The sequence below is a fragment of the Adiantum capillus-veneris genome, chromosome 12 (assembly GCF_014529385.1).
Source record: "Adiantum capillus-veneris isolate H3 chromosome 12, ASM1452938v2, whole genome shotgun sequence".
Lineage (NCBI taxonomy): Eukaryota > Viridiplantae > Streptophyta > Polypodiopsida > Polypodiales > Pteridaceae > Adiantum > Adiantum capillus-veneris.
This window is the reverse complement of record NC_140942.1, coordinates 22,226,917-22,371,095: the sequence shown is the minus strand read 5'-3', so window position 1 is coordinate 22,371,095 and position 144,179 is coordinate 22,226,917.

Here is a 144,179-nt window from a genome sequence, read left to right as displayed (position 1 = left end):
TTTGATCGCCATGTGAAGGACAAGGATATCAAAGTTGGTGATAAAGTCCTTATGTATGGAGTACGTAAAGAGAAGAAAAAGTTGAAATATGCTGGTAAAGGACCATATAGAGTATGTGAAATTACCCCACAAGGTACCCTTCGTGTGGAAACTCTTGATGGAGTTGAAACCATTGGATTCCTCAATGGGAGTAAATTCAAAAGATATTATGATCCTTTAAGCCAAGAAGAACTACGGGCCATTCATCAAAAGAAGGCCGCCAAAGCACAAACCGAGTTAAACAAGATACAAGCTCAAGCTGAGGCTAAGGAGCGACAACAACGTATAAGACAAAAACGAGAGGCTAACCTTGGGGTCACAAATGCATTCCACGTGGAAATCGAAGAGGATGGGTTGGACTCTGACACACCTCTACGATACCCCATTGAGTTAAGTAGTGCCTATGGAAAAGTGCTATATAACGCCTTATTGGACACGGGTGCTAAATACAATCTGATATCCTATGGGGTGTGGTGTCAGTTAGGGAAGCCACCTCTATCTGAGAGTATTATCCAAGTCAAGGGTGTCAACAAGAAAAAAACTGCGGTTTTTGGAATCTGGCACACTTCTGTCAGTTATGACAATGGGGTGGTAGCTCAAGACTTTTTGGTCATGCCTACTGGAACTATGGAGGGTAATATAAACCTAGGCCGCACGTGGATGATAGCCACCAAATGCACTATTGATTGGGGGACTGGGGGTGTTACAACGCAAAAACCAACTCTTAGCCCTACCACTCAAACCATAGTCCCTGAGATATTGCCCAAGGAAATAAAACCCAAGACATTGCATGTCCAGGAGGTTGAACCATACGTCCCCATAGCCCAACTCTCTAGAGCTTCAACTAATGTAGTTGAAAGAAAGCTTGAGACACACAAGAACCATCCTAATATAACAGAGAAAACATACAAGTGGGTCCCTAAAACCTCTGTAGTGAGCATGGTTGATGCAAAAAAACGGAAACCTAGTAAGAACCGTACCACTCACTCCAAGAAATGTAAAGAAATGCTGCGTTGGATTCCTAAACGACTATTGGAAGCCCAAGGATACTATGAAGGAAATGATCAAATCTGGGTGCCCAAACGTAAAGTGTACTCTTACCTGTCACCTGGCCCATGTAAACCCAATCCTGTGGCTCCAAAACAAATTGAAAATCGCGGAAAGGAAAAAATCATGGAATGTTACACACCCGTTCTAGAGCTAGTTTGGGTACCAAAGAAAGAACGATTTGTTCCACCTAGCTCAGGAACAGGGAAATCAAATGACGCTTCTTGCTCTTCATGTAGTTCCTATATGCAAATAGAAGCTTCGACACAACCTCCACCTACCACTGTACATATCCATCCAAGCACGAAAGAGTTTGCACCTTCCGGGGTAAGTTCACCACCTACAACAACGTTGCAAATAAAATCATGGGAGAGTACCTTACCACCCTTACAACTTGACGAGGCACCTAGGGTAATAGAAAACTACTGGCAAAAATCCTCACCTATTACCAACTGGAACAATTGGTTTCAAAGGGTGACAAGCTCATTTCAAACGGTATGATCTACCCAAGGAAGGGGGGAGTGTGTGTGGACATCCATCATTCACTTGCTTCCCTCTCAACCTTTTTCCCTGACCTCTTAATCTCCGATCTTAGGGAATGTATATATATAGCCTTATACTCACAAAAAAAGAAAAATAGTAAAGAGCAAGAGCGCCTAGCAATGAGAGAGCACCCTATCAGATCTTACATATAAGTCCAAATTCACCGTGTCAAGTCAAGCAACACACAAAAACAACTCTTATGTTTTAAAGGCCTAACCAAATCTATCTGTCTTGTCAGAAATGGCTACTTCACCAGAGGCATGCACTTCTATTTTTGATGAAAGGTACCCCTTGTCTTTTCAACAAGTGTTCTACGTATGCTACCCTATACTTTCTTGCGAATGGGATTTGATAGAGAGCCTTGCATGTGAGAGAAATTTTGAGGAGTTAGAATGGCTGATACGTCTATGGCTAACTAGTGATCCCTACCCAGTGGCGAATGTGTCTCCAATGGCACATGCTTATTCTTTTGCACAAGATGAGTATCCACGCATCACGAGGTTCTTGATTAGCATGCTTGCACAAGAGGATGATGAAGAGGAACTAATAGAGACCGAGGAAGACTATGGCCTCACGGACAACGATTTTATTTATCTAGATGATGAGGATAGAGGCCTAGCCTTAGGGTGGCCACCCGGTTTATATAATATCCTCTTTCCTTGATTCTAAAAGGGGTGACAGATAGGTAGGTTAGGGGTCTAGATTGTGTTTTGAGTTTGTTTTTTAGGAGTTTTAATTTTTCCCACTGATGTGCCTCCTGGAGGTATTCCTTTTGTTTCCTAGTGTGTACAGGAGCGTGTTGCTATTGATAGGATTTGGACCTTCATGGAACCTTTCTCTCGTTCACACTTCAAATCAAGCGCGACCATCAACACAAACAGGTGTTTCTTGTCCATTAGCATTGCCCTTATCTTTTTTGCATCCATGTTTGTCTGCTTTGATTGTGATTGGTAGCATAATATTCAGTGCATTTGCTTGGTATCAAACATTTAATTCAATGTAATCTTTTGTCATAGTCACTTGTCTAGGTTTAAAAATCAAGCAGTCCGACTAAGCTAGTTTGACCAAGCTAGGTATTAGAAATCTTCTCTTAATACCATGGGGAATGCCTTCCTAATAAACAATGGTTACTTAGGTTCTTAATCCGATTTAGGCAGCATTGTATGAAATGTACTAGGGCTTTCTAGTGGGCTTAACCCTATTGACCTTTAGCTTAAGTATTATAAAGGGAGTTTACTAATGTGATGAGCCTGGGGAGGGTAACAGTGTTATATGGCCCCCCAAAGTTACAAAATTAAAATGATGAAAATGAACAAACAAAAAATCAAAGTGCCACAATGTAAAATTTTAAGCTGGAAGAGAAATCTCAGCTTGATTTGGTACTTCACTCACATGTATTGCCTATGGTACTAGAGCCCTAGAGGTTCCCAGTGTGGGCGCTTTTCCTTGAAAAGCAAAAAACCCAAGGCATACAAAATAAGCACACACATCATAATTGAATCACTGTGAAAAGACCTTGGGGGGTCAAAGAAAAAGTAATCAGCCAGGCGATGATTTCATGAGAAATTCCTTTTATGGTAGCTTAACTACAAGGTTTTCTAGATATAGCCTCTAGTCAGCCCTTGAACATGAATACTTGGCTCTCGCGATTAAACAACTTAATTGACCACAGAAAATTAAGAAGCTTACCCATGGAATTAATATTCGATCTCTAGTGCTTTTCGACCGTCAAATTAGCAACCCCAGACTTGTTTAATTTTTTACCTTTACATCTGTTTATGCATTTGATTACATTGCAATTTAATGTTCATTGCTAACAAATTGTTTGAAATTCTTTTACCAATCAATGTGTCTACCTAAAACTGCATATGCCTTTTAAGAGAATGCAATTACTGTGCCGATGTTGTTTGATTTTGCAGTGACTGAAGAAGGCTAAGGACATTCATCTCAAATGCTCTTCCACCTCGACGAACCAGCTTCAACTCAATAGCTTCCGAGGACGGAATCTACATCAGGAAGGGGGGCATGTTAACCCTCACGGCACACGGACACCCATCACCTACGATGGACGCGTATTATGTATTTGGTAGAGTCAGGTACCGGGCTTGTCGGACCAATAGGGAAAGGTAGAGTGATCGCCGATGAGAGGCGCACTTTAACTTGGACATTCAAGGGATTAGTTGGTTAAGCATGGGCGCCCAAGTGTGAATGGGGTGAGCTCCTATAAAAGCCAACTAAACCTAATTTTTACTCATTCTCTCATTTGTGCAATTGAAGAGTGCTCTTGCTCCATCTCCATCTTCTTCTTCTTCACCTCCTTGTGTGTGTGTGTGTGAGAGAGAGAGAGAGGGAGAGTGTGTGTGCGATCGAGCATTACGAAGGCACGACGGCGGCGAAGCGGTTGAGCGCGGCACGACTGCAGCTTCTTCTTCATCGCGGCGAGGAATCCACCACGAAGGCGAGCGTAGAGCGGTGAGTGACACACCCTTTGTTTTCTTGAGCTTGCTAGTTTAGGCTTGTTGTGTGCTTGGAGCCGTTTGTGGCTCGCATACGGTGTATTGGCAAGTCCCTTGCTTCGACAGTGCGGCAAGGAGCGCATAGTGACCTCGCCATAGGCTATGTACTAGTGAGTCCTATTTGATGCTCGAGTTCTATTGTTGACAGTTTATGCATATATATACAGTCTATATTTTGGGTTCCTACTGCTCTACTTCTGGGGAAACTCTGTCAAAAATTTTCCAAGTTATGATGACTGGTTTCTTGGTCTTTTGAGCCATTTATGCTGTTATGCTGCTGAAATTTTGGCAAAATCAGAGGTTAAGTCAGGTGTGCCTTCTTGGGAGCTTCATGGTTGGCTTTAATGGATGATCAAAATGGCCCTCAATTCACTCCTTTTCATTTAACTCACAGAATCTAGATAAATGTTCATGTGTCCAGAAAGATTTTTTTCTAGCAGCGCATAGTCTTTATGTTTGGGCCGAGAAGATTAAGAGAGATCCTGGAATGTCCTTTGCCTGTTGTAAGTCCGATGATTAACTATGAAAACTCATTTGATGTGCATGTGTTTGTCCTTATCTAAAGTTGAGCTCCATTGAATTTTGTGGGAATTGAGTCAGTCAGAAGTTTTGGGTTCTTGCACGTGTGTTCAAAGGGGTTCTCAAAGCATCATAATTTGGGTAGCCATGGCTTTCTCTTATCCGGAGTTTCATGGAAGAAGTGATGAAGATGTGGAAGATTTTTTGGAAAAGATGGAGGTTGCCTGCATTAGCAACCAGATTCATGACCCTGCACAGATGTTACGTCTTCTCCAAATTTGTTTGAAGAGTGATGCATGAGTCTGGTCTAAAGCATTTGAAGAGGAGTTGCATGTGGCTGATCCACCTGTAAGATTGATTTGGGACAATCTAAGGCATGGGTTGGAAGTGGAGTTTGTGAAGATAGAAGATCCTGACAAAGTGTGGCAAGAAGTACAGGCTTTAGTGCAAAAGGAAGGTGAGCCAGTAGATGCGTACATACGTAAGTTCTCATTAGCATGGGAGCGGATGTGCAAGGCCTTAGCACCACAGGTACCCCCGCCTGACATGATGAAGAAGGACAGGTTCTTGGCTGGTCTTTGGGAGAATATACGTTGGAGAGTGGAGCTAAAGAAGCCTAGGACATATGAAGATGCACTAGAGGTAGCAAGGAACAAAGAGTGGAAGTTAAGGAAAATGAGCCAGTTAGGGGTGGAGTCTTTGCCCACGAGGTCTGAATTTTAGCCTCTAGAGTCTTTACAAGGTCGCATGTCGGGGGTTCATCATGAACCAGTGGTTCCTGTTACTACTCAGGTTATGCCAGCAGTGGTCACTACATCAGTGCAAGATGATGGGCTAAGGCAAGCCATGAGGCAAGTGGTAGATTTGATGAAGAATCTCAGCCTAAACATGCTAGGTCAAGTGGGAAATTATCGAGGTCGAGGGAGGTTTGCAAATCAGCCAGGAGGTGAAGAAAGGCCTAGGAATGGTGTTGGACAAAGCAACGGTAGGTTTTGGAGGCAGACGCCCACATGTTATAATTGTGGAGAGTTGGGTCACATCAGCCCGCAATGTGATAAGCCACCAAGGATGGGGGGAGACATGTATCCATTGCCAAGACAGGTGCTAACTAGGTCAAATGATTATGGCATCGAAATTAAGGGAGACGAAGGAACCAGTGGATTGACCCAGGAGGAAAAGGGAAAGACAAAAGTGCTAAGTGTAGTCACCTTGGAGAAGGCATCAAAGCTAGAGGATACATTAGTGATGCCTATTGGGAAGAGGACCACAGAGGATAAAGGAAGAAGTGCCCCAGGTCCTAGTAAGAAGAAAGGAAAGAGTCATGAAGGTGAGGATGTCAAGGCCAAGAGGAAAAGGAGAGCTCGTCGAAAGTTTCATGTTTCAAATTTCCCACTAGGGGATGGGCAATTAAGCTATGACTTGAAGGAGGATCTGATGAGCAAGAAGGCAGATGTTACTTTTGGGCAGCTTATAGAGATGGTGCCTAAGCTAAAGCGATAGTGGAAGAGGATGGTTAACCCAATGGAGAAAGAGCCAGAGAGAGGTTCAGTAAAGGTGTTGGCAATGGATGAGCTACCAGACATTTGTCCAATAGTAGATGTTTGGCATAAAAGGAAAAATTTGAGACAAGGTTATGTGGATGGCGGAGCCCAAATATGCGTCATAACACACTCATGCGTTGAGAAGATGGGTCTCACAGTGGCTGGGGTGTCAGGTTTTTGGATCAGATTGGCAAACCATCAAAAAGTAAAATGCTTGGGTGTTGTAAAGAGCTTAGAAGTGGAGGCATATGATGCAAAGGCAGTGGTTGATTTTCATGTGATGCCAACAGGGTTGGGAGCATATCCTATTATACTGGGTAGACCACGGTTACGTGCAGTGGGAGCTGTTCAAGATTGGCGACATGGTACGATTAGCCTCTATGGAAAGACAGGTACCAAGAAGCTTTATAATATGGACACAAGGAAACGATTAGAGGAGTTTTATGAAGATGAGGATGAGTCTAGTGATGAAGACTCTTCCACGGTGACAGATGAGGACAGTGATAGCACTACCAGCAGTGATGAGGATGCTGATGTTGCATTTCTTTTGATGGACAAAGGAATCCAGGAGTCTGGTTTAGTTGCATTTGCGAATGAGGTTGAAGATGAGAGTGAAGGGCCTTATGAAGTGATTGAAGGGCTGATGCAAACGAAGGTTGAATTGTCAAAGAAGCAGGAATTGATGACACAAATGATCAGTGGAGACCTCTCAACTATGGAGAAGGAGATAAATTTGCACATGCAGGTCTATGCCAAAGTAATTGATGGTTTTCTTGATGCAAGGTTGATATATGGCATCTCTACACGTTTTACTTGGGAATCAAGTGGAAGCTTGATTAATTTTTTGAGGCAGGGAATGCAAAGTGTTTTTGTGTGGGATCCAGGCGGCGAGTCTCATATCTCTTGTTGCTGCTGCTGAGCATGAATGCTCTAGCAGACTAGGGGATGGGCAAATTATGTCAGGAGTTTTTTTGAGCAAGGGATTGCGCATATGTACATACACATGCATGGTGCATCGAATAAAGGATTACCCAATTTCCATAGCCAGGTGGTTAGGTGGGGCCCACATGTGTACAAGTAGGACAGGGTGTACATAGTGCATCAATTTTCAATATTACCAGTACCTGTTAACCCTCACGGCTCACGAACACCCCATCACCTACGACGGACGTGTATTATGTATTTGGTAGAGTCAGGTACCGGGCTTGTCGGACCAATAGGAAAAGGGAAAGAGTGATCGTCGATGAGAGGCGCACTCTAACCGGGACATTCAAGGGATTAGTTGGCTAAGCATGGGCGCCCAAGTGTGAATGGGGTGAGCTCATATAAAAGCCAAATAAACCTAAAATTCACTCATTCTCTCATTTGTGCAATAGAAGAGTGCTCTTGCTCCATCTCCATCTCCATCTTCTTCTTCTTCACCTCCTTGTGTATGTGTGTATGTGAGAGAGAGAGAGAGAGGGAGAGTGTGTGTGCGATCGAGCATTACGAAGGCACGATGGCGGTGAAGCGGTTGAGCGCGGCACGACTGCAGCTTCTTCTTCATCGCGGCGAGGAATCCACCACGAAGGCGAGCGTAGAGCGGTGAGTGACACACCCTTTGCTCTCTTGAGCTTGCTAGTTTAGGATTGTTGTGTGCTTGGAGCCATTTGTGGCTCGCACACGGTTTCGGTTAAGCACTTTACGCTTTCTTGTGATGAAATTTCAATTGAAGGATTTGTGAAGAAGGAAGGTGTGTGGTTGTGTGGAGAAGGATTTGTGGAGAAGATTTTTGTTACACTGCACTGTCTTTTTTGTTTTCTGTAAAGAAGGAGTTACAATTTTTTTGCAATGTATTGTTAGAATTAAGGTATTAGCTATGGAATGTTAGTTCTATAAGGTTCAATGTTAGTTCTATAAGGTTAGTTTCGTAGATCTGTTAGCTACTGTAGTACTGTGTAAACAGTGTTAGAGTGTGTGTGGCAGTATCTCTATTAGCTGTAAGTAGATAAGTTAGGTGTAGGTTAAGTGTGTGTGTGTGTGTGCGCGCTCGGCGCGGCCGCGTCGACTTTAAAAAAAAAAAAAAAATCTAAAAAAAAAAAATTTATTTTAAAAAGAAGGATCGGGCTGGGGATCATTCCCGAAGCTCAAGCCCAAACCCAGACCTCAGTCCTCAGTTTTAAAATATAGTTTATACACCTTTTTATATTTAAAAACTATTTTTAGGATTTCGAGGACTATAAAAACTATTTTTAGGATTTCGAGGGCTTCACGTAGCCGAATAGGGAGGTGTAAAGCACGGCACGTTCCTTTAACCAAAACGATCGTCTTGAGCTATTACACACCATATTTTGTGGCTTGGTTACAAAAAATAACCAAGAAATAACAAAAAACTTGGGTTATAAACACCTTAAAAAAAAACAAAAACTAAGTGAGCGGCCTTCACGGGCACTCACTAACGCGCTTAGAGTGTGGAAGTCATATGAACCTACGCTCTGGACGAGTGTTAGAGCACGAGCATATTGGTAGTGCCTCCATTTACGTGGGCACCCATTATTCCTCCACCCTAGGTTCTGGACCTTCGGCCGGGACTCAAGGTAGCGCGACCCAAGATCCTCATATCGCGTCTAGTGATTCTTCCTCTGACTACGAAGTCATGGAGGGGTATCCTACAACAAACCCTGATAGTTCAAGTCAAGACATGCATGCCATGGGCCCACGGCCCGGGTCCAACGTGTTTAGCCGCTTAAAAGAGACCCTTAGTAGGGCTACTCGCTCCGAACATGCGGTTAATGAAATAAATGAAGGGAGTGGGGAAGTAAATTCGTCATTCATGCCTAAAATAGACTCTATGCTTCTTGAGAGTGTGCATGTGAATGTTCCATCCACTGCACCTCCTGATCCTTTAGGACTATCTCCCTCTGAGGTTTTACTACCCGATGGTAGGAGTCTTGCCGAAGTGCAAGAGATCGAACGCTATATGCAAGCAACAAAGGAGAGGGAAATTGAGAACCTACGAGGGCTAGAACAAAGTCGAGCCCTGAAAGAAAAGGCTCCTATGAAAACAATCATGCCAGCCGAGCAACCGAGTGCTCCCAAGGTAGCAGTCATGGAGGGGCAAGCTATGGGGAGCAATAATGCTTCCAATTCAAGGGAAACCTCCAGCACGCCAGGCCTAGATGGGATATTCCTAAACAAAAATTGGGAGTATGACCTACAAGCAGAAGATTTAACTGATCGGTACACAGGACACACCTATCATGTGGGTTGGTTAGATGTTCTACAATCCACATCGGGTGCTACTAGCATAGATGAGCAACAACAAAAAGTCTGTGATGTCCTCCATAGGATTGTCGAGTTAGAAAGATAGAACACAGGGATCAACATGCCTTCAACAGGCCTAATGAGATTCTTGGATACGGGAAAGGCCAACCAACCAACCCTATCACAAATGGAGACTCCCTCAGTGAGCCCCATTGATCCTCCATATGTTGTTTCGCCAGGAGCCTCAGTACAATCTGAGCCCACAAGTGGCAGCTTTACCTTCCCAGATCTAGCTCATCTTTCTCTTAATGACACTACGGCTACCATGCATATCCCAGTGGTGAGCATGACAAGAAGTACACCATGGAGTTCATTTGTTAACATTGCGCTGATGCCTAGTAGCACAATGCCCCCAACTATACCTACATGTATGTATCAATCATGTGCACCTGTCGTACCTCAGCCTCATGTAGCTCCTGCACCTCCGATTATTCCAAGAGCTTACAATCCACAATGGCATTATCCAAGCTCTTATACAAGTGGAGCCATGCCATTTAATAATAAGATGCCATATCAGGCACCCCCTATGCCTAGGGCCACGCCTGTAAACTTCGGACCACCGTCTAGTACACCACCATACGAAATATGGGACCCAAGAGCCGCGCGTATGCCAAGGCCAAGGCCAACTCCCATCTCACATGTGGTTCCAGGAGCACATACACCCATTATACCTGCTCAAATAGGAGATTTGGCAGCATTTGCTCAAACTATCGGTCGCTCTATTGCGGAAAACATGCGTAGTGCACCTGATAGAGAGCCTAGGAGCAAGGCAGTTCAAGTAGCTAAGCTCACACAGAAATTTAGTGGAGACGGAGATGCTAGAAAGCACATGGAAGTCTTTGAACATGTGTGCGATTCCTTGGAAGAGCACAATGAGCTACATAAGTGTAAGGCTTTGAGTTTCACCCTAAGCGGAAAGGCTGGAGATTGGTATAGAACCTTAAGAGTAGAAGAGAAAACGATCTACTCTACTCTTAGGAGATTGTTCTTAAAAGAATACATACGAGAGGGAGTACTTTGGGGTGTAGCCTCTCAGCTCCAGAAAGCCCAACGAGAAGAAGGTGAATCCGTGAGAGACTTCATTAGTCGCCTAAAGAATTTGAATTCTCGATGCAATCCAAACGAGCGATTCAACAACAACCAATTGCTCGATAGATTCATTAGGGGACTATGACATGAAAGTATTTATAATGGCGTAGTCATTAGAGGTATCACTACTTGGGAAGCAGTCACCATGAATGCAATCCAATTGGAGGATAATTTAATGATTGCAGGAGAAAGAGTGTCTGCCAAGCCGAAGTCTAGTAGCTCACAAGCATCAGGGCATGAGCCAATGAAGATAAAGCCAATCGTGAAAGAGCAAACGATATCTGAGATGACTTTGGCAGATCTCACAAAGGCCATCCAAGAAAGCCTTAGGGGTAATCGTGCTCCACAAAACACTCATATGTATCCAAGAAGGGAGCAACAATGGTGCTCAATTTTCTTGGGCCCACATACTACGAGTGAATGCCCTACTTTCAGAGTAAAGTTTAACGGGACTTGTAATGCGTGTGGTAGGTATGACCATCAAGCGAAGGATTGCCTAATGCTTAAACGCATCATGGAAAATAGACCGCCTATAGCTTGGGCAGACTCACCTCGAGTTCCTGCATTGATGCCTACCCCACCCATGGAGCAACAATTGCCATTACAACACATGGTCCCTAGAACCCAAAATGTGGTCCAAACCACACCGTTGCCACCTCCAGTGCTAGGACCGCAACCCCCTCATCCAAGAGTTACACCTATGAACCAAATAGGTTGCGAGTCATCTAGTACTTATGTAGATTGCGAAGAGGACATAGACTCTAGTATCACCTATGGAGTCGACATGCTTGAGGAGTGTCCCATGTACTATATGGAAGACCATTGGGGACAAATCAAACCGGTATATCAAGCTACTGCGCTAGCAGCAAGAGGCCAAAACATTAATAGTTTTACCAAGAGACCACCTCTTCAGTGCTACGAATGTGGTGGACCACATCGAGTAGCTGAGTGCCCCATTAGAATGCAAAAGAATGCCGCACTAATGCAAACAAGTCAAGGGAGTGCATTGGCAATGCCAATAATCACTTGTAATTGTTGTGGCATAGATCATTTGATCGCACAGTGTCCTAACAATCCAAACGCACCGAAAATCACACCATTGAACATAATAGAGATTGTTGATGGGACACCACCAACTATAAACATAGCACCAGTGAATGCACTCACACGGTCGATGATCCAAAAGCAAAATTACATCCTCGAAGAGAGAGATGCTGCATCCATTGGCCGAGCGAGAAAGAAGAAAACATAAAGAAAGAAATCCCTTATTGCTTCTAGCTCAAAACCTAGTTAAAAGACTAACATAGGGATAGGAGAGGATCCCGTGTATATGAATGGCCCTGAGGATGACTCAGATTCGATAGAGACCACGGAGACCAAAACTGTTACTACAAAGGAAAAAGCCAGTGAGGAGGATCACGAGAGGGACTTACGACGAACACCAAAAGAGTATTCAAAGTTAAACCATTCAGTTGCGAACTCCCAAGATAAGCCACGAGAGACAAAAAATGAGGATTGCAAGAGAAAGATTGGAACCTATCCAAACCCAACAGTGGAAATTGAACGAGTCCAACAACTGAGGGGTTTGGTGGAAGAAACTCAACGAACATTAGAACCTGAACCCAAACATATCCAGATGTCGAACACAGTGTTTCCCACACATGTTCAACCTCACAAGAACTACAGGCCGTTAGCTATACCCAGTATCATTCGGGAAGAGAGTGAGGGTAGGACATCTGAAAGTGGACACATACCTTTCCTTCTAGAGAGAATGTTTGGTGAGGGAATGCCCGACCCCCTTGAGGAAGTGGAGATTCCATCTTCACCATTTTCTTGTCAGGGTCCTACGTCCCACAAGATGCCATTAAATGTTTCCAAATTGATGGATTTCATGTCTTCAGAAGTTAGAACCACCATCATGTCCAAACTATATAAAGACCCCGAGCTAGTCTCAGCTCTTCGAGGCTTCCTCAATGGAGAATTACAGGCCGGATTACCACAATTTGCACATATGAACAAACCTGACTTGGTAATGAATGATGAGGAACATTTAGCACCACCATCTGACCTAGCAGGACATGAATCTGTAATTGAAGTACCCGTTAACAAGTTGGGGCAATACTTTGAAGGTGATGAATCTAATGCTACTCTACCAATCACTACTAAAGGATTAACTGTAAAGGGGGTCCTTGACGGTGGTGCGGGAGTGAGCATGGTGACAAAGAGTTGTTGGGAGTCTATGGGGCGACCTCACCTTGAAGCCACAAGCGTAGTGGTAAAAATGGCTAATGGATCTATTGTTACTCCTATTGGAATGCTAAAGGATCTCAGAATCAAGGTCTTGGGACACAAGGTAAGGCAGACTTTCATTGTTATGGATTTTTCCAAGTATCCTATGTCATTTGAGATGATCTTAGGGCGTCCATTCATGAGGGAAGCAAAAATGGTGCATGACTGGTCCAAAAACCACGTCTACTTACAGTTCCAAGACTCTGTCATTCGAGTTGATCTTTTAAGTGGTCGAACGCATCCTTTAGGAAATAAATTCATCATTGATAATCGATTAGACACAACAATTCACTCAGCTCCATTACAATATTGTTACACGTGTAACGAAGACACGGATATTGGGGAGAACTCTCCTTATATGGATATCCTACTTGGGATGACTGAGTCGGACAATGTGGATTGGGTCCACCTAGCAGCAACCATAGACACTTGGGGAAATAGGGGGACGACCTGGGTAACACCTGATGGGGATGAAATTCCTGTACCCTTAAATATGCTACAAGCAATGCATATAGCTTCTGACAAGACTCATCCTAATGTAACGAAGAAAACATACAAGTGGGTCCCTAAAGCTTCTTTAGTGACCATAGCTAGTGCTAAAAAACAGAAGCCTTGTAAGAAACGTACCACTTGCTCCAAGAAAAGTAAGAAAATGTTGCGATGGATCCCTAAACGACTATTGGAAGCCCAAGGCTACTATCAAGGAAATGATCAAATCTGGGTGCCAAAACGTAGATTGTGCTCTTACCTATCACCTGACTCATGTGAGCCCAATCCCGTAGCTCCAAAACGAATCAATGATCGTGGAAAGACAAAAATCACAGAATGCTACACACCCGCTCCCGAGCTAGTTTGGGTACCAAGGAAAGAACGATTTGTTCCACCTAGCTCAGGAAGGGGGGAGTCCCATGAAGCTTCTAGCTCCTCATGTAATGCATCCGTAGAGGTAAAATCTTCTCCACAGCCTCCACCTACAATAGTGGACCTCCATAAAGCTACAAAGGAATCCACACCTCCCAGTGTTCAAGAATCACCTGATGAACTACTTCAAGTTCGATCTTGGGAGAGTACCTTACCACCCTTGCAACTCGACGAGGCACCTAAGGTAATAGAAAACTACTGGCAAAAATCTCCACCTATTACCAACTGGAACAATTGGTTTCAAAGGGTGACAAGCTCATTTCAAACGATATGATCTACCCAAGGAAGGGGGGAGTGTTGGCTGACAGTCATCATTCATTTGTTTCCCTCTCAACCTTTTTCCCTGACCTCTCAATCACCAATCTTAGGGAATGTACATATAAAGATTTATACTCACAAAAAACAAAAAAATAAAGAGCAAGAGCAATTAGCAAACGAGTATGAACAATAAAAGTCAAAACATTGACCCAGACCTACACATTTACATCCGGTACACTAAAACAGAAACCTATGTCATGAAACACCTTTGATCCTCATCACTTGAGTGATGGAGGGTAGGTAAGATTAGTACGATAGGAGTGTTTCTGTTTTAGAGTTGAGTGATTAGCAAAGTTCTCTTTTCCCACTAATGTGCCTCCTGGAGGTATTCCTTTTGTTTCCTAGTGTGTACAAGAGCGTGTTGCTATTGATAGGATTTGGACCTTCATGGAATATTTATCTCGACTCACTCTTCAAATCAAGCGCGACCATCGACACAAACAGGTGTTTCTTGTCCATTATCATTGCCCCTTATCTTTTTTGCATCTATGATTGTCTGCTTTAATTGTGATTGGTAGCCTAATATCCAGCACATTTGCTTAATAACGAACATTTAATTCAATGTAATTTTTTGTCATAATCACTTGTCTAGGTTTAAAAATCAAGCAGTCCAACTAAGCTAGTTTGACCAAGTTAGGTGTTAGAGATCTTCTCTTAATACCATGGGGAATGCCTTCCTAATAATCAATGGTGACTTAGGTTCTTAATCCGATTTAGGCAGCATTGTGTGAAATGTACTAGGGATTTCTAGTGGGCTTGACCCTATTGACCTTTAGCTTAAGTATTATAAAGGGAGTTTACTAGTGTGATGAGCCTGGGGAGGTGTATCAGTGTTATATGACCCCCCAAAGTTACAAAATTAAAATGCTGAAAATGAATTAACAAAAAATCAAAGTGCCACACTGTAAAATCGTAAGCTGGAAGAGAAATCTCAGCTTGATTTGGTACTTCACTCACATGTATTGCCTATGGCACTAGAGCCCTAGAGGTTCCCAGTATGGGCGCTTTTACTTGAAAAGCAAAAAACCCAAGGCATACAAAATAAGCACACACATCAAATTGAATCACTGTGAAAAGACTTTGGGGGGTCAAAGAAAAAGTAATCAGTTCGGCGATGATTTCATGAGAAATTCCTTTTATGGTAGCTTAACTACAAGGTCTTCTAGATATAGCCTTTAGTCAGCCCTCGAACATGAATACTTGGCTCTCGTGATTAAACAACTTAATTGACCACAGAAAATTAAGAAGCTTACCCATGGTATTAATATTCGATCTCTAGTGCCTTTCGACCGTCAAATTAGCGACCCCAGACTTGTTTAATTTTTTACCTTTACATCTGTTTATGCATTTGATTACATTGCAATTTAATGTTCATTGCTGACAAATTGTTTGAAATTCTTTTACCAATCAATTTGTCTACCTAAAACTGCATATGCTTTTTAATCACTTATGAGAATGCAATTATTGTGCCAATGTCCACTACAAGAGGTTGTGTGCTCTTGTGACGCTGTTAGCGACGCAAATACACTGGGTTTTTTAACCCCCGGCATCGCTAAAACCGTCGCTAATAGCGTCGCTACGAGAGCGTCGCTATATGCGACGCTATAGGCATCGCTATATACGTCGCTATGAGCGTCTCTATATAGCGACGGTGATAGTGACGTTTACACAGAAGTCTATAGCGACGCTACAGAGCCATAAATAGCGACGATTATAGCGACGCCCGAGAGAAATTTTTTTGGTGACAGGGCATTGAATGCCCTGCCACCCATCAACCATATTGTACTTGATTCACTTTTTAAAAAAAGTGCAAGGGTAGATAATAGACCCAAAATAGTCACCCACAAGATGCATTGTTTGCAAAATTGACAAGCGTAAAATTGACAATTGTACACATCATAGGCAAAATGAATTGATTGGCAAATGTAATAATGACAATTGTACAACATCATAGGCATAAAGAATTGATTGGCAAAATGAACTGCAGTGACAAATGTAATAATATACATGGTTCAAAAAGACGTATAAAATCCGTCTCATGATACATAAGCTATGAGAAACCCTAAACTAATGCTATCTAGCTATGGCTAAACTGACGTCGTCTAGTCAGACGTCTCATCGCGTCCAAGCGGCGTATCTGTCGGATTCTGCAAAAAAAGACAATAAGACAGCTTTCAGTAAGTATAAATATATAACGACATTTATAAAACAATACAAAAAATAGAAAAGAGTAAACCCTAATACTAACCATGCCGCCGCGAGAACTGAGAATGTCTATCAGGGCGTTTAAGCCCTTCCTGCCTGCGTACTCGCGCTCGTACGGTGTGGGATCACGTCCTGTCATCGACCACTGTCAAAACATACAAAGATTTCATTATGTTAGAATTAAAAAACTCATAAACCCTAAACTATCGAACATAAAGAGCAATGCGAAAACACTTACAAAATCGGCCTCAAATGATGCCCATCCACCGCTCCCCAAGTGGTGCGAGCTCCCTGCCTCTACTCGCGCTCTGGCTGCATCCTTTTCTTGCTTCCACTTGTCGGGATTCTTGCGCGCTGCTTTCTTTGCATTCTTCCAATCTTCTTTGGCCAGCCAATCTGGCCTGTTCCACCCATGCTTGATTGCTTTTTGCACTTCGGAACGCTTGTGTTTGCAGTATTCGCGCATTCGAATCTTCATCAGGTCTTCATTGAAGCGCTGATCCCGTGTTGGAACGGGAAACTCATCATGAAGTATGCTGATGACTCTGTTTTTTAAATCACTTGGTACTTCACTCCATTTGTTTAGTATGTAGTGTCTAAACAGCTGAGAGCAAAGACCACGCATGTGCGAGATCACCTTCTTGCCGTCATCATCCATGATGATGCCACCGCTGAAGTCGACGGAGTAAGGCAAGCCCTCTTGCCAATGACGCGTGAACCTGGGTGTCCCGGAAGGGGTCTCTAGCGGCGTGTCGATGGGGGTACGGACGTCAGGTGTCTCCACCGGCATCTGGGCCCCGAAGCGAGGAGTGTCGAGTGGGGTGGCTCCTGGCGGAGTAGGAAGAGGTGTGTAGCTGCTAGGAACAGTCAGCCGTGCAAAACCTGGCGTAGATGGCAATGCTGCGGCTGGTGTGGGGGCGGGCAAAGAAGGGGAGGGTAAAGAGCCTCGTCGAACACGAGGCGGTGTGGAGGCATCGGTGGCGGAATCCCCACAACAACCGCCACCGCCACCACTAGAGCGCCGGTGTCTAGACGAGTGTGAAGCTCGTCTCGTCGACGCCGAAGCTTCGGAGCGCGCCGAATGATCCGAAAGAGAGGGAGATGCGGATGGAGTAGGAACGCGCGATGATGCGCCCGAGCGATGACGCTCCACGTACCACTGTCTCTGCTGCGGTGACAAAGAAGAAAGAAACTCCTCATCATCCATACCTGCATTAAACACACGAATATTTAAACTTAATATAGAGTAGACAATGACGCAAAGACCATTAAATACAATGACGTAATGACGCATATAAATACAATGACGCAATGAATTGAGTGATAGAAGAGGCAAGTCGAAAACTCAGAATTTTCAATCAAAAGATGTGAGCGCGAGTAGAAAAGAGCGTTATACACCATGGAAGGTACTTAGAGAGCCAGAGCTTTTACAACACGGAGCAAAATTGTTCAAATACAATATTTGTGGCTTTAAGAGATCTCTCTCTCATCCTCGCATAACTCACCATAACTTCCTATATCTATATAGAGCTCTCCGTTTAAACACATATCCTCTGTTTCATTTTGTAGCTCCTCTGCATGCACCCCATATAGAGTAGTAGCATCTTGATGCTCGTCTGGCACCACCACAGCGGCTTCTGATTGAGCATCTTCTCTGATCTCCTCCATTGATGCCGTTGTGATTGGCACATGGTAGCCTTCATACGTCCTTGCACTACGAGGGGCTACCTCTATGACGTACCACCAGTTTGATGTAGACTTTGTAGGATGAAATATTACCTGCTAGAGCCACATAACTTACATGAGAGCTTTCAAGCACATAACTTGTAAAAGGGGGATGTTAACTATTTACATACTTACTTGTTCACAATGCTCGGGTAGTATGAAAGTGTCTCTTAGGTCAGTCCATTTCTTAGTAGAATCCACCTCAAGAAAACCAGACTCTCCTCTACGCACAATAGCGTTACGACCCTCCATGATTATCTTGAACCATTGCACGTCGAACAAGTCGACAAAAAATCCTCTGTAATCGATCCTCAAAATCTCTTGCAGCGTGCCGAAGTAAGTGAGTTCCGCCACCACAGGATCTGCATCAGAGGAACGTCGTCGACTAGACTGTTCAAATTTTGCCATGATTCCACAATCTTGAGTAAAACGCTTTTTGTCGATTCGTTCCACCCTAAAATGTCGACCTTTACACCATGATGCTGTGTATGACTTATACTACAACGAACAAAGATTATGAGTGGCCGTTCAAACGTTTAGAAAAAAAGGCACTAGCTAGTCGTACATTGCAAACTTACCTTGGTCGCGCAACTTCGAGAGTACTCCCACTCTTCCTCAGTCACTTCGTCACCGCATTGTTGTGTGCTTTTCAATTGGTTGTGCAACCATCTTAAGCTCATGAAGGTTGGTAGGCTCTCTAGAATCGTCGGATAGTGCATCGGTGGTCGTCTTCCCCGTCTCCACTCGATTCGTGCCCTTTGTCGCTCTTGCTTTGCATCCTCATATTGTGAAATCCACTTTTGCATCACTGGATTGTGAAGCATGCAAAATCGGTTGATTTTAGCCTCTAGATCTTTCGTCATCTTCTTCTCAACACCGAGATTGCACATGACAATCCCAGATATGCGCTCATCATCTATGGTTCGCCATAGCGTGTCCCGGGCTTTATCAAATCCGTCTAGCCACTCTCCAATGTACACTAGGGACTCTGATACCAACCAACCTTCTGCCATGCTACCCTCCGGACGTGCCTTTTGACGCACATATCCCTTAAGCGTTTTCATGAAACGTTCTAAGAAGAACATCCATCTGGAATGAACTGTGCCAGCTATTTCCACCTCATCAACTATGTGAACAAGAAGATGCACCTGAATGGTTAGCATGGTAGTAGGAAAATGTTTCTCAAACATGCACACAAGCTCCGCAGCATTTAGTTTGGCGAATGGTATGGAGTCTACGTTGATCTCCTTTTGTGAGATCCATTGCACCAGCTTTGCAAGTTTGTAGATTGTGTTACGAATGTTGAGAGACAAACATCCCTCAATGGCAATCAATAAAATAAACTGTAAAGTATGTGCAACAATGAGATTAAAGTCCACATTTTATGCAATGATATTAAAGTCCACTATGAACGTACCTGACACATTTTATGCCAATCGTGTGACTTCAAACCGGTAAGCTTTCCTTCTTTAGTAAAACACGTTCGGAGCGAGTGCATTACGCCAGTGGGGGTCTGCAAAGATCGAATGGTCTCTTTTACTTTGCGTTCTTGGGCTCCTGTGAAAATCCATGGTGCTTTAGGGAGTTTTATCGATCCATCAGACGCTGTTTGCGGCCAATATTGCTCCATACGATCCACATTTCTAAGGTCAACTCTGGCTCCCAAAGTATCTTTCTTTCCGGTCAGATGGTCCCATAGTAGATTACCCACATTCTTGAATATGTGCATTGGATCGAGCAAGTGATTGATCATGAGTCGGGGCCAGTATGGTAACTCGTACCATAGAGATAGTCTCTTCATCCCTGGAGGCAATCCGTCATCGCACATCTCCTTCTGCTCTAACCATTCTTGTGCAGACATCCTTGGTGGCTCTCTTCCCAAAAAGCCGTCGCGTAACACATGATTCTCTGGAAGATACGCTTGATGACCTTCGTAGATTTGCTTCTTCAGTGAGGGCGCCCTACGTGCATTCAGTCTAGGTCCACATGTGACACATGCTCTGTATCCACTTGTTTGAAGCCCTGCATGTATACACATGATAATAGATCAACTATGGGAAAAAACAAGATTTACAGTGTCTGAGTGAGGAGTGTCAATAGATCACTTGAGCATTCTGTTAGCCCGGGATAGTCATGCATGGTCCACATTAGAATTCCTCTGATCAAAGCATTCCGTCGTCCTGTGTGTCGGCTCATATCCACCACCTCTATGCCAATCCACAATTGTTGTAGCTCTTCCAATAGTGGACAAAGATACACATCCATATTCTCCACTTTATATCACCCTGGCACAATCAAGCTTAGCCATAGGTGCCCCTTCTTCGTAGTCAACCACGGGGGAATGTTGGAGTTGACGATGACAACGGGCCATACACTGTAAGATGTTGATCTTTGACCAAATGGATTTACGCCATCCATAGCCAGGCCTAAGCGCAAATTTCGAGCTTCCCTGGCAAAATCCGACCATGTTCCATCTATATGTTTCCAGGCTGCGCAATCTGCAGGAATTTGTAGCACACCATCCGAAGATTTATTCTCCTCATGCCATGATGCTAGGGCGGCCATGGACTTACATTCGAAGAAATGCTTGATGCGAGGAAGCAGAGGAAAATGTCGCAAAACCTTTTGTGGAATTTTTGTCCCGTGGAGATCTACTCGATATCTTTCGGAATCACATTTCGGACACTTCTCCATGTCTATGTATTCCCCTCTGAAAAGAATGCAGTCATTAGGACAAGCGTGGATAGAATTGTAATCCATCCCCAAGTTTCGCAAAATCTTTCTTGCTTCATCTCGGGAATCTGGCATCACATTGTCAGCTGGTAGTATGTGCTCTTTAAGCAATCTACACAACATAAAAATACGATACAGTCGTGTAAAAATCTATCAGATCATTATACATTTAGAGTTTTATTAAAGTAAACTAATTGTAATAGATCACCTGAAAAGCGCTGTGACGCTAGTGTCACTCCATCCAAACTTTGCCTGCATGTTGAGAAGAACCAGGAGTGCTTTCAATCTAAACATATGTGATCCATTATACAATGGCGTATCGGCTTCACTTTTCATATCATCATAGATAAGCCTTTCTGAATCCATGATCGTCTCGATCATTTCATCAATCTCGGGCTCAAACATTGCCTCGTTGGGAATGTGCTCTGCATGATCATCCCCCGAGCTGTCAGAGGCTACATCTTGTGGCCTCACATATGCTGCTTGACCAAAGCGCCTGCGAACACGTCTATTGGGTTGCAAGATTGCTGCTTGTTGGCCAACGTCAGAGTCCGACAAGTTATAATTGGCAACAACTCGATCTATAATAGATGGATCGAACTCGCCAAATTCGCAAACGTGCTGCAAAGAAACACGTCTTGTCCGTCGCACATCATGCTTGCATTGATTACAAGGACATAAGACCCTCGTTGAGAGATAGGTGTTTCGGTTGGAAGGTCCCACATCCTCGTCACTACTCATAATGAGGATAAAAATCTTATAACCTGGACAACAAATTTAATATTCTATTGGCATTCTTCATCTTATCTCTCTCTCTCTCTCTCTCTCTCTACCTCACATTCTCTAGTCATGTCCAATCCCCGCACACCTCGGTCTAGAGGTGCACGGAGATCAGAACCACCGGGTTATAATCTCGTCTTTATTGGTCAATACCTATATTTGTGGGTACAAGAAATCTACAGACCCACGTCTACATGATACTGCATGTAGTGGACAAAAACCCTTTGCCTCTTCTCTAGCTGTAGCACTTTACAGCATCTTAACATCTTTTCACAGTAGATCTTTTCACTGTTCGTCTAACTCTAAACCCTAAACCGTAAGTAATTCTTGCATGGACTCGATCTAACGTAAATAAGCGTAAATATAAATAAACGTAAATCTAACTAAAAATAAACCTAAATCTAATTTAACGTAAGTCTACATCTAAACTAATCTTTAACGTCTTTTGGGATAGTTTCCTACGACGTTAAAACTCTCTTCTTCTTGTGTGTGTGTGTGTGTGTGTGTGTGTGTGTGTGTGGGTAAACCTAAATAAACCTAAGTCTAATCTAATATAACATAAATCTAAATCTAACGTAAATTATGTTATATTAAAAACAAAGAACTAAACTAACAGGGATTATAAGAACCTTAAAACTGATTTAACACATAATTTTTCACATAACTCGGCAAGAGTTGGCATTCTCATCACTAAAGATGTGAGAGTTAACTTCCGGCGGTGACGTTGCCTCATCTCCATCCACATCTGACGATAGCAATTGGCCCTTTAGACCGTTATTGCTCTTGTTACTAACTTTGAAGTTGCTGTTGAATGACTAGAGGTTGTCTAGATGGTCATTGTGTCGGGGATGTAGTGACTCTTGCCGCCCTGAAGATCCACCTTCTTCCCTATCTTCTGAAGACATTTCACCAGTACTTTTGGATCGACGGAGCCCACCATGAGTGAAGGCAGCAATACCCTATATTCCATTGAGGGCTTTCTTCACCCGCTTCATGCAGGCATCGCAGTCTATGGAGACCTAAATCTAATCTAATATAACGTAAATCTAAATTTAGTGTAAATAAACGTAAATCTAATTAAAAATAAACCTAAATCTAATCTTATTTAACTTAAATAAACCTAAATCTAATTTAACGTAAGTCTACATCTAACCTAATCTTTAACGTCTTTTAAGATAGTTTCCTACGACGTTATAACTCTCTTCTTCTTGTGTGTGTGCGCGTGTGTGGATGTGTGTGCCAATAAAAAGAGATAAATGGTATAACCTTTCTATCACCCATGCCAAGTATGATAGATTGGTTATGCCATTTCCCTCTTGAATAATAGGTCTTGAGTTCAACTCCTCGTCGGCTAGATCTTTAGGTCTTTTAATTTTAATTAGTTTCCTACGACGTTAAATTAGTTTCTCTCTCTTTCTCTCTCAATGTGTGTGCGTTTTTTTGTTTATGCATGTTTTCTCTCTCTTTTCCTCTCTCAATGTGTGCGTTTTTTGTTTATGCATGTTCTCTCTCTCTTTTCCTCTCTCAATGTGTGCGTTTTTTGTTTATGCATGCTCTCTCTCTCTCTTTTCCTCTCTCAATGTGTGTGTGCATTCTTTGTTTATGTATGTGTGTGTGCGTTTTTGTTTATGTTTGTACTCTCTCTCTCTCTCTCTCAAAAACACTATGTGTGTGTGTGTGAGAGAGAGAGAGAGAGAGAGAGGGAGAGAGAAAGAGGGGAAGGGAACATGAGAGTGAGGAGAGGGAAGGAGCATACCTGGCTCTCCTTCCTCTCCTCGTGTGTGTGTGTGTGTGTGTGTGTGTGGAGAAGAAAGAGAGAGAGAGAGAGGGAGAGCGTTACCTAATCCTTGTTTGAGGGCGTCGAAAAACTCAGATCTGAGATCTGAGTTTTTGGGCGCTCTCTGTTATTTTTTTAGCCCAGCTGGCGTCGCTATGAGTGTCGCAAATTTACAAGTAAATATGCGACGCTCATAGCGACGCCGGGAAATTTTTTTTTGAGCGTCGCTGTGTGAGCGTCACTAATATGAATAGCCTCTTGTAGTGGTTGTTTGATTTTGCAATGACTGAAGGAGGCTAAGGACATTCATCTCAAATGCTCTTCCACCTCGACGAACGAGATTCAACTCAATAGCTTCCGAGGACGGAATCTACATTAGGAAGGGGGGCATGTTAACCCTCACGGCTCAGGGACACCCCATCACCTACGACAGACGTGTATTATGTATTTGGTAGAGTCAAGTGCCGGGCTTGTCGGACCAATAGGAAAAGGGTAAGAGTGATCGCCGATGAGAGGCGCACTCTAACCGGGACATTCAAGGGATTAGTTGGCTAAGCATGGGCGCCCAAGTGTGAATGGGGTGAGCTCATATAAAAGCCAACTAAACCTAAAATTCACTCATTCTCTCATTTGTGCAATAGAAGAGTGCTCTTGCTCCATCTCTATCTCCATCTTCTTCTTCTTGACCTCCTTGTGTGTGTGTATGTGAGAGAGAGAGAGAGAGAGAGAGAGAGAGAGAGAGGGAGAGTGTGTGTGCGATCGAGCATTACGAAGGCACGACGACGGCGAAGCGGTTGAGCGCGGCACGACTGCAGCTTCTTTTTCATCGCGGCGAGGAATCCACCACGAAGGCAAGCGTAGAGCGGTGAGTGACACACCCTTTGCTCTCTTGAGCTTGCTAGTTTAGGCTTGTTGTGTGCTTGGAGCCATTTGTGGCTCGCACACGGTGTATCGGCAAGTTCCTTGCTTCGACAGTGCGGCAAGGAGCGCACAGTCCCAGTGTGTTTTTTCTACAATAAGGAGGAGTTGGTAGCACATAAAACTTCTCGAGGAAGCTATCCGCGGGCCGACGACATGAGGTAAGCAGGTGCGTCAGATGGCATCGAGTGGCATCAGGAGGTCGAACGGGGTCAATACTTGCACGCGGAGAAGTATGGACACGACGTGGGTGTTTTCTTGTGATACTTATGCAGAAAGGTCATCATGAGGACCACTTTTTGGGTCCACTTCACGTGGTTGCGGGATGCATTATTTGGAAAAACTGAGTGCCAGGTGTGCGGATGATGCAAAAAGGTGACAACTATGCACTGCGAGGTCAGTTTTTGGCATGTTCGGGGTCCGTTTGAGGTCATCTAAAAGGCCACGGGTGCCCAACTAAAAAAGCTAAGTGTGGAACTGAAAAACAAGGGAGAAGACCAGAAAAAAACGTGGAGAAGAGAGGAGGAACAACCGCAAATGTGTTTTTGCTGTTTTTGGAGCATTTTTTGGCCCTAAACTGCTCATCCGAGGTCAGATTTGAGCATTGTGACATTGTAGGGTGGGGTTTTTGGGCGTTCCGGATGCAATGGAGCTGTCCATTTTGCCAAATTACTCACAGATTTTCTACTGTTTTTCTGTGTAATCTTCTTCGGTGAGTGAAGCCTTTGCTTAACTTTGTGGTTGTATCTGGTGTATTTCCTCAATACTGTGTAAACTATTTGCCCCATTGGTGTTGGGCTGAGCTTCATTGAGTCTAAACAACAGCAATTTTTCTCCTTTGAGATGAATTGAGAGTGTGTGTGTGAGTGTTGAGTGGGCAAGTGGGAAATCTCTCTCTTCTCACTCCGTCTATGTGTTTCCTGTCTCGGCCAGGCTGGTTGTGTAAGCCGAGTGGTGCCCCATAATGTGTGTGTGTATCATCCCAAGAGTGTGTGTCGAGTCATTATAGAGGCGTTGTGTGTGTTTCCATCCCGCTCACAGTGGAATTGGAAAAGCAGAGACTCGAAATGTGTCAGAAAATGATCGAGACTGCACAAGCCTTGTTAGAACCATCTAGAGAACCAATGAATTGTGGAGCGGAAAACCCAATTCATCAAGAGACTATCCTCTCATGGGTAGTCGAAGAGCCTAACAGTGCACAAAAGCCTGAAAAAAAGCACGGGGATGAACGTATAGTGGTGAACACCACAAATCAAGAAATAGAGAGTTTTCATCCTGTGATACAGAGGTCTTACGAAAGAGATGAGGATTACAATGAGTTTTGGAAACAGGTGAGAGAGGAAAACTTTGCAAACGAGCTGAGTTGTCAAGCTAATCAGACAAATGGGGAAAAGGACATCAGGAATCCTCCCATAGAGGAATTTGAGGCAGGATCTCAAGTGGAATTAGATCTGCATTCTTACTGGGGAGATGGAGGCTCTGTTAGAATAGTAGAGAGTAAACCTCATTCGCTGGAAACCTTACCTTCATACTTAGGAGAATATGAAGCAAAATCTGAGATTAGAGCGCTTCCCTCACGAGGAATATCTTCAGAAAAAGTTATAGACTCACAAGGATTGATAGAGATTTTGTCAACACCAGTGACATGCACTATCACCCTAGCTGAGCTTTTGAGACTATGACCAAACATGTGGGAAACTGTTGGAAAATGCTTGGAGAAATTCGGGATAAAAGACCCAACTACAAAGCTACAAGAAGGGATACGAGAGTTGAATAAGCCGCAAAAAATGCTAAACCTGTACGTTTGAACAAGGTCGGAGAGTATTGTGAAGGCGAAGAGGGGAATTCAACCTTACCAGTTGAATTCTAGGGACTTAACACGATGGCAATACTTGATAGCGGGGCTGGAGTAGCCATTTCTATGAAAGAAATCTGGAAAAAAGGGGGAATACCAGCGATAAGAAAAACGAAGTTGAAACTCCAACTAGCGGACGGACATATGGAGAGACCTTTAGGACTGTTAGAGAAAGTTGTAGTGACTTCTTGCGGAATTGAATACGAGCATACTTTTGCCTATTGTCGACTTTGGCAAGGAGAATAACTATGATATTATACTTGGAAGACCGTTCATGAGACAGTTGAAAATGGTCCAGGATTGGGGTTACGACCACATATACCCGAGACATATGGAAACCACTACTCGTGTGAACCTAAAAGACCATAGCTACAAGGATGTGAAACGAACGCCAGTTGAAGAGTTTGATTCATCTACTTTGGCAGGATCAGAGTTTCCAGCTTGGTTAGGCAAACCCAAAGAGCTGTGGATGTGTGGAGCTTCGAACTGTGGAAGGCTGAAGCGCGAAGAATGTGTTTTAGAAAGGGCAATTGAAGACGAAAATTATAGAGGTGAACCCTTTCCAGAGGATGCACTTGAACCATTAGAATGGACACACATTCTAGCAACCCTAGATGTTTGTACAATTCAAGAAGGTCCCACAACTAAGTTCTGTGATAAAGATGCATATGATGTGGTTCTGTACTTCATGATGAGAGCTGTGTTCGAAGAGGGGACTGGAAAGATTGATACATGAGAAAACAGAGATGAAGAGGAGATGTTTTGACGACATTCCTGATCATCCAGAATGGGAAAATGAAGCTGACGAGTCCACAGACAACTCAAGCGAGAATGAGGAAACCATAAAGGATGTCAGGTTCTACGACTTTCCAAATCAGAATGAAAAACGCCAGAAATGCTACAGAGAAAAGAGAAGAACGAAAGGAGTTAGAAACACTCCGATGCCTAGGATAAGAGGGAAAAACCAATTCCTAATGCTAGTAAAGGCGGAAGATTGTGCCAAGGATAAGATTTCCGAAAGAATGAGAGGAAATGTGGAGACGAGCTCACGGAAAGATAAACGAAGCTCAAGAAATTGAGTTCAACCCAATGGAACGAAAACCAAAACAGATAAAACGGAAAAGAACATTAGAAACAAGGAAAACAAAGAGTCCAAATTAGAACGCAGAAACAAGTACAGATAGTTAAAGAAAACTTTGAAAGAAATTTGGACGATTAAAATAGAGAGTGGTGAGGACGCAAATACCAATGCCAAGGGAAACATGGATGTTCCCTCTCACTACATGAAATTTACGATAGAGGATACGAAGGTGATCTTAACCCAACCTATCAGAGAAAAAAAGGAAAACGAATCCTATGATGGACTGGAGGATGCTAAAAAGGTTGATTTAGCAGCTCCAGGAGAGGAACCTAGACCGGTGTACATAGCTACAGATTTGTCTCCAGAAGAAGAAGAGAGACTTTTGAGTCTTCTCAGAGAATACAGGGATGTGTTTGCATGGTCGTACAAGGATTTGAAAGGAGTCGGTCCATCAATATGCCAACATACAATTCCTTTGAAACAAGACACTAATTCTAGCAGACAGAGACCGTACACGTATAATGACACGTTTGCTAAGCGAATCAAAGAGGAAATAGACAAGCTAATGGAAGCTAAATTCATATATGAGATTGAACACACGGACTGGGTATCTCCGATTGTGGTAGTGCCTAAGAAAAATGGGAAACTCCGAGTGTGTGTCAATCTCAAGAAAGTAAATGCTGCGACAATCAGGGACAATTATCCCTTGCCGATAACCGATCATGTTCTAGAACGTGTATCGAGGAAAAGAGCATATTCCTTTCTAGATGGATTTTCAGGATATAATCAGCTTGCCATTGCGCCAGAGGATCAACACAAAATAGCTTTTGCAACGGAGTGGGGAATTTATGCGTATCGAGTTATGCCGTTTGGTTTAACTAATGCTCCTGCAACATTCCAAAGGCTGATGACTCATGCTTTCAAAGAGTACTTGAGGATGTTTTTAGAAATATACATGGATGATTTGTGTGTACACTCTCTTCTGAGAGATGAGCATTTAGAACACCTAAGAAAGGTATTTGAGAAATGTAGGACATATCGCATTTGTCTTAATCTTGAGAAGTGTGTGTTTATGGTCCGACAAGGTAGAATTCTGGGACATATTGTCTCACATAACGGAATATCCACGGATATGGAAAAGATAAAAGTAATAGTAGATATACCTAGACCAGCCAATGCGAAGCAAGTGCAGAGCTTTATGGGACATTGTCGATATTATAGACGATTCATTTACATGTATGCTATAATAGGCCAACCACTTTACAGGCTAATAGTGAATTACGAATGGACAGACGAGTGTGAGGAATCTTTCAAGAAACTGAAAGAGGCACTCATCACTGCTCCAGTCTTGAAATCACCAGATTGGGAGAAGATATTCCATGTGCATATAGATGCTTTGGCATATGCAATAGGATGCATCCTAGCTCAGCCAGAAGAAGGAAACATGGATTTTCCAATTTGTTATGCTAGTCGACAGCTCAACAATGCGGAGAAGAATTACACAACAACGGAGCGAGAGGGACTAGGAATGATTTATGCTGTGAAGAAATTTTGGCATTACCTTCTAGCCAATAAGTTTGTGTTTTTCACAGATCATCAAGCCTTGCTCTACCTAGTGAATAAACCATGCAATACGGGACGGATAGTAAGATGGTTCATCATCTTATTAGAATTCGACTTCACGGTAGTAGTAAAGAAAGGAAAGACACATCTTAGAGATGATCACCTTTCAAGGTTGACGAATGGAGAAGACCCTATAGGTGTAGATGATGACATATCGGATGCGTACTTATTCAACATAGAGATGATACCAAAATGGTCTCAGGATGTTGTTAATCTATTAACCTATTGAGGAGAGTTTGATCGAAAAGAATACACCCAGAAACAAGTTATTGTTCAACAATCCAAAAATCTTCAGCTGATTGCAGGAAGGTTGTATCACTTAGGAATCGATAACATTTTAAGGTTATGCATCAATCCTGATGAATATAACATATATCTGCGAGAAGCACACGTTCACGAATGTGCATTTCATTGTTCAAGAAGAAACACGTACAAGAATCTGTTACAATTGGGAGTCTACTAGCTAGGAATGAAAGAGAGTGTACATGAATATGTCACGGTATGTATTACATGTTCGTCAAAACCGCCCACTAAGTACTCAACATTGTATCAGATAATGATCGTTCCTGAATGGAGTCATTATATTGTTGAATATCTCACAAACAAAACTTTTCCAGAGGGAATCTCAAAAGCGTGTCAGAGAGCTGTACAGACAGAAGCGCGAGATTACGCTTTGATAGGAAATCAACTCTATAAGAGAGGAAAGGAAAACCAGCTTAGGATGTGCGCATCAGAGTGAGAGTATGTGATAATCCTAGAGCAGGCTCATGGAGGAGTAGGTCGAAGCCATTTCTCAGGTGATAAGACAACAAAAATTGTCTTAGCTGCAGGAATATGGTGGCCGACATTACACATGGACGCTGAGGAATACGTAAAACGATGTGATGATTGTCAGCTGCTGACAAAAGTACCATTGAAAAGAGATGATATGCCGCTTAGACCAATGATGGGAGCAAGAGCCTTTGCAAAATGGGGGATTGATTATGTTGGACCTATCTCACCTCCAACATATAGGACTCACGCACAATACATCATTGTGGCGACGGACTATCTAACAAAGTGGGTTGAGGCAAAATCAACTCAAAAAGCCGATGCCAGGACCACGTCACAATTTCTGTATGAATGCGTCTTTGTACGATATGGATTACCAATAGAAATTGTGAGTGATCGAGGCACACACTTCATAAATGAAGTGATAGAGATCCTTCTAGATGAATTCATGGTAATACATCGTAAATCAGCTCCATATCATCCACAAGCCAATGGACAAGATTAGGCGATGAACAAAACCATATGCACGGTTCTTACAAAGATTGTATTTGAGTCGAGAACTGATTGGGATCACAGATTGCATTCGACATTATGGGCGTATAGGGTAGGTAGCATATAAAACATCGATAGGAACGACCCCATACAACATGGTTTTTGGTTTGAATGCTATTTTACCAATAGAATTTTTAATTCCAACACTGAGAGTAGCTAAGGAATTAGAGTGGATAGGACATGAGCTTTCAGATAGAATAAACGACCTGGAAAAGCTAGATGAGATTCGCTTAAAAGCTGTGGCTTCAATCTACGCTCAGAAAAGGTGACAAAAAGAGTTCTTTGATAAGCATGTACGAACTAAAGAGTTTAAGATTGGGGACTTTGTCCTAGTATACACTATGAAACAGCATGCAAAAAAAAAAAAAGCGAGGGATGGGACCACTTGTGATTAAAGATCTATCACCAAGCGGGGCCGTCAAGTTTGCTACATTAGACGGAGAAGAAATGCCAAACTGGACTAGTGGATGCAGATTGAAGAAGTATCATTTGCCACTAACCCAGGACATGCTTCTCAAAATACATCAAGATAAACTGCGACTTGAGAAAAAGAAAAAGATTGTTGAGGAAGCGCAAGTGGAAGCAAAAGAAAGAATGGAGAAAAGAAGACTACTGCGTCAGCGACAACGCAATGAAAGAGCATTACGAATAAACATGGTCAGTGTATGAGAGATGGGTGAAGACAAAGTAGAGCCCATCATCGAGGTCAAAGTGGGGCCAAACCAGATTAATTCCAGAGCACTATTGGATTCAGGAGCACAAGCTAACCTGCTCTCATTCAGTTTATACAAACAATTGAAACATAACACTAAGCTGCAAACTGCCAAACAGGAGTTGAAGAGTTATTCAACACACTCAATTAAGGCAATCGGATGCACATTACTGCACGTATAGATCAATCAATATGTGTATGCACATATGTTTTATGTGGTTGAAGACAAAGCTACGCAACATCCGTTGTTACTAGGGCAACCATGGCAAAAGCAGTACAATGCGATGATATTGGTGCTCAAATTCAGTTAACATCAAATATGAGGAGGAAAGTCAATCCATTCTGTTCTCCAAAGCAATTGTACAGGTGCAAGCCGAAGAATCCAATGACAAAGGTAAATGACCTAAAGAGGTGAAGAAGGAGCGATGGCAACCACAAGCCACGTCTACACAACCGGAACGCTCCTCAAAGAAGAAATCTCAGATATGGGTAGGGAAGACAGAAAATAAACGCACAACTCAACCTTGGATAAAGACAAACTCAAAGTGGGTATGGAAGCCAAAGGAAGTTGTGCCAGAGAGAACAAAAATGGAAAACAAAGTCTTCAACACCAGACAATAGAGTGATTTCAGACAGCCAAATTCAGTGAAACGGATCTGGACTCCAAAGAAGTTGATGACAGCACAAAGCCATAGCAAACAAATTTGGATTTTAAATATTTGTAAACAAGAACTCCCTTCAGTACAATCAACAAAGAATCCTCAGTATTCAAGGACAGAGCCATCACAACCTAAAGACAAGCAGATTTGGGTAGCAAAGAGTTTGTGGCAAGCACAGGCAAATCGGTAGCAGATTTGGATTATCAAAAGGGACACAAATGTAAACAATAACCCAGGTACTGATTCTACAACACCCGTGCTACAGACAACCCAAATATTACCCAAAAGCCTGACCATCAAACAAAGAGCGGAATTATTGCAAATATTGCTATTTCATCGCTCTACAATTGAATTCACCAGGCATGACCACAACAACTTCAAGGCTTCACCCTCAGGCACTTCATAGTCGTCCGGGAGGACTCAGACTAGGAGGGGGGGAGGTATACAGGTATACAGGAACTACAAGCAATAAGGACAAAGAACGAGGGCAATGTCTTACATGATTTCAAATTTTATATGTTTGATTGCGGATATTGATAATATTTATGCCCTTATATACTTTGTTTTGCAATAATAAGAGATCACATGATGAATTTGAGTCTCCAAGTTTGTAAATACGACTAAATATGCGTGTTTTTGGAGCCAAAAAGTGGTAATCCAAGCCGAGAAACCACAAATAAGTGTATATACATATATAGGGGGTTACCAGCTAATTATGGCATATTTTTGGAATTTTTTGGTTTCAATTTGCAATTTTTCTTTAATTTTTAGGATTTTCTTAATAAAAGTAAAAGAAAAATAAAATAACAGGTGAAACGAGATCAGAAAAAAGAAAAGAATAGATGGTGATGATCCTATGACAAGAGCAACCCATGGTAAAAATTGGGCACAATTCGGGAAAAGTTACGGAAAGCCTGAAATGACAGAATTTTGGCAAAGTGGACAAATTTCTCAGAAACAGGTCAAACGGAGTCCAATTTGAGAAATTTCAAATCCTAAAGTGCATTTCATGACGAGATAGGAGCACATGTCAAATTTGGTAACAAGTGAGCCGGGAAGTCTAGAGTTAAGTATTTTTGACTTCACTTACAAGCTCATTTGCACTATTGCCCACTTGGAGAGAGCAAAGAGCACACAGGAGTATCCGACCTTCTATAGCCTTCTACGACCGCTACGAGAGCTCAGAGGACTCCAGATATCAGAGGTAGACTCGTTGCCATAAGCTTTTGATGCTTATCACTAACTTTTGTCGCAAAAACTAACCAAAACAAAGAAACAAGAGCAGATGGGAAAGGGGTAGAATACTAGGTAGAGGCACAACCTCCTAACCAAACCATGCAAGAACCAACAGGTGGCTTATCCTAGTGTAGAAGATGAGTTCCTAACTCTCAAAGTACGAAAAAGACTAACTGGAAAAACCCTAGGTCAAGAGAGCCTGCAAGCGGCAAAAAGGAAGAAGTTGTCGAAACGACACCAAACTTCACAAGAAGCTTGACAACATCGAGGACAATGCAGCCATGGAGTATCTCCAGGTTTGGACCACCAAAAGTGAGCCAAAACAACCGATTCGGCTGCAAACACACAAAGCGTCATTTTGGCATAACGGCCAAAATTGACGACCGAATGCCATGAAACTTCACAAGCAACTTCAAATAGTCATCAATGACACATGTGTACAAGCAAAACCCAAAAGAAAGCAGTTGCACCTACCAATGGTGAAAAAGATGCTTTTGGGCAATCAAATGGCTAAAGGTAGAAAAGAAGGAACCAAAGTCGAGTCCAACCATATAGACGACTTCCCAACACCTAAAATGAGCTCGGGATGCAACTCTCGAGGAGAAAGATCGAGGACAATCAACTCCAACACCAAAAGACGACTTCGGAGATTGAAATGCCTACAAAGGGGGCTTTTAAGTAAACTAATGATTTTTAAGGTTGAAAACTAGTTAGCACGGCTTAGGGCACTAGCACAAACCATGCTTTGCACAAAAAACACTTTTTTATCAAGAATAGACATCATACGCGTATGATGTCTCACAGCATGATTTCACATCATCTTGAACACATGAATGCATAGCCTCTTTCTACATGTGAACAACATCAAATGTACAAAGTGTCATGAGATTTAGAGTTGAAAAACCAATTGGAAACCAAAAAGATGCAAAGTAGGGCAAAAAACCGACTTCTGGCCCTAAATTTGCCAAAATAGCTCCAAACTCAATGAAACTTTGTAGGAATGTTGTTCAACACATGCACAAGCTATCTGAAACCAAAAAGTACCATTTTGGCCAAAAAGACATCATACACATATGATGTCACTTTGCACATACAGAGCCAAAATTGATCATTTTTCATCATATATCATTATATATATCAAATACATGCCACATATGGAGTTTGGTACCATTTGGTCAAGGGGATCACTCTATTAGCTCACGGAAAATTATCTGTTTAAAGCTTGATCCAGCCAAAATTCACCATACTCAGCTTCAAGTCGAGATTTGAGTACACCTAGTCCTTTGCTATCATATGAGGAGCCCACAGAACCAATTCCATGCAAAAATGACAAAAAAGACATCATACGCGTATGGTGTCTCCAGAGCCAATTTTAGTCCAAACTATACCCAAATTTCATAAAATCATTGTCTAAGCCTATATAAAGACAAATCCAAGCTTACAATGCAAAATGGTTCAGTTTTACCCAAAAAGACATCATACGCATATGATGTCTCCCTACTTGATTTTTGCATTTCAAGGTTGCAACCACCACACAGAAGTGATCTACATGCCATTTTAGAGCCAACCACCAAGTTTCATCCAATTTGGATCACAAAATCCAATTCTCACTCAATATCTTGCAAAGAGCCTGACTAGGACTAAAATGGCCATAACTTGACCAAATGGGACCCAAATTCAAATCCAGGCATATAGAATGGATGTATGCACTATCAGCTACAAGCACAACCAATGTCAAGCCATTTTGATAGAAAAGACATCATACGCGTATGATGTCTTCAGCATGATTTTGCACCCAAATGTCATATTTTTCCATATGCATTACATCCTTAGGCCCTGAATAGCTTATGTTTCAATTTTTAAGTCATTTGGACAGTTAAAAGCTTAATTTCGCTTTCAGTACTGAAAAAGACGCTAACTTCTGAAATTGGAGTTACAGGATCCATGGATTCGGGGAAGTCTTCATCAAAGAGAAAGAGAACGACACTCAAGGAAGCAATAGCAGAAGCAGAGCCATTTTCTATTCCCCCAGAGACTCTGAAGCCCACAAAGACTTGGATGGAAGAAGCAGTGTTAGAAGAACAGGGGATAAAGATATACCAAGGTACTTTCAGAGACCCACGGGGACAAACAGTGGATATCCCAATGATTCCCCAAGAACTGGTGGACTACAGCAGAACGGAGGAGATAAGCAGATACCTGGAAAGGGCAGATCTCCGAAACTTTTTTACTTCCAGACCATCAGGAGTAGATGCTCAAAGAGTGTATGAGTTGGTAACCACCATACAAAAAGATGGAATGGCTACACTCACAGCCTGGGACGGGGAAAAAGTTGAAGTGATTATCACTCCTCAGCTCATTGCAGATGCTCTGAAGCTGCACAACAAAGGAAGCTCAGTCAGAGAAAGACGAAAAGCTATAGAAGTGTATGGGCCAAAGAAGTAAAATGTCACCTATGAAGACATGGCAGATCCGAGAGCGGCAAAGCTTTGCCAGCTCTACAACCAATTCTTACACATATGCAGCAAAAGGCCACAAAAGTATACCACACCACCACATGCCATTGCCACAACCATCACTTGGGCAATAAAGAGCAATATCCCGAAGGAGGTAAATTATGCTCAGCACATTCATGAGCAAGTAATTGCTATGCAGAACGAGAAGCCAAAGTACATTGGGGGAGCCGAAGTGTTGACAAAGATAGCTTATGAAGCTATCGGAGCAAGTGACCAATGGCCAAAGGTTCCCTCGCAAAACCAATGGCTAAGAGAGATAGATGAAGATGAAGACCAGCCAGAGGTCACCAAGAGAGTGTCAACAAGGGCAAGGAGGAAGCTAGAGATTGTTTCCGAACCAGAAGAAGAAGCAGACGATCCCCTCAAGAAGAAGACCAAGAAGAAACCCGCTCCCAAGAAAACTAAGAGCCAGAAAGCAGCCAGAATGGAGAGACTGATTGAACAGTATTGAACAGTTTAGAGCCGAGCGAGCTTTAAAGGGAGATTTTGAGGAAAAGTGGGTACCAGACCCAACTAAAGTCGGAGCCAGCTCAACCAGACCCCATATTGATCAGTATGATCAATATATCAAGGCTTATCAAGAAGAAGCTATATTGGAGTAGCAACCAGTAGAGCCATACATCGAAGCAGAAGTTCAACACAATAAAGCTGAAATAAAAGGAGGTGACAAGGGCAAGAGCAAGGTAGAAGACTCTAGTCCTGAAGAAGAGGAAAAGATAGTGGAAGAAACGACCACTGAAGTGCAAGTGGATATGCCAGAAAAGCCCGAAATACAGCTAGAGGAGAAAGAAACGGATCCAGTCCAAATGAAGAAAGAGCAATATGATGTTCTAATCGACACATGATATACTCAAGAAGAGGCTCTCAAAGTTGTGTATGGCATTACCATAACACACGAAGAACAGAGAGGAAAGGAGATGAGGACCAAGAATCGATTCGACAGAGAGCGAAGGTTGGTACCTGAAAAGGTAGAGGATGAGCTTGAAGAGGACGATGAGCTAGAGGATGAGAATGACAGAGATATTCAGAAAGTGCATCGATTGTTGCAGCAGATCAAAGACCGATCAAAGACAATGAGGGACAGCAAAGAAGAAGCGGAAAAGAGAGAAGAGGAGATGGAAACAAAATGTGAGAGTGCACTAGAAGAATCAGAGTACCTCAAGGCATATCTCCTGGAAGAAGAAAATGAAAGAGATGGACTTATCCTCCAACTTGCTGATGCTTCAAGAGAGGTGTCCAGTGCACAAGAAGCCAAAGAAAGAATTAATGAAGAATTGGAAGCTGCAAAGGATGAGCTCATTGAGCTTCGAGAAACGATGGAGCTGCAGGATAGAACAATCCTAAGGCTTAGATCCACACCAAGAGCTAGTAGAGCAGGAGTAGAGCCAAAGGGAGCAATAATCCCCGGTTTGGAAGATCAAATCCGGAGTTTGCAAAGAGAATTACGGCTAGAGCAAGTGCAAAGATTGCACATTGCGGAGGGCTCATTGGCTGTCGAAGAACAACTGACATCAAAGACCCAAGCATTGAGAGCAAAGAATGAGGCCCTCCGAAAGCAGTTCCAAGATCTGCAAGACAAAGTGATAAAAGATATAGAGGATCATCAAGAAGAAATAGGCAGGGCAGCCGTAGAGCTTCCAGACACTGGGGAAGCAACAACAAGTGAAGATCCAGCCCCTGCACAAGACAAAACCGCAACATCCAGGCTTACCGAAGATGTAGAAAGAAGATTGCACGAGAAGACAGAGAAGTCAATAGAGGAGAGTGCAAAGGCGGCCATGGAGTGGGAAAGAAGACTCTGTTCTCCATTGGACTCCAATGGGTGGATACTAAGGTGCTGCAAGAACAATGGATGCAACCTACATTGCCCCTTCCTCTACTGAAGTTTGAAGTCCTGAAGACAAAGAAAAGGATAGAAGAAGAGTAGTATGTCGCGCTATACGAAGGCGACATCACAAAAGAGGAGGAATCAAAGAAGATAGTAGACTCCCAGCCGAGATGGAGGAAAGGGTGGTTGACAAAGTATCCAACCTACCTAATCTACTTGGTGGAGGCACCCAAGGAAGTTAGAGAAGATGCGACATTCTGTCCAGTGCCACGAGTCAGGAGTTGGCAAGAACATGCCAGAATCACAGCAAAGAAACCGAATTGGCTTAATTACCCCAGGATGCCAGGACCGAAGCCCAGAGAGAGAATAAGTAAGGCCTACATGGTGAAAACCCTAACGGGCATCATTAAGCTCTTTACTGGCTCTCCTGACCTTTCGTGTCAAATGCTCAAAAAGATTTGCAAAACATTACTGGCTTGCATTGAGGTGTTTGCACCGGATAAAGCTACCAGCTCAACATTGTTGTCAACGGCCGACACAGTCACAAATATGATGTATGATTTAGCCTTGCAGCCATCTCCAAAAGTATTACACCTCTTTTATCAGAGAATCATGTTTATGCCAAGTTTCCACATGCAGGCCTTTGAGGAGGCATTTGATACTGGTTTCTTTACTCATGAAAGTAAGATATTCGGCCCGACACTGACTATTGGAAACCTGAGATACGAGTCACATATTTAGATGCTGAAATCGACGGGACTCCACTAAAGACAAAGTAAATATGTCATGTCAGGGACGACATGGATGCGGAGGGGGGGAGTGTTGAGCGGAGGACTACACCTAGACATTTTTTACTCACACTCATATTTTTGTAAACACTTACTGTAATAAATGTCTTTCCGAAATTTCATTTTTGATGGAGCCAATTCATTGTAATTAGCGGGACTCAATTGAGTTTCCAGCTTGTATTCCTCAAGTAGTTTCACCTGCTGATGTAATTAGATTAGAGATGTGTTCACACTTCCAAGGCTAAAGTATAAGAGCCAATTATTGTAAACCTAAGTACAAGTTTTTTTGAATCATTAATCAAGATAAGTTTTGAAGCGCCGTGACTGTGTCTGAGAGAGAGTGAGAGAGAGAGAGTCATATCCTCTTGCTACGCGAGCTACAGAGCTGCCATTGGAGAAGCGACACCACCATTGTGTTAGCAACGGCGAGAGCTACGCACCAATACCAAGCGTACGCGCATTTGGCTTCTACGCGAGGTGAGCTCCCATGAGCTGCTATGTGAGTTTTCTCCCTATCTGTGTGTTGGAATTGAGCGTGCCATATATTGATAGAACCGCAGCGAGTAGAGCTACACATTAGTATCATTGGAGTCGAATTTCGGTCACCTGAATTTTTCAGCCCGTCTTTATACGCGTTTACCGCACGGAGTGGTTACAGGTTGAGATTATATTGTAGATTCATAGGGTACTATCCTTACGTGGTGTATAGAATCCCCTTTGAGTTTGAGGCTGATTCAATGACTTTTGATCATGTTTCGGATAGCATTTTCTTTTCGGCCCCAACTTTTGATCTTTAGTGCACACACACGAGGTGTTCTACAATAGCATGCCTCGCATGTCACTAGTTGACACCTCCTTTTGGGAGGTGGGATCAACGACTCACGATTGCCAGCTAATTGTGATTGTTGGATTGCCCATGGAATGCAAAAGATTCTCACGTTTTTGGGACTAGGACTTGAGTCCAGTCCCTCTCTCCCCATTGGAATTGACTCTAATCGCTAAGCTATCGCATACTCGATGAAAGGGGGGTGTGTGTTAAGTTTATAGACCATGTCATTGCGGTTAAGTTCACACCTAGTTCACACGTAGTTTGCACTTAGTTCACATTAAGTTCCCACCAAATTTAATGTGGTGTACATACCTTCTCAAGTTCACACCATGCTTACACTTAGTTCACATCGAGTTCACACCAAATTTGGCGTCATGCACATACCTCTCGAGTTCACACCTAGTTCAAAAAACAATCGGACAATCCGGATTGCACCCGCCTCGCGACGCCTAATGTGGACCCTTGATCCCACCTCCCTAGAGGTGTTTTTGTTACCATATACATGTGGTAGTGATGTGTGTGAACACACTAGGACTGTCGAGGCATTTTTTCCCTCTATAGGAGGTTTTTCCCCCGTGCATTGTATAAACGCCCATCACTCTAGGGCTATCTATCTTTCCATTGCACACTAAGTAACACACTCTCTATTGTGTGCCTTGAGCTTCCTTCATCTTCTCCAAGCTGTGTGCATTTCTTTGCAACCCTAATTTCAACAATTGGTATCAGAGCAGGTTATGTCCTCTTGGGCTTAGTCACTAGCTGCTCTAGCACACTCCTGCTCACTTTCTTCGATTTCAGTGAGGTTTGGCAAGTGTTCACAGGTCAAAAAATATTTTGGGACTCCATTTCCACTACAAGCAGGTCTGCACATGCAATTTTGTCATTTTGTGCAAAATTTCCGTTTTCTACATAACAGGTGCCTTACAGTCTTCTATGGTTTGTGCTATATAGCACATGTTGTTCCCACTTCGTTTCTCCTCTTTTCGGGCAGTTTTCACATCAGGTGCAACATTTACCATGGCTGACAACAACACAGATGTGTTCAAGATGTTTGCTGCTAAGGACAGGTTGGATGGGGACAATTACCCTATGTGGGCTTATATGATGCAACACGTTCTTGTGTCAAAGGGCATTTGGAATATTGTGTAGGGCATTGATATACGTCCTGGTTCTGAGGATGTAGGCAATGTTGAGGATGTTGCAGGTCTTGCTGCAAGGATTGTTGCTATTAGAGTTGTTTTGCCTACGGCAAAACAAGCTCGTTGGGATGTAAAGGATGCACAGGCTCATGCATTGATTGCGTTTTCTGTGAAGTGCACCATTGTTCCTCACATTCATTCATCAAAATTTGCAAAACAAGCTTCTGATATTTTGGTTGGTCTTTATGTAAGTTGCAATGAGGCAAAAATTGCTTTGCTGTATAAAGAGCTGGAGTCAAAGATTATGCATGAGGAGGATGATATGGACACTTTTCTTGCTGGTGTGAAGGATATCAATGAGCAACTTATTTTTGCAAGTGAAGTCATTTCAAATAGTTCCCTTGTGTAGAATATTCTTGATGCCTTACCAGATTCTTACCAGACTTTTGCTAGTACTTGGAGACTTATGACCCAAGGAAATCCAAAAGTTGTCAAGTTTGATGCATTATGCACATTGCTGTTGCAAGAGTCACTTTCCAAAAAAAACAAGACTAGATAGCGTGTAGTTGAGCAGTCTTTTATTGCTTCTCAAAGAAAGGGTGGTAACAACAATGCATCAACTTCTTATGCTTCTGTTGAGAGTGGCAAAACTTCTGTTCCCAATGCTTCTGCTGGCAGCACTTCATCTGGCAATTCTGGTGATAAGGGCAAAAAGAAGATGTGTTGCCATTATTGTAAAGCTAATGATTACTTGATCAAGCAGTGTCCTAAGTTGAAGGCAAAAGAGGCTAAGAAGAAAGAGGGTGGTTCCACTGCAAATGTTGGTTCCACTACAAATGCAGCCATTGTTGAGTCTTCTGTAAAAGGAGACTGTAATGCTGATGTTGATGCAGAATGGGCTTTTAGTGCATAGTGCACTTACAATCGTGCTGTCCATGATGCATGCATGTCAGCTGTTGTAGATTCACATGTGTGATATTTTGACAGTGGTGCTACAAAGTTACCTCACATCGTGAATTGTTCATTTCTCTCAAGTCTGTCCCTCATGGGAATTCATTCACTTGTGCCAACAATGCCTGTTATCCGGTTCAGGGAGTTGGAAAGATTGTGCTTACTGCTGCTAATGGCAGTTCTTTCACACTTGCTGATGAACTTTATGTACCTGAGATCAAGAAGAATCTTTTGTCTGTATCTGCACTTGCTAGACTTGGACTTGTAGTCAAATTTGTGGATGACAGATGTACAGTTCATGATCTCAGTTTTGGTGATGAAATTGTTGCATGCTGTGGGCTGTATAAGCTCACTTTGTATGACAAGTGTGGAAATTTTTTTGCAAATGCAGTTGTAGATTCAAGCGCTATTTCAGATGCAAAACTTTGGCATGCACGTTTTGATCATCTGAATTTTACCAGTTTGCTGTGTTTGCAGAAATCTGATATGGTTGCTTCTTTGCCGCCTCTTGAAGCACCTGTCAAACATGTTTGTGAAGGCTGTATTTTGGGTAAGATGCAGTGTTCTAAATTTCCAAAGGATGGTTCAGTTCGGGCCACATATAGGTTGCACCTTGTGCATAGTGATGTTTGTGGGCCCATGCAAACTCCGTCCTTGGGCAATTACCTTTACTTCGTGACTTTCATTGATGATTACTCCAAGCATGCATGGGTATTTCCGCTTAAAGAAAAGTCCGAAGTTTTTATGTGCCTCAAACAATTCTTGGATATGGTTGAAAATGTCTCAAAATGTACTATGGGCACCCTCCGTTCCGATCAGAGGGAGGGGGGGGGGGGGGGGGGGGGGGGGGGGGGGGGGGGGGGGGACTATATGTCTCATGAATTCAATGCATTTCTGGCTAGTCATGGGATAAAACACCAATGTACGGTGCCTTATACACCTTAGCAAAATGGTGTTGCTGAAAGGAAAAATAGGCTACTTACGAAAATGGCACAATGTATGGTCAAAAGTCAAGCTTTGCTGCATTCTTTTTGGATTGAGGCCATCATGTGTGCCACTTATGTACGAAACAAGTGTCCTACAAAAGCTTTGTAGTCTATTACTCCATATGAAGCATGGCGTGATAGAAAGCCTTCTATTGAGCACATGCATGTTTTTGGCTCGACTTGTTGCAAAGGGTTATGCACAGCAAAAAGGCATTGATTATGAAGAGACTTTTGCTCCCACTTGTTGTATGACTACTCTGCATTTTTGATGTGCATTGGCAGCTCATTTTGGTTGGGATGTACATCAACTAGACATTGTTACTGCTTTCTTGAATGGTGACATATTTGAGGAAGTTTATGTAACGCACCCTCGCGGTTTTGTCAAGAAAGGACAAGAGGACAAAGTGTGAAAATGTAACAAGGCTTTGTATGGGTTGAAGCAGTATCCTAGTGCTTGAGCTGAAACTCATTTGGTCAAACAAGGCTTTCGTAACAGTCTAATAGAAAGCACATTGTATGTAAAGCGTGAGGGTGATGTACTTCTCATTATGGTTTCTTTATGTAGATGATTTGCTGATCACTGGACCAAATGAGAGACATATTGCTGAATTTAAGGCTGATTTGAATGCTACTTTCAAGATGAAAGATTTGGGGCTACTGCATCATTACTTGGGTATACATGTTCAAGCAGTGTGATGGTGGTATTTCCTTATGTCAAAAAAGTTACATAGAGACATTGCTATGTAAGTTTGGACTTGATGATTGCAAACCTATTGCCACTCCCATGGAAACAGGTTTGAAATTAAGTCTTCATGACGCTGGTGATCCTGATGATGTCACTCTTTACCAAATTGCTATTGGATGCCTCATTTATGTATGCAACACGAGGCCATATATTCAGTTTGTAGTCTCACAGGTCATTAGATTTATGCATAGCCCAGGGTCTAAGCATTGGCAGGCTGTCAAGAGGATTTTTCGCTACCTTAGTGTCACTTTACATCTTGGCTTGTTTTATCCCAAGGGGGGATCATTGCCGCCAGACTTACATGCTTTTTCGGACTCAGATTGGGCTGGTTGTTTCGACACGCGAGTGGTTTTTGTTTCATGCTTGGCAGTTCATGTATATCATGGTTGAGCAAGAAGCAACCTACTATGGCCACTTCGAGTTGTGAGGTTGAGTACAGGGCAGTCTTCACAACTACGGGTGAGTGTGTATGGCTCAGATGCCTTATGGCTGATTTGGGTGTTGGACAAGACACTATCTACACTAACAGCCAAAGCGCATTGGCAGTTGTGAGGAACCCAATTTTTCATGCTCGCACAAAGCACATTGAGGTGCATTACCACTATGTCAGGGAGAGGCTCTCAACAGGAGAGATCAACTTGGCTTATGTGCCAACATAGGACAACCTTGCATATATTTTCACAAAGGCATTGTCTTGTGACAAGCTCGAAGCTTTCTGCAAAGCTTTGGGCTTACTCCCCTTTGTGGACTGATCATGTCCTCAGGGCATGGCACTTCCCTTTACTCATGTGCCAGCTCTCATTCACTGCATCACTCCAGGGGGGATTTGTTACCATATACATGTGGTAGTGATGTGTGTTAACACAGTAGGACCGCTGGGTCATTTTTTCCCTCTTTAGGAGGTTTTCCCCCACGTGCATTGTATATACACCCATCACTCTAGGGCTATCTATCTTTCCATTGCACACTAAGTAACACACTCTCTATTGTGTGACTTAAGCTTCCTTCGTCTTCTCCAAGTTGTGTGCGTTTCTCTGCAACCCTAATTCCAATAGTTTCAATTAGTGACGAGGGCATGCACCGACTATTACATGCCTTTTCAATCTTTCTCACACCCTTTCCTTTGGCCAAAAACAATCGGCAACCCCCTTTTTTTTTCACAGTGGACCTTTCATCTCTACTACTCGCCGTTTTTTTTTACTTTTCATTGTCAATCACTTGAATTTTTTCTAAACACTTATTAGCTACTTTTAACCATCTCCACAAAGTTTTTTTATAAAAAATATCTTAGCAACCACTATTACATCTCGCTGCTCACCCCTAAAACCACCACTATTTGTTTATGTTTATTTCCACTCTCACAACTTCTCAAAAAGACTCATCTCACCCTTCTTTTATTTTTGGAGGCCTGCTAAAGGGGGAAATACACATACTCATACCAAGTTTACTAAGAAAGTGTGTACATGACCTCTTGCAAGTATCATCCCCACTCACTATTAGCTAAAGTAACATCCTAAATTGATCTCACATTGCCTATTGTCAACACATGAAAGATCCAATATAACGTATCCATAAGCAACTGACAATTGATTGCCAACTATTGCACCAACAATGCCTCACAAATTTGTGATGTTTTTACATCACAAACGTCGTGTTTGCCATCCACCACAGGGAGCTCCATGATACCTGGTAGTGGACCTACAAACTGTTCTACTCCCTTCACAAGCATGGTAAGAAATTTTTTGAGTTTATTCCTCCCGAACCATCTATTTCATGATTTGCAACAAACCAACATAATCATCAAGACCCCCCCTCGCAAAGGAATCCAACGCAAATGATACTTTTTATTGGGTCAAAGATTAACCCCTCCCGGCATTGACTCTTGAGTAGGCATGGTAAGAAATTTGTTGAGTTTATTCCTCCCGAACCATCTATTTCGTGATTTGAAACAAACCAACATAATCATCAAGAACCCCCCTCGCAAAGGAATCCAACGCAAATGATACTTTTTATTGGGTCAAAGATTCACCCCTCCCGGCATCGACCCTTGAGCAACATGTTTATTTACTTTAGAAAGAGCTAGATGAAGCGAATCGGCGTCTGGCAAAAGGCAGCCACAAAAGAACTCGTCATGAAGACCTTGAAGATGATCAATTGATCAAAATTATGAAGGCCACATTCGAAGCTCAAGAATTCCACAAAGATGCAAAGATAAGTCAAAAATCTTTCACGTTTTCCAAGTTCAATGGTTGCAAAATCTATAAAATTGTGCTAACTTGGTTAACTCAATTTGATGATTATTTCATTGGCAAATATTTCACTAAAAAAGGATAGAATTAAGTGTGCCACTAATCACCTTTCTAGTCAAGCTTCACTCTGGTGGAGTGTACTTTGCAAAACGGCAGAACGGACATCAACCTAGGAAGCCTTCCAACGACGAAAAAAACCCTTTTTGCCTCTTCAATTCAGTCTTGATGCTTGTCATGCCTGGGCCAAGTTTTCATGGATGCAAGAAGACTATGTTTCCTATAATACTGACCGTTTTTGGGAGCATCTTCTACTCCTCTATATGGTAGAAGAAGTCCCAGCCTATTCCCTCTAGTGTAAGTATAAAGATGGTCTACCCAATGGCATCCAATCATAGCCTCTCTCAAACCGTCTACACTGCTCATGATGCCGAGATTGTGCAAGAAGTGTACCACATACATCCACAACAAAAGAACCGCCCAAATTTCAACAATGCAACTGATGTGACAACCACAACCGCAATCGCAACCAAAATGGTAGCAATTCTAATAGTTATACTCCTACCCAGGCACAAATAACTATACACAAAACTGCCCACCTCTTTTTCCCCACAATAACCAAAATAACAATCCCCCACTGCAAAATTCAACGATTACACCTACACACATTTCACCTCACAATCCAAACCCACAACACACCCAAAATCCCCTCACCAATTGAAACGGTGTCTGCTATTTCAAGTGCAGCTAAATTGGCCTGTTCAAGCAAATTGTATCAATCAACACCAATTTGGACACATAGAACCCACAACTCACCTACACAACCCCGAACAAGCATCAAAGAACATGGATACACACACAACCAAACCCAGAATCAGGTAAGTAAATTTCAATTCATGCTTTGCTTCGTCAAAAAGGCCAAATTCAAAATTCCAGTGTCTCTACTTTACATGATGATGTTAGTTCACACGATTTTATTTCTAAATAAATTTAACCACCAGACCATCTGCAGCAGTCAAAGTGAAATGTGATTTTCAAGGAGCTAGGTACAACGGAACACGTGAAATAAAATCACTTGAAATTACAATAAATTATTACACAAAAAAGCGTGATTTCTTAATTGCACCATTGCAATCCATTGATATTATTTTGGGCATGCCTTTTTGCCACCAACATAGCCCCCAAGTGGATTATCGCACACACACAATGCATTTCATGTTCAAAGGCCAAAATATTTTTCTCTCTACCGACACATTTCTCACCATGTTCGATCTCATATCACGTGCACTCCGTAAAAATGACAAATCATATATGGTATTCGTCACTGAGGTTGAGCACAAGCAACCATGTTCCCTCTCATTTCTCACCATGTTCCCTCTCATATCACACATACATGCAAAACATGCACTCCATAACTATGACAAAGCATATATGGTATTTGTCACTGAAGTTGAGCACAAGCAATCACCTCCCACACATACACACACTGATTTCATTTCCCAATATGTTGATTGCTTTGCTGATGACTACCCTCCCTCTCTACCACCCTCATGAGGAAAAGTAGACCACAAAATCGTGATATTTTCCGGATCACAACCCCCACATAGAGCACCATGTGGGCATAGTCTTCTACACTAGCATGAAATCCAAAAACAAATAACTAAACTTTCAGATAAAGGTCTCAATCGTCCTAGTTCATCCTCCCATTGGTGCCTCAATACTGCTTGTCCAAAAGAAAAACAAAACATTTTGCATGTGCATAGACTATAGAGCAATGAACAAAGTCATTGTCAAAAATAGATACCCCATTCCCCGTGTAGATGACCTTTAAATCAACTATGAGGTGCTAAAATTTTCAGCAAATTGATTTCAAATCAGGTTATCACCAAATACGCATGCATCCCAATGACATTTTTAAAATTGCTTTGTGTACATAGTCTTGACACTATGAATTCATTGTATTGTCTTTTGATCTCACCAATGCAACTTCCATATTTAAATGCCAAGATAATAAATAAAATTTTCTTAGATTATCAAAATTTTGTCATTGTTTTCTTTGATGATATTCTAGTTTTCACTCACAATGAACAAGAACACAGAGATAATCTTCATGTTATTTTTGAGTTGCTTCGACAAAACCAACTGTTTGTTAACCCTGAGAAAAGCACTTTCTTTCAAAAAGAGATTGATTACTTAGGTCACATTGTGTCTAAAATATGCATTTTTGTTGAACCTAAAAATATTGAAACCATTTAAACCTTGGCCTACAAAAAAAATAGCGCATGATATCAAATTATTTATAGGCTTAGCAGCCTTCTACCATAAATTTGTCATAAAAAAATCTCGCATTGCTTCACCAAAAAATACCATTCAAATGACAATCTAAACAACAAGACTCATTTGCTACTTTGAAATACCTCTTGACCCATGTACCCATCATTCAGTTGCCCAATTTTTCATAGCCTTTCTTTGTAGTTGTTATCGATGCACGTGGTTCATGTATGAGAGCTGTTCTGATGCAAAATAATCACTTAATTGCGTTTGAAAGTAGAAAGTTGAATTCATCTAAAACTAAATACATCACATAGTACAAAGAACTACTGGCAATAGTCCACGCCCTTGACATTTGGAAGCATTACCTAATGGGATTTGAAGTACTCATTAAAATCCACCAACAAGCAATTAAAATTCTATTGACACAATCTACCATTTCAGACCGTCACATAAAATGGGCTAGCTTTATTCAAAATTTTCACCCAATAATTCAATGCCAGCCGGTCAAAGCAAACGTCATAGCGGATGCATTAAGTAAGAAACCTGATGTGAATGAAATATTTGCTACTTGTTCTTGAGATCAATCATATTTCAGTAAGTGAAGTGCAATACTTCAATTCTATGCCTGACACATATGCTATGGATCTTGATTTGCACGTGCATGGTTTGAAATACATCAAATTAATGGTCTTCCTTTTGAGAATTATACTTTGACAAATGGATTTCTTTATTTTCAACAAAAAATATGAATTACAATACCATTTAGAGAACTAGTATTAGCAGCAAGCTAACACGGACACCACAGATACCATCTTTTGGAGCTCCATTGTAAAAACACTTATTATTTTGATAAATTGGGAATATTGTAACTCCTATTTTTTGGATAAACCTTGTAATTGATGAGTCGGGGCTACAAGCTTTCATATTGTATCAACCTGTCATTGCCTATCTTTAGTTAGAGCTCCCAGATTATTAGTTTTGACCACCAAAAACCTTGGCTAAGGTATAAAAGACAATTTTTGTAAGCTATTTTGTGAGTTTTGGATAATGAAATACACACATGAGCTAACGGCGTTCACTTCTCTCCTTCTCATGCTTCCTAATCCCTCCTCGGTTGTCACATTGCAGTCGCATTTGTTGCATTGTAACCGCAGGTAAGAGCTCTATGTATTGATGTAAACACATCACAATATTTCGTAGCTTTTGGCGTCACTGACCCGCGGCATAATTTCATCATAACTAGGAATTTATAGTTCAAAATAAAAAACTAAGCATAGGGGGGGTATTGGGGCATCATTGCTAAGCATTTAGATGCATCCTGGGCCGAAAATGACTAGGTAAAAAATCCACGTCTGTTAATAATCATGATTTTGGCACTTGACCTAAAGTGGGGTTTGAGACCATAATCATGTGTGCTTAGGTCTTATAATCATGTTCTAGAAGTTTTGCTACGTTTGGATGTCATTTGATGCTGTAACGGATGTGATTTGTTTGTCGATGAGCGATTGGCTTTTGGTGATTTTAGTCACTTGAGTGTAGCTTGAGTTAGATGCAAGTTGTTAGTTGTTTTCCGAGAGATTGAAAACCTCTTGTAGCCTCTATGCACTAGTTGAGTCAGCTTCATCCCATGGATTGACAATTTAATCAGGTTCTTGCTAATAATGCAATAAAATAGGATAGTGAGGTTAGACACGCGTCCCACAACTAGCAATGACTAAAATGCATGCACCATCGTATAAGGGTGATCGAGGAATACAATATACACTTGCTACATGTAATGATCAGTTCTTTTGGAATGATATGAGACACGATGTAACTAAATTTGTCTCTTAATGTTTAATATGTCAAAGACTAAACGTCATCATGATAAGTCTTATGGTCTTTTAATGCCCCTACCCATCCCTGGCGGTCCTTGGGAGAAAATATCCATGGATTTCATCATAGGACTATCCACTATCTCCTCTCAAAATGATATGATGTGAACTATAGTTGATTGTTTTAGCAAGAAAGTGTATTTTCTACCTTGCAAAAAGACCCTATATGCACCAGAGACTACAAAACTCTTCCTCAAACTCATCTCCCTTACCATGGCTTTCCTAAAGTCATCCTTTTTGATTGAGATGGTCGCTTTTGCAATCACTTTTGGGTTGCATTAGCCAAAAATCTAGAGTAGACAATGGACTTTACATCTACCTTTCATTTTGAGAGTACGGCAAAAAAAAAGCAATAAACAACACCATCATGGGTCTTCTTAGGTCATACACGACTGAAATACTGCAAATTAGGACCAACACCTCCTTATGCTGCAATTTGCATGCAACGACACACCCCACTTGACCACAAACCAAGCACCCTTTGAAATTGTGTATGGTAAGAAACTCCCTGTCCTTATATCCACTATTAGCAATGACATCCCAAAAATGAACACCTTAGCGAGAGACCACACAAATGTTTTACCAGAAGCCATTGATTGCATTAAAAGAGCACAACAAAGATACAACGGACAAATAACAAGAAAAGAAGACCCGCACCTTTTAAAGAAAATGATCTTATTTGGCTTAGAATAGAAAAACAACGCTTGAAAAGTGCAAAAAAACAACCCAAAGTAATAAGATTCTATGACGCATTCAAAATCCTTGAAAAGATCAATGACAATGCGTTTTGCTTAAGCATTCCTTCACACTAGGAAATACATAACTCCTTCCATGGTAGTTTACTGAGACCACACCACATAAGGGACCTATTCTTGATACTCCTTCCACAATTGACTTCCCTCTAATAAGGGACGATGGAGAAATTTTGACTCCCAAAATAATTTTAGACCATGATCTCACCACTACCCGCACATGAAAGTAGTATAGAAGATATTTGGTAAAAGATAAAAATCATTCTTTAGAAGAGTGTCAATGGATGTTCGAAGCATCACTACATCTGCACTACCATCACTTGATACTTGCATACCACACACCTAGAGATATAGATTCACCAATGTAGGCAATGCCTCTCTTTTAAGTGTAGATCCATTGGTTTAAGTAGCACTAGTATATATCTGCTAATTTAGGCAACATGACCTTAAAACGTATTTTTGCCAATCTAGGCAGGATTCATGGAGATTTGTCAATTTAGGCAGCACAAAACTGTTGGAATTAGGGTTGCAGAGAAACGCACACAGTTTGGAGAAGACGAAGGAAGATTGTTGGAATTAGGGTTGCAGAGAAACGCACACAGCTGGAGAAGATGAAGGAAGCTCAAGGCACACAATGGAGAGTGTGTTACTTAGTATGCAATGGAAAGATAGATAACCCTAGAGTGATGGGCGTATATACAATGCTCGGGGGAAAAAACCTCCTAAAGAGGGAAAAAATGCCCCGCTGTCCTAGTGTGTTCACACACATCAAAACCACATGTATATGGTAACAAATCCCCTTTGGAGTGATGCGATGAATGGGAGCTGGCACATGAGTAAAGGGAAGTGCCATGCCCTAAGGACATGATCAGTCCAGAAAGGGGAGTAAGCCCAAAGCTTTGCGAAAAGCTTCAAGCTTCTCATGAGAAAATGCCTTTGTGAAAAGATCTGCAAGGTTGTCCTGTGTTGGCACATAAGCCAAGCTAATCTCTCCTGCTGAGAGCCTCTCCCTCACATAGTGGTAATGCACCTCAATGTGCTTTGTGCGAGCATGAAAAACTGGGTTCCTTGCAACTGCCAATGCGCTCTGTCTGTCAGTATAGATAGTGTTGGCAGTGTCCTGTCCAACACCCAAATCAGCCATAAGGCGTCTGAGCCATACACACTCACCCGTAGTTGTGAAGACTGCCCTGTACTCAACCTCACAACTCGAAGTGGCCATAGTAGGTTGCTTCTTGCTCAACCATGATATACATGAACTACCAAGCATGAAACAAAAACCACTTGTGGACACTCGTGTGTCAAAACAACCAACCCAATCTAAGTCTGAAAAAGCATGTAAGTCTGGCGGCACTGATCCCCCCTTGGGATAAAACAAGCCAAGATGTAAAGTGCCACTAAGGTAGCGGAAAATCCTTTTGACAGCCTGCCAATGCGTAGACCTTGAGCTATGCATAAATCTGCTGACCTGTGAGATTGCAAACTGCATATTTGGCCTCGTGTTGCATACATAAATGAGGCAGCCAACAGTAGTTTGGTAAAGAGTGACATCAGTAGGATCACTAGCATCATGTAGACTCAATTTCAAACCTGTTTCCATGGGAGTGGCAATAGGTTTGCAATCCTCAAGTCCAAACTTACATAGCAATGTCTCTATGTAACTTTTTTGACACAAGGCAATACCACTATCACACTGCTTAAACTGTATACCCAAGTAATGATGCAACAGCCCCAAATCTTTCATCTTGAAAGTAGCATTCAAATCAGCCTTAAATTCAGCAATATGTCTCTCATTTGGTCCAGTGATCAGCAAATCATCGACATAAAGAACCGCAATGAGAAGTACATCACCCTCATGCTTTACATACAATGTGCTTTCTGTTGGACTATTACGAAAGCCTCATTTGACCAAATGAGTCTCAGCTTTCTCATACCAAGAACGAGGAGATTGCTTCAACCCATACAAAGCCTTCTTACATTTGCACACTTTGTCCTCTTGTCCTTTTATGACAAAACCGCGAGGCTGGGTTACATAAACTTCCTCAAATATGTCACCATTCAAGAAAGCAGTAACAATGTTTGATTGATGTACATCCCAACCAAAATGAGCTGCCAATGCACATAGAAAATGCACAATAGTCATACTACAAGTGGGAGCAAAAGTCTCTTCATAATTAATGCCTTTTTGCTGTGCATAACCCTTTGCAACAAGTCGAGCCTTATGGCGATCGATCTCACCATCTGGCTTGCGTTTCAACTTGTAAACCCACTTCGTACCAATGGCCTTTTTGCTAGGAGGCAAATCACATAAAGTCCATGTGTCATTTTCTATAAGTGCATCATATTCTGATTGCATGGCAGCCATCCAATTTTCTGAATTCTGTGCTTCATCAAAAGAAAGAGTCTCCTCAACATCATGTAAGATAGACACAACCAAAGCATAACAATTTGATGCATAAGATGCATGGCGAGAGCCTAAACAAGTACGACTAGACAAAGGTGCAGCCAATTTATTGTCACGCATAGTGTGCACCAGCCATTTTGGCATACCTCTAGCCTGCTCATTTTCAGCCCTTTCCTCATCAAGTACATCATGTACATCTGCATCAGTAATAGGATGATCTGTAACATTTTCAAAACCCCCCATAGGCTGTACATTTGCCTCATTGGAACTCACATTTGTATTTCCACCACTGAAAAGAGGCAACAAAGTGTCATAAATGTCCTGTGAGCTTACAACACTGTCTCTAGTACATGACAACAAGGGCTGAACATAATCTTCCACAAACACTACATCCTGTGAAACCAGAATACGTTTTGTTTGCGGATGATACAACTTGTAACCTTTGCTTTCAGCACTATAACCAACAAAAATACATTTGACAGCCTTATCATCCAATTTTCTGCGCTTCACTTGTGTCCCCAAAGCATATGCCAAACAACCAAAAACATGCATGTGCTCAATAGAAGGCTTTCTATGATGCCATGCTTCATATGGAGTAATAGACTGCAAAGCTTTCGTAGGACACCTCTTAAGTACATAAATGGCACACATGATGGCCTCAAGCCAAAAAGAATGTGGCAAAGCTTGACTTTTGACCATACATCGTGCCATTTCCGTCAGTGACCTGTTTTTCCTCTCAGCAACACCATTTTGCACGACATTGGTGTGTTATCCCACGACTAGCCAGAAATGCATTAAATTCATGAGACATATACTCCCCCCCTCGATCGGAACGGAGGGTGACCATAGTACATTTCGAGACATTTTCAGCCATAGCCAAAAATTGTTTGAAGCACATAAAAACTTCGGACTCCAGCTCTTTACGCAGCAAAGCAATTTTACTCTAGTTGCGGCTTGCATAAAGACCTGCTAGAATATCCCAAGCGTGTTTTGCAGATTTGCTGAACGGATGTGAGGAACAATGGTGCGCTTCACAGACAATGCAATCAATGCATGAGCCTACACATCCTTTACATCCCAACGAGCTTGCTCTATCATAGGCAAAACAACTCTAACAGAAGCAATCCTTGCAGCACGATCTGCAACATCCTCAACATCGCCTACATCCTCAGAACCAGGAAATACATCAATGCCTTGCACAATATTCTAGATGCCCTTTGACACAAGAACGTGTTGCATTATATAAGTCCACATAGGGGAATTATCCCCATCCAACTTATCCTCAACAGTAAACATCTTGAACACATGTGTGTTGTTGTTGTCAGCCATGGTAAATGTTGCACCTAATGTGAAAACTGCCCGAAAATAGGAGAAATGGAACGGGAACAACACGTGCTATATAGCACAAATCATAGAAGATTATAAGGCACCTATTATGCAAAAAACGGCACTGACAAAATTTCTGCACAAAATGACAAAATTGCCTGTGCAGACCTGCCTATAGTGGAAACGGAGGCCAAAATGAGCCCAAATCAAAAATCTGAGCAGACCAAGCTCTACGAGCAATCCCGAAATATTTGTCGACCTACAAACGCTCGCCAAAGCTCACTCAAATCAGAGAAAGTGAGCAAGCGTGTACTGGAGCAGCTGGCGACCAAGCCCGGGAGGACGTAACCTACTCTGATACCAATTGTTAAAGTTAGGGTTGCAGAGAAACACACACAGCTTGGAGAAGGCGAAGGAAGCTTAAGGAACACAATAGAGAGTGTGTTACTTAGTATGCAATGGAAAGATAGATAGCCCTAGAGTGATGGGCGTATATACAATGCTCGGGGGAAAAAACCTCCTAAAGAGGGAAAAAGAGCCCCGACGGTCCTAGTGTGTTCACACACATCACTACCACATGTATATGGTAACAAAAACTAAATGCAGATTCATCAATTTGGGCAACATTAGTGTAGATGTAGATCTTGTAATTTAGGCAACACCAACTATTGGACACTCTACCAATGGTTGGCCACCACTGCTATTGAGTTTGGTTTTGGTAACAATTGAGGACAATCGTATTTAAACATCAGGGTATGTAATATTGTTAAGGATTATTTGAATTATGCGCATTGCAATGTTAAATTGATTTGTGGAAATATGATCACTTGTCAAGTGTTGTGCTAGCAGGTCAGTGAATTGGTACTGCAAGACAATAAGACGATAATAGCTGATCGGAATAAAGCTGCCACCATTGTATTCCATGCAAACCCTTAGCATTTTATGTTTCATTTATATGTAGAAAACTATTTATTTCTATGTTGAGCTTTTCACAAGCAATGACTATTTTTGCGCCTGTGTGAACTGATGCAACCAATTTTTGAGCATCACCTCTATATTTATAAATTAAATACGTACAAGAGGGACACACTCACTCTTTCACGGGGGGAGATTGTACCCATTGCTCGTCTCTCTGTCCCTCTCTCTCTCTCTCTTTGTGCACCTAACTCCCAGATTGTGAATAGTTAAGATCGTGTGCAATCAATTTATCATGCACATCACGTAGCTGCTTGTAGCAATAGTGACAAAGGTGCCAAAGAGGAATATTAACTTGATTTGAATGTGGATGAATCAACCATTGTGGTTCTCCAACTGATTTAGTTCGGAGAGCTACATCTCACTTAGGAACTTTGTTGTGTGCTACTCTCTATGTATGACCTGTTGACATAAAAGAAGTTCATGTGACAACAACTGAGATAATTATAGCAATCCATGAGAAGGATGAAAACAACTCTTTAAAATGACCATTATCATGACAAAGGTACCAAAGAGGATTTTCAAATTGACTTGAATGAGGATGAATTGACCATCTTAAGAGGGAAAATGTAAGAAATCTATGTAGTTTACTTCAGAGAGCTGTAATGACACAATCTAATATAGCCAACTAGAGGAGAGAGCTTCAAGAGAAATGACAAAGAATTGTGCTTATTTAATCTCAAAGGATCTAAATCATGCTTGTGAAGATCCCATGCCACAAAAGGAAGAACGACATCTCACTCAAAACTCTAAGGAGTATGGCTCTCTATGAATGACATGCCACATTGGAATTCAAGGATGTGTCACTTGTGAAAATTGTTAGAAATCTAGATGGTTCAAGTCATAAAGTAAACCAAGATGGTTCATTGTAGAGACTTTTAATGATGCAATATATTCTAGCTAGAAAGAGGAGAGGTACAAGCATAGTAGCAAAGGACTATGCTTGATTCCATCCCAAAAGACTTGAATCCTTTTTGGAAAGATCACAAGCAAAAACATGAGAGCTTCATCTCATTGAAGAGATTTGTTGTGTATGGCTCTTTCCGTATAGCATGCTAGAGAGAAAGAAGGATGTAATTGGTGAGACATCCACATAAAAATAGCACTCAAAGCTATCAACACACAAGAAAATACAAGTCTACCCATGCACAAGATACACTTTATGGTATATGACTCTTTGGATATGACATGGATGTGGCGTTTATGGAAATTGAATAAAATTTAGATGGTTCACTTCAAAGAGTACATTATAAAATTAAGATTGTTCATTTCAGATTTTTCACTTGTGCAAATCGTCAGAATTCAAGATGGTCTAATTCAAAGAGTTGTAATGAGACAATCTATTCTAGCCAAGAACAAGAGAGGTGTACAAAAGAAATAGCAAAGGACCATGCTTGATTATGATCATGTATGTGTTGAATTCGTCTTTGGGAGATCTCATACCAAGAACATGAGAGCTACATTTCACTCAAGAACATTGCTGTGTATGGCTCTTGGTAGTGTATTACATGTTGGAATCAAAGAAGAATGCAATTGATGAGACACCATTATTTGGCCAATGGTCAAATCTATCAATACAGGAGCAAGAACAAAGTCTTCTCATTTCCAAGTTGATCTTCAAAGTATACATCTCTTTGCGTATGACATGTAAGAGCTGAAAAGGAATGTTTCATCTTGGAAATCATAATAAAATTGGATTTAGATGATTCAAGGATTAAATCCAAATGGTTCACTTCATAGAGGTGCATCTCACTCACAACTTTGTAAAGTAGGACTCTTTGCGTATGACATGCAGGAGTGGAAGAAGTTCATGATAAATGAGATGGTTAGAGCAGCCCATGAGAAGGATTAAACGACTCTTATAGGGGAGTTTTTTCCTGACAAATATGCAAAAGAGGAACTTGAAATTGAGATGAATGAGGATGAATCATCCTTCATAAGAGGGTAAACAAGGTTTGTGTCACTAGTGGAAAGCGTAAGAAATCCAGATGGTTCACTTCACAGAGCTACAATGAGACAATCTAATTTAGCCCAATAAAAGAGAGAGCTCCATGAGAAATAGCAAAAAGAGCCATGCTTGATTCCATCCCAAAGCATCTGAATCATCCTCAAAAAGATCCCGTGCAAGGAAAAGGAGAGCAGGATCTCACTCAAGTTTCAAAATTGTCATGGTGTATGGCTCTCTGTGTATGACATGTCAGAGTGAAAGATATCACCCGTGAAAATTGTCAAAAATCGAGATGGTTCACTTCAAAGAGGAAATCCAAATGGTTTACTTCAGAGAGTTGTAATGAGGAGAGAGGTACAAGAGAAGAAACAAAGGACCATGCTTGACTCCTTTGTGTACAAGTTGAATCCTCCTTGGGAGATCCCGTGTCAAAAGCATGAGAGCCACATCTCACTCAAAAACTTTGTGGTGTGTGACTCTCTGCATATGACATGTCATAGTGGAGTTAGGATGCAATTGATGAGGGATCCACATTCGGACAACAATCAAATCTATCATGTAGGTGCAAAGAAGATGTCTTCCCATTTATAAGATAAACTTTGTGGTATATAGCTCTCTACATATGACATGCCAAAGTGGGAGAAGGATGTTTCATCTTTCATAAGAATTTCAAATGGGTCACTTCAAAGAGTAAATCCAAATGGTTCACTTTAGAGAGGTGCATCTCATTCATGAACTTGGTGATATGGGTTTTGTGTATCACATCCTAGAGTGGAAGAATGAGATGGTTAGAGCGATCCATGAGAAGGATGAAAATGGTTGTTGTAGGAGACCATTATCACGACAAGGGGTTGAAGAGAAACTTGAAATTGAGATGAATAAGAATGAACTAGAACACAACAAATATGGTTTGTCTCACCTATGGAAAACATAAGAAATCTAGATGGTTCACTTCAAAGAGCTACAATGGGGAAATAACATTTAGATAGAAAGAGGAGAGAGTTCCAAGAGTAGCAACAAACAACCATACTTGTTTCCATAGCAAAGGATCTAAATCCTCCTTGGGAATATCCCATGCTAGGAAAAGGAGAGTGGGATCTCACTCAAGAAAATCATGGTATATGGTTCTTTGCATATGGCATACCAAAGTGGAAGAAGGATGGGTCACATGTAGAAATTCCAAGAAATTGAGATGGTTCACTTGAGAGAGTAAATCCAGACTGCTCAGTTTAGAGTGTTATAATGACACAATTTGTTTTGATGAGTAGCATATGGCCATGCTTGATTCCATCTCATAAGAGTTAAATCTTCAAAGATACCATGCTAGAAACATGAGAGTGGCATCCCACTGAGGAAGTTTGTAGTGTATGGCTCTCTCCATATGGCATGCCAAAGAGTAAATCTAGATGGTTCACTTAAGAGAGTTCTAATGACACAATCTATTCTAGCCACAATGGTTCACTTTAGAAACATGAGAGCGGAATCTCATTAAGTAACTTTGTGGTACATGGCTTTGAGTATGACACGCCACAATTTTTCACTTTAGAGAGTAACTCTAGATTGTTTACCTCAAAGAATTGCATCTTAGATGAACTTCATTGTGTACGACTCTCTATGTATAATGTGTTGGAGTGGAAGAACTTCATGAAAACTGAGCAATTTAGAGCATTCCATGAGAAGGATGAAAATGGCTCTTTTGAGTGACCATTATCATGACAAAGGCACCAAAGAGAAACTTGAAATTGAGTTTATTGAGGATGATCTAGCCTTCTTAATAGGGCATCGATAAGAAATCCACGTGGTTCACTTCAAAGAGCTGCAATAAAACAATTTGCTTTAACCAAAAAGAGGAGAGAGTTTTGAGAGAAACACCAGAGGACCATGTTGATTCCATCCCAAAGGATCTGAATTGTCTTGGAAACATCCCAAACTAGGAAAATAAGAGAAAAATATCACTTAAGAACCGTGAGATGTATGGCTCTCTATGCATGCCATGCTATAGTGGAAGAAGATGTGTCACCTATGAAAATTGTTAGGAATTGAGATGGTTCACTCGAGAGAGTAAATCCAAATGGTTCACTTAAGAGAGTCTTAATGATGCAATTTGTTCTATCCATTAGGGCAAAAAATGCTCGGGTATTGCACTATTGAGAGCCCTCCTATATAACGTTCGTTCGAGGGGTATATTAAAGACCCCTTCTTTAACATGTTTGAATGAATAAAATGACCCCTTATATTTTTTTTCCCAAAATAGAATATTAAAGACCCTTTTGTTAATGTATCTCTGTTAATTTGCCTATTTTTTTTGCAATTAAAAACCCCTCCTCCTATTGCGGCTCACATGGTACTACATTAACATGATCACATAGTGCAACCCCCAAGAAAAAATGGCAACAAAAGGATTGTTTGTTAATCTAAGGCTTAATGAATAGCCCAATAGGCATTTGACACGTATACTAAAGTGTGACAAATCTATCACCTCCACTTTGAGATTTTATTGTCCTATTTTGGTGGAGAATGGCTAAATGTCTTGGTCCTTTAGCTAAAACCAAAGTTTTGACCAAAAGTACTAACCTTTTGGTCTATTTTATATTACACAAAATCAGACTAGAAGATACAAAGTCTTTCTTTTTAGACTCTAAAAATAATTCCATTAATGATTAATACTCTATATTTTTCAAAATGTCTACTTTTTTCACTTTCCCTCCATTTTGTGTGAGCTTTGTCTCTTTTTGTTAGAATTTCACACTCTTCCCAAATTATCCAATATTTGAGCTTCCGTGGTGTCCTCTTCTTCATGTCACCCTTCTTATAGCATAACATCTTGTGATTTTCATAATACCAAACAATATGGACTTTTGAAAACCATGTCTTTTCATGTAGATGGCTAGATAACAATGCTCCATTCATGGAAAAGTGCACACATAGTGAACATAGCCAAGTGAGATGAAGTGAAAATTAATTGGAAAGGTCATGTTCTTACTTTCAAAGTGACTGACAATGGCTTAACATGTTAACATGGTCAAAGACATGGTGCTAAACTTGGATGAACATACCATGCTTCATTCTTATTGTAAGGAACACAAAATATTATCTATTTGATACATTGAATAGCACATTCACCCAATGTTTTCTCTTATTTCATTCAATTTTTCTCTTCAATTTTACTCTAGAAATAGGTTCAAAGAATTTATGAAGTGAGTCATAAGTCTCTATCTTGAGGTGATTGTGTGGTTGACCAGCATGGTTCTTGGTGGTTATTTGATCTTAGCCTTTGTAGCAAACACAATTTTTTGTTAGTAGAATTCATTAGATAGAATGTGAAACTTTGAAAAGTGTTTTGGCTATTAAGATTTTTGAACATTCACCAAGTAATAAGTGATGTCTTTTTCTCCCCAAGCATCTGAGATATAGCCCAAGACTGGTCTTGTTTGGCTAATGAGACCACAAATTTGGCACATAGGGCCTCGGCATGTAAAGTTGGGTTGAGAATCTCGAGGCCACCTTGTAACATCGATCAAGCGATGACGTCCCGCTTTGCCCATTGCCATGGCAGCGAGGCTTTAGTGTTCTTCCTCCATAAGAATATTTTAATTGGTTTCAAAAATTCCTTCCAATTACATTTGGTTATTTTGAGGAGCCGGCTTGTGAAGACAATGTAAGGAAGCATAAATAAATTGATGACTTTGATCTGACTCAAGAAGGGAAGCAACACATACTCCCACCTTCTCATTTTTCTCTGGATCTTTTCTAGGACCCACTAGAATCTTTGCTTGTGTATAACTTCCACCCCCAGGGGGATGCCCAAATGCAAAAAATCCTTCCTCTAGACACAATCTCCCCTATCCAGATTGATGGGTCAAATGAGTCTTTTTTTGCAAGTGAGATCAGTCTACACTTCTCAATACTACATTTCAACCTCAAAGCCACATCAAATGCCTGCACAATTTCAAGCACCTTCCTAAGAACCCGAGGGCAGGATTTCAAAAAGAGAAAGGAGTTGTCTGCAAACATCTTGGCCATGAGCTGGTCATTGTCGGGGAAAGTTAAACCTTGAATTTCGCGTCGTGTAGTAGCAACTTCAAGCATTGTTATAAGAGGATGCGACCCAATGGCAAAGAGCAGAGGTGCGAGGGGCATCCTTTCTTAATAGGTCACCAGGCTTTGAAGGAGCCCACAATTCTATCATTGAACGGTAGCTCAGATTGGTTTCCTGCACCCAGAGTTTGTATAAGTTGACAAAGGCGAGGCCCTAATTCCAGTGATTTCGTGACTTCTTCAATGAAGGACCACATAATCCTATCATACACCTCATCTAGGTCTAGATGAAGTAGAATACACTCCGGCTTTGTGAAGGATGTGTACTCAATGCCAACCATTGCTACCAAGATATTGTCATGTATTGACCTTCCTTTGATAAACCCGTGTTGATGAGGGGATATGATTTTGTCCAAGAGGGGGGAAATTCTAAGAGCCACAACCTTGGCAATGATTTTGTATGCTACAGACATCATAGTCATGGGCCAATAATTCTTAAGATGCGAGCAATAAACCTGTTTTGGGATAGGTTTGATAAGTCCTCTTTTCATGCTAGGATCCATGACTAAAGCTTGGTTAGCCATTTTTGTTGAGGTCATCCCAAAACTCCTTGAAGAATTCAGTAGTCATACCATCCCAACCAAGTGACTTATCCTTGTTAAGAGCTTGTAATGCATGCAAGCACTCCTCTTCAAAAAAGGCCCTCATCCACTCCTTGAGAGCGGGTCTTTGGTTGGCCAATGATTTGGCTTAGATGATCAAGCATCATTCTAGCCATTTCATCTTGGTCTTGTGTAATATTTCCATTCTCATCGATAAGCAAGTGGATAGAGCCCCGACTTTTCTTGATTTTCAAGACCTTGAAAAAGTGTGCTTGATTAGCGGCCTCTGGCTAGAGGAAAGTGTAACATTTAATGGCCTAAAATCTTATGTGTAGCGGAAATTAGCATGAACATAGTGGGCATTTCATTAGAATAGATTCCGAATGAGAATTACAAGAGTGCTTGGGTGGAGAGAGCAACAAAAAGCATAACACCTAGTTAGATAGCATCGACAATACTTTCAAAAGAGAGAGCAATTAAGCTATTGACAACAGTTGAGGACCGGATTTGCATGGAGCCGGTCCCCCCTCCAAAAGGCTTTGTATTATGGTTTCTCCCATCAAGAGAGACATTGTACAATACAATTCTTTGTGTTCCTTCAAGACTAGCTAGTGCAATGAAGATGGAAGCTTCATACACCAAGCAAAACACTTAATCAAACACAACTTGAATTATCCCCGTTCTCAGACCCAAGACCTCACACACCTTCGAAGATGGTGAGAGCTAGCAGGGTATGAGAGTAGATTGAGAGGAAAAAGAAGTATCTTACGAGAAAGAAGTACATCTCCTCACATAATCACTCATATTAGCATAGCTTAGCTTAGTAATTAGCTTGGTAGAGAAGATGAGCATGCATTGAAGCTTGGCTCTTGGTTGGATTTGCATCCACATGCCAAGAGAGTGTTGATGTAGGCTTCTATCTCACAAGCTTGGAGTAGGTGATGAGCTCTCCATTAAAGCTTGGGAGGAGATAGAGTATTCTTCCTTCACACATGGTCAAGTGTGAGTGTGTGTGTGTCAATGCCAAGCAAAAATCAGCCCCCCCTCTCTCTTGGGCGAGCCCTAGCTGCTAATTAGGTCTGGCCTTTGCCTCATTGGACCTCCCCAGGTCAAGCCAATAGGAATTAAGCAGCATAAGTGATAGCCTTTAGACATGTGTCCCCCTTTCCCCTTTTGTGAGAGCTTTAGGTAATTAAATAATTAAACTAAACTCTCATTGGACCCCTTTGCCTCCTGGCCAATAGGAATCAGGCAAGCCATGGGGCTCCTGAATGCTCATTGGACCCCTTGGGAGACTGCCCAATAGTCTTCTAGGAGACTTAATTCTCATTGGTTTCTTTTATTAAATGTTTTTAAATTAATTAAACTAGATTTACTCTAGCTTAATTCTCATTGGTCCACTTCAAGGGTCTTCCAATAGGAATTGGGCACACCTTGTGGGCATCTGGCCTAGGGAGCTGACATGTGTCCCTCATTCCCTTTGTGTAAAGGGAGCCTGTGTGTGTGTGTGTGGCTTTCTCTCTCATCCCCTAGCTTTGGGGCTCGCCCCCTCCCATGTAGGGATGTAGAAAGACTTTTTGGGCACACACTAAGCATCCAATTTTCCCTAGGGTTGACCTTTGGACACAACCTTTGAATTTTGGAACCTTAGCATTTTGGAAGTCTTAATGGGCTGAACCTTAGGGTCTTTTTGGCCCATTGTTTCATATGGCTCTTTTGCAGATGGCCCCCCCTTTGGATCCCTATTTTCCCTCCTTTGGATCCCTACTGTGGCCGGTCTGCTAACTTAACCAATATTCTAGCTCTTTCTCCCTTGGCACTTCCCCACATTAAATGATCAGTTTAATATGAGAAAATCATTTAGGAGAATTAGATATTGATTATTATGACATTACCTCTCTCTTGAAATCATAGTCGTCCTCGACTATGGTGTAGAGAAGATAAAGCATATGCATGAGTCCTTTTCTTAGCGGGTAGAGGATCCCTATGTTACCCTACGACATCATTCCATAATGGATGACTAGTCCATTTGGCGCTTGAGAGCCTGAGGTTGCCGCAAGCATGTCTGCACATTATTCCTATCAGTCTTCCATAGTAGAGTGACAAGCTCTACTTTGGTGTTTGGGAGACGTCGTCCCCGCAAACTTGATCTAAGCATGCATACTACTTCATTTTTGTGCACAAATAAAGAAAAAGAGAGTCTTATAAGACAAAAATTTTTGTTCATTTTTAACATTTTGTACATTTGCTTACTCTTGGGAAGCATTGTAAGCATTGACAAGGTTTAGGTTATCCTTTAATTGTATGCCTTGCATCCATCTAGCATCTTCAAAAGGATAATTCTTAAACTTAATAAGATATCGTCTGATAGTCTTACCGCCTCTTAATACCTTGTCTTCATGTCGGAGAATGGACTCGGGCTACAGCACCTCCTCGTGGTCCTCGATCTCCGATGGATCTTCAATAGTTGGTTCTTGAGGTGGCTCTCCTTTGTAAGGCTTTAATAGGCTCACATGAAAAGCATTGTGTATGAGCCAATGATTGGGCAACTTAAGTTGATAGGCCATCTCATTGATTGGCCTAAGAATCTGGAAGGGACCATAATACCTTTTTGCTAGTTTAGCATAGTACTTTTGGTGGCCCGTAGGATTCTTGCCCGTCGTGTGCCTTAATCGAGCCTTGGGAAACTTTAACAAGACCCAATCGTTTTCTTTAAAGGCTTGGGCTCTTCTGTGCTTGTCAGCAGCAGCCTTTTGCCTTTGCTGTGAGATAGAGATAGCATCCTTAATCTTTTGGAAAGATTCTTGTAGGTCTCGGCTATACTCATCTGCAGCGAAGATCTTCCCATGTACCTTAAGTAGCAAGGGACTTTTTGATCTTCCCTCAATTACCTCGAAAGGTGCTTTTCCTGTGGAAGTATGTACAGTGTTATTGTAAGCATACTCTACTAAGGGTAAGTACTTCTCCCATTGGGATCTTTGATCTACTTCCGTTACATAGGCTTTTAGTAGATCAAGAATGGTTAGGTTAGCTATTTCACTTTGGCCATCAGTTTGTGGATGATAGGCCGAAGAGAAGTTTAGCCTTGTTCCTAAATTCTCAAAGAGACCCTTCCAGAAATTACTGGTCATTCTAGGATCTCTATCCGACACTATAGACATTGGCAAGCCATGGTACTTGAAAATTTGTGAAATGAAGAGGGTTGCCATTTGATGGGCTTTGATAGTCTTTTTGACAGGTATAAAATGAGCTTGTTTACTGAACCTGTCTACTATCGTCCATATTCCTGTATTCCCATGGATAGACTTAGGCAATCCAAAGATAAAATCCATGGATATGCTCTCCCACGGTGAATTAGGGATTGGCAAGGGTTGAAGCAATCCAAGTTGCTTCCCTCTATCAAATTTTGTCTTTTGACATACCACACATTTGGAAACATACTCGTGTATGTTCACTTTCATGGTAGGCCAATAGAAATATGTTTCAATTCCCTTTAGGGTAGACTGAATCCCTCTATGCCCTGCATATGGGGGAGCATGAGATTCATACATTACTTTCTCACGTAGTGAGTTAGTAACGCATAGTCTATTGCCATAGAGAAGATAACCATCTTGTAAAGTAAATGGTTCTTCTTTCTTCCCTAATGCAAGGGCTGAAATCACATCTCTAAAATCGGGATCAATAGCATACTCATCTATCATTGAAGATAGATCATTGTGAGTTGCTATGGAAACCGCATTCACTCTCGGTCGTCTTGAGAGTGCATCGGCTACTTGATTATGCTTGCCAGCAATGTGAGCAATATGAAAATGAAATTGCGAAAGAAAATTTGCCCACCTCATTTGTTTGTCGGAGAGCTTGGTCTGCGTCATGAAGTACTTAAGACTTTGGTGATCCGTTCGCAGAATGAAAGGAGTCCCCAATAAATAGTGCTTCCATGAGTCTAAGGCATGTAGAACTGCAAGGAGTTCTTTTTCGTATATGCCTAGAGCTTGCTCAACAGGATCGAGCCTTCGACTCTCATAGCCTATGGCGTGCCCTTCTTGGAGTAGAACAGCCCCAAGGCAATCACCACAAGCATCACATTGGACCTCAAATGGTTTTGAGAGATCCGGTAGTGTAAGCACAGGTTGAGAGATAAGCTTTTCTTTAAGCTTTTCGAAAGCATTGTTCTCCTTAGCAGACCACGTATACCTAACATTTTTCTTTGTTAGGTCATGTAATGGTCCCGCAATTTGTGAGAACTTTTCTATGAAGCGTCTATAGTATGCACACATACCTATAAAGCTTCTTAGTTCATGAAGATTCCTTGGTTTAGGCCATCCTTTTATTACCTCTAACTTGGATGGATCCATTTGGATTCCATCTTGAGAGATAATGTGACCTAAATATTGAATCTCTTGCAAGAAAAATTCACTTTTCTTTCGATTAAAGTTTATTCTCTCTTAAAACTTGAAATATTACCTGGAGGTGTTGCTTGTGTTCCTCCAATGAATTAGAGTAGATGATAATATCATCAAAGAACACTCCAGTGAAGGTTCGATGAGGCCTGAACAGCTTCTCCATCAAGCGGTTGAATGTGGCTGGTGCATTAGTCAAGCCAAAAGGCATGACAATGTATTCGTAAAGACCAAATGTAGTACGAAATGCGGTCTTTACAATGTCTTGATCAACTATCCTTATTTGATGATAGCCACTTTTTAGGTCAATCCTACTGAAGTAGGTCGATCCTTGTAGCTTATCAAATAGGTCTTCTACCCGAGGAACGGGAAACCTATTCTTGATAGTGATCCTATTTAGTGCTCTATAGTCGACACACATACGATATGTGCCGTCTTTCTTTTGCACTAATAGCACAGGTGAGCAAAATGGAGATGAGCTAGGCCTAACCATGCCCTTCTCAACTAACTCATGCACTTGCCGCATAATCTCCTCTTGTTGAGCTTGAGAAACTCTATAAGGAGGTTTGTTAGGCGGTGAACTTCCTGGAAGAAGTTCAATTGCATGGTCGTCATTACCTCGTTTAGGAGGTAGCTCACAAGGGATGTCGTCAATAAAGACATCTTGAAACCCCTTGAGAAAATTGGATAACTCTAATTCCTTTTGGTTGCTTTTATTTTCTTTTGCTAAAGCATTAGGTTCATTTTGAGAATCTTTAACAAAAATCATGTACACGGAAATAGAGCTCTTTATTGACTTGTTGAAAGCTGGTGTATGTACAATGGGGATGGTGTTACCCATCTCCCTAGCATCTATATACATGTCCTTTTCCCTGAACTTAAAGGAGATTCTCCTTTCAGGAAATTTAACATGGGCAGCCAGGCGGTCAAACCATGGTGCCCCTAGGATTACATCCTCATGCTTGAGAGGAGAGATAAAGAAGTCCTCTTTGTCCACATAGCCTTGGACATGAAGCCTCAATTTCCCGATTAAGGGAGTGACTGAAGCTTCTTGCCCCTTGAAGGCACTGTCTGCGGGTAGGATATCTCCCATCTCGTAGGATTGTATGCCTAGCTTGGTGGCTAACTCCATAGATATGAAATTGTGAGTAGAACCAGGGTCAAAGAGAATAAAAGCATCATGTTCTCTTACCTTTCCCCAAGCATGGCATAGAGGAGATCCTTTGTGGTGAGTTTGATGAATCTCCTCCTCTTGGATTTCAACCAAAGAAGCTCTAGGAGGATCTTGGCGGTTGTACTTTTGGGAACAAGCGCGGTACGCATGCCCTTGTTCGCCGCACTTGAAACACCGGTTATCTTTACGATAACGCTCAAGCTCTTCAGGAGAGAGTTTATTCTTTCCTTTGTAAACTCCCTTCTCTTTAGCTTTGTTGGAATTGCCCTTAGGAGACTTTTGGACATTGTCCTTCCCCTTAGGCTCATTGGAACCCTTGTTTTCCGGGGCTTATTATTTCTTTTACCCCCCGTTTGGAAATTGATTCGCGAGGCCACCATAGTATGGTGTATTACCGCCGATATGGTACGTGGCCTTTGGGAGTTGACATACTCCGCCATTTCTTCGGTTAAGCCCGCACAAAATTGTTGCTTTTGCTCTCCAAAATCCAACTTTTTGAAGACAGTGGCTTTGAGTTGTAGGTCCCAAAACTTGTCTACATATTTGTGGATGGATTCATTGGGAGAGAGCTTTAAGCTTCGCCATTCGGTGAGTACTTTGTCTTTGGCATCGGTGGCCAAAAACTGCTTCATAATGGAAGCTCTTAAAGCCTTCCATGTTCGTGGAGCTTCACCGTTGGCTCGTAGGCTAGACCACCATTGTCTGGCGGACTTTTGAAAGTGCATAGCTACATGGCGTAGCTTAGAGGACTCCGTGAAGCCCTCATCTCCAAACGCCGCATCGAATTGCTGGATAAAGGCCAAAACTTTGTCTGTAGCACCGAAGGTGCCATCATAGGTAAGGAAAGAGATGCTCTTCCCTCCCTCTTTGAATTTCTTCAGCTTGGACGACCTCTTCCATGCGGCATAGGATTTCCTATGGCCTCTTCTTTTTGATGGTTCAAAAGTTGCACCATCACTTTCTTCAGAAGGTGAAGAATTTGAAGAAGGTGGAGAAGAGGGTGACCTCTTTCTCGCCTTTTTCTTGTCTTGATCTTTGTCGTCTTCACCATAGCTTTCATAAGAGGAAGAGGATGAAGAAGATGGAGAAGAGGGTGTCCTCTTTCTCGCCTTTTTCTTCTCTTGCTTTTTATCATCCCTCTTTGAATTATGGCGTGGAGAAGAGTGTGATGGTCTTCTCCGCTTTGGTGGTGATGGAGAGCGTTTAGCCCGCCGTCTTCGTGGAGCCATCTCCGCCGAGGTGGCGGGAGACTCGCTTCTTTCTCATTCCTTCGGTGGAGGCTCTTGAATTCTCCTTTGGGAAGGAGATGCATCATCAGAAGTAAGTTCTTGAGCCCTTCATATGGATTCTCTTCTTCTTCCCGAATCGGAGAGAGACCTCTTTTGGTAGTCTCACAAGGAGGCTTCCTAGGTGTTCTCTCGTCATGGTGATGAGCTTGGAGAATCCTGTGAGCACGGAGCTGCCGTTGCACTTCACTTTGGAGAGATGGATTGCCCATGGCTTGTTGAAGCCTAGAAACAAGATAGTTAACAAGCATTGAAGCATCATTAGTAGCTTGCTCATGAGCAAAATCAAAGTTATCAACATTAATTTCACTCTCTTTACTATTGTCAGCCATTCTAACAACTTTTAGGTGTAAACTTTTTAGGTGTACTTTGGCACTTCAAGCCCTAGTTGCTACTCCTCTTTACCCCTTTAGAAAAAGCACTCAAGCTACTGTACCCGCGGCTCGAATACCATTAATTGCAAGGAATAGAAGAGAGGGTCTTTCGACACCAAAACAGCACCGGCTCCTGTCAAGCTTCTAATAGCTCAATAGTGGTTAAGCCGTAGGCAAGCCCCGTAGGACTCCACTATTAAGACCATAGCTCTCGACGGTGATGCCCCGTTAACTGCACAAAGGCAGGCGCACTGCAAGGCTGAAAAATCCCTATTCTACTTACTCACAGGCAATTAATAATACCAACCATTTGTAGCTAGCTTGAGGACCTCCCTTCTTGAGCAAGAAAAGAGAAACCTTGAGCTCTGATACCAATGTAACATTTAATGGCCTAAAATCTTATGTGTAGCGGAAATTAGCATGAACATAGTGGGCATTTCATTAGAATAGATTCCTAATGAGAATTACAAGAGTGCTTGGGTGGAGAGAGCAACAAAAAGCATAACACCTAGTTAGATAGCATCGACAATACTTTCAAAAGAGAGAGCAATTAAGCTATTGACAACAGTTGAGGACCGGATTTGCATGGAGCCGGTCCCCCCTCCAAAAGGCTTTGTATTATGGTTTCTCCCATCAAGAGAGACATTGTACAATACAATTCTTTGTGTTCCTTCAAGACTAGCTAGTGCAATGAAGATGGAAGCTTCATACACCAAGCAAAACACTTAATCAAACACAACTTGAATTATCCCCGTTCTCAGACCCAAGACCTCACACACCTTCGAAGATGGTGAGAGCTAGCAGGGTATGAGAGTAGATTGAGAGGAAAAAGAAGTATCTTACGAGAAAGAAGTACATCTCCTCACATAATCACTCATATTAGCATAGCTTAGCTTAGTAATTAGCTTGGTAGAGAAGATGAGCATGCATTGAAGCTTGGCTCTTGGTTGGATTTGCATCCACATGCCAAGAGAGTGTTGATGTAGGCTTCTATCTCACAAGCTTGGAGTAGGTGATGAGCTCTCCATTAAAGCTTGGGAGGAGATAGAGTATTCTTCCTTCACACATGGTCAAGTGTGAGTGTGTGTGTGTCAATGCCAAGCAAAAATCAGCCCCCCCTCTCTCTTGGGCGAGCCCTAGCTGCTAATTAGGTCTGGCCTTTGCCTCATTGGACCTCCCCAGGTCAAGCCAATAGGAATTAAGCAGCATAAGTGATAGCCTTTAGACATGTGTCCCCCTTTCCCCTTTTGTGAGAGCTTTAGGTAATTAAATAATTAAACTAAACTCTCATTGGACCCCTTTGCCTCCTGGCCAATAGGAATCAGGCAAGCCATGGGGCTCCTGAATGCTCATTGGACCCCTTGGGAGACTGCCCAATAGTCTTCTAGGAGACTTAATTCTCATTGGTTTCTTTTATTAAATGTTTTTAAATTAATTAAACTAGATTTACTCTAGCTTAATTCTCATTGGTCCACTTCAAGGGTCTTCCAATAGGAATTGGGCACACCTTGTGGGCATCTGGCCTAGGGAGCTGACATGTGTCCCTCATTCCCTTTGTGTAAAGGGAGCCTGTGTGTGTGTGTGTGGCTTTCTCTCTCATCCCCTAGCTTTGGGGCTCACCCCCTCCCATGTAGGGATGTAGAAAGACTTTTTGGGCACACACTAAGCATCCAATTTTCCCTAGGGTTGACCTTTGGACACAACCTTTGAATTTTGGAACCTTAGCATTTTGGAAGTCTTAATGGGCTGAACCTTAGGGTCTTTTTGGCCCATTGTTTCACATGGCTCTTTTGCAGATAGCCCCCCCTTTGGATCCCTATTTTCCCTCCTTTGGATCCCTACTGTGGCCGGTCTGCTAACTTAACCAATATTCTAGCTTTTTCTCCCTTGGCACTTCCCCACATTAAATGATCAGTTTAATATGAGAAAATCATTTAGGAGAATTAGATATTGATTATTATGACAGAAAGTCTCCCTGCATATCAATATCGCCCTCCTGACCTCTTCGAGCTACTACTCAGCCAGGTTGACTATAGCCTCTTGCAAACTTTTGTGATCTTCTCGAAGGCCAACCCAGTGGCTTTTTTGGATGTTAGCGGAAGAAACTCCTCGTTGAGCTGCTTTTAATGCTCTTGTCAGGCCTTTTTTGTCCGAATTCAATCTTGTTCCTAGATTTTCAAAGAGACCTTTCTAGAAATTACTGGTCATTCTAGGATCTCTATCTGACACGATGGATGTGGGTAATCCATGGTGCTTGAAAATCTGAGATATGAAGAGAGTTGCCATTTGATGTGCCTTAATAGTCTTTTTGACAGGAATAAAATGTGCTTGCTTGCTAAACCTGTCAACTATTGTCCATATTCCTGTATTCCCATGGATAGACTTGGGTAATCCAAAGATGAAATCCATGGATATACTCTCCCATGGTGAATTTGGAATCGGCAATGGCTGGAGTAATCCAGGTTGCTTCCCTCTATCATACTTGGTCTTTTGGCATACTACACATTTTGAAACATACTCTTGTATGTCCACTTTCATGGTAGGCCAATAGAAGTACGTCTCTACTCCTCGGAGAGTAGGTTGAATACCTCTATGCCCCGCATATGGAGGAGCATGGGATTCCTACATAACTTTCTCACGAAGGGAATGGGTAACACATAGCCTATTTCCGTGCAGAAGATAACCATCCTGCAAGGTGAATGGTTCCTCTTTCTTCCCCAAGGCAAGGGCTGACATTATGTCTCTAAAGTCAGGGTCAATAGCATACTCATCTATCATAGAGGATAGATCATTGTGAGTAGCTATAGACACCGGATTAACTTTGGGTTGTCGTGAAAGTGCATTGGCCACTTGATTGTGCTTACCAGCTATGTGAGCAATATGGAAATTAAATTGTGAAAGAAAATTTGCCCACCTCATTTGTTTGTCGGAAAGCTTGGTTTGCGTCATGAAATACTTGAGACTTTGGTGGTCGGTTCGTAGGATAAATGGAGTCCCCAATAGGTAGTGCTTCCATGTGTCTAGGGCATGTAGAACAGCTAAAAGCTCTTTTTCATAAATGCCGAAGACTCTTTCATCAATATTGAGCCTTCGGCTCTCATATGCTATGGCATGCCCTTCTTGAAGCAAAACTGCTCCAAGGCAATCACCACAAGCATCACATTGGACCTCAAATGGCTTTGAGAAATCCGGAAGCACGAGGACTGGTTGGGAAGTAAGCTTCTCTTTGAGCTTTTCAGAAGAATTTTTCTCCTTAGCAGTCCATACAAACTTAACATTCTTCTTCGTTAAGTCGTGTAGTGGTCCTGCTACTTGAGAGAATTTTGCTATGAAGCGTCTATAGTATGTGCACATACCAACAAAGCTTCTTAGCTCATGTAGATTTCTTGGGTTAGGCCATGCTTTTATTACCTCTAACTTTGATGGATCCATTTGGATACCATCTTTAGAGATAATATGACCTAGGTATTGAATCTCTTGAAGGAAGAATTCACTTTTTGTTTGGCTAAGAAAAAGCTTGTTCTCCTCAATGCTTGAAAAATCACTTGGAGATGTTTCTTATGTTCCTCCAAAGACTTGGAGTAGATGATGATATCATCAAAGAACACTCCAGTGAATTTGCGGTATGGTCTAAAATTTTTCTCCATCAAAGGATTGAATGTAGCTGGTGCATTAGTCAAGCCAAAAGGCATGAGTAGATATTCATAAAGACCAAACGTTGTGTGAAACGCGGTCTTTAAGATATCTTCATCCACCACTCTTAAGGTCAATCCTACTGAAGTAGATAGAGCCTTGTAGCTTATCAAACAGATCTTCTACCCGAGGTACGGGAAATCTGTTTTTGATAGTGATATGGTTTAGTGCTCGATAGTCCACACACAAACGATATGTACCATCTTTTTTTTGCACTAAAAGGACTGGAGAACAAAAGGGAGAGGAACTAGGCCTCACCATCCCTTTGTCTACCAGCTCTTGTACTTGCCTCATGATCTCCTCTTCTTGAGCTTGTGAGACTCGATAAAGAGGCTTGTTAGGTGGTGAGCTTCCAGGAAGGAGCTCAATGCGATGGTCATCATCCCCTCGTTTTGGAGGTAAGTCCATAGGGATATCATCGATGAACACATCTTGGAATCCTTTTAGAAAATTAGACAAGTCTAACTCATCTTGATTCCTACCATTTACATTTGATGAAACATTAGTATCTTTTAGAGACTCTTTGACAAAAATCATGTACGCAGAAACTGAGCTCTTCATTGACTTATCAAAAGCAAGAGGATTTACAAGTGGAATAGTGCGACCACACTCACTAGCATCTATATACATGTTCTTTCCACTGTAGGTGAAGTAGATTATCCTTTCAGGGACTTTCACGTTGGTAGCCATGCGATCAAACCATGGTGCCCCTAGGATAACATCCTCATGTTGGAGAGGAGAGATGAAGAAGTCTTCCTTGTTGACATAGCTTTGGACATGAAGCCTCAACTTCCCAATCAAGGGAGTAACGGAGGCTTGTTGTCCCTTGAAAGCTGCATCAACCACCACTATATCTCCCATCTCAAAAGCTTGAATGCCTAACTTGGTGGCCAACTCCATTGATATGAAGTTAAGAGTAGAGCCAGGGTCAAACAAGATGAAGGCATCATGCTCTATTACCTTTCCCCAAGCATAGGAAAGCGATGATCCTTTGCAATGAGCATCCTCTTTTGGAGCTTCGATGGTGGAAGCCCTAGGAGTCTCATTGCGAGTATTCTTCTTGGGGCAAGAACGATAGCCATGTCCTTGCTCCCCACACTTGAAACACTTATGGTCCTTGCGAAAAGCTTCAAGCTTTTCAGAAGAGATTTTGTTTCTACCTTTGTAAACTCCCTTCTCCTTGGACCGATTGTTGTTGTTGTTGGAATTGGCTTGGGAAGTATTTCGAACATTGGTTTTCCCCTTTGCATCATTTTTGTCTTTGTTTTCCATGGGCTTGACATTATGTCTAGCCCCTTGATGGAAATTGATGTGTGAAGCAACCATGGTGTGATGGATTACTTCGCTAATAGTACCAGGCCGTTGAGAGTTGATGTATTCGGCCATCTCTGCAGGTAATCCTGCACAGAATTGCTGCCTTTGCTCGGCAAAGTCTATCTTTTGAAAGACAGTAGCCTTGATATGTAAATCCCAAAACTTGTCTACATATTTGTGGATAGACTCATGGGAGAGGAGCTTCAAGCTGCGTCATTCGGTAAGCACTTTGTCCTTTGCATCACTTGCAAGAAATTTCTTCATGATGGAAACTCGTAGAGTTTTCCATGTCTTTGGGGCTCCACGAAGGCTAGCCCACCATTGATGAGCTGATTTTTGGAAGTGCATAGCTACATGGCATAGCTTAGAGGACTCTGTGAAGCCCTCATCTCCAAAGGCCGCATCAAATTGATGGATGAAGGCCAAAACTTTGTCGGTAGCACCGAAGGTGCCATCATAGGTGAGAAAAGAGATACTCTTTCCTCCCTCCTTGAACTTCTTTAGCTTTTGTGACATTCGCCATGCAAAAAATGATTTGCGATGTCCTCCCCTCTTGTATTCTCTAGGAGAATAGCCATAACTTTCGTCGGAAGAGGAGGAAGGTGAAGAGGGTGACCTCTTCCTAGCCCTTTTCTTCCTTTGTTTCCTCACTTTCCTTTCAGAGTGATGAGGAGAATGACTATGTGTTGATCTTTTCCTCTTGGGAGGAGTGGGCGATCGTCTAGACCGCCGTCTTCGTGGAGCCACATCTTCAGAGGAACTTAAACTTTCATTGCTTTCTTGCTCTTTGGATTCCTCCTCTCGAATGGGAGAGATTATTCTTTTGGGGGTCTCTTCAAGAGGCCTCTTAAGCTCTCTCTCCTCTTGGAGATGAAGGGAAATTTATAAGCACGAAGTTGTTGTGTAACTTCGGCTTGCAAAGCAGGGTTTCCCATAGCTTGCTGCAACCTAGTGACGAGATAATTCACAAACATGGGAGCATCATCATTAGCACCTTCATGTGTAAAATCAAAGCTATCAATGTTCATTCTACTCTCTTGATTATTGTCACCCATGTTAACAAAATTTATGTATGTACTTAGTGTATGCTTTGGAAATTCAAAACCTTAGTTGCCACTCCTCTTAGTCTTTAAAAATCGGCTCTTAAGTATCTACACCCATGGCTCGAAGTGGTTAAGTATAGAGAGTAGAGGAGTAGTAACATAGCAGAGTTGCCAAGGGCTAGCTCCTTTTGTACTTCTTATGGCTCAATAATGGCAAAGCCATAGGCAAGTCTAAAAAGACTCCATTATTAAGTCCAAAGCTCCCGAGGTGTGCACCATCCCCCACATAGTGGGCTCAACAAAACCGATAATAGATCCCAGTTCCACTCACCCTAATATAATTAACAACATCAACCATTTATAGGCTACTTAAGGACCTCTCTTCTTAAGCAAGAAAAGAGAAACCAAATGCTCTGATACCAATGTAATGGAATTGGCCTGTTTAATTTGAGAGTAGCGGAAATTAATGAGAGTACTTTTGAGAAATGACTTTGTGAGCATAGCGGGTGAACATAATTGAAGATAGCAACATAATCATAGCAATTTAACTTGGCATGAACAATACTTTTGCAAGAGAGAGAATTTAGAGAACATGACAACAGTTGAGGATTATGACCTAGGCATTTGTATTATGATTTCTCCCATTAAGAGAGACTTGTTACAATACAATCTTTGTGTTCCTTGTGACCTAGGTGATGCAATGAAGATGGAAATCTTCATGCATCACAAACATAACATAAAATTGAAGAAAGCTTTAACTATCCCAAGCCTCAGTCCCAAGACCTCAAACACCTTCGAAGGTGGAGAGAGCTAGCAGGGAATGAGGGTAGGGAAGAGGAAGAAGAAACATTTCGTAGGAGAAAGAATTATTTCCTCACTTATCATAACTCTTGTTGCTAGCATACATAATAGCATAGTAATGAAGAAGAAGGAGATGGCAAGCTTAAGCATTGAAGCATGGATCTTGGTTGGATTTGCACTCCATATCCAAGAGTGTTGGTGTAGGCTCTCAACCTCTACTTGCTTGGAGAAGGAGAGGGAGCTCTTGCACTTTGCATAGCACACAATGAGAGTGTTTGTGAGTGTGTGTGGGTGAGTATACCCCCTAAGCAACCCCCTAGATTGCTTGGGTCGACCCCCCCTTGTAGCTCATGATTGAAGCTCATTGGACCCCTCCAGGCCTAGCCAATCACAAGCAGGAGGCATTACAAGCAGTAAGGGTAGCCTTGAGACAAGTATCCCCCTTTCCCCTCTGAGAGAGAGGGCTAGATAAATGCTAAATCATTTAATTAAATATCCTAAATTAGTATTGGACCCCTTGGCTTCAGGCACACCATGCGGGCAACATGAGGAGGAACTTGACAAGTGTCCCTTTTGCTTTATTTGTACCATGCATGCCTTGTGTGAGTGTGTGGGTGTTCTCTCTCATCCCCCCTCATGTAGGGATCGCCCCCTCCTTGTAGGGATTGAATCTTTGACTTTTTGACACCTCAAGCCCCTCATGCATAGGTCCAGTTCCCACCACAAGCTTGGCTCATAAGCACTTTAAGCTTGGGTTGGGTTCTCACCTCAAGTGCAACCTTAGCATCTCAAGCATGTCAAGCACCTCAAGCATCTCAATAATTAAGCACCTCAAGCATCTCAAGCACCTCAATCATCAAGCACCTCAAGCACCTTAGTCATCAAGAATAACAAGCAGGACAAGCACCTCGAGCTGGGTTGGGTTCTCGCGCCTCAACCTCAGCCCTAGCTTACCTAAGGTCAAAGGCCTTTTACACACATTATTGGAGGTCTTCAATGAAGCTAACCCTAAGGTCTTATGCTCCATTTGTTAGCCTTGCTCTTTGATAGACCATCTGTCATTTGGGCCCCTTTACCATTGGCCCCATGTTGAGATAGATCTATAAGCACATGTCTATATCTTAACACTTGTTCCCGTTTATTCTCCCACATTAAGTGATCAATTTAATATGAGAAAATCATTTGGGTTGGTTAGATATTAAATATTAGATTTTATGACATTTGGACTTTTAATATGTTGTCCCGTTTCCGCTGCGAGACAGGACTAGGTCTTCTTCTAAGGCTATAGACCCAAGCCATTGTCAATGATAAAGGTCTATTCCTTGGATTTTTCTTGTTTAGAGACTCTGATTTTTATCAGACCTAGAGACCTGTCAAGGATCCCATCCGGATCTTGGTATTGGCGGGTTGGGGACCTTACAATGGGAGAGAAACTGAGTTGCAAGGCAGCTTTCTTGAAAATATTGATGCATCTTGAGTTGTTTTTGCAACAAAAAAAATTTTGCAGATAGTCCTCTAACTATGTTTTGCACCTACTGTAGTGGCCAGTTCCAATCCTTGCCTTTAGAACCCTTTTTGTTGTCTAAACCCTTGATGTGTTATTAGCCACATAAGGTAAGAATACTTGATGGCTTTGGGAAAAGCCCATAGACACTATATTTGTACTCCCATTGCTTGCAACTCCATTGAATCCTCCATTTGGAGTTAAGTCTTTCCTTCATGTCTTCTTGGAGCCCACCTTGCTTGGTTGCCTGCTTAAAGATAACAAAGGCAAGAAGAGTTGTAGCAGATTTCTCAGGGTTGGATTTATTTGCAAACCTACATCTTTTGAGGACTTCCCTTGCTCTGTCAAGACACCGTTCTACCTGAGTAGTACTAGGGTTGAATTCTGTGATGACTAGGTCTACCTTTTTTTGATAAAGAACCCAATAAACATATCCCCCCAGCTTTTAACTCCAAGCTTGAAGCACTTATGTGCTCTTCTACTCAAGGCTAGTTTAGCTTTGGATGCATATATACCTATCCATGGAGAGTTAGCTAGAAAACAATAAAAGTTGGAGATATTGTTTTTGTCCGGTGTCCATTTTTCTCTCATAGTTCTCCATGCTTTCCAAAATTTGCATGTTAGGACAAAGCCCACGAGGATGATTTTGAGGGGAGAGATCAGTATGTCCCTGATTGGAAGGTTAGTCCATGCTTTGTATTCTTTAACCTTAAATTTGGAGCAGTTTCTTTTGATGGGTAGAGCCTAGTAATAATTGGAATCTGCTACCCTCAACAACCATTTTGCAGTGATGGATTCCAGGTCTAGGATCCCCGGTCCTCCCTGTAATTTTGGTAAGGTGCATATAGACCATGCTACTTGGTAGCCTCAAAACCCCAATTTAGAGAAATAGCTAAAATTTTAATTGAGGTCAGAATCAAAGTCAATTAGCCACTCCCTGAAGGATGGATTCACGTAGGCTCCTACTGTGAAAAGTTTGTCAGAGCCAGATTGGTGATAGGCACAAGTAAGTTATATGATGATGATACGAGGATTTGGAAAACTTTAACGCCATATGAAATGGAGATGAAGACTGTCTCTAAGGAGAAACTAGAGCTGGAAGTTCTTTATCGCCTTATTCAGAGGGAGAATTTTGCCTCTAGTGCTCAAGGGGATTCTAATACAATGTGGTTATCTGGAAGCCTCCAAAGAAGAAGGCTCTATATAAAAAAAAGATAGTCAAATGGAATGAGAGTGATAGATTCACATTGAAATAAGGAGGAAATTCTGGAAATATTCCAAAATTCAAAGAAAAGGGGGAAGGAAAGGTAGACAGTGGGAACAATCTCTAGATGAGAGTTCAGACTATTAATCCAATTGGTAATTACCAAGCTTGGTTACTACAGTAATTGATACAAGAGATAGTCAGTCAGAGGCCCGATCCGGTGACTATAAATAGTACCCACTATTCATTTTATGTTACTGCTTCACTATCATGGAGTCTAGTGTCTTGGAGCTCACATGCTCTCTTTTATCATTAAGCCCAGAGCATACTTTGGATTAGACTCTTGTATTCTAGTTGTACTAATGTGAATATACGTTCCAATTCATCTCACTTCAGTTCCAATCTTTGTACTTCATTTCAGTCTTTTCTTGGTATGATATATAAGGTCTTTATCTAATTTACTTACCTAATATGAACTAACTGTAAATGACCAACCTGGAATAACTATCACAACAAGTGATCAGCTCATTCTTGAGGGCTATTGTTTGTAGCATGGAATCAACCGACTAATTTCACCTCCAAGCTAATCCGTGACTATGCCTCGCATGACCACCACATGCGTGGTTTTTTAGTTATATAATACAGATAACTATGCCGCGTGTCACCACACTCTACCATAAGGCCATTAGCTAGTAGTTAGGGGAAATTACCAAAATATCCCTACAATTTTTGAAAATTCTCAAAATACCCCTCAAATCTCAAAAAATCTCATTATATCCTTGTATATTTTTTGAATGAATTTGCCCAAATTTTTGCATAGTTTAATGTTTATGACAATGGAGATCTATCTTTTAGCGTCTTAGACAAGATTCTTCACCAAATGAGCTCACAAATAGAGGCACCTGTATTTAAAATGATGAAGGTTTTCACCTAAAGAGCCCTCAATACCACATAAAATCCTATCTTCTATTGAGGAGAACAAATCTTCCTATGAAGACTTCTCGGGGGATTCACCATGGAAAACTTATCGCACCACGTAAGTGCAGGGGAGGGGGGTTAGTTATACAAGTTACATAAGCGTATAAGTTAGGGGCAGTCCCCCAATAAATTATCTCCCAAGATTAAAACTAAGGGAGGGGGGTATCATATTTGGGGGGGGGGGGGGGGGGGGGGGGAGCCGACCGTGGTTGACCGTGGTTGATTACTTGTCGATCACTAGTGTGCACTAGAACTCGGATGAATTTTGGGAAAGTTTTTTATGAGGTCACACATCAAATTTTACATCAAGCTAGTCATAGATAAGGGCTTATTTGGAGGGGGTCAAGGGTTGATTTACACCAGCTTTGGATGGGTCAGAATTGGATGAGTAGCCATAGTGCAGGTTGATCAGGCACATAGTTTGAAAGTCAAAGTAAGGCACATTGAGGGTACATCTAGTTATCAACAAAAGTGGTTCCCTAATATGTTGCCAGTCACTATGCTACACACTCTTTGACTAGTTTTACTCAGTTAGATCTTGTGAGACCTAAATTTTATATGTAAGATAGGGGTGTGATTAGTTTTCTTCATTAATTGTTGTATAAGTGTAGAAAGGGGGGTCATATTCCCTAATATGAGTCGCAATAGGGGTTTTATAAAAGTTGTCCGCTCGCAGGTGGGGTCCCGTTATTGTGCTGTGGCACGTGCATAATGTGAAAAATAAAATATCTACCTCACTCTCAATGCTTTTGTTATGTGGGACCGAATGCTATAATGTACATAGTGTGATATATGCAGAAAATAGATGCCATGGTTGCAGTCATGTACATACCTTGCCGGGAGGGCGAGGTCCTAGACGTGGCACTATGGCATGCTTTTTCACATAAATATATGCTTATTTTTCTTTATAAATGTACAAATGTCAAGTGTATCTAAGTGGCATGCTCATTTTGCCTAGAAAGTTCAATGCGAGCAATCTTGACCAAAAATAGCAAGTTTCGTACACAGGCGTAAAAGATGTGGCCAAAGTTTGTAACAAGTGGGAAAATGAGGTTCAACATGAAATTTTAGCCCAATGGGATTTTGTCACAAATTTAGGGATTTTTTCTCAACTCGTTTGGGCTTTTTACGGACAAAAAGAGGCATTTTTGGGCTAAGAATGGCCATAAAAAGGTTAAAAATAGCCTAAAAATAGCTCAAAATTCCACATCAACGATAGGTTGATCTTTTCTCAAGTTGTGTGGGAAATTTTAGAGCCAAGAATGAGCTCATTTGGGCATATAAGCAAGGAGATACAACTATTCCTTTACAGGGTGCTAGTGCAGTCCCGTGTTGCTTCCACTACATGATGGTTGAGGCTGTGAGGACTCTAAGTAGGGTTTCCCCTCCTCAGATAACTACTTGGGATTCTCCAATGAAGTACTAAAGCTTCCATGAAATGGTCATGATGAAGAATCGAAGCATAAATTTAGGATTTTTAACAGGTCAAATGAGCCCTGCATCTGTGTGATTGGGAGTGAGACTACACCTAATCTTCACACACACAAGAGTTTTGAGTTAATCTTGGTTCCTTTTCAAAGTGAAGCTTTTATGGCTGGATTTTTGTTCTTTTTTAGTGTGTTTTTATCTTCAAATCATCTATGCCCCTTGCTTGATTTTGCTACGAATCCTCACAGTCAGAGGTCCGACGTTTTTCTAGTTGCACTGCGTACTTCTTGATACATTTTTGGTGAACCCAACACGAAATAGGCTAGGGTGAGGGTTCAAAATATTCATCAAAGGTCTCAAAAAAAAGTTTTAAATCTATGGAGCAAAAAGAGCAACAGGGGGTTCGGTTTGATCCAGTCACAATGCAAATGTTTCAAGCCTTTGCAGTGTTTATGCAGCAATAACAAGCTGCGGAAAGGAGGGAGCTTTCCTCAACCAAAGGGATTCAATATATGGTGAATAAAATGGACCAATTTAAAGGTAAATATGTAACAAAGTACCTTTGTGGATATGTAAAGGAGATGGAGCTTCATCAAGTGCCCGAAGCAGAGATGGTGCAAAGTTTTGAACTTGTTGTGGTTCCTGAGATCAGAGAGCATGTAAGGGGAATTAGAAATGAGCATGGGAAAACTTGGGAAGCATTCAAATTAGACTTAAAAAAGAAGAGTATTTCATGGAAGACTCCAAAAGGGTGACAAAGAGGACTTTTTTAGAGTGGGTAGTTAGGCCAAAAGAGGGTCTTTCGCCTACGGAACTGCTAAGAGAATTTGAATGCCGATATGATCAATTGTCAAGGGCTGAAAAGGTTACACTAAACTCGGAGAAGACAGAGCTCTTTTTACAGGCCACAGGTAAAGAGATTCAAGAGAAGTTAGAGCTACTACTTGAGGATAAGGATGTGGAGTAGGGTTTGAAGACTGATGGAATGAGGTTTAAGATGCAATTTCACTACTAAAGACCATATTAGGTATTTTGGTAATAATCTCACATTATGGGAATCTCCAAATCGACTAAATTCATGTAATTTGGGAATTTTCCACTTAAAGTGGGAAAAATTGAGGTGTGTGGTTAGTAAATAAAGTGAAAATCTCATAGGATTGTGGTGTTGATAAACACCAAAAGTCAAGAGGATGTACAACACATGGATTTGAATAATAACTATAAATTACATAAAACAAAGGAAGATACAAAAAAGATTTTGTTTACAAACTGACTAGTATAGTCACAATAGAAGCTCCACATAATTCTACTCCACATTTGATACCATATCTGAACTTTGATCCAAGTGTGGTTGATGTGCACGAGTGAGGCCTTCTTTGGCTTTTAGAGCATGCCTTTCTGGAATCTTTATTCTAGAAAATGGTCCTTCTTTGTTGGGTCTCCAGGACCAAACAATTGCATCTACAGTTTCCCACACTTGTGGGTCCTTATAGTTGACAACCCAATAACCCTTCCAACAATTGCTGTAAGCTTGAGTATCTGTCATCTCACTTTTTCTCGCGCAAGGTGCCCAATATTGAATCAAGAGTTTTCTGTAGTTTGGTGATGTAGGCTCATTATCAATGTCAGATAAAGCCATTGCAAGCCACACTGGATAGATTTCTGTGTCACTCGGAACAAGCATAAGAAAGTCACCTTGGTGCACATCAGACATAGGGTCAAACTCTTCCCTTGGCCTATCTTGTTGAGGCCCACAAAAATGATCGTTCAACTCTTCAAGGCCTAGGAATCTTTCTGCTCCTTGTTGCAAATTCATTGTAGTGCTTTGTAGGTGAGAATATTCTTGAGTTTTTGGCCAAAACATTTCATACAAGACTCCCTCTGATATGATTGCTTTTCCAATCTCTTCAATTACCTTACTCCAATAATCTATCACGGGTCTATAATATCGCGGAATACTTGAACCATTCCCTAAATTTTTCCAAAATTTTATATAGTTCTTTAGCCCCAAAATGACTTCTTCGTGGGCCTTGACATACTCCGCCATTTGTACTAGAGGTGGATCTCCATGTGGTAACATTGGCTTGCCTTCTGTGTCTGTTTTCCAAAGGCGAATACTTCCACTCCAACTTGATACACCTACATGTGCCTTATATTGCATCATTGGTCTCTCATCCTGCATAAAGAACCTGAACTGAAGCGGTTTGGAATGTCCAACAAGTATGTCTTGTCCATCACAAAGATAGCCATCACAATATTGCTTGAAATCGGGGATCTTTGTGAGAAAAAATGGAGCTGGAGATGAAGATGAGCTGTTTCGTAATGTATCCATAAAATGTGGCAAAGTATAGGTTTGTGTAACTCTCAGCTTCTCTGAAAACCTACTAAACATGGCGTCTATGTCCTCATGTGTATGCCCAACCATTAAAAATCCCAGCTGGATGGTTTTGAAAACACCCCTTGCAACAAGCATTGACAAATAGGCAAATAAGTATCGATTTTTGTTTTCCCCTGCACAATTATCCAATTGTAGCAACAAGTTCTCTGGAAATCTGCGAAATGTTGACCCCAATTCCTCTTCTGCAATTTCTGACGACTGCACAATGGGCTCTTTTCCATCACTCAAGTTATGGTAGTCCAAAGCATCCCTTGAGTTCAAAGCATGTAGTAGTGAAATATTGCTCCTTGGAAGTCCATTTGTTACTAGATCACCAAGAGGATGCTTATCTATCCTCTCTAGGTTATGTAAACAATTAGCAATTGAGCCAATTGTAAGATTTGGATCAGCTGGCCACAAACCATTCAAGACAAAGTGTCCGTAATGACCTTCTCCATGTCCATGAGCGATCATGCCAATCAATGCCACCTGCAGATTATATATTGAATCCACACCCTTGGGAACAATGCGTAATCTAGGAATGGCAGTCTTCTTTTGATCCATCTTATCATGGATTATGCATACATATTTTTGTGGTTGAGTTTCTGAATACGTGCGCCATGCATAATATAGGCTTCTGCAACTCTTTTGTTGTGCCATGTGAACTTCTCTCTCCCTCAAGAGAAGAGCTCTCTCTTCAAGAGAAGGTTTAGCTTCTAACCTTGCCTTGATTGAGCTACAAATATTGCACTTAGAGAACTCACTCGTCTTTGTTAAAGTGACATGTGGGTACTCTTTGTTCCAAATTCTACCAAAAGAAGATTGGGATAGCTTCTTCTCATAGCCCATTTGGTCAAGTGTCGTGTTGATTTCACATAAAATATCCACTTGTTTGTATGTTGATGGAATCACCAATTGAGTCTCTCTTGAGTCATCTAGCAGTGTTCTACTTCTATGTGGCATCTTCTCAGAGTTGTTTTCCACAAACTCATTTAGTAGTGCTCTTGCTAAACTAGTATGTTGAAGTCCCCTTCTCAATGTACATGTGTTCCCATGTACATATTGGCGCACACCATTTTCAAAGTTCTCCTTGTATCGATAAAATGATGTCTTTGGTATTCCATGTAGCTCATACCATGCTCTACAACAAACAATAGAGCCATTTAGCCTGAATTGGTATCGTGACTTCTCATCTTTCTGATAACATATAGAAAGAACATCATAAACATAATTAGTGCGTGATTTTTGAGACTCTCCCCAAAACTGTTGTCGTAACCTTGTCACCATATCACGATCTGCAAACTGGCAACATTTTTGTGCACAACAATCAATGCATGATACCCTTTGAATTGATTTGTTTGAAAGGTAAAAAGTCGAAGCTGGTGCTGCTTTTGATTTTTGAGTCCACCAGTTGTGCAAGATAACTCTATTGAAACATAGAGAGAAGCAAAGGTCCACCACTTGTCCAAGCTAGGGTCCATTGAAACATGGAGAGAAGGATGCTCCACCATTTGTCCAAGATAGGCTCCATTGAAACATGAAGAGAAGCAAGCTGCACCATGTCTCCAAGATGCTAAGATCCATTGAAATACCTTACACCCATGATATTTTGCACATGGGGAGTTTACATTCAAGGTCCACCACTTGTCCAACCTATTATCTCTAGTAGCATGAGTGGTTTGGTCTCAAGATTCACCACTTTTCCACTCTATGTCATTACGTTAAGAAGATCTATGTGTTAAGGTCGACCACTTGTCCAACCTATAAGGGTATATCTTAAAGGGTATTATTTCTCACCAATTGAAATGTCCATGATATGTTTTACATGGGGGTTTGGTTCCAAGGTCCACCACTTGTCCAAGCTAGCTCTATTGAAACATAGAGAGAAACTCTATTGAAACATAGAGAGAAACAAAGGTCCACCACTTGTCCAAGCTAAGCTCCATTGAAATATGGAGAGAAGGATGCTCTATCATTTGTCGAAGCTAACTCTATTGAAACATGGGGGGTTTACATTCAAGGTCCACCACTTGTCCAACCTATTAACGCTAGTAGCATGAGTGGTTTGGTCTCAAGATTCACCACTTTTTCACTCTATGTCATTATATTAAGAATATATGGGTGTTAAAGTCCACCACTTGTCCAACCTATAAGGCTATATCTTAAGGGTTATTCTTTCTCACCACTTAGAGTGACTATGATAGGTTTTACATGGGGGTTTGGTTCCAAGGTCCACCACTTGTCCAAGAAAACTCTATTGAAACATAGAGAGAAGCAAAGGTCCACCACTTGTCCAAGCTCGGGTCCATTGAAACATGGAGAGAAGGATGCTCCACCATTTGTCCAAGATACGCTCCATTGAAACATGAAGAGAAGCAAACTACACCATGTTTCCAAGATGCTAATCTCCATTGAAATACCTTAAACCCATGATATTTCGTACATGGGGGGTTTACATTCAAGGTCCACCACTTGTCCAACCTATTATCTCTAGTAGCATCAGTGGTTTGGTCTCAAGATTCACCACTTTTCCACTCTATGTCATTATATTAAGAATATCTGGGTGCTAAGGTCCACCACTTGTCCAACCTATAAGGCTATATCTTAAACTTTATTCTTTCTCACCACTTGGAGTTACCATGATAGGTTTTACATGGGAGTTTGGTTACAAGGCCCACCACTTGTCCAAGCTAAATCTATTGAAACATAGAGAGAAGGAAAGGTCCACCACTTGTCCAAGCTAGGCTCCATTGAAACATGGAGAGAAGGATGCTCCACCATTTGTCGAAGATAGGCTCCATTGAAACATGAAGAGAAGCAAGCTGCACCATGTCTCCATGATGCAAGGCTCCATTGAAATACCTTAAACCCATGATATTTCGTACATGGGGGGTATATATTCAAGGTCCACCACTTGTCCAACCTATTATCCTTAGTAGTATGAGTGGTTTGGTCTCAAGATTCACCACTTTTCCACTCTATGTCGTTATATTAAGAAGATCTAGGTTTTAAGGTCAACCACTTGTCCAACCTATAAGGCTAGATCTTAAAGGGTATTATTTATCACCACTTGGAATGACCATGATATGTTTTACATGGGGGTTTGGTTCCAAGGTCCACCACTTGTCCAAGCTAACTCGATGGAAACATAGAGAGAAGCAAAGGTCCACCACTTGTCCAAGCTAGGCTCCATTGAGACATTTAGAGAAGGATGATCCCCCATTCGTGGAAGATAGGCTCCATCGAAACATGAAGAGAAGCAAGCTGCACCATGTCTCCAAGATGCTAGGCTTTATTGAAATACCTTAAACCTAGGATATTTTGTACATGGGGGGTTTACATTCAAGGGCCACCACTTGTCCAAGCTATTATCGCTAGTACCATGAGTGGTTTTGTCTCCAGATTCACCACTTTTCCACTCTATGTCATTATATTAAGAATATGTGGGTGTTAAGGTCCACCACTTGTCCAACCTATAAGTTTATATCTTAAAGGTTATTCTTTCTTACCACTTGGAGTGACCATGATAGGTTTTACTTGGGGGTTTGGTTCCAAGCTCCACCACTTGTCCAAGCTAACTCTATTGAAACAGAGAGAGGATCAAAGGTCCACCACTTGTCCAAGCTAGGCTCCATTGAAACATGGAGAGAAGGATGCTCCACCATTTGTCCAAGATAGCCTCCATTGAAACATGACGAGAAGCAAGCTGCACCATGTCTCCAAGATGCTAGGCTCCAGCGAAAAACATTAAACCCATGATATGTCGTAGATGAGGGCTTTACATTCAAGGTCCAAAACTTGTCCAAGCTATTATTGGTAGTAGCCTGAGTGGTTTGGTCTCAAGATTCACCACTTTTCCACTCTATGTCATTATATTAAGAATATGTGGGTGTTAAGGTCCACCACTTGTCCAACCTATAAGGCTACATCTTAAAGGTTATTCTTTCGTACCACTTTGAGTGACCATGAAAGGTTTTACATGGGGGTTTGGTTCCAAGGTCCACCACTTGTCCAAGATAACTCTATTGAATCATCCAGAGAAGCAAAGGTCCACCACTTGTCCAAGCTAGGCTCCATTGAAACATGGAGAGAAGGATGCTCCACCATTTGTCAAAGATAGGCTCTATTGAAACATGGGGGGTTTACGTTCAAGGTCCACCACTTTTCCAAGCTATTACCGCTAGCAGCATGAGTGGTTTTGTCTCAAGATTCACCACTTTTTCACTCTATGTCATTATGTTAAGAATATTTGGGTGTTAAGGTCCACCACTTGTCCAACCTATAAGACTATATCTTAAAGGTTATTGTTTCCCATGACTTGGAGTGACCATGATAGGTTTTACATTGGGGTTTGGTTCCAAGGTCCACCACTTGTCCAAGCTAACTTTATTGAAACATAGAGAGAAGCAAAGGTCCACCACTTGTCCAAGCTAGGGTCCATTGAAACATGGAGAGAAGGATGCTCCACCATTTGTCCAAGATAGGCTCCATTGAGACATGAAGAGAAGCAAGGTGCACCATGTCTCCAAGATGCTAGGCTCCATCTAAATACCTTAAACCCACCATATTTCGTAGATGGGGGGTTTACATTCAAGGTCCACCACTTGTCCAACCTATAAGTCTATATCTTAAAGGTTATTCTTTCTTACCACTTGGAGTGAGCATGATAGGTTTTATATGGGGGTTTGGTTCCAAGCTCCACCACTTGTCCAAGCTAACTCTATTGAAACAGAGAGAGAAGCAAAGATCCACCACTTGTCCAAGCTAGGATCCATTAAAACATGGAGAGAAGGATGCTCCACTATTTGTCCAAGATAGGCTCCATTGAAACATGACGAGAAGCAAGCTGCACCATGTCTCCAAGATGCTAGGCTCCATCAAAAAACATTAAACCCATGATATGTCGTAGATGAGGGGTTTACATTCCAGGTCCAACACTTGTCCAAGCTATTATTGTAAGTAGACTGAGTGGTTTGGTCTCAAGAATCACCACTTTTCCACTCTATGTCATTATATTAAGGATATGTGGGTGTTAAGGTCCACCACTTGTACAACCTATAAGGCGACATCTTAAAGGTTATTCTTTCTTACCACTTGGAGTGACCATGATAGGTTTTACATGGGGGTTTGGTTTCAAGTTCCACCACTTGTCTAAGCTAACTCTATTGAATTATAGAGAGAAGCAAAGGTCCACCACTTGTCTAAGCTAGGCTCCATTGAAACATGGAGAGAAGGATGCTCCATCATTTCTTGAAGCTAACTCTATTGAAACATGGGGGGTTTACGTTCAAGGTCCACCACATGTCCAAACTATTACCGCTAGTAGCATGAGTGGTTTTGTCTCAAGATTCACCACTTTATCACTCTATGTCATTATATTAAGGATATCTGTGTGTTAAGGTCCACCACTTGTCCAACCTATAAGGCTATATCTTAAAGGTTATTCTTTCTCACGACTTGGAGTGACCATGATAGGTTTTACATTGGGGTTTGATTCCAAGGTCCACCACTTGTCCAAGCTAACTCTATCGAAACATAGAGAAAAGTAAAGGTCCACCACTTGTGCAAGCTAGGGTCCATTGAAACATAGAGAGAAGGATGCTCCACCATTTGTCCAAGATAGGCTCCATTGAAACATGAAGAGAAGCAAGGTGCACCATGTCTCCAAGATGCTAGGCTCCATCTAAATACCTTAAACCCACAATATTTCAAAGATGGGGGGTTTACATTCAAGGTCCACCACTTGTCCAACCTATTATCGCTAGTAGCATGAGTAGTTTTCTCTTAAGATTCACCACTTTTCCACTCTATGCCATTATATTAAGAATATCTGGGTGTTAAGGTCCACCACTTGTCCAACCTATAAGGATATATCATTAAGGTTATTCTTTCTCACCACTTGGAGTGAACATGATAGGTTTTACATGGGGGTTTGGTTCTAAGGTCCACCACTTGTCCAAGCTAACTCTATTGAAACATAGAGAGAAACAAAGGTCCACTACTTGTCCAAGCTAGGCTCCATTGAAAGATGGAGAGAACGATGCTCCACCATTTGTCGAAGCTAAGTCTATTGAAACATGGGGGGTTTACGTTGAAGTTCTACCACTTGTCCAAGCTATTATCGCTAGTAGCATGAGTGGTTTTGTCTCAAAATTCATCACTTTTTCACTCTATGTCATTATATTAAGAATATTTGGGTGTTAAGGTCCACCACTTGTCCAACCTATAAGGCTATATTTTAAAGGTTATTCTTTCTCGCCACTTGGAGTGACCATGATAGGTTTTACATGGGGGTTTGAGTTCCAAGTTCCACCACTTGTCCAAGCAAACTCTATTGAATCATAGAGAGAAGCAAAGGTCCACCACTTGTCCAAGCTAGGGTCCATTGAAACATGGAGAGAAGGATGCTCCACCATTTGTCCAAGATAGGCTCCATCGAAAAATGAAGAGAAGCAAGCTGCACCATGTCTCCAAGATGCTAGGCTTCATCGAAATACCTTAAACCCATGATATTTTGTACATGGGGGGTTTACATTCAAGGGCCGATACTTGTCCAAGCTATTATCGCTAGTAGCATGAGTGGCTTTGTCTCAAGATTCACCACAATTCCACTCTATGTCATTATATTAAGAATATGTGGGTGTTAAGGTCCACCACTTGTCCAACCTATAAGTCTATATCTTAAAGGTTATTCTTTCTTACCACTTGGAGTAACCATGATAGGTTTTACATGGGGGTTTGGTTCCAAGCTCCACCACTTGTCCAAGCTAACTCTATTGAAACAGAGAGAGAAGCAAAGGTCCACCACTTGTCCAAGCTAGGCTCCATTGAAACATGGAGAGAAGGATGCTCCACCATTTGTCCAAGATAGGCTGCATTCAAACATGACAAGAAGCAAACTGCACCATGTCTCCAAGATGCTAGGCTCCATCGAGAAACATTAAACTCACGATATGTCGTAGATGAGGGGTTTACATTCAAGGTCCAACACTTGTCCAAGCTATTATTGGTAGTAGCCTGAGTGGTTTGGTCTCAAGATTAACCACTTTTCCACTCTATGTCATTATATTAAGAATATGTGGGTGTTAAGGACCACCACTTGTCCAACCTATAAGGCTACATCTTAAAGGTTATTCTTTCTTACCACTTGGAGTGACCATGATAGGTTTTACTTGGGGGTTTGGTTCCAAGGTCCACCACTTGTCCAAGCTAACTCTATTGAAACATAGAGAGAAACAAAGGTCCACCGCTTGTCCAAGCTAGGCTCCATTGAAACATGGAGAGAAGGATGGTCCACCATTTGTTCAAAATAGGCTCCATTGAAACATGACGAGAAGCAAGCTGCACCATGTCTCCAAGACGCTAGGCTCCATCGACATACATTAAATCCACGATATTTCGTAGATGAGAGGTTTACATTCAAGGTCCACCACATGTCCAAGCTATTATTTCTAGTAGCCTGAGTGGTTTGGTCTCAAGATTCACCGCTTTTATTAAGAATATGTGGGTGCTAAGGTCCACCACTTGTTCAACCTATAAGGCTACATCTTAAAGGTTATTCTTTCTTACCACTTGGAGTGACTATGATAGGTTTTACATGGGGGTTTGGTTCCAAGGTCCACCACTTGTCCAAGCTAACTCTATTGAAACATAGAGAGAAACAAAGGTCCACCACTTGTCCAAGCTAGGGTCCATTGAAACATGGAGAGAACGATGCTTCACCATTTGTCCAAGATAGGCTCCATTGAAACATGACGAGAAGCAAGCTGCACCATGTCTCCAAGATGGTACGCTCCATCGAAATACATTAAACCCATGATAGTTCGTAGATGAGGGGTTTACATTCAAGGTCCACCACTTGTCAAAGCTCTTATTGCTAGTAGCCTGAGTGGTTTGGTCTCAAGATTCACCACTTTTATTAAGAATATGTGGGTGTTAAGGGCCACCACTTGTCCAACCTAGAAGACTACATCTTAAAGGGTATTCTTTCTTCCCACTTGGAGTGACCATGATAGGTTTTACATGGGGGTTTGGTTCCAAGTTCCACCACTTGTCCAAGCTAACTCTATTGAAACATAGAGAGAAACAAAGGTCGACCACTTGTCCAAGCTAGGCTCCATTGAAACATGGAGAGAACGATGCTCCACAATTTGTCGAAGCTAAGTCTATTGAAACATAGGGGGTTTATGTTCAAGGTCCACCACTTGTCCAAGCTATTATCGCTAGTAGCATGAGTGGTTTTATCTCAAGATTCACCACTTTTTCACTCTATGTCATTATATTAAGAATATTTGGGTATTAAGGTCCACCACTTGTCCAACCTATAAGGCTATATCTTAAAGGTTATTCTTTCTCACCACTTGGAGTGACCATGATAGGTTTTACATGGGGGTTTGGTTCCAAGGTCCACCACTTGTCCAAGCTAACTCTATTGAATCATAGAGATCAGCAAAGGTCTACCACTTGTCCAAGCTAGGGTCCATTGAAACATGGAGAGAAGGATGCTCCACCATTTGTCCAAGATAGGCTCCATTGAAACATAAAGAGAAGCAAGGTGCACCATGTCTCCAAGATGCTAGGCTCCATCTAAATACCTTAAACCCACGATATTTTGTAGATGGGGGTTTTACATTCAAGGTCCAACACTTGTCCAACCTATTATCGCTAGTAGCATGAGTAGTTTGCTCTCAAGATTCACCACTTTTCCACTCTATGCCATTATATTAAGAATATTTGGGTGTTGAGGTCCACCACTTGTCCAACCTATAAGGATATATCATTAAGGTTATTCTTTCTCACCACTTGGAGTGAGCATGATAGATTTTACATGGGGGTTTGGTTCCAAGGTCCACCACTTGTCCAAGCTAACTCTATTGAAACATAGAGAGAAACAAAGGTCCACTACTTGTCCAAGCTAGGCTCCATTGAAAGATGGAGAGAACCATGCTCCACCATTTGTCGAAGCTAAGTCTATTGAAACATGGGGGGTTTACGTTCAAGTTCCACCACTTGTCCAAGCTATTATCGCTAGTAGCATGAGTAGTTTTGTCTCAAAATTCACCACTTTTTCACTCTATGTCATTATATTAAGAATATTTGGGTATTAAGGTCCATCACTTGTCCAACCTATAAGGCTCTATTTTAAAGGTTATTCTTTCTCACCACTTGGAGTGACCATGATAGGTTATACATGGGGATTTGAGTTCCAAGGTCGACCACTTGTCGAAGCAAACTCTATTGAATCATAGAGAGAAGCAAAGGTCCACCACTTGTCCAAGCTAGGGTCCATTGAAACATGGAGAGAAGGATGCTCCACCATTTGTCCAAGTTAGGCTCCATCGAAAAATGAAGAGAAGCAAGCTGCACCATGTCTCCAAGATGCTAGGCTTCATCGAAATACCTTAAACCCACGATATTTTGTACATGGGGGGTTTACATTCAAGGGCCCATACTTGTCCAAGCTATTATCGCTAGTAGCATGAGTGGCTTTGTCTCAAGATTCACCACAATTCCACTCTATGTCATTATATTAAGAATATGTGGGTGTTAAGGTCCACCACTTGTCCAACCTATAAGTCTATATTTTAAAGGTTATTCTTTCTTACCACTTGGAGTAACCATGATAGGTTTTACATGGGGGTTTGGTTCGAAGCTCCACCACTTGTCCAAGCTAACTCTATTGAAACAGAGAGAGAATCAAAGGTCCACCACTTGTCCAAGCTAGGCTCCATTGAAACATGGAGAGAAGGATGCTCCACCATTTGTCCAAGATAGGCTGCATTGAAACATGACAAGAGGAAAGCTGCACCATGTCTCCAAGATGCTAGGCTCCATCGAGAAACATTAAACTCACGATATGTCATAGATAAGGGGTTTACATTAAAGGTCCAACACTTGTCCAAGCTATTATTGGTAGTAGCCTGAGTGGTTTGGTCTCAAGATTCACCACTTTTCCACTCTATGTCATTATATTAAGAATATGTGGGTGTTAAGGTCAACCACTTGTCCAACCTGTAAGGCTACATCTTAAAGGTTATTCTTTCTTACCACTTGGAGTGACCATGATAGGTTTTACATGGGGGTTTGGTTCCAAGGTCCACCACTTGTCCAAGCTAACTCTATTGAAACATAGAGAGAAACAAAGGTCCACCACTTGTCCAAGCTAGGCTCCATTGAAACATGGAGATAAGGATGGTCCACCATTTGTTCAAGATAGGCTCCATTGAAACATGACAAGAAGCAAGCTGCACCATGTCTCCAAGATGCTAGGCTCCATCGACATACATTAAACCCACGATATTTCGTAGATGAGGGGTTTACATTCAAGGTCCACCACTTGTCCAAGCTATTATTGCTAGTAGCCTGAGTGGTTTTGTCTGAAGATTCACCACTTTTATTAATAATATGTGGGTGCTAAGGTCCACCACTTGTCCAACCTATAAGGCTACATCTTAAAGGTTATTCTTTCTTACCACGTGGAGTGACCATGATAGGTTTTACATGGGGTTTTGGTTCCAAGGTCCACCACTTGTCCAAGCTAACTCTATTGAAACATAGAGAAAAACAAAGGTCCACCACTTGTCCAAGCTAGGGTCCATTGAAACATGGAAAGAAGGATGCTCCACCTTTTTCCAAGATAGGCTCCATTCAAACATGACGAGAAGCAAGCTGCACCATGTCTCCAAGATGGTAAACTCCATCGAAATACATTAAACCCACGATATTTCGTAGATGAGGGGTTTACATTCAAGATCCACCACTTGTCTAAGCTATTATTGCTAGTAGCATGAGTGGTTTGGTCTCAAGATTCACCACTTTTATTAAGAATAAGTGGGTGTTAAGGGCCACCACTTGTCCAACCTATAAGGCTACATCTTAAAAGTTATTCTTTCTTCCCACTTGGAGTGACCATGATAGGTTTTACATGGGAGTTTGGTTCCAAGTTCCACCACTTGTCCAAGCTAACTCTATTGAAACATAGAGAGAAACAAAGTTCGACCACTTGTCCAAGCTAGGGTCCATTGAAACATGGAGAGAACGATGCTCCACCATTTGTCGAAGCTAAGTCTATTGAAACATGGGGGGTTTACGTTCAAGGTCCACCACTTGTCCAAGCTATTATCGCTAGTAGCATGAGTGGTTTTATCTCAAGATTCACCACTTTTTCACTCTATGTCATTATATTAAGAATATTTGGGTATTAAGGTCCACCACTTGTCCAACCTATAAGGCTATATCTTCAAGGTTATTCTTTCTCACCACTTGGAGTGACCATGATAGGTTTTACATGGGGGTTTGGTTCCAAGGTCCACTACTTGTCCAAGCTAACTCTATTGAATCATAGAGATCACCAAAGGTCCACCACTTGTCCAAGCTAGGGTCCATTGAAACATGGAGAGAAGGATGCTCCACTATTTGTCCAAGATAGACTCCAAGATTGAAACATGAAGAGAAGCAAGCTGCACCATGTCTCCAAGATGTTAGGCTTCATTGAAATACCTTAAACCCACGATATTTTGTACATGGGGGGTTTACATTCAAGTACCACCACTTGTCCAAGCTATTATCGCTAGAAACATGAGTGGTTTTGTCTCAAGATTCACCACTTTTCCACTCTATGTCATTATATTAAGAATATGTGGGTGTTAAGGTTCACCACTTGTCCAACCTATAATTCTGTATCTTTAAGGTTATTCTCTCTTACCACTTGGAGTGACCATGATAGGTTTTACATGGGGATTTGGTTCCAAGGTCCACCACTTGTTCAAGCTAACTCTATTGAAACAGAGAGAGGATCAAAGGTCCACCACTTGTCCAAGCTAAGCTCCATTGAAACATGGAGAGAAGGATGCTTCACCATTTGTCCAAGATAGGCTCCATTGAAACATGACGAGAAGCAAGCTGCACCATGTCTCCAAGATGCTAGGCTTCATTGAAATACCTTAAACCCACGATATTTTGTACATGGGGGGTTTACATTCAAGTACCACCACTTGTCCAAGCTATTATCGCTAGTAGCATGAGTGGTTTTGTCTCAAGATTCACCACTTTTCCACTCTATGTCATTATATTAAGAATATGTGGGTGTTAAGGTTCACCACTTGTCCAACCTATAATTCTATATCTTAAAGGTTATTCTCTCTTACCACTTGGAGTGACCATGATAGGTTTTACATGGGGATTTGGTTCCAAGGTCCACCACTTGTTCAAGCTAACTCTATTGAAACAGAGAGAGGATCAAAGGTCCACCACTTGTCCAAGCTAGGCTCCATTGAAACATGGAGAGAAAGATGCTTCACCATTTGTCCAAGATAGGCTCCATTGAAACATGACGAGAAGCAAGCTGCACCATGTCTCCAAGATGCTAGGCTTCATCGAAATACCTTAAACCCACGATATTTTGTACATGGGGGGTTTACATTCAAGTAGCACCACTTTTCCAAGCTATTATCGCTAGTAGCATGAGTGGTTTTGTCTCAAGATTCACCACTTTTCCACTCTATGTCATTATATTAAGAATATGTGGGTGTTAAGGTCCACCACTTGTCCAACCTATAAGTCTATATCTTAAAGGTTATTCTCTCTTACCACTTGAAGTGACCATGATAGGTTTTACATGGGGATTTGGTTCCAAGGTCCACCACTTGTCCAAGCTAACTCTATTGAAACAGAGAGAGAAGCAAAGGTCCACCACTTGTCCAAGCTAGGCTCCATTGAAACATGGAGAGAAGGATGGTCCACCATTTGTCCAAGATAGGCTCCATTGAAACATGACGAGAAGCAAGCTGCACCATGTCTCCAAGATGCTAGGCTCCATCGAAAAACATTAAACCCACGATATGTCGTAGATGAGGGGTTTACATTCAAGGTCCAACACTTTTTGAAGCTATTATTGGTAGTAGCCTGAGTGGTTTAGTCTCAAGATTCACCACTGTTCCACTCTATGCCATTATATTAAGAATATCTGGGTGTTAAGGTCCACCACTTGTCCAACCTATAAGGATATATCATTAAGGTTATTCTTTCTCACCACTTGGAGTGACGATGATAGGTTTTACATGGGGGTTCGGTTCCAAGGTCCACCACTTGTCCAAGCTAACTCTATTGAAACATAGAGAGAAACAAACGTCCACCACTTGTCCAAGCTAGGCTCCATTGAAACATGGAGAGAGTGATGCTCCACCATTTGTCGAAGCTAAGTCTATTGAAACATGGGGGGTTTACGTTCAAGGTCCACCAGTTGTCCAGGCTATTATCGCTAGTAGCATGAGTGGTTTTGTCTCAAGATTCACCACTTTTTCACTCTCTGTCATTATATTAAGAATATTTGGGTGTTAAGGTCCACCACTTGTCCAACCTATAAGGCTATATCTTAAAGGTTATTCTTTCTCACCAGTTGGAATGACCATGATAGGTTTTACATGGGGGTTTGGTTCCAAGGTCCACCACTTGAATCATAGAGAGAAGCAAAGGTCCACCACTTGTCCAAGCTAGGGTCCATTGAAACATGGAGATAAGGATGCTCCACCATTTTTCGAAGATAGGCTCCATTGAAACATGACGAGAAGCAAGCTGCACCATGTCTCCAAGATGCTAGGCTCCATCAAAATACCTTAAACCCACGATATTTCGTAGATGGGGGGGATTACTTTCAAGGTCCACCACTTGTCCAAGCTATTATTGCTAGTAGCATGGTTTGGTATCAAGATTCACCAGATTTCCACTCTATGTAATTACATTAGGAATATCTTGGTGTTAAGGTCCACCACTTGTCCAACCTATAAGGCTATATCTTAAATGATATTTTTTCTCACCACTTGGAATGTGCATGATATGTTTTACATGGGGTTTTGCTCCAAGGTCCACCACTTGTCCAAGCTAGATCTATTACATATGTATTATACATACAATATTCAACTAGATTCCCTACCTATCATGTCCAGTAGCATGGATGGTGTAGCTTTAAGGTCCACCACTTGTCCAACCTATACTCTCTTATGTAAGGGAGATCTCGCTATAAATTCAAAACCTTCCCGCCTAAATTTAAAATTCAAAATCTGATTGCTTAAATTTAAAATATCCCTCCCAAATTTTAAATATCCCGCCTAAATTTTAAAATATCCCGACCAAATTTTAAAATTCAAACTTTTTAATAAAAATTTAAATTTTACCACTTAAATTTAAAATATTCCACGCGAAATTGATTTTAAATTCAAGTTTACCACAAAAAGATATCATTATACCACCTAAATTCAAATATGCGAACCTCAAATCATTATATTGTACATAAATTCAAACAAATTCAAATTAACAAGCCTAAACTGATATTAGTTTGCATAGATATGAATTTATCACACCTAAATTATGTCACCATGTTAGAGAGAGTGGTTAGAGAATTTGAACAAGGTCCACCACTTGTCCAACCTATATACCAAGAAGGATTGAGTGTACAAGGTATTGTTTGGAGGTCCTTATAGTCCACTGGTCTCAAGGTCCACCACTTGTGGTAAGGGTCACCAAAAAGTGTATATATTCATCCAAAGAAATACACGTATTTTTGGTCTACATGTCATAGTTTCAACCATTTATGTCCATTAGGTGTATCACTAAACAACACTACTATTTTTGAGAAACAGAAGTTACAATCATATCTACAAATGGATTAGAGGAAAATCAGCTCAGCATACATCCAGAACTCGGTACAAGAATCGACTTTAATAGATCACGCAAGTAAGTCTTCCATTCAAGTTTACTAGTATTACAATGTGTTAGTTATTTGTGATATTTATGTATGTATATATACTATGTGTGCATATCGTAATTAAGTGTAATTGTGTATCTGCATTATGTATGAGTATTACAATGAAATAACACAAATATACATACATACACATAGATAACACAGACGCACACATACATGAGCATGTATTTTCAAGAGAGAGATAGCAAGGTACAGAGATAGATAGATAGAGAGAGAGAGAGTAATACCTGTTTTCTAGAGAGAGGAGAGAGAGAAAGATAACAAATTTCACTGTGTTTATGTATGTGGAAGAGAGGAAGACGATGTATCGGAATATGTGCACGTATTTTCAAGAGAGAGACAACAAGATAACAGATTTCACTGTGGTTATGTATGTGGAAGTGAGGAAGACGATGTGTGGGAATATGTGCATGTATTTTCAAGAGAGAGACAACAAGATAACAGATTTCACTGTGGTTATGTATGTGGAAGAGAGGAAGACGATGTGTAGAAATATGTGTATGTGTGCGGGGATATTTTTAAACTACGTATCTCTGTCTTTTGACGAGAGAGTGTGTGTGCAAGAAGAGTTACACAGAACCATCTTCTCTATATGGAGAAAGACAGAGAGTGAGAGAGAGAGAAATACCTGTTTTTTCTCTATTCGTGAGGTGTGCAATGGCTCCTGAGAAGAAGCTATGCCCGATCCTGCCCTTCTGGAAAGCGTTGCGTACGCTGCTGTTTCTTTATCTTGTGCGCGAACTTTCAATCCTGTGCGCTCCACCTGTTTGTTGTGTACGATGCCGAGCTTGCTCCTCTACGTGCGCGTATACTCCAACTGTGTGCGATCCGTGTGCGCTTTCTGTGTGTTTGCTGCTCGCCTGCTTTCTCTGTGTGCGTTGCTCATGCACTCTCTCTGTGCCTAATCTTGATAGGGTTTATTAGAATGCCACGTATGCTACAAGTCCATGTTTTATCATAAGATTAAAAAAAAAAAAGCAATATAAAACATTAACCAATTCACATAGCCAAAATTAAAGAAATCATGGTTGAAAATATGCAAAACATGCGTAACTCTATACTATGAATTCACTTTTTTTTTAAAAAAATATTTGGGCGCTGCCCTCGACCCCGCCTGGCAGTCGCGCCGGGAGGCGACAAGGGGCTGCCGCCCCTTGACCTCGCCCGGGGCGCTGCCCCGGACCCCGCCCGGAACAATATCCCAAAATCAGCCTCCCAAGCCCCGCCATCGAGAGCGCTATATTCCACATCCCCATCAAGAGCGCTACCCCCAAACCTCACGTGGAAGCGCTGCCTTGTCACCCCATTGTGGCATTGCCCTAAGACCCCGCATCTGAAGTGCTAAATGGGAACATTCTTCATTAGTGAAATTTTGAACATAAATTATATTTAGCATATACTTAAATATAATACAAATATTAACATATTAACTATACTACTAATTTACTATAGCAGTTCTATATTATGTCCCATATTATATTTAAGGTGCCAAAGGTTTGGCCTTATGGTCCTAGATTTAGCCAAGTGGTCAACACATATAGGACCAAGTGCACACTGTGCCACAAAACTTGGCCACCACTTCACTTGCCAAAGTTTAGGCCACATGGTCAATCCTAAGTTTCCAATGTTCTTATTATGTTACCTTTTGCCTCGTGGAAAACCTAGGCTTGTTTTCACATACTCAGGCACTTCAAGCCATAATAAATTTTCATTACTCTTCGGCAACCCTTTTGTTCAAGTCTTTGAAAAAACGTTGCTTAAGGCCACCCTAAACCATTTTCATTTAGGGGTGTCTAAAACTAGCTTTTTGGCAATTCGAGAAGAAAATGGTCAAAGTTTTATACTTAGTTTTAACCACTTGACCAATTCAAATATTGGAAAGCAAGGTCTTGTAATACTTTTCTTTGGACATCACACATTAAAACTAGGTCCCTCACTTGTCCAAGCTATGCTCTAATACAATAAAGGGCTTTTGGTTTCAAGATGCACCACTTTCCCAACCTTGATTCCATTAAAGAAGCTAGCTCTACTTAGACATCTAATAGCAAGGTCCTGTAGGAGTTCACATTGAACATTTTCCATGGCAGCTAGGTCCACCACTTATCTAAGCTATGCTCTAATACAGTAAGGGGGTTTTGGTTTCAAGATCCACCACTTGTCCAAACTTGATTTGGGAAGCAAGGTCCTATAATAGTTTGCTTTGGACATTCACCATTACAACTAAGTCCACGACTTCTCCAAGCTATGTTCTAATACACTAAGGACGTTTTGGTTTGAAGGAGAACCACTTGTACGACTTTGTTTTTGGAAGTAAGGTCTTTACATAGTTCACCTTGGACCTTGGACATTGGATACTACAACTAAGCCCACCACTTGTCCAAGCTATCCTCTATATATAGCCAAAGGGTTTGGGTTTCAAGATTCACCACTTTTCCAACCTTTCTTCCATTAAAGAAAGGAGGGGCATTATAACTAGGTCCACCAATTGTCCAAGATATTCTCTGATATAGATAGGGGATTTTGGTTTCAATAATCCACCACGTGTTCAACCTTGCAAGACTCAAGGGATACTTGGACATTGGAAAGCATAGTCCTATAGTAGTTGATAGGTGGCAGTGGGTATAACAACTAGGTCCAACCTATGCTCTGATATAGCAAAGAGGCTTTGGTTTCAAGGTCCACCACTTGTCCAACCTTGCTTCCATTAAATAAATGAGGGGCTACGTAAACATTCGCAATCAAGGTAGAAAGGTCCTAAGGTATTTCACCTTGGATATTGGGCATTATAACTAGGTCCACCACTTGTCCAAGCTATGCTCTGATATAGAAAGGGGATTTTCGTTTCAAGGTCCACCACGTGTTCAACCTTGCAAGACTCAAGGGATACTTGGACATTGGAAAGCATAGTCCTATAGTAGTTGATAGGTGGCAGTGGTTATTACAACTAGGTCCAACCTATGCTCTCATATAGCAAAGAGGCTTTAGTTTCAAGGTCCACCACTTGTCCAACCTTGCTTCCATTAAAGAAATGAGGGGATACGTAAACATTGGCAAGCAAGGTAGCAAGGTCCTAAGGTGTTTCACCTTGGATATTGGGCATTATAACTAGGTCCACCACTTGTCCAAGCTATGGTTTGATATAGAAAGGGGATTTTCGTTTCAAGGTCCACCACGTGTTCAACCTTGAAAGACTCAAGGGATACTTGGACATTGAAAAGCATAGTCCTATAGTAGTTGATAGGTGGCAGTGGGTATTACAACTAGGTCCAACCTATGCTCTCATATAGCAAAGAGGCTTTGGTTTCAAGGTCCACCACTTGTCCAACCTTACTTCCATTAAATAAATGAGGGGCTACGTAAACATTGGCAAGCAAGGTAGCAAGGTCCTAAGGTATTTCACCTTGGATATTGGGCATTATAACTAGGTCCACCACTTGTCCAAGCTATGCTCTGATATAGAAAGGGGATTTTCGTTTCAAGGTCCACCATGTGTTCAACCTTGAAAGCCTCAAGGGATACTTGGACATTGGAAAGCATAGTCCTATAGTAGTTGATAGGTGGCAGTGGGTATTACAACTAGGTCCACCACTTGTCCAACCTATGCTCTAATATAGCAAGGATGCTTTGGTTTCAAGATCCACCATAATTTCCAACCTTCCTTCCATTAATATAGCAAGGAGGATTTGGTCTCAAGGTTCACCACTTGTCCAACCTATGCAAACCTTTTCCATGTTGTAGCATGATTTTTTGTTTGAAGAGTATTTTTCTATAACTATGGATTTAACAATGTAATTTTTTCACTTACAGGATGGACTTTGAATCTGGGGAGAAAGTACATATGATACTTGACAATGAAATTGTTGGTATTGGCTGTGTGTGTAGAATAGATCCAGATTCCACTTGTGGTGGTACAAAGATAGGGCAAGGAAATGTCTCCATACTAGTGGAGGAATGCTTGAAGGATGTGGTCCTACCTTTTCCTACAATGGATACTTCATCTCTCCAAGGCTCATTATGGAGTGTTGTTCTATGGTCAAAGCTTCTTTTGCAATCTTTTGTATTAAATGGGAACTTAATTGATCCACAGGAAAGCTACAATGGTGATGAAGAACATGATCATTCTGATCCTCTAGTTACAGATGCAATACCTATGACAAGCCCAGAATTTGAAGCAATGATTCGAGAGTCTTGGAGAAATCAGAGGGTCCTTTTAAAAGATGACACAATGATGCAATCCATGAATGAAGGGACCATCTTATATGTATTTCCACATGATTATTTCAACTTCAGGAACTTGGTCCTGATTGTGTGGGTGTGGGTGTGGGTATTGAAATAGAAAATGCAAGCATTGATGATGTGTTTGAAGTGGGTAGCATCACTTTGCTAAAGTGGCCCATCAAGCAGATAACAATGTTGAATGGGAGCCCATTACAATGATTTGTTCCTGTTGATGGAATGCATGCTACATATGAGGATGTATCCAACGATGACAATGTTGGAAAAAAACTTGATGGGAGTAATGTTGTCCACTTGTCAAGGAAGAGACGATACACTTTCATAAACAGGACCTTGGAACCAAACCCCCATGTAAAACCTATCATGGTCATTCCAAGTGGTCAGAAAGAATACCCTTTAAGATATAGCCTTATAGGTTGGACAAGTGGTGGACCGTAACACCCAGATCTTCTTAATATAATGACATAGAGTGGAAAAGTAGTAAATCTTGAGACCAAACCACTCATGCTACTAGTGATAATAGGTTGGACAAGTGGTGGACCTTGAATGTAAACTCCCCATGTACAAAATATCATGGGTGTAAGGTATTTCAATGGATCTTAGCATCTTGGAGACATGGTGCAGCTTGCTTCTCTTCATGTTTCAATGGAGCCTATCTTGGACAAATGGTGGAGCATCCTTCTCTCCATGTTTCAATGGAGCCTAGCTTGGACAAGTGGTGGACCTTTGATTCTCTCTATGTTTCAATAGAGTTAGCTTGGAAAAGTGGTGGACCTTGGAACCAGACCCCTATGTAAAACCTATCATGTGCATTCCAAGTGGTGGTAAATAATACCATTTTAGATATAGCCTTATAGGTTGGACAAGTGGTGGACCTTAACACCCAGATCTTCTTAATATAACGACATAGAGTGAAAAAGTGGTGAATCTTGAGACCAAACCACTCATTCTACTAGGGAGAATAGGTTGGACAAGTGGTGGACCTTGAATTTAAACCCCACATATACAAAATATCGTGGGTTTAAGGTATTTCAATGGAGCCTAGCATCTCGAAGACATGGTGCATATTGCTTCTCTTCATGTTTCAATGGAGCCTATTTTGGACAAATGGTGGAGCATCCCTCTCTCCTTGTCTCAATGGACCCTAGATTGGACAAGTGGTGGACCTTTTCTTCTCTCTATGTTTCAATATAGTTAGCTTGTATTAGACAATTAGTAGACCTGGAATCTCTCCATGTTGTCTAGAGCTGAGCTTGGACAAGTGGTGGACCTTACTTCTCCCTTCCTTTAGTTTACTAGCTTAAAAGATTACTATGTATACTTGCTTAGTTCTAACTTGAACAAGTGGTGGACCTTGTATTCACACAAACTTAATTCATTCCAAAAAAGTATATGCTAAAATAACATTTGGTTTTTTTTGTTTCAGGAAAGATGGCTCCAAAAAAACAAGTTGCAAGGGTTGCTGTCTCAGTTGACTATACTTGCAATGATGTTAGGAAATGGTATTTGGACATACATGGTATAGAGGGTGCACAATTTCATAAGGTGCATCTATTTATTGCCAAAAAGGAGAATGATAGCTTGTTTGAAGATGTTGGACAAGTTGTGGAAGCATCTGTCTCTGTAGTTGATAGTCATCCGGAGGTGGAATGCATTGACATTCTAGTTCCAATGAATCTAGAATTTCAACTATCTCCAGGAGCATATGCATTGGAGCGCATGTCTAGAAACAAAGAAGAGACAATGTTTTCTCGAGGATGGAAGTTTGCAGAATCAAATCCAAACATCATAGCAGATCAACTTCAAAGCTCCATCATTGCCACACTACAACGAAAAAAGGTGAAAGCTTCACGACCTCCATCCACAAAGAAGCAAGCAAAAGTGAAAAAAGTAGCAGCTAAGCGAACTAGTTCCATTTTGGATGTAGACAAGGTATCTTTGGCATCCTCATCAACAGAGGGTTCAATGTCAAAGATGAGAATTGTGGATCCAAATGTTTTAGAAGCTGAGGCCATGAAAGGACAAGAAAAAGATACAGGTGGAATGAATAAGTACATAAATTATTTTCCTTTCCAATATAGGGAATTTGATATCCCTATTCAAAATTGTTGGCTTGCTCCTGATCACTATAATGCACGTATTATGGATAAAAAACACGCTGAAAGTGTGTTATTTAGATTTTCACGGAGTACGACCAAGCCTGCAGCATGTGCATATTTGATGTCTGTTCGAAATGCAAAATCAAAGAAGGGGACTCCTTTGGCAGTAGAAGAGGTAGAGGAGCAAAAAATTAAAGATTATCATTATTGGATTCTTGATGGGCAGCATTCAATCTATGCTGCAAAAGTTTTGCTTCACAATGAACAAAACAACAAAGAGATATTTGAAAGACTGATTAGTGTGTATAAATTGAAAAAAGGCTCGCATTGTTGTGAATGCTCCTCCATTTGTTGCAACTGCTATATCTGCCATTGCAAATGAGGAGGCTCAGGCATTGTATGTCAAGCAACCTTACAGCCAGATATTGAGACATTTACGGAGTCAATGGATCTTCTCAAGACGACCACCAAAGGCAGCAAGTGGAATTGCAGAGGGACATGCATCTCGTGCCGGATGGGATGTAAGTTATTTTCTTTGTCTTTTTGATAGTGTTTAATTAACAAATCTTGCTCAATAGTTTAATTATTTCTCTATTTCTTTTTAGGCTTTTCTTCGATTGGCAAGAATGAGTGCAGCAGCAAGTTGGATTGCTAAACAAGCACACATGGTCACGTACTCTGATTTAGTTTATGATTGCTAGATAGAAATCATTGAAAAGATAGAAGAGGAGAATAAGAAACCCCCAACAACTGTATTTAGATACCTTTGTGGCCTTGAGGAATCAGAGGTAAAGACTATTCAAGAAGAGATTAGAGATGAGAAGATTTTACTGTCAAAGAGTGCAAAGGATGGTGATGCAACTGACATGTATGATCGAATCAAGCAGTTGAAGCAAGACAAATTGATTCAAGATGCACTTCTTGAAGGCTTCAACAATTTGAATGAGTCTTCACCATGTAAAGACTGGGAGGAGGTGGTCAAAATGTATAACATCAATGATGTTGTTTATAAAAAAAATTTAATGCTATGCGAGGAATGGATCAAATCTAGTTTGACGCGTGGAACAAAGAAAATGGCTTTTCCAGATGGAGCAATAAAATACATGCAATGGGCAATTCACCTTCAAAAAGAGAAAACTGAGCCTAGAGATTTGCCATGGTCAATCTATGTGGTGAGCCTACAAATGGAAGGCAATCTCTACTTGATGCGCCACTTCAATAATAAAGTGCCTATTGGCTTATGTGTTTTAGATATGACAAAAAACGTTGGAGGCAATTTGAAGTGGAGTGAGGAGACATTTAACAATGCTTTGGATGGGATCTTGGCTATTGCTGGAGGGTCAACAGATCCTGGATTTGTCTTTCTTGCATTTGTGGATTTCACTAACTTCACAAAATTGCAATGTGCCTTTCACGCCATGGGAGATAATCTGAGCTACCATTGTTGTGGTGCATTGCATCACTTTCCATGAGCTCCTTGCAAAGGAGCAATTCAATTCCTAACAGTTATTGCCTTCTTGGGACAAGGCAATGCATTTGAAGACCTGAGAAGAAGATCAGAGGAACATCCCATGCCAATTGATTGTTCTCTTCTTCAAGTAGCAGATAACGATATGTCAGATTTGCAATATTTGGAGGCCAAAAAAAGAGCTTTGGTCAAGCACTACATTCGTACATATTGTTTTGAAGACCGCAAGCTTGTTGATGTTTTTGGTGATGGCTCCTTGGCTGCACAAGAAGGAATACAACAGAAAAAAGAAGTTATATGCTTAATTGATAGTGTGGAGGAGGCAAAAAACGTGGAGACCATGCTGCTAGACTTTGCTAAGTCTCATGAAGATATAGAAAAATGGGCTTGACTTCAACAATCCACTTCGCAATCAGATGACATTATGCCTGTTACAGAGGAGTGCTCTCCACAAAGAGAAGAAGAAGAACAACAACAACATCCTCTGTCAATGGAGGACTTTTTGGAAATGGAGACACGTATGTTCTGAGTTTCTTGTGCATGTTAGTGTTTCTTGTTACTGATTTGATACTCTTAATGTTAGATTTTGCTTTATATAGTATTGATTGAGTTTGTATTTTTTATCTCAAGCATTCAAGGTTTGAATGTAAATAATAAATTACTTGAGTTTTTGAATGGTGGATCTTTAGACTAAAACTATAACATTTAATACTCACAAAGACTTAATTACTTAAGAGCTTGAACTCAATAAGTTTTGGACCTTTTATCAATACCCCCTTGATATGATACATTAGATCGTAGCATGGTTAAATGGTGATGCTTCATAAATTGAACCTAGCTTAGACAGGTGTTGGAGCCTAAATTTAAACTAACCTTGCTAGAAGGGAGCTTATGTTTGGACTTTGAGAACTAGCATAAGTAATCAATTAGAGCATAGATTAGACATGTGGTGGTGGCCTTAGAGACCAAAATCTTAATGAGCTTGGAAAGGTATTTAAGTACTGCAATTTACTTAGTTTTAGTACTCACTAAAGGCATAGCTTGACAAAAGGTGGACCTTACATGGATCCTAATTTCAAGAGGTGTGGTAGACCTTCAAACCAAGATCATATAGCTTGGACATGTGGTGGACCTTGCATGGAGACTAGTTTAGACAAGTGTGGTACACCTTGTAACCAACACCCATTTGTTATATTAGCTTGGACAAGTGGTGGACCTTGCTTTTATGTTTCAATGGAGCATATTTTGGACAGGTGGTAGACCTTGTTTCTCTCCATGCTTCAATGGAGAGAAAAATTAGCTTGGACAAGTGGTGGACCTTGCTTTTATGTTTTAAAGGATTATATTTCGGACAAGTGGTAGACATTGTTTCTCTCCATGGTTCAATGGAACCCACCTTAGACAAGTGAAGTACCTTGAAACCAAACCCCCATAATACAACCTACTAAATAGGTTGGAAAATTGGTGGTATATGAAACCATCCATGATAGAGCATAGTAAAGGTGAAAACGTAGTGGTCCTTATATCAATTACCCATGCATAGCTTGGACAAGTGGTGGACCTTGATTCTCTCTATGTTTCAATGGATCCTATCTTGGACTATAGATATATCTTACTTATTTCCATGCTTCAATGGATTGTAGCTTGGATAAGGAGTGGACCTTCAAACAAAACTCCACAGCATAGCATATATTAACAATTCATGGGTTTTATAGAGATTTTCTTGCCTATTTTGGAGAGTTGGTACACCTTTATTCTCCATTCTTCAATGGATCTGAGGTTGGACAAGCGGAGCTGGAGAAGTGGTCAACCTTAAAATGAAACCTCTCATAGATCGTATATGTAGTGGACCTTGAAACTCTTTTATGTCCATAGCTTAGAGAAGCATTGCACTCTTTATTATCTCCATACATGAAGGCAAGGTTGGACAAGTGGTGGACCTTCAAACCAGAATCTCTATGCAATAATAGGCAAGTGGTGGAGCTTGTTTTCTCCATGTTCCAATGGAGACTAGCTTAGACAAACAATGGAGCTTGCTTCTCTCCATGTTTCAATGGATCCTAGCTTAGAAAAGTGGTGGAGCTTTGATTCTCTCCATGTTCCAATGGACCATAGCTTAGACAAGTGGTAGACCGTGAAAACCCCCCCCGTATACAACATATTATGGAGTTTTCATGTTTCAATGGCACCTAGCTTGGAAAAATGGTAGAGCTTGCTTCTCTTTATGTTTCAATGGATCCAATCTTAGCCAAGTGGTGGACCTTGAAACAAGAATCCCCCCCCCCCCCCCCCCATGTACAACGTATTATGGGTTTTGAAAGCACTGGGAGAAAATAATAGCTTTGATAAGTGGTGGACCTTGCTTCTCTCCATGCTTCAATGGAGCCGAGGTTGGACACATGTTGGAGAGAAGATGGTTACCCATGAAATAAGACCATGCATGCTATAATCAATCATATGTTGTACACATGGTGGACCTTGCAATTGTTTTATATGCCTAACTTGGACAAGTGGAGGACCCTTGATTACCTCTAGATATCAACAACAAGCCAAGTTTGGACAAGTGTAGTACCACCAAACCAGAATCTCTATGCTACAATAGAATATAGGTAGGACACGCAGTGAACCTTGATATGAAACCATCCATGCTACTAGAGATGATAGGTTTCACATGTGGTGGAACCTTGTATCAATGTTCTAAGTGTAGTTTTTGACTAGTGATAGACCTTGAAACTAATCCCTCTAGGCTACAAGAAAAAAGAGATGGATGAGGAGGCTAGACTACTTTTGTTGCATCAATGCATCCCATGTTACCACATATACTGTAGGGTTCTTGGATAAGTGTTGGATCTTGTGTCAATGCTCTATGTATAGCTTGTAAGAGGCACTCTAAGTCTTCCATACAATAGACCTATTGGACTATAAAATAATGATATCTTTCTTTGATATTGTCATTATTTTATGCATAATATTTTCTTCTTTTTGCAGACACAAAGGAGTTAAGTGATATAAAAACTAGATGTATTTCACACTATGATTGGCATGAAGATCCTTTTGGGACACCAACTTTTCCTATTACCAAAGATGTAATTTTCCATATTAACGGTGTGGATTTTGAAGTGCGACTTTCATGTATTGAAGGAGCTGGTTATGGGCTATTTGTGCATACTACCCTGGAAAGTGGTTTGACTATTCTAAACTATGGAGGGCATAAGTATAGATTTCAAGACTGGAAAAAGATATGCAACATTTTTCCAAGAGCTTATAAATATTCTCTTCTAGAGGATCCAAACATAGAAGAAGAGGAAGATCAATCATACATTATTGGTTGTGTAGAAGAAGGAAACGTGTCGGGCTATATAAATAGTTCTCACAGTACAAATGTCTGTCCCAACGTACGCTATACATTTGATCCAAATTTTCCACCTTGGCATAAATCACCTCTTCACACATCAAGTCAGAAGAATATGGCCATGTATGCATTGAGACTATTTGTCAAGTTGAAGCAGGAGAAGAGTTGTTTGCTGACTATAACTTTACTTGACATTGTAAAGTATTGTACATGGATGGAAATCTCAAGTACATGCATCATTTTCATTTTTCATGGATGAAATCTCAAGTGAATATAACATTTGATTATTGTTTAGTTTATGCTCAACGAGAATCTAAAGTGCTCTTATGCTTTGTGTGTTGTCTAACTTATTTGACTACCTTGGCCATAGAATCTTGATTCTACTCTAGATTTGTGATAAATCTTACCAAAATTTAATCAATGTCTAGGTTGGACAAGTGGTGGGGCTTCAAACATTACTGTCTTAAACAAGTGGAGTTATCTTACTTGAATAAGTGGTGGCCTTTGAATCCAAATCTCTAATTGTTTGCTTGTAGTCTAGGTTGGACATTTGGTGGACCTTGTATCCATGTTTCCTCAACAAGGGTGGCTTTTAGTTTTCACTTTAAGTACTCATCTTTAATAAAGTGTAGGATGGAAAATGTTGAGTTAGTAGATTGTATTTTAGACAAGTGGTGTTTGGTGTACGAATGCTGAAAATGGTTGCAAGGATTCTAACAACGACTTTACCTTAAATAAATTTCTTACTAGGAGTTCTACATATAAATATGGTGAATAAAATTCTAGTGGTTTTGAGATACCATTTGTGTGTGTGTTTTCTTAGATTCACAAACTGGGATGGATAATGCTCCTATGGTTCAGTCAACAACTATAGAATCCATAGATTCTATGGTTTCTAAAGTGCCCAAGATGGATGATATTTCTATACTAGAGTCTAGTGTTGTGCAACTTGAGCAAGCTTCCAATAATGAGAACCAAGAAATCGATGCTTCAAAAATGCAACATACATCAAAAGAGACTGAAAAGTCCACTCACGAGCTATTGCCAATTGGTACTACGTCATGTAGCGTAGATGTTGAGAAATCCATGCTTACAATTATATTGGATTTAAATGGTCTATTGTTGAAACGTTCCCCTCAACCATCCTCACACCACAACTCAGTGCAAATGGATTCAAAAAGATATATTATACTCAGGCCAGGTTGCATCCAATTCTTGAAGACTATTTTACAGAGGTTTAATGTTGCAATTTGGTCGACAGCTACTAGGAATAATGTGTATCAAATCCTTGCAGCACTAAACAACTTAGCTGAGGATACATTGCCTTTCTTTGCAATTTGGTCGCAAGATGTTTGCTACACCGCTCAAACTCAAAAATTGTTTAGACCCGACAATCCAAACGTTGAGGCAATGTTCAAGCCTCTAGCCAAAATTGCCATGGGGTTTGAATGTGATCCACAAAGAACAATGCTTATTGATGACTCTCCTTACAAGGGATGTATTTCACCAGCAAACAATTGCATTTTTCCACCATAATTTGATGCTGAGAAGATGGTTGACAATATGCTCTTGGAGGAGCTACTGCCATACTTGATTCAGCTTGATGAGAGAAGGGATGTGCGTGATTTAATTGCTTCTAATCGTTATGGACAACCTATAGTGACAAATGATAGTGAATACAAAAAAATCATGGAGTATTGGAAGCAGAAAAATGATGTTTGGTCAGCTAAGGTGTTCTTTACAAGAAGAATACCACCTGCAAAAGGTGACAGGGATGAAACTATCATTGAAAATGCAAGTGACACAAACCACCGCAATGAAATGAGAAGAGCCCAAATACAAGAGATATTAGCAAAGGAGTGTACACCCATTGCAAGCATGAAGGCGTCACAATTGACCACTTTAGCTAGGCAATTGGGTTGTAACACAAAAGGAGTTTTGAAGGCAACCACATCAAAGGCTTATATAAATAAGGTGAAATCTGAGAACAATCTTCTAAGGCTGGATAGAAAGCAACCCTAAGGTACTAGTGACATGTCATATATTCTTGATACACATACTTGAACACTCATGTGCATGGTATCTAACAAATATTTCTTTTTATTCCTTCCTGCAGGATCTTACAAAGGATACTACTAGATGGAGCTCAATCAATAGAGATTTTGATATGTTTGCTCAAAATAATGAAGCAGTCACCTACATTTTTTGTTTATCAATTTCTTGAGAGACTTTCTTTTAGTTTTTAATCATCAAATGAAATGAAAAGTATCCTTCTTATAAGATTGCTGATCTTTTTCTCGTTCAAAACTTTCAATTGTGATTTATAGTTTTGTTAGCATGAGATTGTGCTTTTTTAGTTTGAAAAAAAATGTCAAAGATCCAAGTCTTTTTGGCTTTACTTAAGTTATTAATTGTGAAAGATCCAAGTCTTTTTGCTTTACTTAAGTTATTGATTGTCTATGTAATAGTCCTTAAAACAATATCGGATGGATTTCTTGCTCCCATGTCTCACATTGGTCTTTAGGTAAGACAAGTGGTGACCTTGAAAGTATGGTCTCATATCTTGATCAAGTGAAGAGACATGAAGCTTAAATATCACTACTATGTATCTAGTGTTAAACTCCATCAAGACAAAGATACTAGAGTGCCAAATTGCAGTCTAGTTTAAGTGAAAATCCATTTGAGCTAAGGTAAAACTTATAGTGCCTCATTTTTCTAGGATTCTACCCCATCAAGGAAGTTAGAATCTAGCACAAACCAATTAAGACTCTTTTGGAGCCTAGATAGAACAATTCGTGGAACTTAAGAGACTTATTATTGAGTTAGAGTCTAGTTTAGATAAGCAAAAGATCTTCAAACCAGCACTTGACTTTCTTACTATTCAATATTCAAAGTCCCTTGGGACTAACAAATTACATACCTACTTGTAACCTAATTAATGAGTAATTATATAGATCTAAGCAAGTATATATAATGAGTCTTGAAACTAATAAACCAAGGGAAGAGAGTAGCAAGGTCCACTACTTGTCCAAGCTCAGCTCTAGACAACATAGAAAGATGCTAGTTCTACTAATTGTCTAATTATAGGCATGGAGAAATGATAGAAGGTTGAACACTTGTCCAACCTATCATCTCTAGTAAGATGGGAGGTTTGGCCTTAAGATTCACCATGTAACCAACCTATACATCATTGTATTATGAAGAGTAGAAAAGCAAAGCTCCACCACTTGTCCAAGCTAGTTCTAAAATCCACATGGAGATAAGCAAGCTCCACCATTTGTCAAATCTTTCTTCCATTAAAACATGAAAAAACTCAGCTATGTTGTATAGGGGGGACTTTTTTCCAAGGTCCACCACTTGTCCAAGCTAGGATCCATTAAAACATGGAAATAAACAAAGCTCCACCACTCGTCCAACCTTTAGAGTTGCAAAGTGTATGGGTTGTCTAAACTAGGTATGGGAAAATAATTGAAGGTCCACCACTTGAAACATGGAGCGAAGCAAGCTCCACCATGTCTCCAATATGCTAGACTCCATTGAAACACCCTAAACCCATGATATTTTGTACATAGGGGATGTACATTCAAGATCCACCACTTGTCCAACCTAGTATCCCTAGTAGCTTGATAGCTTTGGTCTCAAGATTCACCACTTGTCCACTCTATGTCATTGTATTAAAAAGGATTGGGTGTTAAGGTCCACCACTTGTCCAACCTATAAGGTTATATTTTAAATGGTTTTTTTTCTCACAACTTGAACTACCCATGATATGTTTTACATGGGAGTTTTGTTTCAATGTCCACCACTTGTCCAAGCTAACTCTATTGAAACATAGAGAGAACCAAAGATCCACCACTTGTCCAAGCTAAGCTATATTGAAACATGGAGAGAAGGATGCTCCACCATTTCTCCAAGATAGGCTTCATTGAAACATGGAGAGAAGAAAGCTCCACCATGTCTCCAAGCTAGGATCCATTTAAATGCCCGAAACCCATTTTATTTTGTACATGGGGTGTTTTATTTCAAGGCCCACCACTTGTCTAACCTATTATCCCTAGTAGCACGAGTGGTTTGGTCTCAAGATACACCACTTGTACACTCTATGTCATTATATTAGGAAGAACTATGTATTAAGGTCCACCACTTGTCCAACCTATAAGGTTATATCTTAAATGGTATCCTTTCTCACCACTTGAAATGCCCATGATATGTTTTACATGGGGGTTTCATTCCAAGGTCCACCACTTGTCCAAGCTAACTCTATTCAAACATAGAGAGAAGCAAAGGTCCACCACTTGTCCAAGCTAACTCTATTCAAACATAGAGAGAAGCAAAAGTTCACCACTTGTCAAAGCTAGGCTCCATTGAAGCATGGAGAGAAGTAACCTCCATCATTTTTCCAAGATAGGTGCCATTCAAACATGGAAAGAATCAAGATCTACCATGTCTCCAAGATTCTAGGCTCCATTGAAACACCCTAAAACCATGATATTTTGTACATGGGGTGTTTACATTCAAGGTCTACCACTTCTCTAACGTATTATACCTAGTAGCATGAGTGGTTTGGTCTTAAGATTCACCACTTATCCACTCTATGTCATTATATTAAGAATAACTGGGTGTTAAGGTCCACCACTTGTCCAACCTATAAGGGTATATCTTAAATGGTATCCTTCACCACTTGTCAAGGTCCATCACCACTTTTCCAACCTATAAGGTTATATCTTGAATGATATTTTTCCTTATCAGTTGTAATATCCATGCTATGTTTTACAAAGGGGTTTTTTTTCAAGACCCACCACCTGTCCAAGCTAACTCTATTGAAACATAGAGAGAAGCAAAGGTCCACCACTTGTCCAAGGTAGGCTCCATTGAAACATGGAGAGAAGGATGATCCACCATTTCTCCAAGATAGGTTCCATTGAACAATTGAGAGAAGCAATCTCCACCATGTCTCCAAGCTAGGCTCCATTGAAATACCCTAAACCCATAATTTTGTACATGAGGGGTTTACATTCAAGGTCCACCACTTGTCCAACCTATTATCCCTAGTAGCACGATTGGTTTGGTCTCAAGATTCACCACTTGTACACTCTATTTCATTATATTAAGAAGAACTATGTGTTAAGGTCCACCACTTGTCCAACCTATAAGGTTATATTTTAAATGGTATCCTTTCTCACCACTTGAAATGCACATGATATGTTTTACATGGGGGTTTCATTCCAAGGTCCACCACTTGTCCAAGCTAACTCTATTAAAACATATAGAGAAAGAAAGGTCCACCACTTGTCCAAGCTAGGCTGATTGAAACATGGAGAGAAGGAACCTCCACTGTTTCTCCTAGATAGGCTCCATTGAAACATGGAGAGAAATAAGCTCCACCATGTCTCCAAGTTGCTAGGCTCCATTGAAATACCCAATACCCATAATATTTTGTACATGGGGGGTTTACATTCAAGGTTCACCACTTGTTCAACCTATTATCCCTAGTAGGTTTGGTCTCATGATTCACCACTTGTCCACTCTATGTCATTATATTAAGAGGAATTGGGTGTTAAGGTCCACTACTTGTCCAACCTATAATGTTATAGCTTGAATGGTATTTTTTCTCACCACTTGTAATGCCCATGACATGATTTACATGGGGGTTTTGTTCCAAGGTCCACCACTTGTCCAAGCTAAATCTATTGAAACATAGAGAGAAACAAAGGTCCACCACTTTTCCAAGCTAGGCTGCATTGAAACATGGACCTTAATACCAAATTATTTCCAGTAGCATGAGTGATATTTTGTACATGGGGGGTTTACATTCAAGGTCCACCACTTGTCGAACCTATTTCCCTAGTAGGTTTGGTCCCAAGTTCACCACTTATCCACTCTATGTCATTATATCAAGAATAATTGGGTGTTAAGGTCCACCACTTGTCCAACCTATAAGGTTATATATTAAATGGTATTTTTTCTCACCACTTGTAATGCCCATGATATGTTTTACATGGGGGTTTTGTTCCAAGGTCCACCACTTTTCCAAGATAACTCTATTCAAACATAGAGAGAAATAAAGGTCCACCACTTGTCCAAGCTAGGCTCCATTGAAACATGGAGAGAATGATGCTCCACCATTTATCCAAGATAGGCTGCATTGAAACATGGAGAGAAGCAAGCTTTACCATGTTTCCAAGCTAGGCTCCATTGAAACACTCTAGGGGGTTTTATTTCAAGGCCCACCACTTGTTTAACCTATTATCCCTAGTAGCATGAGTGGTTTGGTTTCAAGATTCACCACTTGTACACTCTATGTCATTATGTTGTGTTAAGGTCCACCACTTGTCCAACCTATAAGGTTATATCTTAAATGGTATCCTTTCTCGCCACTTGAAATGCCCATGATATGTTTTACATGGGAGTTTCATTCCAAGATCCACCACTTGTCCAAGCTAACCATATTTAAACATAGAGAGAAACAAAGGTCCACGACTTGTCCAAGCTAGGCTCCATTGAAACATGGAGAGAAGGAACCTCCACCATTTCTCCTAGATAGGCTCCATTAAAACATGGACATAAGTAAGTTCCACCATGTCTCCTATATGCTAGGCTCCATTGAAATACGCAAAAACCATGATATTTTGTACATGGGTGATTTACATTCAAGGTCAACCATTTGTCCACCCTATTATCCCTAGTAGGTTTGGTCTCACACTTCACCACTTTTCCACTCTATGTCATTATAATAAGAGGAATTGGGTGCTAAGGTCCACCACTTGTCCAGCCTATAAGGTTATACCTTGAATGGTATTTTTTCTCACCACTTGTAATGCCCATGACATGCTTTACATGGGGGTTTTGTTCCAAGGTTCACCACTTGTCCAAGCTAATTCTATTGAAACATAGAGAGAAACAAAGGTCCACCACTTTTCCAAGGTAGGCTCCATTGAAACATGGACCTTAATACCAAATTATTCCTAGTAGCATGAGTGATATTTTGTACATGGGGGGTTTGCATTCAAGGTCCACCATTTGTCCAACCTACTTTTCCTAGTAGGTTTGGTCGCAAGATTCACCACTTGTCCACTCTATGTCATTATATTAATAATAATTGGGTGTTAAGGTCCACCACTTGTCCAACCTATAAGGTTATATATTGAATGGTATTTTTTCTCACCACTTGTAATGTCCATGATATGTTTTACATAGGGATTTTGTTCCAAGGTCCACCACTTGTCCAAGCTAAATCTGTTCAAACATAGAGAGAAACAAACGTCCATCTTTTGTCCAAGCTAGGCTCCATTGAAACATGGAGAGAATGATGCTCCACCATTTATCCAAGATAGACTCCATTGAAACATGGAGAGAAGTAAGCTCCACCATGTCTCGAAGATGCTAGAGTCGATTGAAATACCCAAAACCCCTGATACTTTGTACATGGGGGGTTTACATTCAAGGTCCACCACTTGTCCAACCTATTATCCCTAGTAGCATGAGTGGTTTGGTCTCAGGATTCACCACTTGTCCACTCTATATCATTATATTAAGAAAAATTGGGTTTCCATATCTAAATGGATCTTTGCTTGGATAAGTGGTAGACCTTGAGACCTAAATACCCATTCTACAGTAGAGCATTGGTTAAGCCTTATGCACTTCAAGCATACCTTTAACAACAAGTAGTAGTTATTAGTTGACTTAAGTCTAGTTGACCTCCATGGTATTGAGACTAAGAGAGAGTGTAGCATAAAAAAGAGTCACGATTTTAATTTGACTTTCTTTCTATTAATGAGTAGATCATAGATGGATTTTGGTATCTAATAAAACCTTAGGGTAGACAATGTAAAACTCATGTCTATTGTTGTGTTTGCATTAAGTGTTCTTGTTCTTTAATTTCAGAACCATTACAGAAAAATGGATTGGCTATATGCTGGCATAAATTGAAGAAAACTATTGAATTACCCATCCAACCTCCTCCAAGACCTTGTCCAAGGAATGAATCACCTCCTTATCACCTACCACTTTCTTTCAAGGACATCAAAAGAGTACTTATCTTGGATCTAGAGGGGTTACTTCTCAAGACAATTGAAATGAAACATGGAGCTTCTATGCCATCTTGGGCTTAACACATGCGACTTGTGGAGGATAAAGATGAAGTTTATCATGTGGTGCGACCAGACGCACAAAGTTTTTTGGATTTTTGTGCTGAATACTTTGAGCTATGGATATGGAGTTGCTATAACTTAACAAGGGTGCAACGCATCACACAAAAATGTTTTCCTGAGCAGTATACCAAGTTCAAGGTGTTTATGAGTAACAAAAATTGCCAAAATCCAAATATTATGTTAGGATTTACAAGGGTTTATCACAAAAATTTGAGTGATATTTGGAAGATATTTGAGGATTTGGATGCAAACAATACCTTAATTTTTGATGACACTCCATATAGGGTGATGTGGAACATGCCAGGGACATATCTTATATTTCCAAAGATGTGGAGGCAAACTTACGAGCAACTTCAAAACTTCTTGCAGAGAACCATAATTCCATGGTTGGTAGGATGGTTGTATGCAAGAGATAAAAGAGTCTATACATACAACACAATTGTAAATCAGTATAGTGATTCTGAGACAAATTATGTCCTTGGTGTGTACTTGTCAACACGAAAGAATTGAATAAATATGGCCATAAGATGCTTTTTTTATTCTAGTGTGTATCTTTCAACATTTGTATAATTTGATATAGTCTTTTTTATAAAAAAACAAAGGTGTGTCAATTTTATGAACACTTGAATGGAGTGCACCCTACTCTAAGGGGACTTCAATGTACTATTGGAGTGCATGCATCCTATTGTAAGGGGACTCTGATGTATTGCTAGAGTGCACCCAAATTTTTGGAGACTCATTTTTTATTTGATTGGGGCCTATGTTGGGTCATATAGTAAAAGAAATTCATTTTTTGTCAATTCATATCGAGGTTGCATTTATTTGTAACTATGAGAGAATTGATGTTTGATGTCAAAATAAAACTTGTAAGTATGGATCAGAGAATTCATGGACTTTAAATATGTGAGAGGGGTCTTTTTCTTGGGCACAAATGTTTGCTTCAAGAATTTTGTCATTACATACTTTACGTGAAAGAGTTTTAGAACCTAAAAGACTTTGAAAACAAAACTATGGAATCTAAGTGCATGTATTCTTGAATGGCTTGAAAGTTGATGTATACATGCATGTCGCCTTGATGAAGATTTAGATCTGACAAGATGCAAAGCTAGAATTCTTGGACGTTACCTTTGTCAATTTGGTAATAACATATTTAACTTTCTTTTATTATGGGTGGAAAATATATTATTATGTGCATTTGGAACCTAATTGCTTGACCTTCAAACCAAGATTCCTATGTTATTTTTTCATATACTTTTTTGTAATGAATTAAGATTGTGGATACAAGGTCCACCACTTGTTCAAGCTAGATCTAAGAAAGTATATATACTGAGTCTTCAAACTAGTAAACCAAGGGAAGAGAGAAGCAGGGTCCATCACTTGTCCAAGCTTATCTCTAGACAACATAGAGAGATGTTAGGTCTACTAATTGTCCAATATAGTCATGGAGAAATGATAGAAGGTTGATCCACTTGTCCAACCTATCATCTCTAGTAAAATGGGAGGTTTGGACTTAAGATTCACCATGTAACCAACGTATACTTCATTGTATTATGAAGAGTAGAAAAGCAAAGCTCCACCACTTGTCTAGGGTAGTTCCAAAATCAACATGGAGAGAAGTAAGATTCACCATTTGTCCAAGATAGGTTCCATTAAAACATGGAAAACCTCATATATGTTGTACATGGAAGCTTTTTTCCAAGGTCCACCACTTGTCCAAGCTAGGATCCATTAAAACATGGATAGAAACAAGGCTCCACAACTCGTCCAACCTTTATAGCTGCAAAGTGTACCGGTAGTCTAAACTAGGCATGGGAAAATAATAGAAGGTCCACCACTTATCCAATATATTATCTCTAATAGCATGGGAGGTTTGGTCTCAAGATTTAGGAATTGGCTAACCTGTATTTCATTGTATTATGATGAATTTGGTTTTAAAGTCAACTACTTATCCAAGCTATAAGTTTATATCTTGAATGGTATTCCTTCCCATCACTTAGAAAACCAATGATATGTTGTACATGGGGGGGTTTGTTACAAGGTCCACAACTTGTCCAAGCTAGTTTCATTGAAACATGGATGAAGACAAGCTCCACCATTTGTTAAATCTAGACTCCATTGAAATCTAGAAAATCCATTCTATATTGTACATGGGGTTTTTGTTTTAAGGTCCAACACTTGTCCAAGCTAAGATCCATTGAAACATGGAGTAGAGAAACACTCCACCACTTGTCCAAGCTAGGAAACATTGATAGTAGTTGGCTTAGTTTGAAGATCCACCACGTGTCTAAGCTAACTCTATTGAAACATAGAGAGAAGCAAAGGTCCACCAACTGTTCAAGCTAGGCTCCATTAAAACATGGACAGAAGCAAGCTCCACCATTTATCCAAGATAGGCTCCATTGAAACATGGAGAGAATCAAAGGTCCACCATTTCTCCAAGCCAAGCTCCATTTGTCCAACCTATAAGGTTATATCTTAAATGGTAATCTTTCTAATCACTTGAAATACCCATGATATGTTTTACATGGGGGTTTTGTTCCAAGATCACCACTTGTCCAAGCTAACTCTATTGAAACATAGAGAGAAGCAAAGGTCCACCACTTGTCCAAGCTAGTCTCCATTGAAACAAGGAGAGAAGCAAGCTCCATCATTTCTCCAAGATAGGCTAGCATGGATAAGTGCACCTTGAAACCACCCTTCCTATGAGGTAATAGAGCATATGCTACATATTTTATGTATGCCCCATGCCTCAAATCAAGAAGTTATAGATTAGAAGTGGACCTTGCTTGAATGTCACATGCAATAAATTAAGGAAAAATAACCAAGTGGATTGTATTCCTCAATGGATCCTTGCTTTCACAAGTTGTGAACCTTGAGTCACTTTTACATTAACTTGGACAAGTGGTGGACCTAGAAACCAAGCTCTCCATGTTGAGATAAGTTGTAGGTCGGACAGTAGGACATAGACAACGATAATGGATGCAATATACTCGTCTCCTAATAATCCAATTGATTGAAACCATGGTACTTTAGTTGTTTTCATTGTGTATTGTATGTGCATAAAGTGGAATGAGACCTTAAGAAAACTCAAATTTTTGACAAAATCTCTATAGTTTGTACATGATATATTGAAAGTTGTCCAACCTAGGAATTGGGATTTTCCCACTTTACCTAATATGGTCTTACTAGCTAAGCGACAATGACAAAGAGACAAGATGATAGTTAACCCTACTCAATCCCGAAGCGTTGCTGAGAGTCCCATAAAGTTGGTTATTGTGGTTCCAAAGTGTGCACGTCTATCGCACGTGTCAATGCAAGGGACTTGCCGTACACTATGTACAAGCCACAAATGGCTGCAAGCACACAACCAGACTAATCTAGCAAGCTCAAGAGAGAAAGGGTGTATCACTCACCGTTGTATGCTCGCCTTCGTGGAGGATTCCTCGCCGCAAAGAAGAAGGAGCTACCACCATGCCGTGTTCAACAGCCTCGCCGCCGTTGTGCCGTTGTCGCAATGCTCGATTTCACTCTCTCTCTCTCTCTCTCTCTCTCTCTCTCTCTCTCTCTCTCTCTCTCTCTCTCTCTCTCTCTCTCTCTCACTCACGCATACACACACACACACACACACACACACAAAAGGAGATGCAGAAGAAGAAGATGGAGCAAGAACACTCTTCAATTGCACAAATGAGAGAATAAGTGATTTTTTAGGTTTAGGTGACTTTTATATGAGCTCGCCCATTCACACTTGGGCACCCATGCTTAGCCAACTAACCCTTGAATGTTCCAGTTAGAGTGTGCCTCTCATCGGCGTTCACCCTTACCCAGAACTACTAGAAGAGGACGTTGGTGGTTAACACGCCCCCCTTGTCGACTGAAGAGTAGTTAACCCGAGGAATTCTTGTCGTGGTCTAAGGACTAGTGATCTTGTCACTTATACCACTTAAGTGTGATCAACATAAAATACAAGGAAGTTTGTGCTATTTGCTTTCTCTTTTCTTTTTTCTTGTTTCCTTTTTTGTTGTTGTCATAGTTGCTACAAGTAACTGGGGGACTCGAGGTCTCAAATACTAGCAACTGGGAGACTCAACGTCTCAAATACCAGCTTAACACATGGACTTCCACAACACAAGTTACACATACGTGTAATAAGCTAGAGAGAACTATATCCTCATAGCCTAAAACATTACTAAAGTTACTATAGTTAATAGACTATTTAGGAATTAAATTTAGCAATTAAGTGGCCTAGTTTAGCCTAAGGTCATGATACCTACTTAAATCCAACTAATAGACCAAACTCTAAGCGAAGAACAAGGTACTAAAAGTTTGAAAAAATTATAGCATCTAAATTGGAAATGTCACAACTTCATAAATTTTATGCATTGTTTGTTAGAAACTTAAATGACAAGATGCAAACATGTAACTGTGGAGAGCATAGCTAAAAGGAAGTAGTACACTTGATATAATGGAGAACATCCGTTGTGGCATGTAAACATCCATTATCGTTGTCCTTTGAAGGCATCCTTATGTAGTCACAAACTACACAATAATCACCACCAAACATCCACCTTCCAGAGGCACATCTGTGGGAAAAAAGGTACCAACACTTATTGAACACAATTAAAAAACATAAGAAACCCTAACCTAATTATTTGCACTCCCCCTAGAAAGTCAAGGGAATAGGATATTGTAGAGGTGGGAACCCTAAGGCTAAACCCCTATCCTCATTTGTTGAGAAAAAAAAGGTCATCATCTGTGAGGCCATATGTTCCATCCGTGTACTCATGTAAGTCTTCTTCTTCATCAGAGGCACTAATGTTTACTAAGAAGGTCACTAGACGCCTATAGTCATCTTGTTCAAAAGGATAGGCTTGTGCAATGGGAGAAACGCTCTCTACTAAGTGTGGATCAATGGTGGTCAAGAGACGTATTAGCATTCAAACTCCTTGAAATTCCTCTCACATGCTAGTGTACCTACCAAATCCCATTCACAAGCAAGCACTGGAAAGACCATGTGAAACATTTATGAAAAGTAACGAGGGTACCTCTCACCCAAGGCAGGAGTGGATGACTCTAGAGTACTAGCCATATCTGTCCACACAAATAGATAATGGTTAGAGTGCAAATATTACAAGGGTCATCTTCTTGTGCATAATGTGTTTTTATGATTTTGTGTTATGTATAGAACTTGTAAGTTTCCACATTATTGTTTGGTGGTTCTTGCTCTTTTACTTTTTTATCTTGTTTTTGTGAGTATAAGGCTTTATATATACATTCCCTAGGATTGGAGATTGAGAGGCCGGGGAGGAAGGTTGAGACTAGGGAAGTAAGTGAATGATGAATGTCAGCAAACACTCTCCCCTTCCTTGGGTAGATCATACCTTTTGGAATGATGTCAACACCTTTTGAAACCAATTGTTCCAAGTTGTTTTGGGTGAAGGATTTAACCAATGTTTTTTGACCGCCCTATGCATTTCATCTAGTTGCAAGGGTGGTAAGGTACTCTCCCATGATTTTATTTGCAACGTTGTTGTAGGTGGTGAACTTACAACGGGAGGTGCAACTCTTTCTTGTTTGTATGGATATGTACAATAGTAGGTGGAGGTTGTGTCAAAGCTTCTATTTCCGTATAGGAACTACATGAAGAGCAAGAAGCTTCATTTGAATTCCTGCTCTTGAGCTAGGTGGAACAAATCGTTATTTCTTCGGCACCCAAACTAGCTCTGGAGTGGGTGTGTAGCATTCTGTGATTTTTTCCTTTCCGTGATCCTCGATTTGTTTTCGAGCCACAGGATTGGGTTCACATGGGCCAGGTGACAAGTAAGAGCACAATTTACGTTTTGGCATCCAGATTTGATCATTTCCTTCATAGTAGCCTTGGGCTTTCGATAGTTTTTTAGGAATCCAACGCAATGTTTCTTTACATTTCTTGGGGCGAGTGGGACGTCTTTTACCAGGCTGCTGTCTTTTAGCACTAGCTATGGTCGCTAAAGAAGCTTTAGGCACACACTTGTATGTTTTCTTTGCTATATTGGGATGGGTCTTGTGTGTCTCAAGCTTTATTTCAACTACATCAGTGTTAAGCTCTAGAGAGTTGGGCTATGGGGACATATGGTTCAACCTCTTGGACATGCAATGTTTTGGGTTTTATTTCCTTAAGAGGAAATATCTCAGGGACTATGGCTTGAGCGGCAAGGCTAAGAGTTGGTTTTTGCATTATGACACCCCCAGTCCCCCAATCAATAGTGCATTTAGTGGCTATCATCCACGTGCATCCTAGGTTTATATGACCCTCCATTGTTCCAGCAGGCATGACCAAAAAGTTTTGAGCTACAACCCCATTGTCATAACTGATAGAAGTGTGCCAGATTCCAAAAACCGCAGTTTTTTTCTTGTTGACAGTCTTGACTTGGATAATACTCTCAGATAGAGGTGGATTTCCCAACTAACACCACACCCCATATGATAGCAAATTATACTTAGCACCCGTGTCCAATAAGGCGTTATATAGAACTTTTCCATAGGTGCTATTTAGCTCAATAGGATACCGTAGAGGTGTGGCAGAGTCCAACCAATCATCATCAGTGTCTTCAAAAAACGCTTTCATGATTCCCAGATTATCCTTCCATTGGTGTCTAAGTATTTCTCGAGCCTCAACTCTTTCTTGGATCTTTTTAAGCTCTGCCTATTCTTTGGCTGTTTTCTTTTGATTTATTGTAGCACGCACATTTTCTCGATATCGTCGCCTCTTATATCTCTTAATTTTCTTGTCTAATTTTTTATTACGTCCAATCTCTAGTGAAGATTCACTAGATGAATTGCTACTTGTGTCTTCTGCTCCCTTGGATAGATTGTCATCTAGGGTACCACTGGGCCCTAAATGGTTTGTCCCCAAATTTGCACTAAGATTTAATTCAGATTCTTCATCCTCAAAGTCATTGTCAATTAATGATCCTGAACCCAAATTGTGTAGTCTATAGTCTTGTGAGACGCTACTGGTTCCAATGCCAGTCAGACTTTCATCTTGTAGGCCATCAGAAGCTATATGCATAGCTTCTAGCATATTTAAGGATACAAGTGGTGGAATTTCATCCCCCTCAGCTGTTACCTAGGTCGTCCCCCTATTTCCCCAAGTGTCTATGGTTGCTGCTAGGTGGAGCCAATCCACATTGTCCAACTCAGTCATCCCAGGTAGTACATCCATATACAGAGAATCTTCCCCAACGTCAGTTTCCGCTTTACACGTGTAACAATACTGCAATGGGGTGAGTGAACTGTGGTGTCAGATCTATGATCAATTATAAAGTTGTTTCCTAGAGGATGTGCTCGACAGTCACAAGATCCACTCGGATGACAGAATCTTGGAACTGCAAGTAGACATGGTTTTTAGACCAGTCATGCACCATTTTTGCTTCCGCCATGAAAGGACGTCCTTAGATCATCTCAGATGCCATAGTGTGCTTGGAGAAATCCATAACAATGAAGGTAATTTGTATATTATGTCCAAAGACCTTGATCTTGAGATCTTCTAGCATCCCAATAGGTTTAACAATAGACCCAGTGGCCATCTTTACTACTATGGTTGTGGTACCAACAAGGTGAGGTCTTCCCATAGTTTCCCAACAATTTTTAGCCACAATGCTAACCCCAGTGCCACCATCAAGGATTCCCTTCATAGTTAATCCCTTAGTAGTGATCGATATGGTCGCATTGGATTCATTGCCCTCAAAGTATTGTCCCAACTTGTTAACAGGTATTTCTACCACAAGGCTCTCACCTTTGTTGGGTTGTGGATCTAAGTGTTCCTCCTCTATTGGCATATCCCCAGCTCCATCCATCTGTGCAAATTGTGGTAGCTCAATCTTCACTTCTCCATTGAGGAAAGCTCGAAGAGCTAAGACTAGCTCGAGGTCTTTATATAGTTTGGACATGATGGTGGTTCTAACTTCTGAAGACATGAAATCCATAAATTTGGCAATGTTTAACGACACCTTTTGGGTTTCAGTCCCTTGACGTGGGGAAGATGGGATCTCCATTTCTTCGATAGGATCAGGTAGTCCCTCTGTAAACATTCTTTCCAACAAGAAGTGACTACACCCACTTTCCCATGACTTTAAGTCACTTTCTTCTTGGATGACACTAGGTATGGCTAAGGGTCTATGGACTTGGTGAGGTTGTTGTTGCGTAGGGAACACTGTGTCTGTAATCTAGATCTACCTAGGTGCTGGTTCTAGATCCCTTTGGGTACCTTCCACCAAACTCCTTAATTGCTTGACTCGCTCGATCTCCTTTGTAGGGTATGGATAAGTTCCTATCTTCTTCTTGGATCTTGGCCATTGTGGCTCATGAAAATCTTCCTTGTTCGTTTCTATCTTAGTGGTCATTTTTATCTCCATGCTTTCACCTGAATCAGAATCCTCTTCAGTGTCATTTATATATACTGGGTCATCACCAGTCCCTATATTGGTCTTTGAACTGGGGTATGACTTCTCTGCTTTTTGCGATATCTTCCTTTGTGTTTTCTTATTTTTTTGAGATTTGGAAATTGATGTCGTGTCTCTTTCTTCAAGAATATAATTTTTTTTTTTGGAGCATCGATCGTGTGAGTACATTTACTGGTACCACATGTGTACTTTGTGATGGCTCCTCGATAACCTTAATCAAGTTTAATGGGGTGATCTTCGGTGCATTTGGATTATTCGGACATTGGGAAATCAAATGATCTATGCCACATCAATTACACATTAGTATCGGCATTGTAGACATGCTCATTTGATTGGTTTCCATTAGTGTGGCGTTCGTTTGTATCCTAATAGGACACTCGGCCACACGATGTGGACCTCCACACTCATAGCATTGAAGAGGTGGTCTCTTGGAAGTTTAATTGATATTTTGGCCTCTTGTAGCAAGAGCAACTACTTGATAGACAGGTTTGACTTGCCCCCAATAGTCCTCCATGTAGTATTGTGGACTTTCTTCAAGTGCATCAATCCCATAGGTAATATTAGGATCTATATCTTCCTCACAGCCTTCCAAACAAGCAATAGATGACTCACAACCCACTTGATTCACAGAAGTAATTTTGGATTTTGGGCCCTAGGGACCATGTGTTGTGAAGTATTTTCAAGAGGTGGGGCCGGCATCAATGTAGGCACTCAAGGTGTGTCTGTCCATGCTATGGTTGATCTATTGGCCATCACATGCTTAAATACTATACAATCCTTAGCTTGATGACCATACCTCCCACATGCATTTCAATTCCCATTGAATTTCCCTTAAAAGTAGGGCATTCAATGAGCACCATTGTTGCTCCCTTCTTGGATACATATGATTGTTTTGTAGAGCACGATTGTCTCTAAGACTCTCTTGAATGGCCTTGGCAAGATCTGCTAAATTCATCTCAGATATCTTTGGCTCCTTAGAAATATGCTTTAGGGTCATTGGTTGATGCCCCGATGCTTGCGAGCTAATAGATTTAGACTCAACAAACACTCTTTCTCCTCGAATCATAAATTATCCTCCAATTGGATCGCATTGGTGGTGATTGCTTCCCAAGTGGTGATACCTCTAATGACTAGGCCATTGTAGATATCCTCATGTCGTAATCCCCTAATGAATCTATGAAGCAATTGATTATTATTGAAGCGCTCATTCGGATTACAATGAGAATTCAAACGCTTCAAGTGCCTAATAAAGTCTCTTACCGACTCTCCTTTCTCTCGTTGGGCTTTCTGGAGTTGAGAGGCTACACCCCAAATCACTCCCTCTTGTATGTATTCTTTCAAGAACAATCTCCTAAGAGTAGGGTAAATTGTTTTTTCTTCCACTCTTAGGGTTCTACACTAATCCCCTACCTTGCAACTTAAGGTTAGGCTTAAAGCATTACTCTTATGCATGTCATTGTGTTCTCCTAAAGAATCACATATTTGCTCAAACACTTCGATATGCCTTCTCACATCCCTGTCTCCACTAAATTTTTGTGTGAGCTTGGCTATTTGTACTGCCTTACTTCTAGGTTCTCTATCAGGCATGTTACGCATATTCTCAGCAATAGATCAACTGATAGCTTGAGAAAATGTTGCCAAATCACCTAAGTGAGCAGGCACTGTGGGTGAAAGCGCTCCAGAGACTACATGTGGAGTAGGTATTGGCATTGGGCTTGGCGCGTAGGAAGCCCTTGGGTTTCAATTTTGATACGGTGTTGTGCCATGTGGTGGCCCAAAGTTCATATGTGTGGCCCTAGGCATAGCAGATGTTGGATGTGACATGCTAATGCTAGCCAGTATGGTCCCATGGAAATAAGAACTTGGGTGTTGTGACTGTGGAGCATAGGTTTTTGAAACAATGGGAGGGGTAGGGGCTACATGAGTATGAGGACCTATAGGTGTATACGATTGGTACCCACTTGTAGGTATTGTTGCAGGCATTGAGCTACCATGTAGCGGTGCTTTACTAACAAATGAGGTCCATGGAGTGTTTCTTGGCATGCCCATCATTGGGGTAGACATGGTAGCGGTGGTGTCATCAAGGGAAATATGAGCTAGACTTGGAAAAGGAAAGCTATCACTTGTGGGCTCAGATTTCACTGAGACCCCTGGCAAAACAATATATGGAGGATCCATCGGACTTACCAATGGAGTCTCCATTTGTGATAAGGCTGGTTGTTTAGCCTTCCTTGTATCCAAGAATCTCATGAGACCCATTGAAGGCATGTGGATTCCCTTGTTCTGTCTCTCTAGCTCAATAACCCTATGGATGACCTCACAAACTCTTTGTTGTTGATCCTCCACACTAGTAGCACCCATTGTGGATTGTAGGACATCTAACCAAGCCACGTGATAGGTGTGACCTGTGTATAAGTCGGTTAGAGTTTTCGTTTGTAGTTCGTACTCCTAGTTCTCATTTAAGAATGCTACATCTAGGATTGAAGTGCTAGGGGTGTCTTTTGAACTAGATGCAATGTGGCTCTCTATGGGTTGACCCTTAGTGGTCGCTAATTCAGGAGCAATCAATTTCTCTCCCAGCAAGGATATTGACATAGGAGCTTTCACTTTTAACTCTCTTCGTTGCTCCGCCTTGCGTAAGATCTCCATTTCCTTTTCCCTAGCCGCGATGATATACTGCTCAACTTCTTGTACTTCGGCAAGGCTTCTACCATCAGGTAATATAACCTCGGAGGGGACTATCTCTGAAGAGTCAGGGGGTGCAATGAATGGAGTATTCACATGCACACTCTCTAAGAGCATAAGGTCTACGTTGGTCATGAATGGAAAATTTACTTCCCCACCCCCCTCATTTCCATCGTTAGCTCCATGTTTGGAGAAAGTGGCTCTACTAAAGGTTTCCTTCAAGCTACTAAGCACGCTCGGACGGACCGTGGGCCCATGGCATGCATGTCTTGGCTTGAGCTATCAGGATTAGGCATTGGGTAACCCTCATGACGTCATAGTCAAAGGAAGAGTCACTAGACGCTATATGCGGGTCATGAGTGGTACTACGTTGGGTTCCCGCCAAGGGCCCGGAATCTAAAGTAGGTGGGTATTGAGAATTCACGTAAGTCAAAATGCTCGTTAGTTGCTCCACCTGTAGCACACGAACAGAGCACAGATGAATGTGCCTTGGCACTCTACAAGCGTCGGCGAATACTCTCAAAGGTTAATCGCCTGATTTTTTGGGCATTTTGCACCTCGATTTCACTCGTTTTTTATGTTTTTAAATATATTTGAATGATTGGTTTTTGGATTAGAGCGTGTGATAGCTCGAAACAAGCATATCGCTCAGAGGGTTGTGGTGTGCTTTCCAGCACAACATTCGGTTACCCGAAGCTCCATTGGTCCTCAAAAGGGGCGATTTTTAGGGTGGATGCATGAATAGGTGGACCAAAAACCTTGTCCCGGACAGAGGTTTTATAACTGGTACATAAAATCATCTATATTAGTTCAATTCGATATATTCTTTTGAACAGATTTTTAATTAAATATAGAATTTCCACAACTTTTGGTTAAATATAGAAGACGGCTCTGTACCTCTTAACTATGCACGTAAGCCAGCTCTTTACACCATTACTATTTCCACACCTCTCTTTCAAATATAGAAGAAGGCTCTCTAGCTCTTAACTATGCACGTCGGCCAGCTCTTTGTCTTCCCGCTCTCTCATTTTCCTATCTCTCTCTAACTCTCTGTGTATGAGCACATATTGTTGTTTTACTTTGTAGGCCTATCACACATCTATTGCTGTCATGTACTGATTTCGCTCTCTATAGGCCTATCACCTCGCTCAATATCTCCCTCTCTAGCATGGATCAAGAATCTCACAATGTATGTGACTGCTCTCAGCCTCACTGTGAACTGTGTGATAGGTATGTTGTTGATGCGGTCAAGGAATATCATGCTAGGAGAAAGAGGGAGCAGCGTGCTAAGAACAAGCTTGTCATAAAATATAATATCTAATATCTAACCAACCCAAATGATTTTCTCATATTAAATTGATCACTTAATGTGGGAGAATAAACAGGAACAAGTGTTAAGATATAGACATGTGCTTATAGATCTATCTCAACACGGGGCCAATGGTAAAGGGGCCCAAATGAGAGATGGTCTATCAAAGAGCAAGGCTAAAAAATGGAGCATAAGACCTTAGGGTTAGCTTCATTGAAGACCTCCAATAATGTGTGTAAAAGTCCTTTGACCTTAGGTAAGCTAGGGCTGAGCTTGAGGCGCGGGAACCCGACGTAGCTCGAGGTGTTTGTCCTGCTTGTCAAGCTTGATGACTAAGGTTCTTGAGGTGCTTAATTATTGAGATGATTGAGGTGCTTGACATGCTTGAGATGCTAGGGTTGCACTTGAGGTGAGAACCCAGCCCAAGCTTAAAGTGCTTATGAGCCAAGCTTGTGGTGGGAACTGGGCCTATGCATGAGGGGCTTGAGGTGTCAAAAAGTCAAAGATTTAATCCCTACAAGGAGGGGGTGAGCCCTACATGAGGGGGGATGAGAGAGAACACCCACACACTCACACAAGGCATGCATGGTACAAAGAAAGAAAAAGGGACACTTGTCAAGTTCCTCCTCATGTTGCCCTCATGGTGTGCCTGAAGCCTATTGGTTGGCCACCCAAGGGGTCCAATAATAATTTAGGAGATTTAATTAATTGATTTAGCATTTATCTAGCCCTCTCTCTCAAAAGGGAAAGGGGGACACTTGTCTCAAGGTTTCCCTTGCTGCTTGTAATGCCTCCTGCTTGTGATTGGCTAGGCCTGGAGGGGTCCAATGAGCTTCAAGCATGAGCTACAAGGGGGGGTCGACCCAAGCAAGCTAGGGGGTTGCTTAGGGGGTATACTCACCCACACACACACACACACACTCACAAACACTCTCATTGTGTGCTATGCAAAGTGCAAGAGCTCCCTCTCCTTCTCCAAGAAAGTAGAGGTAGAGAGCCTACACGAACACTCTTGGATATGGAGTGCAAATCCAACCAAGAGCCATGATTCAATGCTTAAGATTTCCATCTCCTTATTATTCATTACTATGCTATTATGTATGCTAGCAACAAGAGTTATGATAAGTGAGGAACTAATTCTTTCTCCTACGAAATGTTTCTTCTTCCTCTTCCCTACCCTTATTCCCTGCTAGCTCTCTCCACCTTTGAAGGTGTTTGAGGTCTTGGGACTGAGGCTTGGGATAGTTAAAGCTTTCTTCAAGTTTATGTTATGTTTGTGATGCATGAATCTTTCCATCTTCATTGCATCACCTAGGTCACAAGGAACACAAAGATTGTATTGTAACAAGTCTCTCTTAATAGGAGAAATCATAATACAAATGCCTATTGGAGGGGGGACCGGCTCCACATAAATCTGGTCCTCAACTGTTCTCATGTTCTCTAAATTCTCTCTCTTGCAAAAGTATTGTTCATGCCAAGTTAACTAATTGCTATGATTATGTTGCTATCTTCAATTATGTTCACCCGCTATGCTCACAAAGTCATTTCTCAAAAGTACTCTCATTAATTTCTGCTACTCTCAAATTAAATAGGCCAATTACATTACATTGGTATCAGAGCATTTGGTTTCTCTTTTCTTGCTTAAGAAGAGAGGTCCTTAAGTAGCCTATAAATGGTTGATGTTGTTAATTATATTAGGGTAAGTGGAACTGGGATCTATTATCGGTTTTGTTGAGCCAACTATGTGGGGGATGGTGCACACCTCGGGAGCTTTAGACTTAATTATGGAGTCTTTTTAGACTTTCCTACGGCTTTACCATTATTGAGCCATAAGAAGTCCGAAAGGAGCTAGCCCTTGGCAACTCTGCTATGTTAGACCTACTCCTCTACTCTCTATAATAAACCACTTCGAGCCGTGGGTGTAGATACTTAAGAGCCGATTTTCAAAGGCTAAGAGGAGTGGCAACTAAGGTTTTGAATTGCCAAAGCATACCCTAAGTACATACATAAATTTTGTTAGCATGGATGACAATAATCAAGAGAGTAGAATGAACATTGATAGCTTTGATTTTTCACATGGAGGTGCTAATGATGATGCTCCCATGTTTGTGAATTATCTCGTCACTAGGTTGCAGCAAGCTATGGGCAACCCTGCTTTGCAAGCCGAAGTTACTCAACAACTTCATGCTTATGGAATTTCCCTTCCTCTCCAAGAGGAGAGAGAGCTTAGGAGGCCTCTTGAAGAGACCCCCAAAAGAAGACTCTCTCCCATTCGAGAGGAGGAATCCAAAGAGCAAGAAAGCAATGAAAGTTTAAGTTCCTCTGAAGATGTGGCTCCACAAAGACGGCGGTCTAGACGATCGCCCACTCCTCCCAAGAGGAAAAGATCAACACATAGTCCTTCTCCTCATCACTCTGAAAGGCAAGAGAGGAAGAAAAGGGCTAGGAAGAGGTCACCCTCTTCTCCTTCTTCTTCACCTTCCTCCTCTTCTGACGAAAGTTATGGTTATTCTCCTAGAGAATATAAGAGGGGAGGACATCACAAATCATTTCTTGCATGGCGAAGGTCACAAAAGCTAAAGAAGTTCAAGAATGGAGGAAAGAGTATCTGTTTTCTAAGCTATGATGGCACCTTCGGTGCTACCGACAAAGTGTTGGCCTTCATCCAGCAATTTGATGCGGCCTTTGGAGATGAGGGCTTCACAGAGTCCTGTAAGCTACGCCATGTAGCTATGCACTTCCAAAAATCAGCTCGTCAATGGTGGTCTAGCCTTCATGGAAATGGTGAAGCCCCAAAGACATGGAAAACTCTACGAGTTTCCATCATGAAGCAATTCCTTGAAAGCGATGCAAAGGACAAAGTGCTTACCGAATGGCGCAGCTTGAAGCTCCTCTCCTATGAGTCTATCCACAAATATGTAGACAAGTTTTGGGGTTTACATCTCAAGGCTACTGTCTTTCAAAAGATAGACTTTGCCGAGCAAAGGCAGCAATTCTGTGTGGGATTATCCAAAGAGATGGCCGAATACATCAACTCTCAATGGCCTGGTGCTATTAGCGAAGTAATCCATCACACCATGGTTGCTTCACGCATGAATTTCCATCAAGGGGCTAGACGTAATGTCAAGCCCATGGAAAACAAAGACAAAAATGATGCAAAGGGGAAAACCAATGTTCCAAATACTTCCCAAGTCAATTCCAACAACAACAACAACAATCGGTCCAAGGAGAAGGGAGTTTACAAAGGTAAAAACAAACTCTCTCCTGAAGAGCTTGAATATTTTCGCAAGGACCATAAGTGTTTCTAGTGTGGGGAGCAAGGACATGGCTATCGTTCTTGCCCCAAGAAGAATACTCGCATGGCCTAACCGAAGAAATCTACATGAGCTAAGAAGATTTGTTGGTATGTACGCATACTATAGATGCTTCATAGCAAAATTCTCTCAAGTAGCAGGACCACTACACGACTTAACTAAGAAGAACATTAAGTTTGTATGGACTGCTAAGGAGCAAAATTCTTTTGAAAAGCTCAAAGAGAAGCTTACTTCCCAACCAGTTGTCGTGCTTCCAGATCTCTCAAAGCCATTTGAGGTCCAATGTGATGCTTGTGGTGATTGCCTTGGAGCAGTTTTGCTTCAAGAAGGGCATGTCATAGCATATGAGAGCCGAAGGCTCAATATTGATGAACGAGTCTTGGGCATTTATGAGAAAGAGATTTTAGCTATTCTACATGCCCTAGACACATGGAAGCACTACCTATTGGGGAATAAAACCAAGCTTTCCGACAAACAAATGAGGTGGGAAAATTTTCTTTCGCAATTTAATTTCCATATTGCTCACATAGCTGGTAAGCACAATCAAGTGGCCGATGCACTTTCACGAAGACCCAAAGTTAATGCGGTGTCTATAGCTACTCATAATGATCTATCCTCTATGATAGATGAGTATGCTACTGACCCTGACTTTAGAGACATAATGTCAGCCCTTGCCTTGGGGAAGAAAGAGGAACCATTCACCTTGCAGGATGGTTATCTTCTCCATGGCAATAGGCTATGTGTTACCCATTCCCTTCGTGAGAAAGTTATGTAGGAATCCCATGGTCCTCCGTATGCGGGGCATAGAGGTATTCAACCTACTCTCCGAGGAGTAGAGACGTACTTCTACTGGCCTACCATGAAAGTGGACATACAAGAGTATGTTTCAAAATGTGTAGTATGCCAAAAGACCAAGTATGATAGAGGGAAGCAACCTGGATTACTCCAGCCATTGCCTATCCCAAATTCACCATGGGAGAGTATATCCATGGATTTCATCTTTGGATTACCCAAGTCTATCCATGGGAATACAGGAATATGGACAATAGTTGACAGGTTTAGCAAGCAAGCACATTTTATTTCTGTCAAAAAGACTATTAAGGCACATCAAATGGCAACTCTCTTCATATCTCACATTTTCTAGAACCATGGATTACCCACATCCATCATGTCAGATAGAGATCCTAGAATGACCAGTAATTTCTGGAAAGGTCTCTTTGAAAATCTAGGAACAAGATTGAATTTCTCTTCAGCCTATCACCCACAAACGGATGGCCAAAGTGAGATAGCCAATCTTACAATACTCGATCTACTCAAGACTTATGTTACCGAAGTAGATCAACGCTCACAATGGGAAAAGTACTTACCTCTTGTAGAGTATGCCTACAATAATACTGTACATACTTCTATGGGAAAAGCACCTTTGAGATCATTGAGGGAAGACCTAAAAGTCCATTGCTACTCAAAGTACATGGGAAGATCTTCGCCGCCGATGAGTGTAGCCGTGACCTACAAGAATCTTTTCAAAAGATTAAGGAGGCTATATCCATCTCTCAACAAAGGCAAAAAGCTGCTGCTGATAAGCACAGAAGATCCTTAATGTTCAAAGAAAATGATTGGGTCTTACTCAAATTTCCTAAGGATCGATTAAGGCAAACGACGAGAAGAAATCCTATGGGCCATTAAAAGTATTATGCTAAACTAGCAAAAAGATACTATGGTCCTTTCCAAATCTTGAAGCCCATCAATGAGATGGCTTATCAACTCAAGTTGCCCAACCATTGGCTCATACACAATGCCTTTCATGTAAGCCTACTTAAGCCCTACAAAGGAGAGCCACCAATTGAACCAATTATTGAAGACCCTCCCGAAGTTGAAGACCAAGAAGAGGTGCTACAACCCGAAGCTGTTCTTTGGCATGAAGACAAGGTACTACGACATGGTAAGATTATCCGACGGTATTTTATTAAGTTCAAAAATTATCCCTTTGAAGATTCTAGATGGATGCAAGGAATACATCTTAAGGATAGTATGAACCTTGTCAATGCTTACAATGCTACATTAGAGTAAGCAAATGTAGAAATTTCTTTTAAATGACTCATGTTTTTGTCTTATAAGACTAGTCCTCTTTTTAATTGTGCACAAATTTAACTAGTATGCATGCTTAGAATCATGTTTGTGATGACGACGTCTCTCAAACACCAAGTAGAATTTGTCACTCTACTTTGGGAGAATGATATGGACTAAAGAGCAGATATGCTTGCGGCAACTATGTCTCCCAATCACCAAATGGATTAGTCATCCATCTTGGAAAGATGTCGTAGGGTAAAAAGGAATCCTCTACCCGCTAAGTAAAATTGACTAATGACTAAGTATTTATCTCTTCTACCTCATAGTCGAGGACGACTATGATTGCAAGAGAGAGGTAATGTCATAAAATATAATATCTAATATCTAACCAACCCAAATGATTTTCTCATATTAAATTGATCACTTAATGTGGGAGAATAAACGTGAACAAGTGTTAAGATATACACATGTGCTTATAGATCTATCTCAACACGGGGACAATGGTAAAGGGGCCCAAATGAGAGATGGTCTATCAAAGAGCAAGGATAACAAATGGAGCATAAGACCTTAGGGTTAGCTTCATTTAAGACCTCCAATAATGTGTGTAAAAGGCCTTTGACCTTAGGTAAGCTAGGGCTGAGCTTGAGGCACGGGAACCTGACCTAGCTCGAGGTGCTTGTCCTGCTTGTCATGCTTGATGACTAAGGTGCTTGAGGTGCTTGATGATTGAGGTGCTTGAGATGCTTGAGATGCTTGAGGTGCTTAATTATTGAGATGCTTGAGGTGCTTGACATGCTTGAGATGCTAGGGTTGCACTTGAGGTGAGAACCCAGCCCAAGCTTGAAGTTCTTATGAACCAAGCTTGTGGTGGGAACTGGGCCTATGCATGAGGGGCTTGAGGTGTCAAAAAGTCAAAGATTCAATCCCTACAAGGAGGGGGCGAGCCCTACATGAGGGGGGATGAGAGAGAACACCCTCACACTCACACAAGTCATGCATGGTACAAAGAAAGCAAAAGGGACACTTGTCAAGTTCCTCTTCATGTTGCCCTCATGGTGTGCCTGAAGCCTATTGGTTGGCCACCCAAGGGGTCCAATAATAATTTAGGAGATTTAATTAATTGATTTAGCATTTATCTAGCCCTCTCTCTCAAAAGGGAAAGGGGGACAATTGTCTCAAGGTTACCCTTGCTGCTTGTAATGCCTCCTGCTTGTGATTGGCTAGACCTGGAGGGGTCCAGTGAGCTTCAAGCATGAGCAGGTGATGGCAATTTGCCAATCTGTTTGTGTGCTCGACAGCCCATGGATCGTGGTTTCATAACACCTGATGAGAAAGACTTGATCTTCTCTTTTTGGATGTCTAACACTCGTGTCTCACCCAATAGAAAGCGTATTGGAAGAAATTCATACGTCAAACATCCTGTGCATCTTCTTGAACAATCTCAGGTAATACACTATATCCATTTTTGTTTTCTAATATTTGCATTCATGACCTATATTCACTATAATTGGGTTGATAAGAGTAGATATGAAATCGTATATGAAGGAAGTTATAAATGGAAATAAGGGGAATCTATATTTGGTCCTAGATTAAGAGTAGATAAATATTGGATGTGAAGGAGAATATAAATGGAAACATAGTTTTTATCATACGCGTATGTTTGCGGAAACATACGTTTGCAGACGCATACTTTCACACGCGTATGATATGTATAACAAACAGGACTAAAATTAAAAACCCCAAATTTCCTAGCGATTGTACTCTGCGAGTCTGCTCTTGCCTGCATAGCGTTCATAGTATGCCCTTCCTTGCTTCGCAGCCTTGCCTCATCTCTTTCACATGGTAGTTGCTCCCCAATATTAACAGCTCCGAGTCACCACTAGTAGCGAATTCAGTTTGCAGGTTTGTGCTAGGTTCTCTGTACGCAACTGACTGAACGAATACAGTTTGCAAGTTTGCACTAGGTTCTCTGTATGCAATGGGTCATGAACATCTGCAGTGTGGAAATTGATGCAACAGATCGGAAGGGCTGAGCGAATGCAGTTTGCATTTACTAATACACAAGTGGCTGAGGTCAAGTATGAAAGTATGGTTGCAGTTTTACCATACTTGAACCATACTTTCATACTCGTATGCGTATGCAGTATGGTTGCCGCATGAAAAAACTATGAATGGAAATATTGAATATGTATTCGGTCCTAGTTAAAAGCAGATAAATATCGGATATGGGTTTCCATGACCAATATAAGCAACTTAAACAACTCTTGATATGGTATGTGAAAGATGTACTGGTTAACCTAACCAGTTATGTAATAACTAATATCGATTTTAAATGAAAAAATTGGTTTACATAGCCAATAGATTAATTTTAGCTAGTTAACACTTTTTTCCCACTAGTATAGAACTTGGTCAACTGTATATATGTGGTATGTGAAAGATGTACCCGACCAATTATGCACTTACTAATACCGGTTTGAAATGAAAAGACCGGTTATATAACGAGTAAATTAATTTCAACTGGCTAACACATTTTCACAGTAGTTTACAACTCGGTCAAGTGTATATGTGGTATGTAGTAGACATACTACTTCACATAACCAGTTATATAAAAAATAATAGCGGTTTGATATTACAATACCGGTTTAGATAACCAGTAAATAGATTGTTTACACATTTTATGCCAGTAAAAATCTTGGTCGAGTGTTCACATGTACTGTTTGTCATACCAGTTAGGTAAAAAAGTGGTTTACATAACCAGTGAAAAACTTTTAACACCTATTTCTCACTAGTATACATCGTGGTTAAGTGTTCACATGTACTGGTCGAGTGTTCACATGTACTGTTTGTGATATCAGATAGGTAAAAAACATATCGGTTTGAAAGGAAAATACTGGTTTATATATCTAGTAAAAAATTTTTAACACTTATTTCTCACTGGTATACATCATGGCTAGGTGCTCACATGTACTGGTTAGGTGAATAACATATTGGTTTTAAATGAAAAGACTGGTTTACATCAGCAGTAAGAACATTTGAACTGATTGACACTTATATACACTGGTACGTACCAAGGACATGTTTTCATGTTTTTAATACTTATTTCTCACTGGTATACATCGTGGTTAAGTGCTCACATGTACTGGTTAGGTAAATAACATACCGGTTTTAAATGAAAAGACTAGTTTACATCAGCAGTAAGAACATTTGAACTGGTTGACACTTATATACCACTGGTACGTACCAAGGACATGTGTTCATTTTTTTAACACTTATTTCTCACTGGTATACATCGTAATTAAGTGCTCACATGTACTGGTTAGGTAAATAACATACCGGTTTTAAAATGAAAAGACTGGTTTACATCAACAGTAAGAACATTTGAACTGGTTGACACTTATATACCATTGGTATGTACCAAGGACATGTGTTCATATGTACTGGTTTGCCTAGCCAATTAAGTGAAAAAACATATTGGTTTGAAATAAAAATACTGGTTTATAGTAATGTAACAGTTTTCTTCAAAGATAATAAAAACCTGCAGTTTTCTTCAATGTTCTTTAACCATATATGTTTTTCATTGTAGGTGGAGCTCTTTCTCAACTTCAAAGAACAATACCCTAAAATTGTAATAATGCAACGTGTGTTTGAGTACATGAAGCCATATTTTGTGCGTAAATTGAGAGACCGATATACTTGCTACTGCATTTCACATGTTCAAATGTCCTTCCTAAAGGATGCCATAAATCACATGCGAAGTTCTGTATTCGGTTTGCATGGAAAGCTTGCCAATGTCAATGCAACATATGCAAAGACAATGGTGGATGCAAGGCACCAAAAAACCCTATTAAGAGTGTAACAGCCTTATTGGACTCTATACTGTGTCCAAAATCAGATACGTCCACCTTCCATGCCCTTGCCTGCTTGAGTAGTCAATGTAAAAGGTGTGGCCCAGATAAGTTAGATTTTTGTGCTGCAGAGGCTGCATTTATTGCTAAAAAGATTGTGGTGAAGATTTTTGAGGACCTAGAAGTAGGAACTGTGCCTGATGGTCAGAAGAAGAAAAGGAAAGTCTTGTCGCATAAGGAAATATCATGCCAGGATCTCTCAGTCATGTTCAAAGACCATCTTAAGAAATACATAATGCATAATTTTGTGTACAGATGGCAAGCAGAACAATAAAAGGAATGTATACAAAGCTTTCCAGAAGATGTTGTTGTGTCAGTTGTTGACTTTGCTGAAAATTATAGTTTCAAAGAACAAAATGAGATTCAGTCCATGCACTGGTATTCAAATCAAGTACAAATATTTTTGTGCACATAATATATTTTCAAATTGCAGGTAACGACATCACCCTAGATCAGTATTATTTATTTTGTATTAAGCCTTCAATAATTTATGATTTTTATATTATGCAGGTGACATCCACAAGACAATTCACTTCTTCATTTCAGATGACAAGCAACATGAAACACATTTTGTTCAACACTGTTTTCTGAAACATGTAGAATGGCTAAAGCAATTTGGTCTAAACATAAGGTGTCATTGGGTATGGTCTGATGGAGCAGCTTCACAATTCAAAGCAAGAAGACCATTCTATTTCCTTTCCAGGTATACCATGTTCTAACAAACATTATCTGAAGGTGGTTTTAATATAGAGACCTATAATATTGGCATTAAAGTTGTAATAAAATGCTTGTCTAACATCAATAATATTAGAATACGTATTTTTTTTGGTAATTTTATCGTGCCAAGAGTATATTAATCTTCTTCTATCCATTGAATAAAATGCAAATACAATGTTTTTACGGGATGGAAAATGTCTTGGAACTTTTTTGGATCCGGCCATAGTAAGGGAGAACACGACGGTGCGGGAGCAGTGATAAAAAGGTCTTTAACTCAATACCAATTGCAGCCAAACTGCCCAAAGATAGATTGTGCTGCAAATGTTGTGGCATTATTGAGACAGACCTTGTCAGATGGTGCTACAACCACCTATGCATCCCACGCCCGTTATGTAAGCATGATTTTTTGGGTGATTGAATTGGGGGACGTCGAAAGGGGAAAAAATTGGGGTGTGAAGGCTGTAAAAAATACCCGCTCAATGCACTCTGTTTCTGCATATTCAGAGCATGATACAACTGCTTTGAGAACACGTTCACTGTCTTGTTTCTGTAGTGCATGTAAACAGGAAAAGTGGAGGAGATGTGTGAGCAAGTCACATGTTCCTTTCTAGACATACCTTATTTTGGAGCCTACAAAATAAGGGGAAGAAGATGACGACGAAATAAATGAGGATGCAGCGTATGAAGGACACTATGACACCCTCAGTCAAGCTCTTATTATTGGTGATAATTTTGTTGTTTCCGCACCAAATGACAATGAAGAAAAAGTGGATTTCTATATAGTGAAATGCACTGAAGCTATTGAGGAGTTTCATTCAGACGCTAAAGATGACTAGGGCAATATCATTGGGCGAGGATCCTATGCTATCAAAGGGTTTTACTATCGTATGATAAATGAGCAGACCTACGAGCTTTTGGACAAAAAGCCAGAGGTGTTCATATATTCACATCTTGTTCAGGCAATCAAAATCCCCATGATACCCCATCCCAGCAACTCAAAACTATTTATAATATCACTTGATGTCAGTGAGTCTATCTACAATAGTATGCCTTTTGAGCTGTAACCATCTTAAGAAATACATAATGCATAATTTTGTGTATATCTACCTTTAACTGTAAACTGAACTATGTTTGAAGCCACTCACTTCTCAGTATCATAGCGGTATCATACAAGTCCCTCTCTCTCCCTCTCTCTCTCTCTCTCTCTCTCTCTCTCTTTGTCGCTTCTCAGTATCATACGGGTATCATACCAGTCACTTCTCAGTATCATACCTGTATGATACTGGTATCATACCAGCCATTTCTGAGTATCATACCGGTATCATACATTCTCTCTCTCTCTCTCTCTCTCTCTCTCTCTCTCTCTCTCTCTCTCTCTCTCTCTCTCTCTCTCTCTCTTTGTCACTTCTCGGTATCATACCGGTATCATACAAGTCCCTCTCCCTCTCTCCCTCTCTCTCTCTCTCTCTCTCTCTCTCTCTCTCTCTCTCTCTCTCTCTCTCTCTCTCTTTCTCTCTCTCTCTCTTCTCAGTCACTTCTCAGTATCATGCCGGTCACTTCTCAGTATCATACCGGTATCATACCAATCACTTCTCTTAATATCATACAGGTATCATACCGGTATCATACCAGTCACTTCTTAGTATCAAACTCTGTGTGTGTGTGTGTGTGTCACTTCTCAGTCACTTCTTAGTATCATACCAGTCACTTCTCAGTATCATACCAGTATCATACCAGTCACTTCTCAGTATCAGACTCTCTCTCTCTCTCTCTCTCTCTCTCTCTCTCTCTCTCTCTCTCTCTCTCTCTCTCTCTCTCTCTCTCTCTCTCTCTCTCTCTCTCTCTCTCTCTCTCTTTGTCCCTCTCCCTCTCTCCTTTTATTTGCAAGATACTTTAAATATAGAATACAACGTATTTCCGTGCAACTTGCTTGTAAATGTATTATACATGAATTCTGGTACATTGATTGACAAGAAGGCTGAGTACTTCTCCATTTACATCCATCGACAAAAAAATACATCAATAAAAGTTGCCCACTTCACAGACTTTATGAAGCTTTTTTTTATTAAAAAAATATGTTCCTTTCTTCTAGAAAAAGTCAATCCGCCATTTCCAATAAAAACGACGCACATAGGTGTCGTCAGGTTGTCTCTCTTCACAAATTACAGTCCTCTTTGTATACTCAATTCTGTCCTTAGAGATCAACCAGTGTGCCAGCCAGTTTATGATAGTGGTTGACAAAAAACAGGCGCGCACTTCTTTAGACTGCTTTTCTAGCTTGGGAAAAACAAGAAATGACCCCAATGGATTAAACATTAGCTTATATCCAGAATCATCAAAGATAAGTGTGTCAGGTGGTAGGTCAGGAAATTTTTTGAGATTCTTGTGGAACACCGGTTTATCTGTCGCGCCCAATTTAAAAGGGGCCCTTGTGCATTGCGCCTGACTTACCACTCTATTGAATCTTTTGTGGTGGTCTGGGAACACTGTCGCTAGCGTGCATTTGAGCTTCTCAAACTCGCAGCAGCTCCATATCCACACTTCGAACCATCTGAAACAAAAATTCAGAAACACTTCTGCATCGGGCCTTACCCAAAACTGTGTATCCCCTTCAACAACATACCACATTTCTGGCCAGTAGGGCAATTCTTCACCATATTTTTCATCAAACTTCTTGAGCAGTAATCCATTAAGGTCCAAAATGAGAACCCTATGCTCGACGCTCAACGGAGGTGGTGGCCTTGGCCATATCAGTGGGATTCTTTTAATTAGTCTATACCATAGAGGAAACACGAGCACTGCAGGAGACAAGATGCAATTCCATATTGCACGAATGTCAGCCTTGCCATTGTGCTTGTCAGTCCTAAACCTATCTGCAAGGCGTCATTCTTCAACTGAAAACATATCTGTAGATGCAAAATTACACAAGACTCAAATTTAAATATGCAATTAGGACATATCTACAGATTGAAATCATACAATAAAAATACACAATGTTCAAAAATTAGGCACAAGATGAAAGAGACGTCGAATGGGAAAGAAAGTTATATTAATTTCAGAAGTGGTTACATAAAAAGAAACATAGGGGGGGCAAACTATAATATTTTGTAGGCTCGGGGTTTAGGGTCAAAACTTGTGCCGGTATTCTGCATCTCCTTAGTGTCTTCTATGTCCATCTCCTCTTCTGGCTGCCCCTAGGTCTCTTCCTCTTCCTTGCCTTTTTGCTCCATTTTAGGCTTCTCATCTGCAGTCTTCTCGATTTTTATTTTTTTTGCCTTTCTTATATGCTGAGAAAGGGTCTCCTCGGGACTTTCCTCCAGCCTGACATCTACACGACCATCAGCTTTAGAAAGCTGTGCAGCAAAAGATCACTTATTAGATCCTTAATCAACGAAAAAACTTACTCTTGCCACGTTGGCCTCGTTTTCTAGGGGTCTTTGATCTTGTCACCTGCACGACAGTGTCTAGCAACACATCGTCTTCCTCATTTTGGGTTTTCCCTTCAGCACCAGTCGTACTCTGCTCCTTTACCTCAAAGTTTTGTTCTTCTTCTATTGTTTTCGAAACAGGTTTCTCAGCATTACCAGGGACACTTTCATCAAGCAAAACCTCCACAGGTGTCTTGTATGTAAGCGTCACTGCATCGTTCCCTGCGTCTTTATCGACAGTAGTTCTGAAGCAGCTTGACTCTGAAAAAACATTAGAGAAGACAAAAATCAACCACCTGATTAAAACAATGGTGTGTTTCTTACCCATTAAAACAATTTTCTCACCTATTTTTGGGCAGGGTTAAACTGGCTTCTTCTTTAGAAGGGATTGGTCTTCTACAAAAATAACTCCGGGGCAATCCTTAAGCAGACACTTTTCTTTCTCAGCCAAGTGAGCATAGCAGAATGCATGGTGTGCATGTGAACATGGCAATAGAAAAACATGGCTTGAGCGATTGTGATCATGATTTTTTACACCACAAGCATTGCACACATCAATGAGAACAACACTATGTCCAGGAGCTGAAACTCCTGCAGGCAAGACTATGGTTTCAGGTAGCATTGGTTGACTAATCATGTCTGTCAAAAACGTGACATAGAGAAAAAAGGTTTCCTCACGCTCCAAGCATTTGGATAATTCTTCCTATAGGCAAGAGACCTCTGTTATCAGAAAATGTCAAACAAGTATAAAATCGGTATGAATGCTTGAAGATCGGTATAATGATGTTATCATACCGATATGATTACATCCTGCCGGTATGATGTTATCCCACCGGTATGATGTTATTATAGTGGATAGTATAACATCATACCGGTAGGATAACATCTGGTAACATCATACTGGTAGGATAACATTATACCGGAAGCATAACATCAAACCGGTTGGATTTTATCATACCGTTAGGGTGTAATCATACCGGTCGAATTTAACCATACCGGTAGGATATATTCATACCGGTAGGATATAACCATACCGGTAAGATGTAATCATAGCGATAGGATGTAATCATACCGGTAGGATTATATCCTACCGGTATGATAACATCCTACCGGTATTGTCATCTACCCTTACCGAATTGATGTTATTGTCATACTATTATGTTTTTTATTATTCTGTTTTGTGGTACCACATTCTACCCATCCTGGTATGATAGAGCCATAATACCGGTATTGTAAAACTTATAGTATTAGAGTTTCAGTACAGTATGGTTATTATAATCATACCGTATGGTACTTTGTAGGTATTATACTACAATCAGATGGAGTTAAAAGCATACTTGGCCTGCTGTAGGGTGGCTTTTGCTTGGTCAAATTTTTCTTGTAGTCTGTGAAGCAAGCCTGTTGGTACATTGGCATCATCAGGAAGTGCATTCGGATGGTATCAAGGGCACCCTCGCAACGGTGCACATCAGCAATAGATTTGACCAGAGAATCCTTAGCCTTCTGACACTCGGCTAATACATTTTCATGAGATTTTCTAACCTCAACGAGTAGTTCTTGCAAGGAATTGGATACTTCAACACTAAACGCAGACTAAGTAGTTGCAAAAAGCCCACTTCCGGTTGGTGTACTTCCGGATGGGGTATTTACTAACAAGATGGCACAACCACTTGGGGTTCTTGTGGATACTTG